Here is a 144179-nt window from a genome sequence, read left to right as displayed (position 1 = left end):
TTCCAACAATAATTCTACGGCGTTGCATATAAAAACGTGGAACTGATTACAGAAAGCTCTCATTGCACCTATAGTGCACGAAGACTGTGGTCCCATTTTTTCTGTGTCGACTCGCACTTCACACTTACATTGTGCCTTACACAGGAGCGAGAATCTACACATATGTGTATATACTAGGGTGAATCACCTAAAACTTGCACCTCAAATACTGCAGAAATGGGAAGTCCTGTTGATATGCGATTTTCACAGAACGGATCGGAATCTTGGGCTCGTATTGTTACCCAATAAACAGATTGTAATAATACTTACAAAATATATTTTTTGTGAAAACATATACATATATTTTTAAATCGAACAGTGTCGGTTGACATTAGCAAACTAAAAGTAGGGTAAATTACAATGTTAGTGGTGTTTGTTGGAAAATTCTAGTGTGCTTGAGCGTTCCTAGAGCGCACTGCGAATTGGCAGTCAGTTAGCGTGTCACAGTCGAAGCAGTAGGTCGTGACTGGACAACGGTATTTACCAGTGCAGAAAAAGCCGACACGCTCACGGTGTATCGAGAGCGTAGGAAGAATGCAGTATGCGGAAAGATATCTCTACAGAGGTCAACCGTCTCGGCCAATATTTATCACACTCTACAACCAGTTATGTGAAAGTAATAACGTAAGACTTAGACAACGTAACAGAAGGAAACAAGTGATGACAGAAGACTAGGAAATTAATGTTCTTAACTGTTGCAGTTGATCAGCACTTAGCTCCCACACAATCGCAAGAGGGAGTGACATGAGTCAGGCAAGAGTCCTACGCATTTTCCATCAACATAGGGTCTGTCGGTATCACATCTCTCTCTATCAAGAGCTGCGTGTATATGGTTATGAGTATAGTGATACCTCTGTATGTGGATTAATACAGGATACTCCAGATGTATCATGTATCCTGTTTAGTGATGAAGCCATTTAGCTAGCGGAACGTGCACTTTTGGTCTGTTGACAATCCTGCTGGCTTCTTCAGATGGAACGTCAGTGTCCATGGAGTATAACGTGTGCTGTGGAGTATCGAACCATCAACTCATAGGTCCGCTTGTCGTAGACGGAAAACTGAACGCGGGCAAGCATCGCAGCCCCCTAACAGACCTATTCCCTCGTAAGTGGTCAGAATCCGCACTACTAATATACGCACTTGTGTTGTTCTTTAGAGTAGGCACCATAGGAACTGCAAAAGTGTCGGTGTGGGAACTTTTGAAAATACGATATCTCGTAAACGACTTGCACCAGAGTCATGTTACAAACACCAGTGACTTTCGAACTTTTAGCTGGTAATGTGAATAGGCATTGCTCTATTTATGTTTATGTATGCACAAGAAATACACTTTCTAAGAATTATTACAATCTGTTCATTGTCTAACAATATGAGGCAATGAGTACCAATCCAGTCTGTGGAAGCGACACATCAATAGCACTTTCCATTTCCGCAATATTTGCGGTGGGATGCCAACACGACTGTGGCCCGCCATACGGCCTGACACCAGGTGTGGTGGTCTGGGATGTCATTTCTTTTCGTAGCAGGACCCCTCGGTTGTCATTGGTGACCCCCTTATAGCACAGGCAGTACGTCGAAGATACTCTACGACCCGTTTTGTTGCCGTTCATGGAAAGCGACCCAGGGCTTATATTTCAGAAATGTAACGGCTCGCCGCGAACGGCTAGAGTACCTTCTGCTTGTCTTCGTTCTTGCCAAACCCTACCGTGGCCAGCAAGGTAGCCTGGGCCTCACCTAATTTGAGAACATTTGGAGCATTAGGGACAGGGCCGTCCAACCAGCTGGGGATTTTGTCCATCTAACACCAGAACTGGACAGAATTTGGGACGATATCCCTAAGGACGACGCTCAGCAACGTCAGTCAAGCGAAACCGAATAAATATCATACGTTCTTCTGCTTCAATCATTATAATACAATTTATTGCAAGTAGTAATCATTTCTTTTTTCTGTACTCGTACCGATTACGTCATATTCCTTTTTCGTGTTAGGGGATATATACATAAACAGATATTTACATTTTTCCCTCAACTGTTGTTTCATTTGCCAAACCGTCAGGTGTTTCGGAGGCATAATAATATAGTATATGTATACTATGCCCCCGAAACACCTGACAGTTTTCGAAATGAAACGACAGTTGAGGGAAAAATGTAAATATCTGTTTTTGATAACGTCAGATTCACTTTCTTAGGGAAATTAGTGCGTATTTCTTTAAAATAACATTTGATAGGAGTCCACCACGCTCACACTGTCATGTAGTCTGGCTAGGAGAGATAACATATACTGCCACAGCATGTTGATAATGTGCAGAATGACCTCACGATTTCAGTCTTTTAGCTCATCGATCCTTGTTGGGCACTGCTAAAAAGCTTGCTGTTTGAGAGAACGCCAGATGAATTAATGAAATTATGTGACGTCGCTAGTTGATGCCCCCCAAGGTGAGAGATGGCTGTGCTTGAAAACATTTCCCTCAGAACTGCCAGGGGAAGACGTGCACTATGAGATGCTGTAACGATAGGTGACGACGGGCTTTCAGCTGATGACGCAGCTGATGGTGCTGTACAGCACTCAGAATTTGCCGTTAAAATATGACCCTCATTTTCAGAAAAAAATACGATTCGGAGGAAATGGCGCACCATACTGTCACTTTTGCACTATGTATAGAACCAACACCACCTAGACTACAGGCCTGCGCGCACAGTCGTGACGTCACATAGTGATGGCCGGGTCTGTATCGGAACGCTCCTGTTAAGCACTCTGCAGCTATACGAACTTTACGGGTTTTAGAGCTGAGACCGCATGGGGATTCTCGTGCTTTCCTCTTCTGCATGGCCTTGTAATGAAAGTATGGAAATTTATATCATTGCGTAAAGTAACTGAACAAAACTGTCCTATGATATTTCAAGATGCAAAATCAATTCGACGTTTTGCCTTAAATACGCGTTTCTAGGCTCGAATACAAATTGTAATTTTAAATTCTGTCTTTTACCTCAGGAGCTATGTTATCTTGTAGTAAAAAATTGGCAATAACAAGCAGACGTTTCCGGTTTTAAATAAAGCAGCTGGAGGTCCTACAGAATTTAAGAATTTGTTTCCCTGGTTATTTTCGTAAATTTTCCTCTCCACTTCAAAATTTGCTGACCCCACACGAAACTCAAATCATTCGATGAAATGGAGCACCTCCTGACGTAATGTTTAATAAATAAATTACCCGAAAAAATATTTTATTTCCCTGTTCCTCCAGAACTTTAGAACCTTAAACATGAAACTATTGTTTCTCCTATATCCTTGACTGAAAGTCGTGTCACAGAGTGCTGTTAATTTAATCACAATGCACTTACATCGAAATTCTGCTTTCTATACAGCTTAATCTGTCGAACACTGAATTCATTAAAGCAATTTTCTAAGGTAGTTTACTCAAATTGAAATTGTTTCCGAATAGCTGTATATGTAAAACTGAACAAAATCATTCTGTAGCTCTTCCAAATAAAAGTACTGGAAACTCTATAATCTGGTAGGAATGATAAGAAATACTAAACATTTTCGAGCCACACTAATTAATATAACTATTCTGTGTGGCAATAGTTGCTTCGTTTTAACCTCGCAGCAATGGTCCAGAATTAAGAAACAAATTATACTGGTACATGATACATAACTGCTTTTAAAAACAATTGGCAAATGTGGTGCAATGGAAACAAATAACAGCTATAAATTTTTTGTCATTTACTTACCCTTGAACGATGGGTAGACACAAATTCCTGTATGGGAATAGCTGCAATCCAGCGGTTTGTCAAATTCACACATTTGCGAAATCGAAACATGTACACTTTCATGCCTTTTTCGGATTTATAACTTCCCTGGCAAAAGGGAAGAACTGTAGGCGAATACTTTATGAAATATATATCACTTTCACGTGGCACACAATTTCAACACGACATACATGCCGACTACAGATAAGATGGCCAACAGTTTGTGACGTCGCGAGCCAATATGGCCGCTGTGCGTAGGCCTTGTATCTAGAAGGCTTTGATAGAACCCTGCGGCTATTCACGCGGGGTTTGTGCAGCTCAGAGACGACATTTCTGTTTGATTACACACACTAGCACGTGGAATTTGTAATGTGTCCCACCTACTCGTCGAATATGAGGTACCGAGGAAACCTGCTTCTCGAATCGCTTGACAACAATTCGAGCAAATCGTATTAATGAAGTTTATTACATAAGGAAATGATTGCAATACTTAACTATGTGAGATACAGACGTGACACGAGGTAAGGGCGACGGACAAAGATAAGCAAGCTCTTCAGTACATACAAATCGTAATACAAGAAAAACAATACAGTTCCCAAGTCGCTGCTGTAGAGCTCGTAGAACGGATAGTCTTTTAACTGGGTCGCCGCCAGCCGGCGCGGCGCTTATGTCCTCTTCCCGTAGATGCCGCTGCTGTGTCGTTGTCGTCCGAGAGAGGAGTCGGTCAGCGTACTATTGCCTGATGTCTTTTTCACAACCCTCTCTGGTGTAACGTTCCTGGCCGGAAGGTTACGGTGGAACAATTTGGCCTCATCTGACATCGATAACCTGTTTACAATGTCCCATCAACTTGCAGAAGTTCCAACAATGCGTAGGAAAATTAAAGCCCCTCAGTAAGCTTACACAAGTGCGTTAGCTTGCCACCGAGCTAGGCACAGAGGGCTACGCTAGACAGCGTCCCGTGCACGACTCGCTTCCTCTGCTGTACGTACGGAACGAGGACGTGCTACGAGTTTACTGACCCTCATAGTTACGTCTCAATGCCATTTCGGTACCGTAGCTACAGAGTACTGCTACTAGGGAAGACACGGCGCCGCGCGGGATTAGCCGAGCGGTCTCAGGTTCTGCAGTCATGGACTGTGCGGCTGGTGCCGGCAGAAGTTCGAGTCCGGCATGGGTGCGCGTGTGTGTCCTTAGGATAATTTAGGTTAAGTAGTGTGTAAGCTTAGGGACTGATGACCTTAGCAGTTAAGTCCCATAACATTTCACACATTTGAACAATCTGAAGACACGGTGGCAGAAAATGCGTTAAAAGGTGCGTCGTGCGGCTGTGATTCTGCCTTTACAAACTCCTCTACAGCTGCAGTGCATTATTCCACAGACCAGCGCTCCATCTCAACTAAACCCCGAATAACGTTTAGTATTGCAGCTCCGCGTGGTAGGTGTCTTTCGAGTGAAGGTTTAAAAACCGCCTGGTGTTTCCGGCGCACCCTGTACAAGCACACTTTCACACGCTCGCGAAATTGGTACGGCCGCCCTACGGGCGTTCGATACGGTTTGTGCAGTAACAGAAAACTGGAACATAAGCGAGACTAGGAGAGCCTGATTGGAGCTAATGCACAGGGGCAGCGCGCTACCCGCAACGCATCAGCCGGTGGGCGCGGACTGCCGCGAGCCCGTATCCAGAAAAAGCCCGGCCGGCGCCGCTGACGTAACGAGATTACACACGCAGCGTGAATAGGGGCAGGGTGGGGGGGGGGGCGTGCCTAAACGACGTTTGCAGCTGATGCGCCGGCTCAGCCAGTCACGCAGTCAGTCAGAGGCGCCGCCGCTGTAACCCGGTTACGGTAATCCGATTGGCCGGCGCCGATATGAGCGCCGCCCTGCGCCGCTCTGCACAAACACTGGCCGAAGCCCGCCGCCGGACAGTGGGCGTGTGGGCGGGCAGCGGGGGAGGCAGGGTGGGGAAGGGGGGGGTGCGGGCCAGGCACGTTAAAAAGTACCCAACTGAGTGCCCGCCCCACTGTGCATAAACACGCTCTCCGCTCAGCGAGAGGTCCCATTTTTTTTGGAACGTCACTACAGAACCGCTGTTAAAAATTCTTCACGGGAGTTATTCACCGATGGTATCGTACCGTATGCTGAGGAAATGACGGTTTTTGTATCCCTCTACTCCGTCTGTTTTAAATATGTTCACTGCGAAGACTTACAGATGGTTTGAAATGGCTCTGAGCACCATGGGACTTAACTTCTAAGGTCATCAGTCCCCTAGAACTTACGACTACTTAAACCTAACTAACCTAAGGATATCACACACATCCATCCCCGAGGCAGGATTCTAACCTGCGACCGTAGCGGTCGCGCGGTTCCAGACTGTAGCGCCTAGAGCCGCTAGGCCAACCCGGCTGGCTGAAGACTTACAGAAACTCCAAGTACGTCAACATCGTACAATGTCAACAATAACTCCTTCAAATGGTTCGGATGGCTCTGAGCACTATGGAACATCTGTGGTCATCAGTCCCCTAGAACTTAGAACTACTTAAACCTAACTAACCTAAGGACATCACACACATCCATGCCCGAGGCAGGATTTGAACCTGCCACCGTAGCAGTCGCGCGGTTCCTGTCTGAGCGCCTAGAACCGCTAGACCACCGCGGCCGGCAATAACTCCTTCCTAATTCCTGTTATTGTCCATAGTAAGCGAAGTCCTTCATGAAAAATGTGAGCGGAGCGAAGATTACAGACCCTCTCTAGTTAACTTACCTTTTCGTGTAGCTTTGGTTCCAGATCTTCTTGTCTAGGGTCTCATTCTTGAAACTGAAATTTTCCCATTTTAGGTGTTCATGGTTCAATTATCTAAATAAATTTGTTGTTGCAGAATTTTTTTTTAAGTTAATATATTTGGTCACATTTTATTATACAGGAACAAGATGCTGTGATACGCAAATGATTAGCTTTTCGGAGCACACAAGGTTGGCGCCGGTAGCGACACCTACAACGTGCTGACATGAGGAAAGTTTCCAACCGATTTCTCATACACAAATAACAGTTGACCGGCGTTGCCTGCTGAAACGTTGTTGTGATGCCCCGTGTAAGGAGGAGAAATTCGTACCATCACGTTTCCGACTTTGAGAAAGGTCCGATTGTAGCCTATTGCGATTGCGGTTTATCGTATCGCGACAGTGCTGCTCGCGTTGGTCGAGATCCAATGACTGTTAGCACAATATGGAATCGGTGGGTTCAGGAGTGTAATACGGAACGCCGTGCTGGATCCCAACGGCCTCTTATGACTAGCAGTCGAGATGACAGGCATCTTATCCGTATGGCTGTAACGGATCGTGCAGCCACGTCTCGATCCCTGAGTCAACAGATGGGGACGTTTGCAAGACAACAACCATTTGCACGAACAGTTCGACGACGCTTGCAGCAGCATGCACTATCAGCTCGGAGACCATGGCTGCGGTTACCATTGACGCTGCATCACAGACAGGAGCACCTCTTCTGGTGTACTCAACGACGAATCTGGGTGCACGAATGGCAAAACGTCATTTTTTCGGATGAATTCATTTTCTGATTACAGCATCATGATAGTCGCATCCGTGTTTGTACGACATCGCGGTGAACGCACATTGGAAGCGTGTATTCGTCATCGCCGTACTGGCGTATCACCCGGCTTGATGGTATGGGGTGCCATTGGTTACACGTCTCGGTCACCTCTTGTTCGCATTGACGGCGCTTTGAACAGTGGACGTTACATTTCAGATGTGTTACGACCCGTGGCTGTACCCTCCATTCGGTCCCTGAGAAACCCTACATTTGAGCAGAATAGTGCCCGACCGCATGTTGCAGGTCGTGTACGGGCCTTTCTGGATACAGAAATTGTAATCACATGTCAGTTCTAGTTTCTGATTACAGCATCATGATAGTCGCATCCGTGTTTGTGCGACATCGCGGTGAACGCACATTGGAAGCGTGTATTCGTCATCGCCGTACTGGCGTATCACCCGGCTTGATGGTATGGGGTGCCATTGGTTACACGTCTCGGTCACCTCTTGTTCGCATTGACGGCGCTTTGAACAGTGGACGTTACATTTCAGATGTGTTACGACCCGTGGCTGTACCCTCCATTCGGTCCCTGAGAAACCCTACATTTGAGCAGAATAGTGCCCGACCGCATGTTGCAGGTCGTGTACGGGCCTTTCTGGATACAGAAATTGTAATCACATGTCAGTTCTAGTATAATATATTTGTCCAATGAATACCTGTTTATCATTTGCATTTCTTCTTGGTGTAGCGATTTTAATGGCCAGTAGTGTATCATATAGTCGTTTAAATTTTCACATTAACAAAGCAGAAACTAATTTCTTCGCCCAAAATACAAAAATACCTCTGATGACATCAGAGGCATGGTTACTACTGACTCCGCAGTAATAACTGTATTCCGAGGGTTTACAATTTTTTTGACCAATGAATTCCTATTAATTTCGAATATTATTTCATAAATGAATCCAGAAGTATACATAGTAAACAGTACTAGATAGCGTAATTAGTAACAGAAATTTTAAGTGTGCCAAATAATACCTAATTTACAATGTTTCTAAAGATAAATAATTTTAACTGTACATCCAGAGCTAGTACTTATCGATTGTAACATCGAAAATGAAATAATACCTTTTCATAAACTTTAGCTTGCAATATAACAAACTGTGTATAAAATTATATGAAGGTTTTCATAAAAGCAGCTGATATGTTATTGACCAGCTCAAAATTTAAAAATTAATACTGCTATCGACAACTACTGTTGAGGAAAAGTAGTCCTGGAAGAGGATGTCCCGTTACATAGTATGGACCAAAACAAGTGGAAACATCTAGAAGACATGGGATGTAAAATGCAAAACTTAAGACAGAAGTTCCCAACCTAGGGGTAATTATCCCTTGAGCTATAAAATGAAATTTTCTGAGGTGTGAAAATAAAAGTCTTCTGTTATGGTTCAGACCCGAAATTAACTAATTTTTAAAGGAACAGTATTTTCCATTATATTGTACGGCTTTAATACTGATTACTGTAATAACCAAAAATTACTTAGCATCAATGCGTGATCCAAAGTGGTGCATGCTGTTGTTTTGGTGGAAGCAGTAGCGGTGGTAGTCGTGGTGGTCTGCATTTCGGAGACTGGTTTGATGCATCTCTCCTCAGTATCCTGTGACAGCATCTTCATCTGTAAATACCTACTGCAACAGATATCGATTTGCACCTGCTAACTGTACCCATCCCTCCAACTCCCACTGCAATTTTTAGCCCCTCCACCCCCCCCCCCCCTTTCTCACCTCCTTTCAACAGACAAACGTATGAACAACATCTTTCTCAAATAGTCTGCCAACTGCACACATACTTCATTTATCATGAATCTATGGCAGTAAAATTGAGACATATATACGGTATATATCTGACTGTCTCGTGAAAATAACTTCTCCACTTTGCAGAAAGTACTCGCAATAGACTGGAAATCGCTTCACTATTCAATTCACAGCAATAAATGAACTAACTGACAGAACAACACAACACCGTACAAGCAATGGCTACTACACTGGTGTGGGACCTACACGTTATTATTATGTTTATTATTAGTAGTAGCGGCAGTGGTAGGACAGCACTGGGAGTCTGAAGAGTTCCAGTTTCTGTAAGATGAGAAGTAAGGAATGCAGCAGTCAAAGGATCTAGTTACAGTAATATAATGCTGACATCTTTAAATTGTGTGGGTGGGGCAAGTGTTGCAAGTGAGAGGAGTGGAGCAGAGGAAGCATGTTATGTAGGAAGTTTCTACACTGTGGACAGTTAGTTGTAGATAGGCAAGGAAGGTTTGTAGATAGTTTCCAATGCACGGAGAAGAGCTTCATCGTTCAGTGAAAAGACTGTCAGAATTAAGCAGTAGCAGTTGTCTTATTGACTCATTACTTCTTTTTTTAATAACACATCTAAAAAAACTAAACATCATTTATCTGTCGTCGTTTTAAAAATAAAGGTGTTCAAACGAAATTGTTTCTCACTCTAAAACTTATTTAGGCACTAATATGATGTTGTGTGTGGTGGTGGTGGTAGGGGGGAGGGGGGGAAGGAAAGTTCTAGCTAATTTATGATTGCATTCATGGGTAATGGTCTCAGAAGAATTTGGAACTACTGCGTTAAGAGCTATGAACACTTGTTCATCTTCGATGCCATCATCAAGCTGCTTGCTTTCCATATTTTGTGAGGAGGTACTGTTGATCAAAACAAGAAATAAATGTGATCTGTCAGGCACTCTCAGCGTGACTGGTTAGTTGTGCGCTTTCCGGTGCTCTGCCGAGGTGTTATTTTCATTTTCTGCATCGTATTTCGACGACTTATCCGACCGTCGTCTTCAGGGGTTACGTGTTTTGCTGTTACGTATAATGGCAGCCTGTACCCCAGCCAGACTGCAAACTGGTGTTAGTCTCACGCCGCTGTTTATAGGCGAGTTCGATTTCCGGCGACCACAATATCCTTTCATATTCCATTGCTTCATCAGAGCTCGCACCGTTACTTCGTGAAACACTCAGCGTTTTCAAGCTCTAGTGGACGTTATGGCCAGCGAGATTTTAAGAAACTGCGTTACACACACCCCAAGCGTTATTTATATTCAGACGTCCGCTTCTGCCGCCAACGGTGGCCGAGCAGTTCTAGTCGCTTCAGTCCGAAACCGCGCGACTGCTGCGGTCGCAGGTTCGAATCCTGCCTCGGACATGGATGTGTGTGATGTCCTTAGGTTAGTTAGTTTTAAGTCGTTCTAAGTTCTAGGGGATTGATGACCTCACATGTTAAGTCCCATAGTGCTCAGAGCCATTTGAACCATTTGAACCTCCGCTTCTGTTTATGAGATTTCCTGACATCTTCAGTCTGGTAGACTCGTTAATTATACTGTCCCAGGAACGTGTTTGTATCACGAGACTGATGCCACGCCGCGCGGGATTAGCCGAGCGGTCTCAGGGCGCTACAGTCATGGACTGTGCGGCTGGTCCCGGCGGAGGTTCGAGTCCTCCCTCGGGCATGGGTGTGTGTGTTTGTCCTTAGGATAATTTAGGTTAAGTAGTGTGTAAGCTTAGGGACTGATGACCTAAGCTCTAAAGTCCCATAAGATTTCACACACATTTGAACATTTGAACTGATGTCATTGTATTACATATCTTCACTATTTACGAGGCAGTGCTCGGCGCCACTTATTTGCTTGGTTGTTTTTGTCAGATATGTCTTTGATTTACTTCGAACTCTGCTCGACTATTCTGACAGTTCGTCCCACGTCAGCCATAGCGCAATCACATGCAATGCTACACACACACGGATTTCAGATAGACAGATATTCTTTAACATTACGGACACTACTTTTCATAAAACGTTTTCCACTCCACGACGAGACGATACATCAACAAGAATGTAGTATGAGGACAAGAAAACAGTGTTTATTGCAATGTTGAAATTACTGATTTTTTATTCGTTAATGACACTCGTTTCACATAGTTCAAAGCATCTTCATATTGGTCGAAAAATGTTGGTAAGTATGTTGTGGATACCGATCATGAAACTTCCGCAAAAATAAAATGTCCTCGTCATGTACTAGAAAAAATAATCGCGTCACGTATAAAAATTGTAGCACCCGATAACCTCGCCGAGACGCGTAGTTTCTCATCTTCCGTGTATTCAGAGGACAAAACCACGCGTTTTGTCCAGTGAATACAAGGAAGATCAGAATGGGGTCTAATATCCATTACTTAAGAGATATGAACTGCTTTTGTCAGTAAAAGAGATGTGTTTCACAACAGGCAATTTGAAAAACTGCTCATAGCTAGAAATTTTTCTTCTTCATGTCCATACTATCATGTTTTTCGGTGGAATTCTGGTTCACCCTGTATATTCTGCTTAAATGCAAACTGCTGAGAGATCCAGCTCTAAAGCTGGTCGGTGTTCCCACCTGATGAAGTAAAACAGACAAATATTTCGGTGTCATTCTTGACAGAATTTCTTAGCTCTTGTTACGTTACTACGGAATAAGAAAAGTTATGCAAAAATATCTGCGTTCAATTTATATGACGATGCCATTTTGACAGCAACGCTGAACTTCATCACAGGCCAATTGAGCTCGAAATTACGAAGTGAACACGTAGCAGTTAAATTGCGTTACATCCACTGAGGAATTTTACTCAGGCTGACGGGAGCTTTTAGTACAGCGCCTCTCGAAACACTCCTGGTCTTGACAGGGTTTTGCCCAGCTGACATGCCATTGCTTGCGCAGAGGTGATCCGGTGAAAGTACAAGTCTTGACTAGGCAGAACGTCGCTGACAAAGGCAGTTAAAATGTTGGATGATTCCCGAATGTCGAATCAAACCATTTTCAGCTGTCTAAATTTCTATTTGCTATTTTAATGAGTAACCAGTTTCGACGTTACAGTAGGCAAACTTCAGGCCCATTGACCGACGTGTAGGTCATTAGTATACTGATTGTAGCGATATACACTAGGATGGCATAAGACATGGGATAGCGACACGCACACTTACAGGTGTCGGTAGCATCGCGTACACACGATGTAAAAGGAGCGGTGCATTCACTGACGGATCTGTCATTCGTACTCAGGTGATTCAGATGAACAGGTCTCCGACTGAATTACGGCCACAGCACGGGAATTAACATAGTTTCGGCAATTAAGGGACGCGTAATGGTGCTTGGAGGCAGACACATGTGACATTCCCTTTGGTAAATAGTAAGACCCCACCGAGCCACTGATCCAGGTTGTGAACAAGGCACTGTGTAAGCTGGTGGTGGCTAAATATTGGTGTAGACTGTGTTTACATCGAACAAACTGTGTCGTTTACTGGAAACGGTTTTTTTTCCGCTGCTTGGAGACCATTTGCAGCCATTCTTTATGTTTCCAAAAAAGGGTCGAATTTTTATCGATGACAATGCGCCCTGTCACCGGCTAGAGAGGTATCACGGTTCAGAACTTCCAGCGACTTGCGAATTCATGCCACGTGAAATTCCGGGCAAAGGAAGCTCAGACACGATACCAGAAGGTTTCCTATGACTTCTTTCACTTCATGTAGTGTATACTGTAAGCAGGCTGTTTAGGTTTTTATGTTGGTAACGCCACGTAGCGCTCTGTATGAAAATCACTGACTGTGCTGTGTGCAGTCTGCGGCTGATTTGCATTGTTGGAATAGTCGCTATTGTAGTGTTGGGCAGCTGGATGTGAACAGCGCGTAGCGTTGCGCAGTTGGAGGTGAGCCGCCAGCAGTGGTGGAAGTGAGGAGGGAGATGGCAGAATAAGTAAAGAGAGAAATGTCTGACTACGCTCAGTTCTCCTCAGCTGTATGAAAATCAAGTAACGTAACAGTGACTCATTTAAAATTTTCAAAAAGGTACGTTTCAATGGTTGTAGTGATTAGTTATGTTTCGCTTTCTTGAATGGTTGAGTTCAGTTCAGAGCACTGGCGCAGCAGTTGTTCCAGGAATACCTTGACATAATTCATGTGTAAAATGCCAATACTGCTCAGAGTGGCCTAATTTTCTTTTTTAGTGTTAAGGGATTAAGCGGTGGGTTCTTAGGATGCATTATTCAAGCTGTAAAGATTTATTCAAACTCGAGTAATGATCGTATGAACACATACTTTAATATTTGTCACAATAAAAATTAGTGTTATACAACCCGCACATTAGGTAAGAAGACTGCAGGTTTAACTGATGTTCTACATTAGTTAAATTTTAATTACCTTACAAAATCCTAGACCACCATCACTGTGCAATACAAGCAGCTTTAGTACCATAGAGATCTAGGATTTCATCTCTAAATGTATTGTGCAAAGTATTAGCATGTAAGGTGCAGATACTTTGGGAGTTGTGAGGTATCAAATAAACAGAACATTAATAGCCCTAGAAATTAAATTTTGATGAACAAGATTCATTTCCGAGTGATGTCTACTAATCCCCATTTTCCTCAATACTGTTTTATACAAGTTTATTTGCGTGGCCATTGTTTTATACAAATCACACGTATTGTCAGCACCTTACAGTGATTCCTTTCTACTAGGCCTTCAGCAGTCAGCAGGGCTCCGTGCATGCCAAAGCTGACGCCGCACACACGTGGCTTAGTCCTGTAAGCATTTGCTGTACACTTTATTTCTCTACAACTCCTTACCTGACTCTTCGGGTAATATTATGTTATCCATGTATATGGATGATTCGTATATCTGCATTATATACACATTTTGTAACTGTTCTTGATGCTTTCGGTTTTTGTATTTTAGTACCGATATTACTATCCCAGATTCAGAATCTAAAACTACAATAAACTGTCGTTTCAGCGATTGACTGCTATCCTTCTTTACACTAGAATTTGAACGTTTGTTGATTTCACTTTTACGTTATTGTACTTAAATTAACCCTTTGTTGGCTGTTGGCACTTCTAAATACGAGCACTGTCGATCCTTGCCAGCCGGTGGGGCCGAGCGGTTCTAGGCGCTTCAATGTGGAACCGCGCGACCGCTACGGTCGCAGGTTCGAATCCTGCCTCGGGCATGGATGTGTGTGATGTCCTTAGGTTAGTTTAAGTAGTTCTAAGTTCTAGGGAACTGATGACCTCAGAAGTTAAGTCCCATAGAGCTCACAGCCATTTTTTTATCCTTGTTTATTCTGATTGCACTCATAGTTTCCACACACTGAGCTGATGGTAAGTTTATGTACAAGTTTATGTTTAGCTAGAAACACTTCACTGTCTTCTACCTTGCGTTTTCTAGTCAAAGAGTTTATTTGTATAATCTCTGGTGACAGCTGAAGCTATTTCTTTTGTTCACTGTCACAAAATTGTCTGCAATTTCTGTGTTTACTAGCATAGAAATGATGATTGTGAGGCTCGTGCAGCTCGTTTGTTAAATCTGTAGTTTTTATTTGCGTAATAAACCGAAAACTGTGTGGTACCTTTGAGTATCGTCTGGCCGTGTGTGCATTTTCAGTGTACTGCCACACGAGTGTGGTTCGTCGCCTTCTTTGATATTCTTCGCTGTTTTTTACTAGCGTTGTCGATCTAGCAGCGTAATGGTGAAGCTCCTTTTAGTCCAAGGACGTTTCTCATTTTCCTAAATGTACCGATTTTTGGACACTGGCAATGGTTACAGATGACGATATTGTTGCAGATCTTCTAAAAGATTTGCCAGACGATAATGATGTTACGAAATCAGGGCATGATGATGACAATGGTACTGAAGCAAATAATGTTAATAATAGTGCAGGTTTATCAGGTTTATATTTTGACGAGAATTTTGGAAAAGCTTCAGATTTTCATGCAATTATTGTAGAAAGTCGACCATAGGAGCTCGAAATCAGTTTACTTGAATCTGTAGGGAAATGTGAAAAACAAAGGATAAATGACTGCTTACATGAAAATCGTCTCAAAAGAAGAAAGATATTGTACGTTAAAACTGATAGAAGCTGAAGGAAACCTAGATAACTGAGTTGTTTTCCTGAAAGGAAGAAACTGGATGAAAAAAATACAACACAACGAAGCCTGTAATGCGCGGTGGCCAGCTGTGGCCGTACTGCAGACCTGATATCTAAATTCTTGTCATTGACTCTTAGTAACAGACAAATGAAGCACTGGAAACGCAATCTGAAAATTGTATGATAGGGTTGTTTTAGGTTTTTCAAAGAAGTTTTGGGACAAATGCAAGAGACAGGTCTATGATAACGTTTCCACTTAGTTTTTCGTGCATGGAGGGCAAAAGTAGAAAAACATTTGGTTGCTAGCATAATGAAGATAAATACCAAGAGTTTGCCTTTAGGCTTTTCACTTTGTAAGGGAACGAAAAAACGTGACTTTCATTACACGATGTCATCCTCTGGAGTTGGTGTTGAAAGAGAGCAAAATAGTGAATGTGGCTTGCAATAACCACGGATGGGGAAGCTGGAGGACGGCATTAAAACCGACATTCAGTGTAGTAAAGGACTACAGTTGAAATATGGGATTTGTTATCTATGCTGAGATACTCAGATCTGCTTATGTGCTGGGAAGAAGATCCAAACCATATTTGGAACTTGTTATGAACTGTACTGCAAGCTACATAGAAAGATTCCCACGTCTGGAGTTAAGGAGAAAAATGAGTTTAGGAGAAAAGTTGCTCATTGACTGAGAGGACATATGAAAAAAAAGCATATTAGTCCCGGAGCTGCAAGCCAATGTCTGACAGGCAGTATTATACGGAAGAAAAGTAATAAGTTAGTCCCAAAGGGCGTAAAATTAGGAAAAAAATCTTGTTGCTTTTACTGCAAACAGAGGGAAATTTGATGTATGTAGTAAAAGAAAATTTCAATCTGGACCAAATACAAAATGTTTATTTAGAGAGTATTTCTCTGCTGAACTGGAAAAAAACTGAAACTTCCTGGCAGATTAAAACTGTGTGCCCGACCGAGACTCGAACTCGGGAGTTCGAGTCTCGGTCGGGCATACAGTTTTAATCTGCCAGGAAGTTTCATATCAGCGCACACTCCGCTGCAGAGTGAAAATCTCACTCTGGAAACATCCCCCAGGCTGTGGCTAAGCCATGTCTCCGCAGTATCCTTTCTTTCAGGAGTGCTAGTTCTGCAAGTTTCGCAGGAGAGCTTCTGTAAAGTTTGGAAGGTAGGAGACAAGATACTGGCAGAAGTAAAGCTGTAGGACCGGGCGTGAGTCGTGCTTCGGTAGCACAGATGGTAGAGCACTTGCCCGCGAAAGGCAAAGGTCCCGAGTTCGAGTCTCGGTCGGGCACACAGTTTTAATCTGCCAGGAAGTTTCATATCAGCGCACACTCCGCTGCAGAGTGAAAATCTCATTCTGGAAAAAAACTGTTTTTGTTAAACTGCAGTCAGTACCTTCTAACATTCGCTGATTTCTAGTGTCAGTGCATTACAATACATAATGATTAGTCTCCGTTGGTCAATCGTGGACAGGGGACATCAGCTAGTCAAGTAATTGTCAGTGTCAATAAAACTCACCAACAGCCGAGTAACTTAAGATATTATTTTACCTTATTGTCGAGGCTACCAGTTGCAGCATCTCATTATGTCATCTTCAGGCCCGCTGCGTAATAAAGTGATATACATGTAGAATATAAGTGTCTACAAAGCAAGCTTACAGAGAGTGACGGTTAATCCTAATAGCGCTTAAAGCTTAAAAATGAAAGTAGTGGCGTTAAACCAAATCTCTGCGTACATTCAGCGCAACGGGCTAAAACATTTGTATATATTTGTTAGTAGCGTTAAACCAAATCTCCGTACACATCCAGCACAAAAGACTAAAACATGTGTACATATTTGTTAGCCATAAAAGTATTTAACACCACGGATTTATAAGAGAACCTGTAAATACACTAAAAAGATCAGAACTAGACAGTATAAAATCAAGAGCTCTGTAGAAACTGCCAGGGGCGGTGTTGCCCAACGAGTGCTCTGTCTCGTCAGCTGAAACTTGAATTTACGCGCGCGACGTCCCGATTGGCTAACTTCAATGCTAAATAACTCGGAAACGGAGCAACGTATCGAATTTCTTTCTTAACATTTATGTCTCAGTACAACCTGCCCTGTAACATCCCTACAAGCATTTCACACATTTTCTGACCACCCTGTATATATAAGAAATCTTATAAAACTCTTGTAATGAGGAAACCGCTAGTATACGTGAGAACTAATCTTCATTTAAAGTAAAGTGTCACACAGTAATCCATGAAGTTCAATAGTACGCATATTTACAGTCTTGGCACTATCACAAATGGTGATATAATTAGTTGTTACAGCATGAAAGAAATTAATAATAATAAAGAGAAAAATAGCACGCAAACAGAACTCTAAGAATATTCACAAATATCTTGTGGGCCTAGGTTATACAGCAAATCAATATAAAAAGATATGATTTGGTTTCATTTATATCACTTAACAGGTCGGCATCACCACAGTGAAACAGACCAACAAGGATCTCAAATGCTACTTAACCAAGGCGAGGCCTCTAAGCTCTCATCCGATAATGTCATAGTATTTCCCCGGGAGTGTAAGCAAATACCCTAACAATCTATCTATAGATGACGAGCGCAGCTAAATAATAAGACGCAGCAAGTTGTGTCGCGACAGGCAACATGGATATGGAAAAAGACCACTATATCATAATGGTTAAAGCCCACAAAGTGAGTAACATCATCCAACTCCATGAACACTAAAACCCGTCTCTACTAAGAACATCGTTACATTCCCCCTAAGCTGTGTGCAGCAGTAACGACAACGCTGGCACGCTGATAAATTATCTGGGTCTTAATCATAATCGTATGATGCAGTCAAGATGTACAGAATACCCACAAGTGAACTGGGGAATGTGTCAGTTTGGATCTAGAAATGCAACTGCTGAACTGAAAACTGTTGTTGGGCCAGACAGAATTGAAAAGTACCACTTCCGTAAAACAGTACAAGGTGTACAACTTGGCCTCCGCCGTTTTTTTCCCCAACATTTGAGGCTTTAATGAAACAAACAGGTTTCACATGTATCATTAAAAGTATTTTCCATCGCTGGCCACTACTTTCTCCCATCTTTCGGGCAGTGTACGAGTCCCGCGTCGAAAAAATTGTTCATTTTTTGAAGCGATCCACGAATCGATCCAATTTGTGACTTCGTCATGAGATCGGAAGTGCTGGTCAGCCAGGCCATGGGCCATTGATCTAAACAGGTGATAGTCAGAGGGAGCAATGTCTGGAGAATACGGCGGGTGGGGAAGGACTTTCGATCTTAACGTTTATAAGTACGTTTTGACCTCTTTTGCAAGGTGGGGTCGAGCGTTCTCTTGCTGCAAAATCATTTTATCGTGCCTCTCGCTGTATTGCGGCCGTTTGTCTTTTAATGCTCTATTCAAACGCATTAATTGTGCCTGTCATTGTTTCACTAGGTTTTAACACCTCATAATACACCACGCCGAGCTGGTCCCACCAAATGCAGAGCATGATCTTGGAGCCGTGAATATTCGGTTTGGCTGTCGACGTGGAAGCATGGCCGGGATATCCCCATGATTTTTCGCGTTTAGGGCTATCGTAATGAACCCATTTTTCGTCCCCAGTCACAACGTGATGCACAAATCCCTTCCGTTTTTGCCTGTGAAGCAACTGTTCGCAAGCACACACACGCCGTTCAACGTCTCTTGGTTACAGCTCACACGGGACCCAAGTTCCTTCTTTCTGAATCATGCGCACAGCCTTGCGATGTTTTGGAATGGCTTGCTGTGTCACTCCCACTAATTGTGTCAATTCTTCTTGAGTTTGACGCGAGTCTTCACTCAGCAATGTCTCCAATTCTGCATCTTCGAAAACATTCTCTCTTCCACCACTATGCTGGTCTACGACGTTAAAATCACCGTTCTTGAAGCGTTGAAACCACTCAAGACACGTTCATTCACCTGTAGCGTCCTTACCATACGTACATGAGAGCATTCGATGAGACTCAGCCGCTGTTTTCTTCATACTGAAACGAAACAGTAACACTTCCCGCAAATGACAAGAACTAGGCTCGTAAACTGACATTTTCAATCAAGAACAACTTTATGATGCAGACAACACGAATCGACTAATGTTTGAATGAGGTTATGTTGACCGAGGTCCAAGCTAACTGCCTGACGTCTGCGATCTGTTTCTTTCGACCGATACTTACCGTTGTCGCCACCTGACGGCAATCGGCGGAAGCAAAGTTGTACACCCTGTAAAAGATAAAATTAAAATTGTTACACTGTTAACCATGGAAAAAACACGAAAATATTTAAGTTTTTAATAGTTCAGGGTTAAGAAAAAAATGATTCTAACACAGATTTTGTTGCTGGTAACGAGTGGGATAACCGGCTCCATAATTGGTCGCGACCTGTGCCCCTCGAAGCAGGTAATTTGTTACCGGCCGCACGCCGTGGAGAGCAGCCGGCGTGGACCGCAGGCGGGTGCTTGGCGGCGGTGCGTCGCGGCGGGCCATTGTGTGGAGCCGCCACTGGAGGAGCAGAGCGCTCTCAGCGCCCCTGCCGGCCTCGTTATGAGGCTCGCAGCGCGACCGCCCCACTGCCTCCGGGACCAGCACTGGCGACCCGGCCGACCGCGCATCACCCACCACACTCCCGTCGTTCTCGTGGCACGCTCGGGGAAACTCTGACCAATGCAACTACGACACTATGAAGTGATCTTATGACGTGTAGTACATTCTTGGATATAATGGTGATATATATTTCAGCGCAAACGTTCAAAGTAAGACGGAGTAACGCAATCTATATACCGTATGCAGGATGTACCGAGAGTAAGTGCAGACACGAAACGCCCTGGCAGAATAAAACTGTGTGCCGGACTGAGACTCGAACTCGGGACGTTTGCCTTTCGCGGGCAAGTGGTCTATCAACTGAGCTACCCAAGCACGACTCACGCCCCCTTCTCACAGCTTTACATCTGCCAGTAACTCATCTCCTACCATCGAAACTTTACAGAAGCTTTCCTGTGACTCGTGCCTGGGTAGCTCAGGTGGTAGAGCACTTGCCCACGAAAGGTAAAGGTCCCGAGTTCGAGTCTCGGTCCTGCACACAGTTTTAATCTGCCAGAAAGTTTCATATCAGCGCACACTCCGCTGCAGACTGAAAATCTCATTCTGGAAGTGCAGACATATTTACATGTGCTACCTTAACAGCTATACACCCCAGTGCGCTGCTTTTTTTTCTGCGTCGGACAGACTTCCCACAAAAACGTCACGACCTGAAGTTTTCTTCTTGGTCGTACGCCTGTCGGTACAGACTCACCGTTTTGCGTCCACGCGTCAGCACTTTAAAAACTCACCTGCTGAAGAGGGGGAAATAAGGATTGATGCCGGCCGGAATGGCCGAGCGGCTCTAAACGCTACAGTCTGGAGCCGCGCGACCGCTACGGTCGCAGGTTCGAATCCTGCCTCGGGCATGGATGTGTGTGATGTCCTTAGGTTAGTTAGATTTAAGTACTTCTGAGATCTAGGGGACTGATGACCTCAGAAGTTAAATCCCATTGTGCTCAGAGCCATTAATTTATTTTTTATTTTGTTTCATTATTTTTTGAAGCATTAATCTCTTGTCCTTAGGTTAGTTAGATTTAAGTACTTCTGAGATCAAGGGGACTGATGACCTCAGAAGTTAAATCCCATAGTGCTCAGAGACATTAATTTATTTTTTATTTTGTTTTATTATTTTTTGAAGCATTAATCTCTTGCCACACATACTTGGAGATACTAACCAACCTAAAAAAATTGCTATAATTAATAGTGTGCAAATGGCGTAACCACTGAGCTATTATTGCTCAGTACACCTTCCTCAGTCACCAATATAAATAATAGCATTAATCGAAGTTTCAGTTTGTACAAGGTGAAGAAAAACTCGCACGCTCTGACTTTCCAGCGCAAATCCTCAAGTAGTAGCAATACAAAAAGTCTGTCCCAAAATTTTGTACTGCGCATGTTTCGGGCAGTAAATGGACGTTAAAGATTGACAGTCTGACAACAATGTAATCACATGTATGGTAACTACTTCTGCTCGCAGTACTGCTGTGCAATTGGTGCACTGGACAAAATTTTGAGTTAACAAGTAGGAGGTCGTGGGTTCGATTCCGGGCGGAAGCGTATTTGTATTTATTTACTAAATATAGTCAGCACGGTACAGTATCTGGCGTCTTAAACGTTATTCAGTGATTACTGTGGGTCTTCTGAGAAACATTTGCACTTAATACTATAAGTAAAGTGCAATCTTTTTCATTGCTCACCCTTTAAAAAAGCCTTTTGCACGTCGTGGATGCGAATTGTTTCACACCACTGCATCTAATCCACTGAAGAGCAAAAGGAAATGGTACACCTGCCTAATATCCTGTACGGCCCCCGCGAGCACGCACAAGTGCCGCAACACGACGTGGCGTGGACTCAACTGACGTCTGATGTAGTGCTGGGGTGGGGGTGGGGTTGGGGGGGGGGGGGAAATTGACACCGTGAATCCTGCAAGGCTGTTCATAATTCCGTTACTGTACGAGGGGGTGGAGATTTCTGCTGAACAGTACACTGCAAGGAATCCCAGATATGCTCAGCAATGTTCATGTCTGAGGAGTTTCGTGGCCAGCAGAAATGTTTAAAAGCAGAACAGTGTTACTGGAGCCACTCTGTAGCAATTATGCACGCGTTGGGTGCCGCATTGTCCTGCTGGAATTGCCCAAGTCAGTCGCAATACGTAATGGACATGAATGAATGCAGGTGATCAGACAGGATGCTTATGTACGTGTCACCAGTCAGAGTCGTATCTAGACGTATCAGGGGTCCCATATCACTCCAACTGCACACACCCCACGCCATTACAGAGCATTCACCAGCTTGAACAATCTCCCCTGGTCACATGCAAGGTCCATGCATTCACGAGGTTGTCTCCATATCCGTCCATGTAAAGCTTTGAGTCGAGCACTCATCAACGGTGTGCGAGTGGGTCTTCGGCTCCGAAAACCCATATCGATTAAGTTTCGTTGAATGGTTCGCACGCTCACACTTGCTGATGGCCCAGAATTGAAATCTGCAGCAGCTTGCGGCAAGGCTGCACTCCTGTCACGTTGAACGATGCTCTTCAGTCGTCGTTGGTCCCTTTCTTGCAAGATCGTTTTCCAGCCTTTAAGATGTCCGAGACTTGATGTTTTACCGGATTCCTGATAATCACGGCACACTCGTGGAGTGCTCGTACGGGAAAATCCCCACTTCAATGCTACCTCGGTGATACTGTATCCCATCGCTCGTGCACCGACTATAAAACCACGTTCAAACTCACTTACTTCTAGATAACCTGACATTGTAGCAGCACTGACCGATCTAACAACTGCGCCAGACACTTGATATCTTATACAATCGTCGGCGACCGCAGCGCCGTATTCTGCCTGTTTACATATATCTCCATTTTGATAATCATGCCTAGACAAGTTTCTCTGGCGCCTCAGTGTAGATTCCAAACCTGTTTTCTGTGTAACCTCCCCCAATGATCCCATCTACTAGCACCAACTATTGCTCTTGCCATGTACAGCTCCATTACATTTCGTTGGGGCCTTACGTTACCATTGGGGCTAGCAACGTGCTTTGCAAATAATTTCCAAATTCAGTAACCATTTTTGTGTATTATCACCAAGGAACCACTAATTATGCCCTTCAACACTGAGTTTGATAAGCCCATGCTGTTTAATGAGTATCTCTATGTGTTACGATTATTATTACTGCTATCATTATTACCATCATCGATGGAAATATTCTAACATCACTTCCATTACAGTGAGACAAACAGTGTATTTCGAAAACTAACATTTCACAATTAGCAACGTCAGGATGAATCATGCAGGACAAGAGCCGTAATAAGGGTGATGTGCTTTGGTGGAACAGCCCGTTGCGACAGGGATTAGTTGCTTGCGGAGTGACAGATTCTATGTACATTCCTACACATATCAAATTTCTATCTTGTGTTATTCTGATGCAGTGTACCAGATGTATGGCATGCACAAACAGTGGGTATGTGGATATGCTTCTGGTCCTTTGTGCATCCTATAACTGGGATGGTGTTGCTGCTCGTGAATATGCTACGAGATGTCCTGGTCGACATCATCCACATAAAAATATGTTTCGTCGTCCGGAGCTTCGGCCTCAGCTCTCTCCTTGCACCATCGCATCACATTGGTCGTCCGGGGGTCGTCGTACTTCAGCTTCTGAGGAACCTTTTCTGGAGGCTGTACCCCAGCGAAGTAAAATTTGCGTAGCAAGGCAGCTGTGTGTCTTGCAGCGCACAGTAGTTGACGTGCTACTCCTGCATGAGCTGCCCCCTACCATTATTTTTTCACGCAACATCTCCATCCTGCAGACCGTCGTCTACGAATGCAGTACTGTGAATGGTTCCGTAAGTGTGATTACGGTGTTGCCAGGTTGTCAGTCTTTAACGTTCATTTACTGCCGGAAATATGTGCAGGACGAAATTTTGAGATACAAAGTTTTGTTTTGCTAGTTCGTGAGTAATCACGCTGCAAAGACCGAGTGCGCGAAATTCTGTTAATCCTGTATAGGTGAACATTATACTGTTTGGTTCTGATTCAAAAATGGAAAGTAATTATCGTTGTTAGTGTTGTCTTCGATTATATGGAGTAAGAAGCATCTACATGTACCGGCTCACGTGGGAATTCCACAGCAGCAGAATCATGACTTATGGAGCCTTCGATTTATCATTTGGAGATATTGCTGCTCAGATTGGTCCGGATCTCATGACCGTCGTCCGAATACGGAATTGAAGGGTTCCGTGAGGTCGTGTGGGATCTCAACGCTGCCCTGGCGACTGGCGCCTGGGGCAGCGCCATGTTGTTCCCCAAGACGTAAAGAATCGAACATGCAAGTCGTGTATCTTGAGGTAAGAAGTGGGAAGGGTTGCAGCAAAATAACTATCCTCATAGGTAGGCGTTTGCCTCGGTCACTTACAAGGGGCGTCACGGAATCAAGTTCAACATTGTCATACAGACCTAACACTTGCCCTGATGGAACCCACTGCCAATTGGTATCTGGAATTTAGATAACAAACGAAACCTCTCTGATGTGTCGTACTTTCGAGGCCTTCGTGACGTTAACTTTGAACGAGATAACACAAGACCAAATGTTGCCCATGCTGTCCTGAGCTGCCTAGATACATAGAGCGTTTGGGTACCCTGACTATCGTGTTGTCCAGATCCCTCATCCAGTGGCTATCCACTCCTCTGCAAAGCTTAAGGCTGAGAGAGATGTGGTAATGTGACATATTAACATCTCTGTGGAAATATGTGGGACCATGTCTCACCAGAGATGTCCACGTTGTGCACAGAATGCTGGAAGCCACATGCCGTGAGATCACCGCAACGGAGCTGGCCCTGCAAGAGGAGGCAGTTGAAGGAACGAGAAAAGACGGTGTGTGAGAGTCAGTGAGCAGCTTCGTTGCAACATGGTCCAAAACAACATGTGGATAACTCCACACAGGGAAGAACCATCGCCAAACTAGAAGAAGGGCGAAGTGAGACGAGTACAACCCAGCAGCTTGGTATTGCTCACAGCACTGTTTCATGTGCTTGGGGAGCCTTCTCGACCGCAGGCTCTGCTGCCCGAAGGAGAGGAGGCGGTAGATCGTTGTCAACTACGGCAGCGTATGTCCACTGTACTGTGCAACAGGCAAGAAGAGGCACAGGTCCAACGGAGGGCGCAATTTCAACCACATTTAACAGGACTTCAAGGCATGAAATCTGATGCTCCACATTGTAGCGAGAACAGCATGGGGCAGCTGTTTGCCCAACGATCAGTGCGTAGTGTTCCGTTCACATCCGCACGTCTGTGGCACCGTTTGCCATGGTGCAGAGAGCATAGAGGCTGTACCAACTACGTGTGGGGCTGATACCTCTCCTCAGATGAGAACAGATTCAGTCTGAGTAGTAAGTCTCGAAGTACCCTAGATTAGATTAGTACTTGTTCCATAGATCATGGATACGACACTTCGTAATTAAGTGGAAAGTGTCAGGTCAATAAAAGGTGTCTATCTGAGATATTGCATTACACAAAATATTACATGACACTTAATTTTTTATTTTTTATTTTTTTGGGCGGGGGTGGGGAAATTACCCCCTTACTATACCCAAAAATTCATATAATGAGTAGAAGGAGTTTCCATCCAGAAATTCTTTTAATTTCCTTTTAAATGCTATATGGCTATCTGTCAGACTTTTGATGTTTATTAGGTAAGTGACCGAAGACTTTTGTGGCGGCATAATTGACCCCCCCTCTGAGCCAAAGTTAGATTTGACCTTGAGTAGTGAAGATCATCCTTTCTCCTATGTAGTAGTCGTAGATCCCCTAGCTCTTTAAATAAGTGTCTGCAGGATGATCTTGGATGAGCTTAAGCAATTACTCTGATTACACGCTTTAGTGCAAAGGACACTCTTTTACTCAATGATGAGTTATCCCAGAATATGATGCCATACGAAAGCAGAGAGTGAAAATAGGCGTGGTAAGCTAATTTACTGAGATGTATGTCACCAAAATTTGCAATGACTCTAACAGCATAAGTAGCTGAACTCGAACGTTTCAGCAAATTCTCAGTGTGTTTTTTCCAGTTCAACCCCTCATCAATGCATACACCTAGAAATTTCGAATATTCTACCTAGCTAATGCTTGCTGATCGAAGTCTATATTTATTAATGGTGTCATTCCATTTACTGTGTGGAACTGTACATACTGAGTTTTGTCAAAGTTTAATGAGAACCCATTTGCAGAGAACCACCTAATGATTTTCTGAAAAACATCGTTTACAATTTCTTCAGTCGATTCTTGTCTGTTGGGTGTGATAGCTATACTTTTATCATCGGCAAAAAGTACCAGCTTTGCATCTTCGTGAATATAGAATGGCAAGTCATTAATATACACTGCTGGCCACCGTAAATGCAACACCAAGAAAGACAAGAGGTAGCACAACAAGATTTATTTTGTGGATAACATGTTGACCAAGTATCAAATGATTACGTTTACAGACATCTGTGACATGTGGTTCCTGCCAGAATCAGTAGCCAGAGTAGCCGCCATTGTTGGAGATCACCGCTGCCACACGTCTCGGCATTCAGTCTAAGAGACGTTGGATGTGTTCCTGGGGTACAGCAGCCCAAGCAGCTTCCACACGTTGCCAAAGATCATCTGGTGTGGCAGCTGGGGATGTAATCTGGGTCACTCGTTGGGCAACCATGGACCACATGTTTTCTATCGGCGAAAGACCCGGAGAGCGAGCCAGCCAGGGAAACAATTCAATCTGGTTATTGACGAAGAACCTTTGGACAATGCGTGCCACGTGTGGTCGCGCATTATCCTGTTGAAATATGGCTGTGGCCGATCCCTGAAAGTAAGGAAGGACAACTGGCTCCAGCACCTCGGATATGTAGCGCCGGCTATTTAAAGTACTGGCAATGCTTACTAGAGGCGTGCGAGAGTAATATCCAATACCGCCCCATACCATAATACCCGGTGCAAGACCAGTGTGGCGGTTCATAACGCAGCTGTCAAGCATCCTCTCTCCACGGTGTCTCCACACTCGAATCTGACCATCATGGTGCTGCAGACAGAAGCGTGCCTCGTCAGTAAAGACAACGTCATTCCATTCTGCCGTCCACATCCGTCTGTCATTACACCATTGGCGACGGAGACGTCTGTGGTTCTGCGTCAGTGGTAGACGAAGCAATGGACGTCTTGCGGACAGACCACTCTGCTGTAAACGGCGTCGAATGGTACGCGCAGACACTGGATGATGCGTTACAGACGCAATGTGCTGTGCTATGTTTCGGGATGTCACTGAGCGATCCGTCACTGCCATGCGCACAATTTGCCTATCAGCACGTGCAGTGGTTCACCGAGGTGAATGCAATCGACCACGTCGGTCCGTCGTACCCTCCTGCATCCAACGGTCACATATCTGCATTACAGTTGTTTGGTTTCGTCCAACACGACTAGCGATTTCTCTGTATGATAATCCACAATCTCGGTAAGCCACTATCCTTCCTCTGTCGAACTCGGATACTTGATCAAACGATGTTCGCTGTTGTCTACGAGGCATAACTGATCGTCTTGTGAAACAACCACAAGGTAAACACACGTGCCGAACGTACACTCGTCGAAATCGCCAAGCCTTAAATGGCGCTATGAGGTGGCGCCACAGGCGCGCGTGATGTGCGTCTGCGCTGAAATTCTAATTAGTTGCATATCTCATCGCTGCAAACCCATGGTGTAAATATCACTTGATTCGAATGCTTCCTTCAGGGCGTTGCATTTACGGTGGCCAGCAGCGTATATTTAGAACAGCAGTGGACCCAAGACCGAACCATGCGGCACCCCATTCTTGATTGTTCACGTGAACTGCTTCCAGTTAGATATGAATTAAACCATTTGAGCGCTGTCCCATTTATACTACTGTACTTGAGCTTATCTAGAAGTACAGTAAAAGGTGAGAACACATAATGTCCAAAGAACATTGTCGAATATGGTCTTTTCTGTGGTCCAGATGTTACGAGATGGGCATCCATATTGTTATATGAGTGTACTGGTCCCCAAAGGCATATTGTTATATGGGTGTATTCATCTCCTAATCTTTGAACACTATAGAATGTTATTGTGATACAGTACTCGTCCCCCATGTGCGCCATCTGAGGGATGCATTTGGTTCTGGAACTTTTATTCTGAATTTCAGTGCATGACTGTGTCGAGCTGAGCAGGTGGAAGAGCTCTTGGACTGAGGGGATACTCGGTGAAGGGGCTGTCCCGCCGGTTTTCCCAGGTTTATTCCAATAGAGCACCTATGGGATTCGTTGGGAGCACTTACTGCAATATGTCCACATGCACCAACGGCCATGTAAGAAGTTGCCAACCGCGCTGTTGGAGAAATAGAAGGCTCCAGCACACGAAGTTCTTACCAAACATATCGCCAGCATTGGAGCATCTTGCAGAGCACTGACTGCCGTCCATTATGATCACAAACCCTATGAAGAACCATGTTCCACCTTTTGTAACGTCCAGGTTAATGAATTCGATATAAATATTGTCTCTGAATAGAAGCGTCATTTCTGATGTTTCATTTTGTGATATTTCAATTATCTTGTCTACTGTAGTATGGCTGTTCTTTCTATGTGTCGTCCAAGTTACTTCGCAGCCTCATTCGTAAGTTCTGCAAATCAGCATACATACGAAGGTGGTAGAAGAAGAAGGTACAACAAGCAAACTGATCAAGAAACAGATCTGGTGCAGATTATATATTTATGAAAATAAAAATGATGGGTGGATCATGCAGCTGTTCAGATGGATGGTAGATGGGTTTAGAAAGTGTTTTACTAGCCTCTGACGGATGAGAAAAGACCAAGACTATCTTGAAAATGCATTACGGGATCAAAAGTTTCCCGATATCTATTAGTGATTACTTCTTATTTATGAGGGTTTGACTTCTGCTAGGGACCAATTATTGTATGAATGTCTGTAGAGGAATGGTATTCCAGGATTCCTGGAAAATGGAGGAGGTAGAGATGTTGGACACAGGGTTCTGGAAGAAAGCTAACGCTCTATCCCGAAGATGCTCAGTTGGATTCGCGTCGGGACTCTACACAGGGCAGTCCACTTCAGGAATGCCGCTTTCCACAAACCGTTGCCTCACAGGAGCTGCTTCGTGACAGGGCGCACTGCCAAACTGGTGCAGTCATCCTCTACGAACTGTTCCTCTACTGTACACAGTACATTCAGCGTTCCCTTAAGCACAATGAGGGGATCACAGCCTAACCGCAAAGAGCACCCCGATACTGTGACACGAGCTCCTGTGTACCCCAGTGTTGGGAAGTCACATGATGGCGGGCAATATTCTCCATACATTCACCAATCCCAAGCACTTTCGTTTGATTGTCACAGTGTTGAGTGGTACTTAAGTAAATAAATTAGTGAAATCAAAGTGAAGTAGAAATTAGAATATAAATGAAAAACTTGGTTTAGTTTAGAGAGTTACATACTGGCAAACAGCGGGCAGAACAGCGGAGCAGAAGAGACAATGACCGTGAACTCAGCAAGTTCCACATAAGCAGGCGCTGTCGATTCAGCCGTCAGGGCATCGCACGACCGGCTCATGTGTTTCTCAGTTGTCGCATGTGAGCAAAGGCCCTCGCCTACATTCCAAGAGCCAATGACCGACGTTAAGAAGATTCTTCGAGAAGCTTTTCAACGTGACACAAGAGGCAATGACTGTTCTCACGTGTTTCTCAGTCCTCAGATGTGATCAAAGGCCCTCGCTTACATTCCAAGAGCCAATGACCGACGTTAAGAAGATTCTTCGAGAAGCTTCTCAACGTGACAGAAGAGGCAATGACCATGAAGTCGTTCACCTCCAGTAAACTGAAGTGAATAAATACGCGAGACGCAGTGGGCCCGAGGGATGAGAGACGAAGAAGACGAAGGAAGAAGAGAAGAGTAGCAGTAGTTTTCAGTCAGTTTCGGTGCTGAAGACCGTCATGCAAGAAGAGACTACATTATGCACAGACGCACCAAGTCCGCCGCTGCAATGGAATAGCATGCAGCAGCTTCGGCGCCAGAAGACAGAAGTTAAAAGGTATTTGAAGTCTGATTTTTACATACCCGGGTGACTCGTGAGGACGGGAAGGAGACGGCCTCACATCAGCAGTCACCTGTGAGCTGGGATGAAGATCTGACAGCCAAAGACTGGCAAGCGGGAGTCCGTTGTTCGAGTCCGGGACACTGGCCTTCCCCGCCGCGCTGCTCCGCTGGCCGACGCACAACACACGCGGTCGCTTAGAGAAGAGAAACACTGGGACGCGACATCCGAGGTATCACCATCCCATGCACGACTTCGCTCGCAATAATTAAACGGGCCACCTCGCGCTGCACGTCTCCAGTCAGCTGGGCGAGACGGCGACACGAGATACACACTGCCACGCGTAATCAGACGCCGCCGCCGCCGCTGCCGCAGCAGAAGACTTCGCAAACGACACAGCTGCCACTCTCCGAGCCAGAACATCGAGTAAGAAACAGTTGTACAAATCTTCAATAAAAGTTATCTTATGTAAAAATGATGTTTCATTCGACCTCATACCCGAGCCAAGGAAGAACCCACCCTGCTCACATGTTGTTAAGAGAGAAAAATTAATTAATTTAGTATTTTCACCCTGACATAATGCTTTAGAATGCTCATCCTGACAATTAGCATCAAAAGAGAAAACCCAGTTACATTTAGTATCAGAACTGTTACATTTGGTGTCAGAGAAAAAAACCCTTGGCTCAATACGAGGTGTGAATGACATTCACTAAAGGTCCACAGTAAGTATCGTTTAATGTGGGAAAGGATAGAGATGTACATAGCAGTCGTAATATTTTCTTTATTTAGAAGTGTATTCTCTCTCATAATTTTAAGAGTTTGTCGAAAATATTTAAACATCCTTTTCATTCAGTGTGGTAAGATTGTGTAACTAACAGTTTGTAAAATGATGACACGAAATCGTACAAAGTCAAAGTCAGCACCACAACCGGTTTCTACTGATGAAGCTATTCTGAGCTTAGTTAATCAAATAGCACAGCTTAAAAGTGATAATAATGCATTATTTAAACAGTTGAGTGAGGTCAGGCAAACCAGTTCAATCCCTCCCTCCCTAGATTCCTCAGCAGCAGCCTTGGTAACTCCTTTTTCAGGTAAACCTGGTGAGGACATAACAGCCTTTTTTGATGATTTAGTAGCTGCTGCAAAGTTAGTATCATGGTAAGATGAACAGCTCTTACAAATGACAAAGTTAAGATTGCTAGGAGAGGCTAAAGCACACGTATTATACCATGAAGAATTACGGAATGCTCCAACATTTGAGGAATTGAAGAAAGGATTACTTGAACGTTTTCAAAAACAGAACAGCTGTAGATTTTATAGGGAAGAATTAAACACTATCTCTCAGAGGCAAAACGAGTCGTTAGAAAGCTTTGTAGATAGGATTAGAAAAGTTAATATTCACACCTATCAGTTGACAACTAGTGATGAACCAAATAAAGTTATTTTACAAGAGGCATAAGATAGATCTCTGGATACATTTTTGCGTGGGTTACCTCCTGAAACATCCCGTCGTGTCAGGGCAAAGTTTCCTAAAAATTTTGCGGAAGCTGTATCTTTGGCGACGGCTTTCGAAGAAATAGACATTGCCACCAGATACAAGGAGAAGCGAAATGTATTTTCAGCAGGAGTACGATGTTTTAGGTGCGATCGACAGGGACATATAGCAAAAACTTGCAGACAACCTAAATGCACTCATTGTCAAAGAATAGGTCACACATTCAATCAATGCAGGTCTAAGAAAGTTTTTGGAAATAGAAATCAGTTAAACTCCAACGGGAATGTCGGAACCGCCGCCAGGCATTCCCAATAAAATTTCATGACATTAAGGCGAATGTGAAGTCGGAATGCTGGTTATCTGCTACCATACAGGATAAAGAGGCAAGGATACTGGTGGATACAGGCGTAAACGTATCAATAGTAAGTAATGGATACATTGGAGAAAAGAAATATGACCCTCCAAGGTATAGATTGAGTGGAATAGGAGGAGGTACAGTGAAGTCATTAGGATGTACATCACTGATTTTCTATATTCACGGTGTACAATTTCAAGAAGATGTAGAAGTGGTAACAAAGGTAACTGACGGGTACGACGCGATCCTAGGGTTGAATTTCCTGAATAAACATCACGCTAAAATCGATCTCAGACAGCAAACTGTAGAACTTAGCGGAATAGTGTTTCAGATAGGTGACACCGCTGCAAAGGGCCCGCTGCCGCAAGATTTCCCCAACTGGAAGGCGAAATCAACTACACTGCGTGCAACGTCCTTCAAGGTTGATTCGCGGGATCAGATACCATCTGGCTCAGGAAAACTTTTCTGGATGACCGTTGATCCCGAAGTACCAACAGATACAGTGTGTCTAATAGAGCCTTTAAAGGAAAATGAGGAATTTGATGTATCACATTGTTTTGTACGTAGGAGTGTTTTACGGGTTCAAGATGTTGAGGGAGAAAGAAAAATACCGGTGCATATTGACAATTTCGGAGTGGAGGACAAAGAGTTGCATAAGGGAATATTAGTAGCTACAGTCAGTACTTTTGAAGAAGAAGATTTCATTTGATCAGATATTACTGATGGTCAGAAACCAGACGCCTATAAAACCGCATTACGCCAGAAGATTGAGCATTTAAAAGGAAATGATAGAGACACGATAGAAGCCGTTTTAGTTGAGTTCCAAGATTTATTTAATGCAGAAGGTCCACTGCCAGCAACAGATATCACACAGCATAGGATCCCAACAGGAAATAGCCCCCAGTTTATAGGAAGCCTTATAGAGTTCCGCATCACTTACAGCCAGTACTGGATGAATTTTTAGAACAGCATCTAAAAGATGGAATTATAGAATATTCTGATTCGCCTTATAATTCAAATATCGTAATTATTCCAAAGAAGTCTCCTGACGGTAAGAAACGATATAGATTTTGTTGTGACTACAGACACCTTAACAAACAAACTATCTCAGATGTTTATCCTCTTCCAAACATTACAGATATCATTGACAGTTTGGGTAACAGTAAATACCATTCAACAATCGATCTACGTAGCGGATATCATCAATTAGAAGTTGCACCTGAAGATAGGCATAAAACAGCATTTTCTACCCCTGGAGGCCACTGGCAATTTAAAAGAATGCCTTTCGGTTTGAAAAATGCACCAGCAACTTTCCAAAGACTACTCGATGGAGAATTGCGAGGACTCAAAACTCAACAATGTTGTGTATATCTAGACGATATTATTGTATTCTCCAAAGACATTAATGAACATGCTGTGCATATGCGTAATGTTTTTCAGAGACTTAGAAAAGCTAAATTAACATTAAATATGGAAAAATGTAGTTTTGCATTGACAGAGGTTACATACCTAGGGCACGTCATTAGTGAAAAAGGAATTAAAACAGATCCTCGATTAATTTCGGCAGTTAAGGACTTCCCAACACCACAACGCGTTAAGGAGGTACAAAGTTTCATTGGTCTCGCATCGTATTACCGAAAATATGTTCAAAATTTTGCTGAGATTGCCCGACCCTTAACCCAATTATTGAAAATGGGTGCAAAATTTCATTGGTCTGAAGATTGTGAATCAGCATTTCAAACCCTTAAAGATAAGTTAACACACAGTCCAGTATTAGCCTACCCAGATTATAACAAAGAATTTATTTTATCCTGTGACGCAAGTGGTCATTCAGTAGGAGTTGTTTTGAGTCAGAATATTAATGGCGCGGAACACCCTATAACCTACGCTTCGAGACAACTAACAACGGCAGAAAGAAATTATTCCACACCAGAGAAAGAATTGTTAAGTGTTATTTATGGCATCAAATACTTTAAATGCTACTCGTATGGTAGGAAATTCAAGGTTATTTCAGACCACGCAGCTTTAAAATGGTTGTTTGGATTAAAGGATCCATCTAGTCGTCTTACCCGTTGGGCTCTATGTCTTTCGGAAATGGTTCTCTAAGTTATCCATAACCCAGGCAAAAAACACACGAATGCAGATTGCCTAAGTCGGAAAATAGCACTTTTGGAAGCAACAGGCCAAGATACTGAGGACTGGAGAAAGGCACAAGATGATGATACAGAATGCAAAAAATACGCAACTCAAAAACAATTTTGCTTTGGACAACCGAAAGACGCGTAGCAGAGCGATTTTGGTGGCAAACCAGAAAGCAGGATGTTGCGCAGTACGTTCGTAATTGCATTGTGTGCGCACAACGAGCTGAGCTTTCTCGTTCAAAAATACCCTTACAGAGGCTCCCCGAGGCTTCATGTCCATTTCAAATCTGTGGACTGGATCTCTACGGGCCATTTCATAAAACACCTTCTGGTAATAAGTATGTTCTTACAATTATAGATCACTTTTCACGCTATCTAGCCATGGTGAGTCTCCCAGATCAGCAAGCAAATACAGTTGCCCAAGCTTTAGTTAACAACTGGATACTTAAATTTGGCATACCTGAAGCTATTATCACAGATCAGGGATCTAATTTTATATCTGAATTAATGAAACAGCTATGCCACTTACTAAAAATACGTAAATTACACACAACTCCGTTACACCCTCAGTGCAACGGACGCACAGAAAGAGTTCATCGGACAGTTGGCAAGATGCTTAGTTATTGTGTTAACGAACAACATTGTAATTGGGATACGTATTTACCAATAATCGTGTCGGTATACAACGCCAAAACGAATGAAGCAACTGGCATGTCACCTTATGAAGTGGTCTATGGGAGAAAAATGCCGTCCCCTTTTTATGTAATCAGGTAGAAAAACGGTAAAGTCGGAGAAACAGTAAGATATTTCAGTCGAATGATGAAGGATGTATGGAAAAACGTTCAAAAATCTAATACAAAGGCTTTGGAACGACAGGAAAGGTTAGGTAATGCCGAAGCTAAATATCCAAATTACAAAATCGGTCAGTGGGTGATGCTGTCAACCCCATACATTGCGAAAGGAAAAACGAAAAAATTTGTAACAAACTACAGAGGTCCTTATCAAATTATTGAGATCACGTCACCAGTCAACGTTAAACTGCAACTGCCCACCCGAACTACTATCGTCCACGCAAGTCGTTTAAAACCTTTTAAGGGTGCTCCGGATGTAATTCCTTCAACAATAGTGTCTGCTTTTCCGAAGGGTAGAGGAAGTTCCCAAAAAGAAAAAAGACTGGTCACGCCAGCACAACATACAGACATGGCACCATACAATCTTCGACTAAGGGTGCGAATGTCCTAGTTGAATCATAGTAGACTGTGGATAGTATACAAATGTAAATAATTAATACATGATAATGGTTTATTTTTTAAGAAAGAAAAGTTGAACGTAGAAACTTGTAGATCTTGTGGTTAACAATGTATTCCTTCTTTTATTTGTTTTTGTTTTTACTATGTAAAACCATGTTGTTTGCTTTTCGCAGAAAACGCCATGGAAGCATTTCCTACATAAAACCTATCCTACCTCAATTACTCCCTTGACAGTTCCCTTCTGAAGTCATTAGATATGTTCATAATCTCACAGCAAGGCAACATTGATGCCAATGTTATGATGCAACATGTCTTAAAATTAAAAGGTGAACACAAAACTAAAATTACAATGCTAGGAACGGGTATATCTGGAACCTTTGTGTTGGTGTTTCTGCGTTGTACAGTTTTCTTTTATTTAAGACGAAAAAATAAGCCAAAAAATAATATACCACTTCATCAAATCCCTGTTAACTGGATACCACACTCTTAACTGGAGTACTTCAGTGGTTACTTTTGACCATTACTGTACTAATTTTGTTTATTGTACTTCACTCTTTACTAAACAGTCTTATGTTAAAGTAAACAATACTGTAGAATAGATATTCTTGCATTAATATAGGGTAGATAAAACAGGTGTTGTTATGTAACTTTCTAAGTGAATAATCTATTTTTGTTTATTCATTGTCATCAAGATTTGTTACACTTATTACAACGATTTATGTGTGCATTATGTGATTCATGACCTTACAGTGCTTTAGTAAAGTGATAAAGTATTTTCAAAATACTTAATGTGAAGCGTGTGTAATCTTCTAAGTTGACAGTTTTCATTGCTTGTGTCAGTGCTTTTGCCGTGTGAAGAGTGGAGGAATGTTGAGTGGTTAATTTGAGGGCGAATTTCTTCGAAGGGTGGAGGAATTTTGAGTGGTACTTAAGTAAATAAATTAGTGAAATCAAAGGGAAGTAGAAATTAGAATATAAATGAAAAACTTGGTTTAGTTTAGAGAGTTACATACTGGCAACCAGCGGGCAGAACAGCGGAGCAGAAGAGACAATGACCATGAAGTCAGCAAGTTCCACACAAACGGGCGCTGTCGATTCAGCCGTCAGGGTATCGCTCGACCGGCTCATGTGTTTCTCAGTTGACGCAGTGGGCCCGAGGGACGAGAGACGAAGAAGACGAAGGAAGAAGAGAAGAGTAGCAGTAGTTTTCAGTCAGTTTCGGTGCTGAAGACCGTCATGCAAGAAGAGACTCCGTCATGCACAGACGAACCAAGTCCGCCGCTGTAATGGAATAGCAAGCAGCAGCTTCGGCGCCAGAAGACAGAAGTTAAAAGGTATTTGAAGTCTGATTTTTACATACCCGGGTGACTCGTGAGGACGGGAAGGGGACGGCCTCACATCAGCAGTCACCTGTGAGCTGGGATTAAGATCTGACAGCCAAAGACTGGCAAGCGGGAGTCCGTTGTTCGAGTCCAGGACACTGGCCTTCCCCGCCGCGCCGATCCGCTGACCGACGCACAACACACGCGGTCGCTTAGAGAAGAGAAACACTGGGACACCACATCCAAGGTATCACCATCCGATGCACGACTTCGCTTGCAATAATTAAACGGGCCACCTCGCGCTGAGCATCTCCAGTCAGCTGGGCGAGACGGCATCAGGAGATACGCACTGCCACGCGTAATCAGACGCCGCCGCCGCCGCTGCCGCAGCAGAAGACTTCGCAAACGACGCAGCTGCCGCTCTCCGAGCCAGAACATCGAGTAAGAAACAGTTGTACAAATCTTCAATAAAAGTTATCTTATGTAAAAATGATGTTTCAATCGACCTCATACCCGAGCCAAGGAAGAACCCACCCTGCCCACACGTTGTTAAGAGAGAAAAATTAATTATTTTAGTATTTTCACCCTGATATAATGCTTTAGAATGCTCATCCTGACAATTGACTAGCATCAAAAGAGAAAACCCAGTATCAGAACTGTTACAACAGAGTATAACCTGATCCATCATTTCAAATCAATTATTTTCAGTCATGCACTCTCCATTTGCTTCCAGTGTCCAGTGGGGTCCAGAGGAAGTTGCTGTTTACACCGCCTCAGACATTGCCAAACATTTATTACACAAATTTGTGAGAAGCAGCTCGGCCACTCTCCCCATTGTTTTCAACTCCATACGCAGTCATTGGGGTAACTGGACTACTGACTTTGTGTCCCTGGAACTTACGAAAGGGAGCACCTGCTGAGTTAATGCTTGTCTCTCTCTCTCTCTCTATCTCCCTCCGCAGTTCTGGACGCTCCCTGTCTGTCGTAACATGTGGTCTGCCTTGTCTTGGTTTAGCTGCCGTTGTTTCTTCGAGTTTCCACTCCACGATCACATCATACACATGTTTTGGGCAGCTGTAGAAGAGCTGAAATGCCCCTGGTAGGTTTGTTACTCAGGTGACGTACAGTGCCTGGCCGACACTGGAAGTCTCTTTTATAACCGATTCATTCTGCTGTTTGTGCCTCTCTACTGACAACACAGTAATCCCCGCGTCCCCTTCTGCTGGCGGGTCCGCCTCTTGTTTAATCTAGGGGCAGATTGTGCATTACAGAGGGATATCTGCATTGATCAGATAGTGTATGCTGAAGCAACATAGGTACATAACGCTAGAGACCGAATGCGTGAGGGAAAATAGACATGGCCAATATCGATCAGAGCTGCTGACGACGATGGATACAATAGAAAATCAATATGAAACTTCCTGGCAGATTAAAACTGTGTGCCGGACCGAGACTCGAACTCGGGACCTTTGCCTTTCGCGGGCAAGTGCTCTACCAACTGAGCTACCCAAGCACGACTCATGCCCCGTCCTCACAGCTTTACTTCTGCCAGTACCTCGTCTCCTACCTTCGAAACTTAACAGAAGCACTCCTACGAACCTTGCAGAACTAGCACTCCTGAAAGAAAGGTTATTGCGGTCTCGAGTTCGAGTCTCGGTCCGGCACACAGTTTTAATCTGGCAGGAAGTTTCTTATCAGCGCACACTCCGCTGCAGAGTCATTCCAGAAAATCGATATCTAAAGATGACACAGTTTGGATTGTTACGTTGTTACATATACTGAACAGAGGTGTGTGTGTGTGTGTGTGTGTGTGTGTGTGTGTGTGTGTGTGTGTGTGTGCACAGTAGCTTTCACGATCGTCACTGTTCCATTTTCGTTCTCTTTCATAATCTCGTCCTGTTCATAAATTCGCGTTTCTTGCATTCACTCTAAGACGTTCAGGAATTCATTTAAGACACCAAGGAATACCAACACATCTTCTGAAAACCTGATAAACTTTCGAGGATGCTTGAATCTGGAATTATATTTCATTAGCGACACAAGAGAAGACGAGAGGTGAGAGGATTGAGACAGTATGGGCGGGTCGTTTAACAAGTTCTGTCACGTTGCACGAATCAGGGAGGACTTGCTTTCTCGTTCCTCGATCTCCGTCGCTTCCATCGACTGCGGCCCCTACCGCTTTATGGATCGCGTGCCTTTTGTGAGTGCAGGTGGAGAACAACTCAAGATTATCCTCAGCCAGAATTATTAATATAATAACTAGTCTGGTGTTTCAACATTATAAGATCTCGCATAGCGCGATGTTACTAACAACAAACATCGTCGTTTCCAATCCCTGATAGCTCTTCACATTTCCGTGTTTCCTATTAATGTCGCTGAATATCCATTTTTCTTTAACTACTGGTTCATTCTAACAGCAAGTTACTTAATTGTAGAAGTTTCGTAGAGATTCATTTGAAACTGATATGGGAGAGGAGAAGGAATACCTTGCTTCAGAATGTATACAGTGGTTTATTAATCTGTTCTTAAAATTCTACTGCTGCTGACTTCAAATTCTCCACGGACAACAGTTTTGAGTGTGAACACGATGATAGCGTTTGTGAAGCCTGCTGCACTTGGAATATTAGTAACTGATAGAACTTCGTATTTTAGTTGCGTGGGATCAAGCACCAATGAACAGAAGACTGTTAGAGAAGTACTCCGCTTTAGATATTGATGGAGAAGGAGAAAATCATCATTTGTAGCCAGTTATTGCTCCAGCTTCGGGAAACTCTAAATCTCTAGCTGATTATAAATTTCTAAAAATCACAGTCAGAACTATTGATCCTGGACAACTAATATTTATAATATTCTATGAATAATCTGCGATATATTAACATAAACATGCGGCCGGTATCAAACTCGTCAGTCTCCGTGATTTAAAAAAAATTACATGGAATATTAAAATAAACCAACGTTTGAGCTACGTTTGAGAGAAATTAGAAAATAAATACTTCATTAAGAAACTTCTAAGTGCCATACCAGTAAACTGACAGGCTATAATTGGCAATAAGAAATTTTTCACAGGTTGAATTTTGCAAACAATTTATTGTTTATTTATTTATGTACACAAATAGAGCCGTTACCGGTTTCGAATCGATGGGTTCATTTTCAACGGTTGCTCATGTTTCTATTACACTAGCTGCCAAACGTGGTATAGCCCGTGTATTCATTTTGCTAATTTTCTAACAGAAACTAAAACAAAAAATTAACTGCGTTTGTAATGTAATATCCCAGATAGTTGCTGTGCACTTGGCGCATCTGCTTCGCGTGTCTACAAAACGATTTGTTAAACGTTTCTATGGCAACATCTCTTCACACTTCTATGTGTAGCGTTTTGTGGCATAATGGTGTAAGTCATATTTTGACGAAAATTAATTACGTACTATGTTATGCTGCAGAAATTGCACTATTTTGAATGACATAGTGATGTATGTCTTTGTAAGCATAATAGCATCACAGATGGAATCATAACTTCAACAGATACTATTTATATGTTCAGAATTATTCAGTTAAAGTCTGTAAAAAGCATTTTATGACAACTTTTGAGATTCCCTATTGCGAGATGACTCGATGCACACAGAAAGTAAAGAAAGGAGAGGAGTCTGATAGTGATTTAAGATGTCATCGTAAACCTCCTAATAAAGCACCAAGAGGTACAGTTAGCCATATTCATTCCCACATTAAGAGATTCCCATAGCATTACTCACATTATTCTCGATCAGAAAAGCCTAACAGATGTTGCTCGAGTCCTGAATTAAACAGAGTGATGTGCAATTCATATAAAGAAAAATGTATTGAAGATATTAAACCAGTGTCAGAGCCTCTCTACATAGAAAAATTGTCAATCCAGATTTCAATATAGCTTTTCAGCAGCCAGGAAACGATGCACGCATACGATGTGATAAATTTCAGATACAGATATCAATTGCTGAAGGTGAAAACAAAAGACTATTAGAAGTGGAACATGAATTTTGCATGAAATTTAATGAAAACCCATGAGGAATTATCAAAATCTAATGTTTAATCTTTTACATTTGATTTGGAAAAAAGTCCTGACATTTCCAAATCTAACGTGTTCTGCAGCATATGATAAACGCAATTTACGTTGTTATAATTGTGGCTGTTATGAACTCAGGGTTGAAATTGCTTTCATGCAGTTATGGGATAAAACTATAGCTTCGAGAGGATCGCAAGAAATTTCATCATGCATTGTGAAACACATAAAAGAGGTGGCTCGTACAAGAAAATACAATAATGTGCAGTGATGCCTGCACTGAACAAAATATATATACATATACTTTAAAAGGGCACTTTCTGTTTGAAACTTGTGCCATATCCACTGCTACAAGTGGATGTTCTTGCTTCATATTTTTATGACCAATGGTCACTCGTATCTGACAAACGATGTTGATTTTGGCTCTGTGGAACTCCAGGCTAAAGGTAAAACTATGTATAGATCTTCAGATTGGTATACAATTATTGCTCAAGCACGAACAAAGAAGCCATTTACAGTAGAATAGATGAAGCGAGAAGCAGTTTTACCGACGGTAGTTTTGGAGACGGCATTAGTAAACAGCAAAACTAATGAATTAAAGTGTTCTGTTTCTCGGCGACAAATTCTGTTGTTGGGGTGTGGAAGATCTAAACCGACGAAGATACGTTACAAGACAACTTTTAACGCTGATATGGAGTTTTTCACCTTGGAAGTACGAAGAGGAAAGAGGGAGCGTCTATTCCAGGTCAACAGTACAGAACAGCAACCACTATACGGGGAAATGCGGACATTCAGTAATCTGAAGAAGAAGAAGAAGGGTGTGGTTGAGTTGTTACCATACACGCCTCCCGTTCACCATGTGTTTCTCCATTCTCTGGAAGAACTTTCGAAGACAAACGTGACTGAAATGTATTTTTGTGTTAATTTAGACTGAAATTCATGCAACTTTTGTCCAATTATGATGATTTTATTAACATTACTACATTAGTTGTGCTCAAGTATTGCCTAATTCAAAGCGAAATTCATGACATTATGACGATAATACAAATATTGCTGCCCTTACTTTATGCTCCAATATTAATACTATCCTTTACTAGACTCGACATCCCTATACATAGTTTTATTACGCTTTCCTGATTTTTGTGTACAACGTTCACTATCTCAAAATGAGCAAAATTAGCAATACATCAGTAAGCCACAAACTACTCCATATACAGATGGCTATTGTTTTCGCATACCACCCTTTGCGCTGTCAAAAGTGCTGCCATATGACAGGGATTTCCTTAAGTTGATTCGACGGTAGGTGCATCTCAGTACTAAAGAAAGGAATGTATTAAAACTTCATGCACGATACGGCATTTTTGACGCATTCAGTCTTTATGACGTCATATCTCTTGAACCATGTGACATATATAAATATATGTTTGTGTGGGATCATACAGTGGCCTACTTTGATACTGCCTGCAAAATATGTTGAGAATAGAGTTCGTAGTAAGGAAGTCATAAACTTAAACGTCATGCAAAATGCGGGAGTTTTTCATGCATCTCAGTGTTTATGACGTCATAATATGAACTGTATGTGGTACCATGATACAATTTTGTAGATGCATTAGCTTCATCTGCGGATAAAGTCCGCGAAATTTATTGTGAAAGGACAGATTGCAGAAGTAATAAACTGTTTCGGCGTACATTAGGCGCAGTTTTCCACGAATCTCATTGTTTATGACGGCGTACGTCCTGAACTATGATTGGCGGATGGCTCTAATCCCAACAGCAATTATTGCCAGAGGGTACGGGATATATGTACCGAATTTGGTTGAAATCGGTTCAGTGGTTTAGGCGTAGACGTGGAACATACACACCCACACATACACACATTTTATAATATGTTTGGATTTATCGTTGTCTACCTCAACTCATGGCCCTTTTATTTATTTTTTTTTTTTTCAACGACTGATCGAACGTAACATACACGTTTTCTCTCTAACCATCCCTTATCCATGTCAGATTACCACAGACTAAGCTATTTTAATTATAAATCAGTAAAATATTGCAGGAGAAACGTTTGAACGCTTATAGCGGCTAATGTAGTTCCATCTGCATCCGTGTTGTGTACTTCGGTGTAGTCTCATGAATGTGCCGAAGATTCTTTCTACTGCCTGTTGAAACCTTATGTTTACCGGGTGGTCAGAAACAGTCTGAAAAGCTTGTAAAGGTGTTGCAGGGTAGATTTTGATGGGAAACGGCCGGCCGAAGTGGCCGTGCGGTTAAAGGCGCTGCAGTCTGGAACCGCGAGACCGCTACGGTCGCAGGTTCGAATCCTGCCTCGGGCATGGATGTTTGTGATGTCCTTAGGTTAGTTAGGTTTAACTAGTTCTCAGTTCTAGGGGACTAATGACCTCAGCAGTTGAGTCCCATAGTGCTCAGAGCCATTTGAACCATTTTTTGATGGGAAACAATTGTTAAGAAGAAATACGATACGTCCCACCGTCCCCCAGTTAATTAGCATTGAAGCTGGTCAATTAGGCCGTTGTTCATGCAAATGCAAGTGGTCCGCCAGATACAGTCAGTGTGAGCTATTCTCGTAGTGTAGATGATAGCGCACGAGACCGTTCAGCCTTTGATGCGCAATGTGTTCTTACTTCTGTACCGCGGTTTTAGAAAACCAAACGAAGAACACGTTTGGCGGCAGCGTTTCTGGCGGACCGCTTGAGTTTGTGCGCGCAGTGGCCTGATACGGTAACAACAATGCGAATTAACTCGTTAACGCGCAACGTATCGACCTTTTGTTTTCGTAACAGTTACTTCTCAGAACAGGGCATCTTGCAACAACCTTAAAATCTCTTCAGACTAATTCTGACCGTTCTGTATAAAACACTACTGGCCATTCAAATTGCTACACGAAGAAGAAATGCAGATGATAAACGGTTATACACTGCACAAATATATTATACTAGAAGTGACATGTGATCACATTTTCACGTAATTTGGGTGCATAGATCCTGAGAAATCAGTACCCAGAACAACCACTTCTGGCCGTAATAACGGAGTTAACTCAAACAGAGCTTGGATGACGTGTACAGGTGCAGCTGCCCATGCAGCTTAAACACGATACCGCCGTTCATCCAGAGTAGTGACTGGCGTATTGTGACGAGCCAGTTGGTCGGCCGCCATTGACCAGACGTTTTCAATTGGTGAGAGATCTGGAGAATGAGTTGGCCAGGGCAGCAGTCCACCATTTTCTGTATCCAAAAAGGCCCGTACAGGACCTCCAACATGCGGTCGTGCACTATCCTGCTGAAATATAGGGTTTCGCCGGGATCGAATGAAGGGTAGAGCCACGGGTCGTAACACATCTCAAATGTAACGTCCATTGTTGAAAGTGCCGTCAATGCGAACAAGACGTGACTGAGACGTGTAACCAATGGCACCCCATACCATCACGCCGGGTGATACGTCACTGTGCCGATGACGAATACACGCTTCCAATGTGCGTTCACAGCGATGTCGCCAAACACGTATCCGACCATCATGATGCTGTAAACAGAACCTGGATTCATCCGAAGAAATAACGTTTTTCCATTCGTGCACCCTGGTTCGTTGTTGAGTACACCATGGCAGGCGCTCTTGTCTGTGATGCAGCGTCAAGGGTAACCGCAGCCGTGGTCTACATGCTGATAGTCCATGCTGCTGCAGTCGTCGAACTGTTCGTGCAGATAGTTGTTGTCTTGTAAACGTCCACATCTGTTGACTCAGGGATCGAGATGTATCTGCACGATCCATTACAGCCATGCGGATAAGATGCCTGTCATCTCGACTGCTAGTAGTACGAGGCCGTTGGCATCCAGCACAGCGTTCCGTATTACCCTCCTGATCCCACCGATTCCATATTATGCTAACAGTCATTGGATCTCGACCAACGCGAGCAGCAATGTCGCCATACGATAAAGCGCAATCGCGATGGGCTACAATCCGACCTTTATCAAAGTCCTAACACGAGTATCACAACAACGTTTGACCAGGCAACGCCGGTGAACTGCTGTTTGTGTATGAGAAATCGGTTGGAAACTTTCCTCATGTCAGCACGTTGTAGGTGTCGCCACCGACGCCAACCTTGTGTGAATGCTCTGAAAAGCTAATCATTTGGATAGCACAACATCTTCTTCCTGTCGGTTAAAATTTGCGTCTGTAGCACGTCATCTTCGAGATGTAGCAATTTTAATAGCCAGTAGTGCACATTTTCCAGAGGAGTGTAGTGTTGGAAGTACAGATGCCCTCGTAAGTTCGATAGAGCTCCTGTGTTCCCCTGGATATCCAGCTGGAATACACTGCCGAATAACTGGCACCACACAGGGAAGCCGTACCGTACACTGCATGCAAACAAGCTCCACACATCCCCCACACAGTGGGATGATCTATGGCCGATCTCCCACTACTGTATAACGATCTTGATTGTTCCAGGAATGCAGCAGCAGCAGCAACTGGGACACATCGCCATCGCTTGTCATGGTAATGATGCATGATACCTATACTACCGAGCGAGGTGGCGCAGTGGTTAGCACACTGGACTCGCATTCGGGAGGACGACGGTTCAATCCCGTCTCCGGCCATCCTGATTTAGGTTTTCCGTGATTTCCCTAAATGGTTTCAGGCAAATGCCGGGTTGGTTCCTCTGAAAGGGCACGGCCGATTTCCTTCCCAATCCTTCCCTAACCCGAGCTTGCGCTCCGTCTCTAATGACCTCGTTGTCGACGGGACGTTAAACACTAACCACCACCACCACCACCACCTATACTAACAAATCCAACCTTGCATGAACTATCGCAGCTAGTAAGCCACTACTGCTCTTACTACCCATCCCACTGTCGCAGAGGTTTTTTTCCCACGGCACGAGCCATGGCACTTTTTTTCCTCTGCTCTTCAAATCGCTACCCTCACTCGCGTTTCGTCCACTATCTATCACCTGATGGACCGTGTTAATGCGTAGCCTTACCCAGACGCACGGACAACATCACAGCCCAGCATCCTGTGATCCACTTACTAGACAACTAACATGTTTACGGAGGTGACAGTAGAACTTTTGGTTTGGTCACCACGTTGGTGCGGGCGTGGAGGGGCCCCATCTCTTGTAATCCTGTGTTCGTTTCAGCAGTTTGTGACGTCACTCACTGCCGGACGCTGTGGCCAACCTCGAGCTGAGCATCGGCTGGAACGCGTGCGACCGCGCTGTGGGCTGGCGGCTGACCGAGTAGACACAGTACTGTAAGCGGCGGTTGCGGCCCCCCGCCTCCCTGCTGCCCCTGCGGCCCCCGGCCCTCAGCCCTCGTGAGGAGGGCCCCTGAGGGCGCGCTGCCGCCTGAGGGCACACTTGACGCTACGGCAGACGGCACGGGCGTGACGCCGCATCTGCCAGGGCCCGTGGAGGGGGGGGGGGGGGGGGGGGGGGAGTTGGTAGGGCTGCAGTCTGCCTCGCAGCCACTGGCGAACGCTACTGCGACCTGCTGATTAACTGGTAGCACAAAATACGAGCGCTTACAGCGGTAGTCACATTCCCCACGTTGTGGCCAGGGGAATCCACTTCCATCCGGCCATGCGGGTTGTTCGACTGCTCTAGGAGAAGGATCATCAAACTACAACACATGCAATATTAGTTCAGTTTTCTATATAAATGAATCTAAGATTTACTTAACATTGAGACACTTATTTTCTACAAGAATACTTGGTAATTCACTACTGTCACTGACTATGAAGGCATCACTTTCTTTCCGTCCCTTTACGACGGAAGTGCACCTACCTGTGCACATTGTCTCAGCAGATCATCAGTAGCAAAGCCGAGTGAAACCTACTGTACTTCGACGTGAACCAGGCTGCAATTAAAATCACTAATCTACGTTTCGGGAGAAACACGAAATGAAAGATTTGGAATTTTTGTCCTCAATTCATATATTCTTAAACTTAGGTGAACAAGTATCACTGCCAAACCCGTGCTAGTGTTAACACAGTCACTCACAATCCCTTTCACTCACGTAAGCAAGTTCATGGTGTTGCATTTCCCGAAAACGTAATAGCTACAAAAATACTAATTGTTTTGGATTGAGAACGCTCGCCAAATATTAAGTTTGTCGTTACCAAATGCAGTCACAGTGTTTAGTCACCGACCTGCTCAACACGCCACGCGGAATATCTGTCTTATCTCGTCACAAAATTCACCTAAAAATTCCGAAATTTCTACACACACATCGGAATAATTATGCCGTCACTTTCCAACGCTTTTGATGTATGAAACACCGCTAGATCCGGCAACTTATCATTTGCATCGGAACTACTACTGCACACGTCCGATCTCTTTCATGGCTAGATTTCGACTCTTCTCTAGAATACTCTCAGTCTTCTCTACCAACAGAGAAACGCGCGCGAAGAATATTGCTTTACCATTGGTCAGTTTGCTCAACAGCCAATAGCGAAACATACATTCTCCCGCGTCAATCCGCGCTTTTCATCAATAACCAATCGCAAAACAGTAAACCTAACGACTGCACTTTTTACCGACTTAATTATCTAATATGCTGAAGTTTTGCTTATGCGTAAAGTTATTTACTATTGTTATTTATACATGAATTAACTTTCCCTTTACCATAAACTTACTTTACAAATCTATTCCACAAAAATCCCCTTTGTTCATATTCATATTTCTTCGAAATGTTCCCACACTAAACCCTACTACATAAGTCGTTATACAATTATCTTCATATTAACCTTAAACCACACTGACGCATCATTCATACTGCTAAAACACATTTATAACATTTTACATAGACAAAAAGAATACAATAACACTTTATAAAAATACTAGAACAGTTCATGAAAAATATTCTATTACTTTAGTGCACTCTAGTGGGTACAATCGAAACTAAAATCACAGTCCCCCTATCCAGTACTGTCCTCTATCGGCTGATACATAAACTACGTGCGCGTCCAGTCTCGCGTCGCCATCTGTCACTATCCAGCTCTGAGATACATCTCCCACTTAACCGCCTCCAAGGGAGGATAGTTATACGGCGCTACGCCTCAACTTGATGCACTGTTCTCTCGAAGAACACTATTTGATATTTACAACAGAGCCCATTCATCTGAAACCTTACCAACTCGTTGTTCCTGCAATGTGCTGTTCACTCCTTCAGATGAAGTCACTCACTGGGGCTGAGCTCTTCTATGCTCGACACTATATTGACCTCAGAGTGAGGGCGCTGCTATGCTAAGAAGAGAGGTGTGCTGCTCAGCAGCGCCTCCGGTTCGCCGTTGTGGGTTGCAGCGAGACGTCACTAATGTCTGTGACAATGATGTGTGTTGCCGACACGCGATCTCTGGGCGATACCAGAGCCCACACTGGGCAGAATGATAGCGACATCCTTAAAAGAAAACACTGCTCGCTTTGGGCACTTTACATTTCGTATTACTGGTGCCAGATAGCCATCTGAACTTCCACAGCCCACGTAAGCTATTGTGGTGAAGTGTACGTGCATGTCGGTTGTATGAAATCAATGCAGGAAGATCACCCAAGGTGAAGAAGCACACGGGGGAGTAACATTGTTCAGACTTCGTATTGATCGCTCCGCTAATGAAGCTATTGTTTCCTTTATGTGAGCTTCAACAGCCGTAAAGTATTTTATAAAATGCATTTTAACCATCAGCTGTTTATTTGTCCCATTAATCACCTCCCGGTTTCGGTTATTAACCGTCATCCAGGATGTAGGGTACAGTAGCTTAGTTAAAAACATCCCATATTCCTTTGAAGCTGAATAATATCGAAATTATCCAGTCAAATTGCGCAAAAACGTGACATAATTTGTCTTAGAATACTGACAGTTACGTCTCATGTCAAAAATCAGCCTAATGAAAGTGCCCGATTTGCTGGCGTATCCACGCGGAGTCTTCAGTGAATCTGGAGGCCTCGCAACCATATGACATGGCGTAAGAAAAGTAGACCGAAGCAGATCCTATCCGACGGGGACCGGACACGAGCTACGTGTCTCGTTAATGGCAGCAGGTTTCAAACCGGACAGGAATTGCTCTGTGACGTACGTCCATTGTAACCAGTTTCCGAGCGAACAAAACGAAAGAAACTGCGTGCAGTGGCCATCGGAGTCGGGTACCTTACAAAAGAACATTGCTCACCGATGTACACAAAGCTACACGTCTTAAATGGCCAAGAAAACACAGAAATTGTGTAGTACGTGTCTTGAGGCTTGTACTATGCTCCGAAGAGCCGCCATACTGCCTTTCCTTTTTTTCCAAATGAGTGCTGTAACCTGCAGAGTCTGCAGGGTTGAGATGGTTCTGTGACGCTCTGGAGGTGTCTCTCGCAGCAGGATCTGGAGCAGGTTCTCGTGAAACTAAAATACGATTTTTGTTGGCAGATTTTCTGACAACGCAGAATGTTCCCTCATATGGAGGAAGACGAGAACACCTGCGACAGCAAGGAGAAATGTGAAGCATGATCGTTTTGGTGGTCCACGCGTTACGGCATGAGGACACTTAATGTTTCGTGCATGTACCGACCTCCAAATTTTGTACACGGTACAGTCAGTGGTGAACCTTATCCTGACGCTGTACTCCTTCTCCTTGTGCGTCATCTGAGGGGTGCATTCTCCTCTGACTTCATTTTTATGGATGGCTATGCGTGACCGCATCTAATAGCGTAGACGGAGGAGTTCTTCAAAGGCCAAGATATGCGGCAAATGGACTGGCCTCGCCGTTCCCCTGACTTAAATATCATTGATCACGTGTCGGATGCATTCTCGAGACGTACTGCGCCACGTCCACATGCGCCAATGACCATCCAGCGCTGGTGGAAGATTGAAAACACACCCCGTTAAAAACTATGTACCGCCTTTTGTGACGTGCAAGGGAAACATCGTAAATCATAGTGGCTCCACTTAATTGTTTTCTTTGAATAAACGTGTCATTTCTGTTCGTCTCATTGGGTAACTGTTTCAGTTACCTTCTTCTGTACTATATTATAGCACTTCTTTCTTTGTATGTGACTTGACAGTCACACATAATACCAAAGTTACTTTTGTCCTTAAGTTTAACGTTGGACTCGCATTCGGGAGGACGACGGTTCCATCCCGCGTCCGGCCATCCTGATTGAGGTTTTCCGTGATTTCCGTAAATCGCTCCAGGCAAATGCCAGGATGGTTCCTTTCAAAGGGCACGGCTGACTTCCTTCCTCGTCCTTCCCTAAATCCGATTAGACCGATGTCCTCGCTGTCTGGTCTTCTTCCCCAAACAACCCAACCCAACCCCTTAAGTTTAGCGCACTATAAAAGTTAAAAAAAGAGCTAGTATTAACCTTCCAAGTGTGAACAGAAGTGAAGTTACTGATAACAGTTTACAGCCCAAGGGACTGAGCACTCTCAGGGAAGTGGGGCCGTGGTCTGCTGCTTGCTTTTCTTGGCTAGAGCTGGTCCCTGTCCTCACTGACTGCAGAGACCACAGTGCTGGCAACTGTTCTAGCTAGAGAACAATTGAGAGTGACGTCTATGCCTTTTCTGTACAGACACAAAATGGTAGTACCAACGTGGAATAACCAACAGTAGGAGGCAGGTGGCAGCACTAGGACTGGAAGGTACACTACTTGATCAAAAGTATCCGGACACACCCAAAATCATCCATTTTTCATATTACTTTTTTGCGCTACCACCTACTGCAGGTACTCCATATCAGCGACCTCAGTAGCCATTAGACTGCCAAAAGCAGTGCTCACGCCATAAGTGTGGTTTTCCAACTGCGGGATCGGCTCGAAAATTCGTAGATGAGTAAAGAAAAAAAAAACTTAACCCATCGTCCAGAAATGAATCTCTTTACAAACTCCAAGCAGTCTGGATTTGAAGAGGATATGCGTTGGAAAGAACCCTGGAAGATAGACTGTGGTCTCTGTTGTCAGTGAGGACAGGGACCAGCTCTAGCCAACAAAAGCAAGCAGAGATAGAGGTACCTGTGGAGCAAAAGCAGTGCTCACACCATAATTGTAGTTTTCCAACTCTTTCAAGCTGTGGCATAAATATTCCCTACTGCCCCTGCAAGATCACTCACACGAGAAAGAACAGTAGGGCGCAGAACGCCTCCAACTCCTCGCAGCACACTAAATAATTCTCCAGCCAAACTACCATTCAGATTAACAGTCGGTATGAGTGTACACGAATGCGTTAAGGTACTGATATTAGCTGATCTTGATCTACTACAGCCAGAAATGCGACACTCGTTTTGCACCATCACTACGGTAGGATTCGTTCGTAGCCTATTCGAAGGAAACGTTCCACCGTTCACCACAAATGGCTGATACAAACCACGGAACGGAATGACTAGCTAGGAATCGGCTTCCAGTACCACCATTATCGACACACCCGATCTCCACCTAAATCTACATCTATACGAACTATTAAATCTTTCCGTGCGAGCTGAGATTTCTCTTATTATATTATGATAAATTGATGATCATTTCTCCTCGTGTATGTGGGCGCCTACAAAATGCTTTCACACTCTGATGAGGAAGTTGGTGATTGAAATTTCGTGAGAGGTCTTGCTGCAACGATTATCGCCTTTGCTTTAATGATGTTAACCCCAAATCTCCTACTTGGCTATAACACAAAATGAGCTGTCTTCCTCTGGACTTTTTCGACATCCTCCGTCAGTTCCACCTGGTGCGGATCGCACGCCCCACACCAATACTGCAGATGAGGGCGGACAATCGTAGTGTAAGCAGTCTCTTTAGGTGACATGTTGCATTCTGAGAATGCTCTGCCAACAAATCGCAGTATTTGGTTTGCTTTTCTCACAACATTTTCTACGTGATCGCGCCAGTTTAAGTTATTTGTAGTCGTAGTCCCTAAGTATTTAGTTACACTCAGAGCCTTCAGATATGTGGGATTTATCGTGTAAGCGAAATTCCTTTAAGTACCCATGCGGCTGACTTCACAGTTTTCAGAAATTAGAAGGAAGGTCAGCGTTGGCCGTAATTTTCATGGTTCATTGACAGCAAAATCGATTTTAAATCACATAGTTATCATCTACAGTGCTGTAGTGTACAAATTAAACTCAAAGGCACTGGTGTCATCATTAGTAACCAAAGCTATGTAACGATCACAATAACTCACAGTTTTCATTATTGTCGCCTTTTACACTGTACAGATACCTTGTCTAAATCATTTCACAATTGGTTTTGATCGTCTGATGACTTCACACGTCGGTAAATGGCGGCATCGTCTGCCAACAATCTAAGAGAGCTGCACAAGTGTCTCCTAAATCGTTCACAGCAGGGGATCTAGAATATTTCCTGGGGGAACGCCAGTTGTTGCTTCTGTTTTATTCGATCAGTTTCTGTCAATTACTACGACCTTTCTGACAGGTAATCCCGAGTCCAGGTGAGCTCCACAGGCTCGCAAATCGATTAGAAGTCACTTGTGAGGAACAGCGTCGAAAGCCATCTCGAAGTCTAAGACTATGGAATCAATTTGACTTCCCCTGACCATAGCACTCACTATTTCGTGAGAAATAAAGAGCTAGCTGCGTTTCACAAGAACTACATTTTCTTAATCCGTGTTGGCTATTTGTCAATAAATGGTTGCCTTCGAGGTAATTCATAACGCTGCAAAACAGTACATGTTCCAGACTCCTACTGTATATCGACCTTAGCGGTATAAGCCTGTAATTCAGCGTACTATTATTCCTATTACTGGTGTCACCTGATCCACTTTCCAGTCTTTAGATCTTTCGACAAGCTAGTTTTTGTAAGTGACTGCTAACAAGGAGAACTCTTCATCGCACCCCCCTCAGATGTAGCGGTAATAGGGCCCAGTGGACAGACCGTTAAAAACTGATGACAGATCAAGCATGGAAATGGGAAGAAGGTGTACTGAACTATGAAAAAAAAAGCGAAATATAAAACAGGGAACGGTCCAAACTCAACAAGTGCAAGATTGGGAGCAAGTGACAAACGACGCTGCCGTGGGTGGGTTGTCAGGGTTTTTTGACCGCCAGGTAGACGAGTCGTGTTCAAAGCTCCCTTGGGCTTCCTCTGTCTTTTTCTTATAATCTCCTCTCGCTCTCCGCTGTATTCAAATTTGTATCTGTGCCGTTGTGTAACGTCCATTTGCCACTGCGAAGTGTAAGGAAGGAACCTGTAATGATTGTCGATTCTGCACAACTACTCTATTAATAGCGGAAAGGAAGTGGGTTTCGAAAGGGAACCGCAAACCTTTGATGACAAGGCGACCAGTCAACCGAATCCTCCACCGGAAAACAGGTCCGGTGTGGCATACACGGCGTTAGTGACAGTACGTGTGTCATATGATAGGACATAATTTGTACGCATGGTGAGGGAATCATTCACTATGTGATCGAAAGTATCCGGACACCCCGAAAACATACATTTATCATATTAGGTCTACTGTGCTGCCACCTACTGCCAGGTACTCCATATCAGTGACCTCAGTAGTCATTAGACATCGTGAGAAAGCAGAATAGGGCATTCCGCGGAACACACGGACTTCGAACGTGGTCAGGCGATTGGGTGTCACTTGCCTCATACGTAATACATCCCTAGGGCCGTTGTTTCCGATGTGATAGTCAAGTGGAAACGTGAAGAGACACGTACAGCACAAAATCGTTTCATCGCCGCTATATGGTGAGTTACAACTGTCATTTCCATCATATTGTGACATTCCATCCTGGATTTTCAAATTGTTCAATTTCATTTCTTCTTGTGTACAGTATGTTTAGCCGATGTTACAGCTTCATCAGTGGATTTTCTCCTTCTTTCTTATTATCACACACTGATGCTGTAATTTCAGCTAAACATGTATGGGTAAAAAGAAAGAAAAAGATGAATCTATCTGCAACTCAGAATTTAAAAAAAAAATGTTTGGTCAAGGCAGATTACATCCGAAAACAAATTTAACAGCTTTATTTTAGTTAATAGGTATTGCTGTCCTCTGGAAATCTATAAACAATATTATCTTTTCTTTCTGTATTTTCTTGCCTGCAACTTTAACTGTTTCTATTAAAATACCATCTCCCAATGCCTTTCTTTTCTTCATACCCCACATGGCTTTGTACACTCCATCTGGCATTAGTTTCTCATAATTTTCATCACTTGCTATATGTGTTTCTGATTTATCTCTTTCAGTGAAACCAGGGACTGCTTGTACAATGTCCTTTTTGTTGATGTTTCTTGTGCCATCTGCGATCTGCCATCTTACCTAATTAAACACCATGTCTGCACAACAAGAATTTCTGTTCTGTTTCTTTGTATTTTTGTGGTGTTTCAGTTATTTCTATAACTGAAAAACCACAAAAATACATAGACGAACTTGTAAGTCACTTCCAGCCACGTGTTCCGATACTTTTGATCACATAATGTATATGCTTCTTTTCCCGATTTAGGTGTCCATGTGAATGTGATCACTCCCAAGGAAATGATGAGAACATAATAGTTTGTCACATAAGCTGCAACAATTGAACGGAACAGTTTCACAATCACGCAGTTTCTCTGTGGAAATTTAGAAATTTGTGGCAAGTACTATGGGACCAAACTACTCAGGTCATCGGTCTCTAAACTTATACACTACTTAATCCAACTTAAAGTAATTTACGCTAAGGACAATACACACACTCATGCTCGAGGGGTCGCGCTAACCGGGACAAGGAGCCATAGACCGCGCGGCCACCCTGCGTGGCGTTTCTCTGTGCTCCGTCAAAACAAATGGTTTTGAAGTTGCGTCCTCTTTTGGAAGTTTTAACTCTTGAATTCCTTTGTTGTAACACAATTCACATCTCTTTAGTTGTTGTTTTGATTTCTGTGAGACGTTTATGTAGTATCTGACCTGCTCTCATCATCAGATTTACTTACGACTTGCCACATGACTTAATAATTCTATAACCAGTGTGTAGTGTGACAGCTGCCGAGACTACAGAAAGAGAACAAGCGTTCCAATGACCGGACGGACAGTTAGTAAAGTTGTGAAAAATAAGTAAATAAATAAATGACACGAGGAGATGTAGAAGCCGGCTCGGCCACTTCTCAGTGCAACATCGTGGCCAGTTAACCACAATACCATGGCTATTACAGTCTATACAATGTTGAACTTGTTCAGTTTGGACCGTCCACCGGTCTATTTTGCTTTTTTTTCATAGTTCAGTACACCATCTTCCTCTTTTCATGTTCAGTTTTTCACGTGCTATCTGCTGGACCACCTTTACCACTAAATCTCAGGGAGGTGCGATTGGATGGTTCCCTTGTAGGTACGGAGCCGTTGTATAAGCATACCCTGAAATGTATACAGTCTGTACCGCAGGGCTTGCCTTTAGTAAGTAATTTAAGCTGCTTCGCTACACCGTTCATCTCCACTTCTCAGTTCGCTGCCCCAACGGCACAGACGCGCGGGTCTTCGGGCATAGCGCCGGCCGCCACTGTCCCCGGGGCTTCCCCTAAGTTAGCGGACGGTGAGTACGCAGGGAGCCGCCAGACAGCGCCAGGCGCCGGCATCGTTGTGGTTGGGGGGGGGGGGGGGGAGGGGAGGCCAGGCGAGGTAGCGCAGGGAGCGAGGGAGGCTGCGCCGCGCACTCCCGCCGGCCAGTACTCGCCGGGCGTCCACGCGGTGAGCACGTGTGCGTGCACGTGTCTGCTGCCCGAGTGTCGCGCTGTTGTCGAGTGGCTCCCGCGCGTCGCTACATGTGTGCTGCCCACGTGCCCGCGCCTCTGCTGCAGCACCTCCGACAGTGTGACCCTGTGAGCGGTACGTGGTCTCCACCAGCCTTGGCGTTCTCCGCAGCCGATGTGTCTGGTTGACAATTAAAAGTTGACTCACTTGTTCAGTGTCGCGCAGTCCAATAATTTAATAAGTAACCTTCGAACGGTTGGTACCTGTACACTACGGTTTAATCTACCGTGACAACTAAAAACCTCCGGAACGTTGTCCGTAACAACATTCACCGAAATCAGAAAGGAATGTATCAGAAGTTTTCAAACTCTAATCCCCTCAGAAATGCGTCGTTCGTAGCTTAACTAAGACCGATTTCCAAATCCAATAACTGTGACCTGCGAAGTACTTTGCCTAATTTTTTCTGGTTCGAGTTTGATACCTCGACGACACAGTGAATGAGCTCCTGTTAAATTAATCTTTGTTTACTATGGGAATCTATCCTCGGATTATCTGCAGGTATCAAAAAAATATTTAGGAGAAGCTAGATGGAAACTTCTTTACTGTGACGTCATACAAAGTAAAAGCCACACTGCGTCACGACTTGTATTTTGTTTGATTCCACAGTAAAACCGTTGCCTTGTTCGCTGTTGAAACTAATATCATGATTCGTGGGTGATAAGAAGATGTAAACCAACAGGAAATAAAGAGTTAGCTTGACAGGAGCTCGCGGCTGTTTTGAAATATGGTTTCATTTCAAATATTTACGAGATGTTGGACAGGAAATGCCCAAAATGTGTGGGCATGGCGAGCCAAGGGGCATTTTATGAAGTAATACATTTATTACCACTGTAAGACTTAGAGTAGAACAAACTTTACAATTTACTGAAGCTTTAAATGAATGGTTTACTTATGTGGTCAAGAACTTGATGTGAAACGCTGGTAGAGTTACGTAACTTAGCAAAATGAAACTCCGTGAGGAAAATTAGGCAGCCCCCTGACATCGAGGAGAATGGAGCCTGAACGGTTGCGTTCCTGTAAACGCAGTGATGCTCGAGCTAGTACGTCCGTGAAGCTGAAATCTTTTAGGTTGTTAGGCCGCGACAAGTGTGTCTCCATATTCCTCCACACGATCGACGTATCGACCCTTGTATTGGAATCTTCTTCACCACCTTCTGTGGTCACGGATAGCTCATATACCGTCGCCTGTGAGTTATTCTACTCAGAAACTTGTTGTGGGAACTCACTCCAGCGTGATATCCAAGTAATTTATCCAAACGACGTATCACTGCTTCACATTTGATTACTGTACACGTTGCACTGAAATCCATGAGGACGCCCTCTTACTGGAGTACTATACGACCACTGCTGAATTCCTATCTTCTTGTCTGCTGTTAACGGGTTCATGCAATACGTGTGAATAGATAATGCATTTCAGGATATGCAATCGCAGTAAATATGTTCCAGTTTGATTCGTGGATACAAATACGATTCCATCAACAGGAATATCAGAGTAAAGCAAGCAATTTAATTTTTTGTGCGCCACATCTTCTGTTAGAAGGTGATCTGGATACGTGGAGCTCGAAGTCTTATGTAACATCAGAACTCGGTGGGGAAAATTTATGTTGTGCAACAATGGTGCGATCTTAAAAGTGATTACTGCTATTAACTAAGAAAAGAATTCCTACACTCTTCAAATGAAATGACTGCAGATCAACAAGTACGCCTAAAACAGCCAAGAATGGCTATTTTGTCAGCAGTCGAGTTGACTGTAACGTATGTCAAAAATGTGTTCACGTAAACGCAATGCATAATTGAAGCTAGGGTAAAATACCTTGTACGTCACAGCACCCCCTCAACCAGTTACCTTCGCTGCTGTCCACTGCCTGCTTACCGTTTCTTACGTCGTCGGGAACTTGATCAACAGACAGTAACTCCTCTGCTCTGTAGAGGTGATTTCAAAACTATTGAAAGAACTACAATTTCACTTGCAACAGTGTAGAGTTACTTAAGCACGCTGTTAACGACGAAACAGGTACGGAAAATAAGAAGGGAGTGATGATTCTTACGTAACCACCTTAGGCGAGGAACAACATGCCAGATTTCATTTCTTCGTAGGATGATTCATATCGTATCAGTATCATGTTGATTCTTTGTAAAAGCTGTAAATTCAATATTCGTCGTTTTTCATTTGATATAGCAACGTCGTCATCGTTGGAGAGCTTATTTGCAACCCCCAGGAGCTGTGCAGCGACTGCATCAGCGTATTGAGTGTTCAGTTCTGCGATCGAGGTACTCGCTCTGGGCTACAAACCTCAACGGAACCTGCGAGTGTGGACGTGCGAGTTTGCTTGCGCGGGCCACGCAACAAGTGCGCAACAACGCCAAAGCTTCGCGCGACCCCGACAGCCACAAGTCCGCCTTCTGGCAGAGTTCGTCCCGCCAGACGCCGCCGCGTGCGGACCTGTTGAGATCCGGAAAATTCAGCCGCAGGAATGATATCCGGTATGAACGATGCGACCCCTGCGGTGAAGCGCTCAACTTGGCTTCATACGACAAATCGTTGTTTTTTTTGCTTAGCGTACACGGTTGCCAATGTTGGAGACACTCCAGTTCCTAGAAATTTGTTATTTAGTCTACCTGAAACACAGCTTTTTGCCTCCTACGCGTAAAATCTCCACGTCCATCTTATCGCTACCTGTTCTAATATATTCAGTCAATGGTTCGCATCTAGAAATATTGTCTGAGAACTGCCAGAATACAAATGAAGGTGAAAAGTATTGTCGGTATCTGTTTATTCGTTTGCAGATCTCATGTCACTGCTGAATATCAATGTGAATACAATCTTCTGATTAGAATCAAATTTTGACACAGAGGACGTTGTTTTGGATACTCTCAAAAATTTAATTTTTATTGATATTCCTTTTCACTTTCCTTCCTCTGATTCTTGTTAATTGAACTGAGTGTACGTTTACTTATTTCCGTAAGAAACCGGAGAAACAATGAAAACTAATACGTGCGGAAAGACGAACTTCAAATTTTGTTTCAAGTATTTTGCGTCAAGCTCTTTATCTAGAGAGTAAGAGGTGACTGGAAAACAATTTAAAAAACGTTATAAACTGAATAATGTACTCTGTGAATTGTACACTTACATCTACATATACATAGATACTCCGCAAGTTAGAGTACGGCGCTTGGCGGAGGGTACCCTGTAACACTTTTTGTCATTTCCTTTGCCGGCCGCTGTAGCCGAACGGTTCCAGGCGCTTCAGCCTGGAACCGCGCGATCGCTACGGTCGCAGGTTCGAATCCTGCCTCCGGCATGGATGTGTGTGATGTGCTTAGGTTAGTTAGGTGAAAGTAGTTCTAAGTTCTGGGGGACTGATGACTTCAGATGTTGAGTCCCATAGTGCTCAGAGCCATGTGAACCATCATTTCCTTTCCTGTTCCACTCGCCAATAGAGCGAGGGAAAAACGCCTCCGTATGAACCCTAATTTCTGCGCTCTCATCTCCATGGAGCTTACTCGCAGTGTATGTTGGCAGCGGTAGAATCGTTCACCAGTCAGCTTCAAATGCCGGTTCTCTAAATCTTCTCAATATTGTTTCTCGTAAACTACTACATTTCTTAAAATAATGTCTGAAATCAATTATGGAATATATCACTGGGACACTGCCGATTGAAATTCGTCCGATGTCTTCACATTCCCGTTAAAGGCGGAAGGATTCCGTAGTAATTGATTGCAGCTTTCAGAAAGTCCCCGACGGCGATAAGTCAACATCGATTTCGAACGTTTGTCGATATGCCAAAAACATTAGCGACGTAAACCTTCAAGACCATTGACCTGTATCCATTTTTTTGTCACTAAAGTAATGTAAAGATATAGTAGTTTCTTCAATACATCGGATCTATGAGGGTTTCGTTACAATAACATGTCTGAATCAGTAAGGGAAATGTTAGCCCTTTCCTAAACGTCTGATAAATACAACTACACAGTAGTTTCTTCAATACATCGGATCTATGTGGGTTTCGTTACAATGACATGTCTGAATCAGTAAGGGAAATGTTAGCCCTTTCCTAAACGTCTGATAAATACAAGTATCAGCTCTTCACTGAATCTGACCACGTGTTAATACCCGACAACAGCTTTACTCTCGACAGTGAACATGCCACTACAACAGCAAAAGTGAAATTAAGGAAACTAGCCCAGTGATCGGTTCTTAGACCACATTTTCCTTGTTAGCTATTTAGCTCTTTCCTGTCAGTTACATAAATCTTAAAAACTTTTGTACCTGATGCACTTAGGCTGATGATCCCCAACGAAAAGTGCGTATTTTTGTAACAGCACCAATTTCATCGTACTTTTCTTTGATTAAATTGTAAATGCGCTTGGCCTTTATAACGTATACTCGGCCAAACATTTTATGTGGCTAGCCGAGAATTCTGCGCGCACGCCACGCCCGTGCCTCTGTCCTTCCTACTGGAGGATCTTGCGTGGGGTCAGGATGCCGCCAGGTACCGCAGACGGGGACAAAAAGCCGGCCGGACAAGTTGTCCTGCGCAGGTCCACAGCCTGACGCACGTGGACGACGAGCGAAAAACCAGCACTAGCCGGCGGTCCGGAATGTTTCCGCATGGACTGAATACTTAAAGATTACTGCCTGTCGCCGCCGCCGTATGCTGAATGAGTTATTTGTAGATGACTGTCGTAACATTAGCCCTATCGATGTACACCTAGAATGTTTTGAACAAGAAAAGTGAAACCAGCGCTAGGCGGCTGTCCGGAATGTTTCCGCATGGACTGAATACTTAAAGATTACTGCCTGTCGCCGCCGCCGTATGCTGAATGAGTTATTTGTAGATGACTGTCGTAACATTAGCCCCATCGATGTACACCTAGAATGTTTTGAACAAGAAAAGTTACCTGTGTTACTTGAAACACACAGCGAGAAGGAATCTTTTTTCATTTTCTTTTCGTTGCAAGAATTCCGAATATAGCAGTATTTTTGGCTAATTTTAAATGGCACTACGGCTTTCGTGGCCTGTAGCCGCATCATCAGATGCATACAAACATTAAAACGTGGTAAACATCATGCCGAAGAATATCTAATTTCAAACCTCCTCACTTAAAACTTTTGTGTTAGCAGAAGAGCCAACACCGTGTTACGGGTGGAGGCCGAAATGCACGCGTTTTAGCTCACGCAGACTGGCGTGAGGAGGGAAGAACTATACTGACGTGAGGTCTGGAACATGACAAGGAATGAGAATTCGGAAAGTGGACATGATTACTTTGATACTTAACTTTAATACATTAATGATGAACGTCGCTCTTGACGGTACATGAGTCACAATATTATCTGTTCAGAATACATTCTTGAAGATAGTCATTATAGTAACTGAATATGGCGCTTTGCTAGGTCGTAGCAAATGACGTAACTGAAGGCTATGGTAAACTGTCGTCTCTGCACATGAGAGCGTATGTAGACAGTGAACCATCGCTAGCAAAGTCGGCTGTACAACTGGGGCGAGTGCTAGGGAGTCTCTCTAAACTAGACGTGCCGTGTGGCGGCGCTCGGTCTGCAATCACTGATAGTGGCGACACGCGGGTCCAACGTATACAGACGGACCGTGGCCGATTTAAAGGCTACCACCTAGCAAGTGTTGTGTCTGGCGGTGACACCACAAAAACCATAATGTGCCCAGGGCGAATAGTCAATGAATAAAAAGTTATTCTGTGACACTTCACGAAGAAAGATTCCAGATACATATGCTCAGATCATAACTCTGCTCCACCACTACAGACGTACGTCACTTTATACGGAACATGGACTAGCTCAAAAATATCTGAGTAAAGCTCTTAAACCTTTTTCTTCGTAGGAACAGTCCGCAGCTCTAGGTCTAGAGGCTAGCGCTGCTGCCTCTGCGTCACGGGGTCCCAGGTTAGATTCCCGAATATATTGCGGATTTTCCCTGCCCGGGGACTGGGTGTTTCTGTTGTTCTCATCACTTCATCACCATCATCATCATTCGTGGCAGTGGCTAGATTGGATTGTGTAAAAAATGGGACTTTGTACAGGCGCTGATGACCCCGCACCTGAGCGCCCCGGAAACCAAACGTCATCATCTTCGTAGAAACATTTGCATTTCATGACATCTGCTCCCAGAATGAGATTTTCACTCTGCAGCGGAGTGTGCGCTGATATGAAACTTCCTGGCGGATTAAAACTGTGTGCCGGACCGAGACTCGAACTCTGGACCTTTGCCTTTCGCGGGCAAGTGCTCTACCACTGAGCTACCCAAGCACGACTCACGCCCCGTCTTCACAGCAAAGGTCCCGAGTTCGAGTCTTGGTCCGGCACACAGTTTTAATCTACCAGGAAGTTTCATGACATCTGCTGGTAATTTCCTCGACGAGCTTCCTCCATCGGTAGAGCTAAATGCATACCGTAAGGTAAATAAGATTTCCTAAAAATTTCGGTTACACGATAAATCAGTCACATAAATAATGTTGTGGGGAAAGCAAACCAAATACTACAATTTATCGACAGAACACATAGGAAATGCAACAGGTCTACTAAAGAGACAGCTTACACTGCGCTTGTCTGACCTCTTCTGGAGTACTGTTACGTGGTGTGGGATCCGCATCAGATAGGATAGACGGCGGACATCGAAAAAGTTCAAAGAAGGCAGCTCGATTTTTAAAATCGTGAAATTGAGGAGAGGGCGGTACGGATGTGAGACCCGAATTGGGGTGTCAGCCGTTAAAACAAATGCGTTTGGCGTTTCTTACTGCGGAAGGACCTCCTCATAAAGTTTCAGTCACGAGCTTCCTTCTCAGAGTGTGAAAATATTTTGTTGGCACCCACCTACACAGGGAGAAATGATCATCGTAAGAAAATAAGACAAACTAGAGCTCACACGGAAAGATTTAAGGGTTCGTTTTTTCCCGCGCACTGTTCGAGAGTGGAATGGTAGACAAGCAGTTTGAAATTGGTTCGATGAACAATCTGCCAGTCACTTATTTGTGAATTGCAAAGTAACTATGTAGATGTAGATGTAGATGTTGAAGTCATGAACTGTTATTAATGCTATTAAGGGCGACTTGATTATTTATGCACAAGCTATGGCTGCTAGTTTCACTTTATCATTTTTGTCACATTAAAACTTTTTTATGCTATTCCATTCTATATATATACATATATAACCGTTTCAAGTCATGAATTGGTGTGTAAAAGGTAAAAATTGGTCGATACGATACGGTTGCTCCTAATATTCAGTGACACATTAAAATATTAAATACTATAAGGTTGGAAACGAAGATTAACTCAAGACAGGAACGGAACGTATAGGCTGTGGAATTACAAAAGTATTTCTTTAACGGTTCTTTAAGTGAAATATTGTAGGGTGCACAAATATATAAAGGATACTAGGAGATGTGTCATATTGTCGCATTTTTGTGTTATCATGCACGTCCGAGTTAAGCAATTCAGCAAGACGCAGTCCGTAAATGTGGTTCTCAATACTCTCACTTTGCATCTATTTATTTAATTAAGCTGATCTGATTAGTGCCCAGACGCAAGGCCTCTCTTTCGTCGGACCAGGGCTTCAGGGATACAGTACCTTTCTTCCATCAGTGTTTTCTAATAATTAGCAATTTTAATATGACTAACAGCATTCAAATAATTTGAGTGTGTGAAGTGGTAATATGAGTCAATAATACTGACTGTGAACTAATAAGGTTCAAACTGGAGGCACTTGTTCTACTCCACCTGTTGCCATTAATTGTGATAACAGTAACAGTAATAACAATAATAATAATTAGAATAATAATAATAGTAATAGAAACAGTAATAATAATGACAAAAATAAAAACAAAAATAGTGGCAGATATTAATAGAACTTGTAGGAGTACAACATAGTCGTTTCATGATGTAGTGAGTTCTGGGGAAATGAAATTCAAGGAGACTGCCCTAGCTAAGAATACTGGGAAAAGAGGAAGATATGGTTGAAATGAAAAATGTGCAGGGTAGCGGATGAGTTCGTGGACAGTGGTAATTTTCATTGTCGCTTTAGCAGACATGTCATTTACTGTCTTCCGCGGAAGGTTATTCGAGAGTCAGGTTCCTGCTACAGAGAGAGAGAGAAAGAGATAGAGAGAAAGTGACTGAACGATGAATGCGACAGAAAGGATTTTTTTCTGTTTTCTGGATTTACAGAAACCAGAAGTACCGCACTTTTGACGACGTATTCTGTCGTTTCAGATCTTACCTCCATTTGTGCTTTATATGCAGTGGAGAACAACAGAACACGGTTTGCATCTGAAGCAACGTTTTGAAACACACTCTGCTGTAGTATACGATACATCAAGCCACATGTTGAGTCATAATAATTATCATCTGTTGTTGTTGGAGCTACAGCCCGTTTTTCATGAAAGCTATGTGGAGACACATTCATAATGCCATTCTCTTAACGCTTTTGTGTGTCACGGAAGGCAATGTTTCCGATGGTATTCTTCTTCTCCTTTACCCTTGCCTTCCTCTTAATTTCCCTTAACTTAATCTTCCAGTCTTTTCTCTGTTTTACCCGTTATTTATGCGTGATATTGTTTTGGAGAACAAAGGTTATTTTCGTACTTATTTTCCACTCACCTGTGTTCCTTGTTTATTTGCAAATAAGTTTGAAGCCTTTAAAGTCACGTTTACCATACTACACGTTGCTTTTGAACAGCAACTGATTATACTTCCGGGTGTACACCATTTCAATAACTGTGCCCAATTACCTGACGATGAAGCCATAAATGGCTTCTAAATCGATTGAAAGTAGGCAACAGACACAGTTGAGTCAAAAATTTGCACCAAAGAAGCCTTCGTGCTTTACAACAAAAATTAATTCACAGCTCAGTCTCCAGTATGCAGCATTATGGAAGCACCAAGATATTATACACCAGGACGAGGCCCATATATTTACTTCTACTTTCCTTCGAACCCCGAGTGATGCCTCTGGACACCGTTCTGTGACTCTTCCAGCCCACTTACTAAGTTTTTTTCCCTTTTTCTTCGCTATCAGAAGTTGACAATCTGTGATACATTTTGGCTGTCTAGGTTTTGACTGCCATACAGTAAAATTCTCCATGACTATTTCTAAAAAATTCGTTTCTTTTGGAAATCAATCGTGATTTAATTACTCGTGCTCTACAATCTAAGATAACATCGCAACGTTTCTTGAAAGACTGTGTCATAAACTAGGACTGTTTTGGACCATTCTTATTTTCACTCACTGGCAACATCAGTATTCTGTTTCTGATACCAGTTTCAATGAAGGGCGCTACGAATGCGTTCACCGATTACATTATCTTTATGACACATTTACGTGCTAACTACATTTTTCTTCGTGAAACATTCAGGTACCTCTTTAGAAACAAATATTTGGCTCTTTCCAAAGGCCAGTGTTATTTTGCCGTGATTCCTAGAACATTCGTTTAAAAGATCGTCTTGCTGCTTATTAAAATCGAATTCTTCTGTTGGTTTCTAATTACGTAGAACTTCGTTAGGTACAGTACCAGGAACGGTAACAGCCTCTATATAGCCAATTTTTTATTAGAGTCATGAAAAAATTACTATTTTATTCCATACAATTTTTCCTGTGATTGAGATCAGTTTTTGAATGGTTTTTCTCTTTATATTTTTCTCTCTGTCTAGAAAAGAAACCTACAACGAAGCCCATTGTATGGCTAGAGGCAATGATTTAGACAAGAGATCTAACTGCGGTACTGGAGCCAACAGTAGATCTAGAATGAAATCATGATACCAGTGCCAAACAATCTTACATTTGTTTTTCGTTTGTACCTATCACACACGAAATGTTTTCAGTTTATCACACTTCATAACACAAATAAGACTGGAAGGATGTGAAAAGATGCTCTTAAACATCTACATTATATCACAATCAGGAGACCTACTTTCCAGACAATGAAGGTGTATTACTCTACACTTCTCAATCACAGTACTGAATAAGAAAATATTACTATGAAGCAAAATTTAAAATGTGAAGTCTATTGTGAGAAGAGAACGATTGTTTGGCACTAGCTATACCATTAAATCAGTTTGAACAAAGCATACTAAATGTGTTATATAAAATTTGTGATTTCTTCAGCCGGCCAGAGTGGCCGAGCGGTTCTAGGTGCTACAGTCTCGGTCGCAGGTTCGAATCCTGCCTCGGGCATGGATGTGTGTGTTGTCCTTAGGTTAGTTAGGTTTAAGTAGTTCTAAGTTCTAGGGGACTGATGACCTCAGAAGTTAAGTCACATAGTGCTCAGAGCCATTTGAACCATTTTTTTTTTTTTTTTGACTTCTTCATATTGTGGTCTTCAATCCCAAGATTAGTTAGAGGCAACTTGCCGCTATAGTCTACTCTGTACAGGAGTCTTCTCTGCATAAGCACTGCAGCGTAAATCCATATGAAACCGCTAACGGTAGCATAAGCCTCTTTCCTCCCTAAAGAACTAATGAGCCATTGCTAGAAATTGTAAAGAAAATTAAGAAAGTTATGCCTCATTACAGTGACAATTTATTAAGAGAACATAGGTGAATGCCACGCTGTTCTTGCCAATGCAAACTGCAAGCTGTTATTAATTATTTACTTTATTATTTTTATCATCAATCTTCCGGTTGATTTTATGTGGTATAATTTATTAATGCAACATAATCTAATATCTGTCTTCCCCTACACATATTGCCATGCCTCATCTTACTTGAATTAAAGTTATTCCCTCTCGTCTCAATTTGTGGTCTACGATCGTATTTCTCCTTCTAGTTAGCGTTTCCATATATTTCTTCTCCCTCTGATTCTGCGGAGAATCAGATTTTTTTATATTATTAGCTAACTAAACTTTTAGCATTCTTCTGCAGCACCAACCCCTAAATGCTTCGAGTCTCTAACTCTCCTATTTTCTCCCAGTCGATGACTCTTTCCCATAGAATGTTGTGCGCCTTAATTTTTTCTCAGTTTTTAGTTAAGTTTGTTTCTGATTTCATTTCTGATGCGCCTTAATCCTTAACATTCTTTTATTTCCTCCGACTCCGTATATTGTGCTTAATTTTTCGTTCTATTCAACAGGTCTTCTAAACTTTTGTCACTTTAATTGAGGACAACAATGTCATCAGCGAATCTGATGAATTATATGAATTCACTGGGAATTTTAAACACGCTGTTGTTGCTTCCCTTTTTTTCATGATTCACTGGAGAGTAGGACTACATTCTGCCCTTATAGACCGCTTTAATTCGAGCGGAACTTCCTTCGTCTTCCATTTTTCTTGTTCCCTCTTGATTCCAGTACGCACAGAACAGTACTCGTCTTTTACTGCAATGTGTTCTGAGGGCTTCAAATAACTTTAATCTCTTTTCACTCTCGAATGCTTTTCCTATGTAGAAATTTCCTAAGCAAATATCGAATTTTCTTAAATCTTTGTACTTCTTGGCCGATCGAAGCTGTGTACCGGACGGACATTCGAACTCGGGACCTTTCCCTTTCGCTGGCAAGTGCTCCACCAACTGAGCTACCCAAGCACGACTCACTACCCGTCCTCACAGCTTTAATTCCGCAGTACCTAGTTCCTTAAGTCTTGTTTCCTTAACCTAACGTATTGTGCCTTTACATTTCATTTCTATTCAATTTCCCCTTTTTCTCTGTATAGTGCTCTTTGGCATTGTTTAAACTGGACGTGTGCTACCGATTCAGCTCAAGAATGATACGCATCTTCTGCAGAACAAAGACCATCTTCCCGAGAAAGATCGGATTATTGACTCCAGATAAATGCTAGACTCTAACTGGTTTCCTGGAACAGGGAATTATTTCGGAGCACAGTCCACATAGCGATAGCAACATTAGCAAATAATATTTCCTCTTTCATAAAATGATTTAGGCTAATGAACTGTATAATTGATAGTAAAGACCTATATATTGGCTAAAACTAAAAATAATGTTTTGATATTTGTTGACTTATTTTAACTTTCGCTTGAAATCCCAATCCCTTTTCGAAGCTACTAAGTTAATTCGCAGCTTTCGGAAAGCTTTCTTTATATTGATTCTCTTTCGTTGTCTAGTTCTTTCCGTACTTTAACAATCTTGTTCACCAATCTCCTGCACATAAATTGCTCCGCAATATGAGCTAAATGTTATGTTTCTTCTTTCCAAAAGCAAAATATTCTTTCTCACAGGTCCTTCCGTCGACCAGTTATTGTTTTTCGACTGACAGCACACCTACCAACCAGTCCCTTCTTGAAGTAATGAATAAACTACTGATTCGTCACCAGATGTTTGGTTGCAGTGGTTGTGTGACTGGAATTCTCTTCGGGAGACGCGAGTCTTGTAAACTTTCTGTGATTTCAGTAAACAGATTAAGGCAAATGCATGCAGCATATTGAAATAGATTCGCCTGATTTCCGTTCCGTTTCCTTTGAAACGTCCCCTTTAAACAATTATACATGACTGTGCTTAAACTGACACACAATATTTTGTTAGCGCAACGCAATCTGACTTTCAAAATTCCCTACAAAAGAATGGCCCTGACTAACATTAAACTATACCTTTCACAAATCACTTACCTCACAAAAATCTTCGCTGCTCAAGCTACTGCAATACAGCAAGCGCCACTACTGCCAGCTAAATAAAAGATTCAAACTATGGAAGGCACTAACTACTGATAGGTATAGTTAGCAAATGAAAGATATTAATAGAGAACAAACAATGTATTTACCTTGATATCATCATATATAAATATAGCAGTTCATGACAAATTTCAAAACTCCGCCATCTCTCTCCCCACATCCACCACTGCTGGCGGCTCACCTCCAACTGCGCAACGCTACGCGCTGTTCACAGCCAGCTGCCTAACACTACAATGGCGAGTATTACAACAATGCAAAGCAGACACAGACTGCCCACAGCACAGCCAGTGATTTTCATACAGAGGTGGCGTTACCAATAAAAAAACCTAAACAGCCTACTTACACCTTATACGGAGTCGTGTTCTGCTTCTGTCTCTTTGTGGAACCCCCATGTTCTCACTTTTTACCCACTCTACCTTTATTGTACTTTGCAGGCTTCATTTGGAGCTTTGTCTATGTACTGATTAACACACGCAGGCCAACATTTACCATTTTAGGAGCATCTACCAAAGCAATTCCGTTTTCTTGTTCTCTTCTGACGATTCGACACCCTGTAGGGGGCCAGTGTGTAACGTGAGTTGATTTATTGTCGATGAAGTTCGCCTCTAGCGGTAAGGGTCACAGATGATTCAACATCTACGTATGTATATATACATTTGTACTCCGAAAGCCACCTCACGATTTGAGTGGGGAGTGACCGGCAGGACGTCAACAATCTTATCACAACTTTCTTGTCCCATCAGTGAAGAACGATTGCCGTAAACCCACGTATGAACTCTGATTTTTCTGTCTATCCCGTCATCTCATTTCGCGAGATGATTGTGGTATAATGTAGTATGTTGGCTGACTGCTCTTGGCAGGTACTCTCTCGGAATTTTTATAGTCAATCTGTGGCTGATGGGAAACGTTTCCCTCGTAATTTCTGGCAGTAGAGTTTCACGAGCAGTTGAGCGCCCCCACAATGCTGTAGCCTTTACTAATTGAACCAGTAATTAAAGATCTCGCTCTTCCTTAGGTCTCCTGTATTTCTATCAATTTCACCTCTTAAGGGTCTCGTACCACGACCAGTACTCAAATATCGGTCCAAAGAGTGTCACATAAACTATCTCTTTCATGGATGAATTCTCCAATGAATGTCGACACCCTTCAAGTGGGCTTCCTATTTCATTTATTTGTACAGGGTGACACAGAATAAGAGGACTGTTTGAAATGATTAATGACAGCCGTGGGCAGATGGCATCACTGCGGGTTCGTGACAGTCGGTGAGTAAACAGTCCACCATTTCAGTAATCATGGATCAGCAGCGTGCGTTAGCCATAAAAATGTTTTATAAAAATGTTTTATTGGTGGCGGCACAGAGGGAGTTTCGACGTTTTTATAATTTACGATATCGTGATGCCATTCCGTCGAAACACGCGTTAAAATGTTGTATTAATAACTTTGAAGAAACTGGATCAGACCACAAGAAGGAATCAACAGGACGGCCAAGCAGTGTGCTTTCTCCAGCGAACATTGATGTTATGTGCACGTCTGTCTTACGGATCCAACGGCGTTCAGTTCGTAAGCAAGCAGCAGTGGTTGGAGTGTCCCGGGAGAGTGTTCACAGAATTCTTCATCTTGATTTAAAATTTCATCCGTACAAACTACAGAAGGTGCAACAATTGAGGGACAACGATTACCGGTTACGATTGGGATTCCGTCAACAAATGAAAACAAAAATAAACAATGACCATGAATTTCTAAACAAGATGTGGATGTCAGATGAGGTACATTTTCATCTCACAGATGTGAATGAACAGAACTACCGTTACTGGGCAAACACTGATACTCATGACGTTCGTAAGCGGCCTGTACACACTAGTAAAATGACAGTATGGTGTGGTGTTACATCACATGAGATTATCGGACCGTATTTTTTCGCAAATGAACAGGGAAACACAATACCTGTCAATGCCGGTCGTCAAGTGGAGATATTACAAACTTCCGTCACTCCTGCACTGAACAACTTTCCAAACGTTCAAGAAACCTGGTTTCAACAGAATGGAGCGATATCACACATTGCACGGCAGCACAATTAGGCTACTTCACATTGAAATATAGGCAGAAATGATTATAAATAAACAGTGGTTGGTACATAATGGAAAGCAATGTTCGTTTGATATTAGCATACAACATAACTTTTTGTCTACATCAAAGCTTATAACAGTGAGATAAAATATGAAAACATCATTATGAAAATGTAGATAGGACTGAATGACAACTTGTAGAAAGCAATATTGATGTGAAATACAGCCCAGAAACATTTGATAATTAAAAAAACATAGGACTACCTTAGAAGGAAAAAAAAACATTTCGGCAACTTGACAAGGAGACCCGAAGTCACATATCGAGTATCGGCTTTATACCGTTGAAAAAATTTTTGTTACGTAGCTGTAGCTGTTCGTTAAGGATGAGGCTACTCTTTCGAGCAAAATGCTTGAAAATCTCTAATTCTACAAGAATATCTAGTCTACACCCTTTCTTTTCGGTGTGCAAAATGTTGCTATAACAGATGGCTTTAGGTGAATGACCTGTAATTAGAAGATGGTCGGCAAAAGACGAATTTTGGGGGCTAGTGCCATTTTTTCTTAGCAAGTGTTCTTTATATCTGGTAGTGAAGGCACGTCCAGTTTGTCCTGTATAGTAAGAGGAGCAAGTATCGCAGACCATTTTCTAAACACCAAAATTTTCTAAAGGGGAGCGAATAGAATGTAAATTATGAATGATTTTTTTTTCCAAACTGTTATTGGTAGAAAAAGCAACGTTGCAATCGTATTTCTTTCGAAGAATGCGTTGGATTTGATAAGAGATAGGCCCCACGAAAGGAATAGGGAAATATTTTTTTGAGTTAGACTCAATGACAGAAGTGCCTAGCTTAGCAATTCTTTTAGCAGTTTTCTTTTTAAGGACGTCGTCTACTATGTTAGGTTTATACTCGTTGTTAAGTGCTTTTGTTTTAAGTAAATTGATTTCGTCGTTGAACTTTTCTTTAGAAAGTGGGATGGAAATGGCTCGGTGAATAGCAGAATGAAAGAAGGCTTTTTTATACGATTGTGGATGAGTAGAAGATGCAGGAACGATCTGGTCGGTATATGTTACTTTATTTTTCGTAAAGTAAAAAGGAACGAGAGAAGTAAAAATATTTGAGCAACTCAATCAGAGATTGACCTAAGTTCTCATTTTAAGTGTCTCTCCATTAGTGTACGTTTGGTGAATGGTGATATGAAGCCTTACAGCTAACTTTTCATAACTTTTCTTATGTCTTATATTGATCTTATATTAATCCTAAACGGCACAGGAATAACCTTTTTTCTTCTGCAAAGAGCTTGTGGTTAATTCTGAACCATCATACAGACTGGTCTGAACACAAAGTTGCAGTCTGTAAGAAGGTGTCAAAGTTACTTCACTCACTACAGAAATATAAAAAATTGTTGCGTTTAGAGCTTAAAAAGAAAAATTTAGAACCACATATCCTGCCTCTAGTCGACTATGGTGAAAATATTTTCCAAGGACTTTCATAGGAAAGCTCATGCAGATTGGAACTGACGATGAATGCTTGTGCACAATACATTTATAGCATTCGCTATTCCTACCATATCACTCATGCATACGTGTCAATAAGTCTAGAGAGTATCATACCCTATGTCTGCTCTATCGCCTTCCTAACCAATGAACTCCCTCTTATTTATTGTCAACTTTTACGCTAATATCTGAACAGCACAGCAGAAACACCCGCCCTCAACAGAGTAAAATCCTCTCTGTACCAGTACATAACACTGCCATATTCTCTGAATCAATCTCCGAATAAGGAACCAGACGCTAGAACAATCTTCTACAAAATACCAGAGAAACCAAATCCTTTCCAAGCTTCAAAAGACAGCTGATGGCCCATCTGCTATGACAATAGCCATCTATGCCATACTCAGATCCGCAGCTTTGTCTCCAAATACGCTCTAAGCCACAAATTCCTCTCCCCCCTCACCCCCTTTTGTCAGCAGAGTTCTCTCTTTGTATTTTATTAGTTCCTATCTTCTACTGTAATTATCATTTAAGTCTTTTCGTTCATCTATATTCTTTTCACTCCTGATAACTCTAATCATAGATTCAAATGTATTACAATAATTTAATTATTATGCCATTCATTATTAATATTATTATTATTGTCATTACTATTGTTATTATTATTATTATTAGTATCATCTGTTACTATTACTACTATTATTATTAGTAGCATTATTCCTCTTTCCTGTCTCAGAGGTTATGTCTGGTTAAAAATAGAAAGTGACGTGGACCTCGATCAAGCGTGACTTCCTTTTAACTGTACGGTATATGTTGCATTGCATTTAGGAACTTTCGGGTTATAGAACATGTATCAATAATTACAGATTTCTGTAGTTGTATACATACGATTGGATGTAGCTGTATTGCGTAGATGTACTGGTGGATATTGTGTGGTGTGACTCCTGTAGTTGATAGTATAACTGGTATGATGTCAACTTTATCCTGATGCCACACGTCTTTGACTTCCTCAGCCAGTTGGATGTATTTTTCAATTTTTTCTCCTGTTTTCTTCTGTATATTTGTTGTCTTGGGTATGGATATTTCGATTAGTTGTGTTAATTTCTTCTTTTTATTGGTGAGTATGATGTCAGGTTTATTATGTGGTGTTGTTTTATCTGTTATAATGGTTCTGTTGCAGTATAATTTCTATTCATCATTCTCCAGTACATTTTGTGCTGCATACTTGTATGTGGGAACGTGTTGTTTTATTAGTTTATGTTGTATGGCAAGTTGTTGGTGTATTATTTTTGCTACTTTGTCGTGTCTTCTGGGGTATTCTGTATTTGTTAGTATCTTACATCCGCTTGTGATGTGATCTACTGTTTCTATTTGTTGTTTGCAAAGACTGAATTTATCTGTTGTGGTACTGGGATCTTTAATAATATGCTTGCTGTAATATCTGGTGTTTATTGTTTGATCCTGTATTGCAATCATGAATCCTTCCGTCTCACTGTATATATTGCCTTTTGTTAGCCATGTGTTGGATGCGTCTTGATCGGTGTGTGGCTTTGTTAGATGATGCAGGTGCTTGCCATGTAGTGTTTTCTTTTTCCAATTTACTTTCTTCGTATCTGTTGATGTTATGTGATATAAACGGTTGTAGAAGTGGTTATAAAATTGCAATGGTGTGGCCGATGTATTTATATGAGTGATTGCTTTGTGTATTTTGCTAATTTCTGCTGTTCCATAAAGTATTATTATTATTATTAGTTTCATCCATTACTATTATCATTGTTAATATTATTATGACATTTAATACTGTGAACTTTTTTGTGAAATGTTTGGTATGTGTTGTTCCTCGTCAGCTGTAAAAGAGGGCCTTTAGGCCCTTATCTGATCAGGCTAAATAAATATATTTTCCCACTTTACCTGTTACACTGGCAGTCGGTAAACATTATTGACGGATTTCTCTGATTTTCTCGCTGCACTCATTTTGCGAGACGTATGTGGGAGGAACTAATATGTCATCGACTCCTCCTAGAACGTACGCCATAAGAATTTCAAAAGCAAACCTGTCTGTGGCGTCCAGTGGCCTTCCTGTATTGTCTACCGTTGGTGTTTGTTGGGTACAACCATAATGATCTTACGTCGACTAAACGATGACGTGACTAAACGTACCGCTCTTCGTTTGATCTTCTCTATCTTATCTATTAATCGAATCTGGTAAGAACCCCATACTAATGAGCAGTACTTACGAAACAATCCCACAAGAGCATAGAAAGTAGCATTAAGTGGTATTTAAAATATGACAGCGTCAATTGGATAGTGTACCTTCGAAACAGCGGGCGGTTTGCCTGCTAAAACATCAGCTGTCTTCGACGATCACTTTTGGGCGCAATTCCGCATAAATTTTACAGACGAAATATCATTTTCAAAGTAACCAGTAACTGTGGGAGTGTTCTAGGTATGACGACAGCAACGAGGGCGAAAATGAGCCTCAGACCTGAGAACTGCCGGCAAAGCGGCGTTATTGAAATTACGACAGTCCCAGTATTACCCCAAAACGAGACTGTAAATCAATATCATACGTGTAATGTCATACAGGTACAGAGCATGTGTCCACGGCAACTGGCGTTCGAATGAGATTTTCGATCACTATGCCGTGTTACTTGAGAACTATAATGACGCATATCTGTTCCTGATGGAAATGAATATCATGTACCATTTCACCAGGATGAAAATAACAGTTTCATTTTCCGAAAAAGACGTATTGGCTGGAGAGAGATGATAACTTACGCTTTACCTATTAGGATAAACGTTACATTAAGTTGATAATACTCGAACAGCCGATAATTTACACTTTACCTATTAGGATAAACATTACATTAAATTGATAATACTCGAACAGCCGTTTGCACTGGAGAAGTAAAAATTACCATTTTCTCCCTTCGTTTCTTGTTGTATTCCAGTAAGCGTCTAAGGGGCTGTGCTTTCTTCGCATAGGACTGAATAAAAGAATTTTTGTTGTTTCACGAAGTGTACTGTATTTTGCCTTCGGTAATAGCACATTCAGCGGTAAAAGGAATTTTCCTGCAGGATGAAAGAAATGCACTTCGATTAAAATTCTGTAACATAAACAAATAATTTTTTTAAAGGAACTCTGCCATCACTATTACTTTGAGATTTATTAAATCATCAGAATCAGCCTGTTGACACCTGCTGCTGAATAATGGAATGCTCTAAAGTCACAAACGCACTACCATGTTTTCCCGTGCGCGCATCTACCTCGGTCCGACTGTCATCCTCTGTCATCACCTGTCTTTCATTAGGTCATCGTCTCAGTCTTTCCCCATGTGTTGTAATCCGTCAAAGACCTTCGTTTGCTCATCTACCACCCATTTGGTAGGGCATTAAGCCTCTGAGACATCCCTTTCATTTCCGTAGCAGGTCTAATTACGTCTTCCACTCCATTATGTAACCTGCTCCACCGGTTTGTCTTCCGTCTCCCTCCTCTCAATTTCTCGCCTGGTGACCCTCAGTTTTACAGTGGTTTCCGTATAAAAAAATCATGTTTCTCTGACATGTCAAGGTTGGTTCAAATGGCTCTGAGCACTGTGGGGCTTAGCATTTGAGGTCATCAGTCCCCTAGAACTTACAACTACTTAAACCTAACTAACCTAAGGACATCACACACATCCATGCCCGAGGTATGATTCGAACCTGCGACCGTAGCAGTCGCGCGGTTCCGGACTGAAGTGCCTGGAACTGCTCGGACACCGCGGCCGGCCTCAAGGTTGGTAGCACGCACATCTTTCAAAGTATTCAGCTTCACAGAAATTCATAGCTCCGTTTGGAAACCTTGTTTACCTTATCGAAAGCGCTCCAGGCGATTTTTAGTGTTCTCTTTACTTCTTTTGCTGCCCATTCAGTCGTACCAGAATATACTGATTTGGAAATTCGAAAATTGCACTGCTAGCCGTGAAAACTGCAACATGGGAAGTATAGAAAACAACCAAATTTTACTCGTCGTCCGTCTATATTAGTGTGGGGCTCGTCCTGTCTCTGCGATGCTCTTTCCTTCCCGAAAGTATTCGGCAATGTGTGGCTTTTCATTTAGTACGCCAGTGTGGAAGTTTTCGGCCGCCACAAGTATTCTGCGATCGGCAGAATCGTCGTGTCATCGCTGTTTACACTTCACTATTGGTCCGAGGTGTGAAGGGTGCTAACAGGTCTATCCACTGTTGGCACAAAAACAGGCAGTCTATCCGTCTCTCGTCACGAGCCTTTGAAAATGAATGGGAATGACAGAATAGATGGATGAAAATTCTCAATCGATGTTATACTGCCGCATAATCGATGGGAACTGCAAATTGTCTGTGAAACAATATTACAGTACTGTGCAGAAACAATTTAAAGATTTAGTTGACAATGAAAGAGCAAAAAATTGCGATCGACAGACGGCATTCATTGTTCTCTACATCAAGAAATTTGCAAGCATGCAGCACGTGAAGAAATTGGTGGTATAAGTAGTGGAGTTCCTGATGTAACTCGCGTTATCCCACAGTCAGCTGGAACAGTATTCGGTGGAACTGAACGAAGCGTATGAATATTTCACATACGTATTACTGAAAAGTACGTATGCTAAGTCAGAGGTCATGCTTGGAACGATTTTTCCAATTAAAATTCGCTATTGTGGATTTTATGGAGGAAAAAGGAGCGCCGGAACGAAAATTTAAACACCCGGAACGAATTGTAGATGTAGCACTTTATATGGACTAGACTGTACACTGCCCACAGAAAGACATTGCAAGGTGAGAAACAACTTCTTTCTGATTTGATAGTGATGCATTTAAAAAGAAAATCACTTCAGGGAAATGACACATTTTGACATTCACAGTCTAGTTCCCTTAGCTCATTGCCATTAATGAAACGCGAGGCTTGACGAAGTCACTGTGGCCTTGAAAGAATTACAAGGATAGATCTGAGAACGTTCTGAGGACACTGTTAAACGTACATTTGCTTTCGAGACCGTTTGCCGTTTCAGCTGACAGCGTGACTGTCCTTGTGCAGATGTAACCGACTGACCTGAAAGGTACTTTCGTTTTAACGACAAATCCTTTGCGTTAAAAGTGTCCAGAATGTCTACATTGTCCTCCTCGGGTACAGTTTCCACGTCTCCATAATAAAATTATAAAAGTGCTATAATATTTCAATCGACATATTTGTGTCAAAGACATTTCTTTTTAGGATTGTGAAACTAAATAAATCACGATTATGTGGCAACTTGAGTGGCGAGATCGGTAAAATTGTCTGCATCTGTCCGTATGGCGACAGTTTGTATCAGTCAAAAAGTATGTCTTCTGTGTGGCAAAAAAATTAAATATTTCTTAAAATTTGTTTCGTTTATGATCTATGTTGTTGAGAAATGTGAAGTATAAAACCAAGTCGCATGCAGAGCGACTGCCCTGCTACTTAAATTCCGCACGTTTCACCCTCTTCCACTCCTCGTTCTCAGACAGCGTGGCGTGGTGGTGGAGGAAGTGTGCAGCGTCTATGAACGCTATGGTTATTGAGCCAAATTCGTTAGCTGCCAATTGAGGAGGGATAATACCTGATAATGTTTCTATATGATTTGGGGACATAAATGGTGTGCAATTTTGTACACAGTCCTGCCACATCTGGCAGCAGTACACCCTCTAATCTGGCAGCCCCTCGATTCTAACAGCGTGGATGATAGAAACAGGTATATTCCATATTGCTTCAACTCTTTTCCAGAGTTAGTTAGTAATAGTCGGTCGCGAAGGTAGTTGTGCTATTATCTCAAAAACTGATGACAGGTTCCTCCAGAGGGTGAAACATCTGGAGAACAGCCGAACACCGTCTGATCGCTGTAAGTCACAACATCGCGGCGAATATACTGTCTTGCGCTACCTTGTCGAAAGATAACGTTACTGAGATATCGAAGACAGAGCAAATTCACCGGTAATAACGTGTCACCAATGTTGTCTGAACTAAGCAACAATGTGCAACTGAAGTTATCTTATTGTGTTAACCAATAGCAAGAGCATGGTCCTGAAGATTTCATCACTGTATCCGAAGGGCAGTTGTTTCGCTGCAAACAAGACCGCTTTACCACGTTTTTGTTTGGTCGCTTTCCTGTGTGGAGAGTGGCAGAGATATGGAATTATGTTTACCAATATCGTTTCCTGATGAGCTAGAGACTTGAAAGTTTCCACATAGCTCGGAACCAGATGACAAAGTGTTATTAATTCGGTTTGTTGTCTGGTTCGTCATGAAGGGTACTTTGTGTAGCAGTGATATTTCCACATTTTCGTTTTCCGGTTACGAATAGTTTGCGGGAAGAATGATTCGTGATAAGCCTCCACGCCAGCTCGAATCTCTCTAATTTTTACCTTCACTGTCTTTTCACGAGATATATGTCAATAGGAAGTAACATATCGGTTATGTCATATATCGCGAAACTGAAATAAACCTGAAATTGACCGCATGTATCTGTTGTAATCTCATCAAAGTGTTTGACATCGACTGAAAACTTTTACGCTCACTAGTGTAAAAGCATTTAATAATTACTTAAATAAAATAGAATTTTTAATATTTCTGATTTTTGAATCTGACTGAAAAGCGTAAAAGATTTTCTCCTAGACGCATATAGATTCAAAACACCTGGAGTTTTGAAAATTTCTGTTTGAGAATTTTCAACAAAACACTGGCAATAGATAGTAGTAACGAGGTGTACCATTGTTGCAACAATAAACAAGTAGTAGAACGGCGAGGAGATGAACAATTCATGCATCATTTATGTACTGGATGCATCTGAGTTTTTATTTTCAAATAATTCCACTATTTTCATAGTCATTGAAATACACAGTTACTAATTTTCAGCATGATATGTATGGATTTAGTAATCTCTTAGGGGCTAAGAGATAATATTTAATACTTTTTAGTCCAATTAAGAACTCGTTTTTGGTTAAATGACTAGCTGTTCCCCAGAGACTGTGCCCATGTATGCATTTGATACATATAATGCACACACATTCTCCTCCCCCTTCTCTGTGTACACTTCACCATCTCTTCATCTTTCTGTACACATCATGCTGCCACCTCTATCCATCTATCTCCTCCTCCCCATCTCTCTCTTCCTGATCTCCTCCTCTCCTGCGTCTTTGTCAATTTTATCGTCACCCTCAGACCACATCTTCCTCTCCTCTCCCTCTGTTCATATCATCCTATCCCTCCCTTCGTCTAGTCCAGTCTCACCCTCTCTGTCATTTACGTTCCCCCCTCTACGTACACCTCTTCCTCTTTCACATTGTTTCTGACCATCTCCTCCCCATCTCCCTATCCATCTTCTCCTCCTGCTCTCTCTGTTCCTCCTTCTTTCTATTGACTCTTTCTTTCTCTGTCCATCCCCTCCTACCCCATCCATCCCTATCCATCCCCAAGTACCCCTCTCTTTCTATCCATACCCTCCCCCCTGTCCTTCTGTCTGTTGAGGCCCTCCTCTGTCGATTATATCCTTCCCCCACCCAAGCCCATCTGCAAAACAGGTCGATACAGCAGGCTGATTCCACTCCCAGGACAGCCTACATAAACACAGGGGCATAAATACTAACTTTAGGCTGTGGTGCATAGGATGTTCTAGAAAGCAGCATGATAAAGTAGGCCAATACTACTCCAATGCAACAAGCCTGTCGAGCAGTGCTGCCTATATGTCAGGTGCTGGAAAACTGTTTCTTGCACTTGAAGTGTAAGGCAGGCCAATAGGTTTGCTGCACAACACACCTGTTGTGTGGGGGAGCCTATATGGCAGGGGCTGGAAAAAGAACATGTTTGTTTTCTGTATCTGTGTTCCTTTTGAAGCTAGGAGATTATAAATGCTGAAGTACTGATACCTGTCAAGGTTGCTATTTGTGTGTCAAATTTTGGTGAAATTGATCCAGGGGCTTAGGAGGAGATTCTGGAGACAGAAACATGCATGCACACATACCGCTTTATATATACATAAATTAAACATTATCGCCCCTTTTAGTCTGGTGCATATGAAAGTGTTAATTCGGTTTGAAACATTTAATGAGGTTACAACAGAGGCATGTGGTAAAGTTGAGATTTCTTTCACTTTCTCTTCATCTGATTTGACCAATATATAATCATTCACTCTTTGCACAAAAGATTCATGATTGGAACATAAAAAGGGGGAAATTTCAGTGGTACTCAAAGTACCCTTCGCCATGCAACAGACAAGAAAGCAAGTTGATATTGCATAGCCATCCAGTTCTGGGACACTTTGAAACTTTCAAGTCTCTGTCACATCAGGACGTTAGTTCAAACACAGCTTCAAAACTTGTACTGACCAGATCGAGAAGAATGTGACCTAATAAACACAGTCGAGCGGGATTAACCGAACGGTCTGAGGGGCGGCAGTCATGGACTATGAGGCTTGTCCTGGCGGACGTTCGAGTCTTCCCTCGGGCATGGTTGTGTGTGTTTGTCCCTATGCCTTATGATAATTTAGGTTAAGTAGTGTGTAAGCTTAGGGACTGATGACCTTAGCAGTTAAGTCCCATAAGACCTCAAAAAAAAAGATAAAAATACATATTGTATTCGAAAGGTAACAGAAACTCGAATAAAATTAGGTCGACTATTGCAGGAAATGAGTGTCAGAAGTAAGTTTAGGAGTACCACTGTTTTGACAGAACGGATGGCTCATAAGTCTTATTAACACTTATCTGCTTCCATTGCAGTGCACGACAGGTGAAGCAGTGGGTGTGTGTGTGGAGACGGCCCCGCCCCGCGACATGGCAGCCCGCCGCCGGCTCTGAGCAGGCAGGCAGGCATGAGCCGCAGGCGGCAGCCGGGCGTCCTGCTGCTGCTGACTGGCGCCGTGGCTGCGGCAGCCCTGCGTCACCAGGGTGAGTGGCTGGCTGCCTAGCCGGCAGGCGCGCGCCCGCTGTGCGTGAGACCGCTAGCGACGCTGTGTGCTTGCAGGGCCGCCGGCCAGCTGCCACGTGGCGCTCGGGATGGAGGAGGGCCGCATCCCGGACTCCGCAGTGTCCGCCAGCTCCTCGTACGAGCCCAAGTCTGTGGGGCCTCAGAACGCCAGGTGAGTCGCAGGCACGGCTGCCAGGTGTCCTGCGTTAGCCAGACATGTCTCTCTTTTGGTGGTCGTGTCCGCTCCCGTTAGGCGTTTTAGCCATGACGTTGAGAACGCAAAACCGAGATCACTTGCCAGCTAATGGCATAAGCACAAGGAATATAAGAAGGAATAAGGAGGTATACCATAAGCATATAGAGGGAGTCTGGGGTATTAGTACAGCTATTGTGCTGAAAGTGCATTGGTTCCTTTATCTGATGTTTCCCCCACAATCGTAACTGCGCCACTTAGTGGACTGTGCCTGTCAGTATAGATTACTGTTTTGCATCCAAGTGTCCGTACTCCAGTGCAACACGTGCTCTCTGGGGGAAAATAAACATTAATGGCTTGGTCGTGCGACACATAACTGGAGGTTACTAGTCAACAGAAAAACATACTACTCGTAATCACAATGGCTATAAGTCTGAAAGTAAATACTGATGTAATGTTCCGTACAGTGACCTCAGTCGTCAATAGAAGTATCTGCACCTTTAGCACTATCATTCTGCATATATTCAGTAACCAGCGCTGTTCTTATGTATTTGTTTGCCTCCGTAGGCCACACAATCTTAAAACGCGCTGTCTGTCAGTCTGTCTGCACCGGGTGGCCGAAGCAAAGTGGAATGTGCTGATCAGCTAATGTCAACATGCGTGCCCAAAACAAATGTGAACAGTTAATTTAAAATCACAGAATTTTTAGATTCTAGGCCATTATGTCAAAGTGGAAAGGATGTTCCCTTTCATAAACGCCCAATGGAATTAGCAACGCAATAAATTATAAACCGAAACAATGACCAGCCCTGGATCTACGATATTTCCGAACCGGGGCAAAAACTTCATACTGATGACCCCTCCTCTACCCGCCAATCCCCCCCCCCCTCCCGCCCCCTTCGAGTCTTTGAGATTGGACGTAAAAAAATTTAAAAACAGATTTTTCAAAACTATGTTCATTTTGTAGCGCACATATTTCTGACGAGCTTTATGTACAAAACATATATGTTCAAGGAAACATAAAACATGTTATTTGGTCTTAAGTGTGCCAAAGTGAAGTGTATTTCGTTCTGTGGAATTCAAACCTATAATCAGCAGAGTGGAAACTGAAATGTCTAGTGGTGTCTCTCCTGCTTCCAGTCAGCCGGTCTGACATCCTAGCCCCTTAAAAAACTCACAACGTATACTTGGTGGGATTATATGTGACCGGGGAAAGAGAACTCTTCAGAAAATTTGCACTCTCTATTGCTTGTTTGCTGGTAACTATCTTTTGTGTGTGACATAAAACTAAATATAGGAAACATTAAACCATTGAAGAAAACGACAAGCATGACAGCACGATGCACATTTCTTTAATTCCTAGTTCTCAGCTTAGTTTTCTCTCTAATCTTGCTACAGCTTTACACGGCGTACTTTCGTTTCGCTAGAGAATCTATTACCTTATCAAAGTTTGTCAAACGTTTTGCTGCATGGAAAATCAAAATGTCGTTTTCTAACCCTAAAAAAGCTGTTAATAACATAGTACTCAAGACTTGTGTGGTTTCTCGATTTGGTTCGTCTATCTTGTGTCTGTCTGCTAGATAAAACTAAATATGCCTTTCTAATATTGTAGCAACTGTGACACGCGCCAAATTAGTGAGACTGTTTTGGCACAAACGGTCATTCTTATCTACTTTGTTTACATAAATAGCACGACAGAATACAATTAACAAAGCACTAATATCAAATTCGTATTAGCCTACTACAGGCACAATGTTTTATGTTAGGAAATAGTTTCACATTTCCTTCATATGCTGCAGTTTCTCAAGCACGAGATCGAAAAGTAATTGTACGAAACTTTCATATATATTTGGAATATTCATTTTCTTCCATATAATTTGCGAGATATCCCCGTTTCTTGTCCTTGCTCGATCTAACATACAATATTGTCACCACTAATTCTGTACTATTTCTGCAACTCTCAAAACTTATTCTACAGTTCACTTCACTAACCCCGCCAGAATCACCGGTTCAGTTGTCGTGCATTTATTTTCCGGTTAGGCGGTATTATGTGTTCGTACAACTCATTTTCTGCGCCACTCCGAGAACAGAACTGCTGCTAATGTGGGACAGTACCACTGGCTCTTAGTAGTGCAGCAATCTAGCAAAAATTTTCTCTCAAAATTTCAGTTTCTTGGATACACAGAGAAGATAATATGTAATGTCTCTTACCTGTTATTCCCGTTAGTTGTTTATTTCCACTGTGGTAGCATGAATCTATGGATTTCGTTACTAATTATAACAACTCTTATCATTCGCACACCCAATCAACCACATAGACAAACAGCGATTGGAATTCACTCTTTCGAGTTTATTCGGGTCAGCTCGTACAGCCACTTCTCCTTTTGTCTGCAGGAAAGTTTTTTATTTCTACATGTGGCAGGGATTCCCCTAGCAGAAACGTAGCGTACACTATGCACGCATTCAAAAACCAACTTGCGACTCGATCAAAAATCAAATTACAAAGGATTCAGAAATGTTCAAACCAACAGCGATGCGTTTCAAAATCATATCTTATGAATAATCGATATACCAACCTGCGCTACGCTCCCTGAAATAGCCGTCCGGGGCAGGTATCCCGATTTGCACCCCCCCCCCCCCCCTCCTCTCAGTTCCCAGTTCCGGGGCCTGACGATGACAAATGTGATTCAAGAGTTGCACGGAATCATTTCCAAAAAAAATAACGTTCTTGATCAAGTGGGTTCATATGTGAAATGTTTATATTTGACCACAGATTGATGGTATTTCTTTCTACGTTTAAGGGAAATGACCAAAGTCATTCAATATTTTCTTTCTTTCCGTCCCAGAAGAATAGATATTTTCCTTAATGAAGATGTTTAAGTTTGTTTGTATTGTGACTAACTTAGGAAGACGACTGAGCATTTAAGGAGACTGAATGAGTTAGTTGCTATCATAACAGCCTAATTATGAGGCTGTTTAGTCATTGTTTTCCGGTGTAAGCACGATTAAGGTCGATCTCGCAAAATACTGGCAGTAACTTTATTATTAATAAGTGATTGAAAATATCCATCTGAGTCCCTATTTTTATTTAAAATAGGTAGTCCGACATTTAGGGCAAAATGCCCGGCTAAATATAACAGTAAGTCAGACTTTTCAGCTTTTCGCCTTGGCAATTCTCTCGTGGAATATTTTTGACTCTATCGACTCTACTGTAGAGTGTCTTTGCTTTGACTGACTTCCGTTTAGTATGCGAAGGGTCAGAAAGTTCCAGATATTGGAACACACAACCTTCCAGTGTCCAGTGGTGTGTCAACTATGTATGGGGGTAAGGAGCAGACAGTACATATCCCATGTGCTCAGAGGGATTTTACCACTTATGTCAAGAGATGTCGTCGTAATTTGCTCTTTTTTTCTCACGTGTTTCGTGCCGTAATGCCGCTATCACTCTTCACATTGCAATAAGTTTTCGTAGTTCATAGAGATACGTTAGTCTAAAGTTGTAACATGTAAATGAAATATCTTGTTGACCATGTACAGATGCTTAGCCTTCTTCCTGCCTGCCCACAAGTCACTTTAAAACTCGTTTGGCGCAGGATCCGTCAGGAGAAGAACGGCGGCGCGTGGTGCCCGAAGGCGCAGATCAGCAGCGAGGTGCAGGAGTTCCTCGAGGTGGACCTGGGCCGGCCGCACCTCATCACCGCCACCGAGACGCAGGGCCGCTTCGGCAACGGCCAGGGACAGGAGTACGCCGAGTCCTTCCACCTGCTCTACTGGAGGGACGCGCTGCAGCGCTGGGTCATCTACAGAGACTCCACTGGGCGCAAGGTACCGTCTGCAGCCTACTCGAAACAGCCACACTTTTATTGTCATTCCTGAAAACCTACAAGCTTACGTCGTTGCATGCTGTAGTGGCACCATATCGGCTGGAGTGCCAAGTTGTTGTGGAATTGACGTCTCGACAATGTAAGTTGTTCTAGTTGAGCTTGCGTGTGTTTGCAGCACTGACGTCCGGAAGGGGAGGTGAGAGGGGGCACTTCGCCCCCCAGGAATCTGGAATGCAGAAATTGTACTTATTACAGAATTCTCACACACTTCTAGAAGTGATTTCCCTTGACATCGCTGAATCTGTCGTTTAACCAATTCCAGCATTACGTGCCCAGTAAGACAGTACTGTGTCCTCCAGAAACTTACCAACTCATTTGTATAAAAATGGCGTTTATAGTGTCTTTCTCCGCCTCCGACTGCTCACTAGTCAAATTTCTACTAGGGTCGATCACTGGAGTGTGGCACGATACGAAGTTATAAGAATATGAAGTGTACCGAATTATATTGAATATGGTGATTCGTAAGGTGATATAAGCGTGGATTGAAAGTAAGTGAGGAACTTATTACTTGCTTTCAAAATAAATTAATTTCTGTTACAGTCACAACAGTTTCAGTTCAAGAGTTTCAATACTGTATTGAACTATATTACACAGTTTAGGGGATATTAATGTAATGAGAAGTTATGAACGAAACGCTTCGGAAATTTTGAGGAAAAGATGATCAACATTGAACAGCGCACGAATTATGAAAAATTGTACTTGCTCAGTACGATATTCGATTTAATGCACACCAAATTTCGTTGCAAGTATACGAGATTGACGTCAGCGCGAATTAAATTAATGGTTAAGACGATTACAAATTTGAGTACGAAATGAACTTTTTTTACATTAAAGTTGCTGTCTAATAAACAGTGATCTTAATTGCTCATACTTCTTCATAATCTACGAAGGTATCATGTTACGTATTAAATTTACTCGTAAACTTGCAGTCGGGCATATGAAAGGTCGAAAGATGGGCTTGTAACACGCGCACGGTCGCAACACTTAACCATACATTGTTCACTTGTACACAGCTGCTTCAAGCCCAACTAAACACATTCGAAGTGTCTTTACTAAATTTGCCATCTCCAAAAGAACATTTTATATATATCGAGGAAAGGAGTATTTGGTATATCAGAAATCAATAACAGTTTAGCCTTAAACACACAGAAGCCGATTGTTCACGGAGGGAAGGAATTGTACTTTTAAAGGTATCTCACCCAAAAATCATATTTCTTTTACGGATTATTTTTACGATCGCTTTGTGTGTGAGATGATATCCCAAACGAAGGCTTTAAAAGTGTGAAAACAATAGAACTTTGTCATGGTTTCATTTTACGTTTATTTTGACACCAGTCCTCCTCTTGTCATTGTTCTGTAGTTTTCCAATATTAAAAGAACACTAATTTTTGTGTGTGAAAATGCATGATTGGCATAATAATTATTTCTTTTCAGGCACCATGATTACACCCATAACCAGCTTAGGCCGTATTTTAAATACATTAACTACACTGCCAGAGAAAAAAATTAGTACCTGGGAAAACGGCGTTGATTTTGATCAAATGGTGGCACGTGCCACATGGGGCATAGTACATGAACTGACAATGGATCCAAAGTCGTCAGCCAACAGGTAGCGAAGTTGCATAGCTATCAAGGCGCCACGTGTGTCTTCCCTTCAATAAGGAATGTCTACAGCAAGAAAGTTCATTGTGGTGCAAGCGTGTGAAGTAACCCGGCAACCACTAAACGGAGATGCACACATGCTTCCTACAGCCAACTGACGAATTCTCGGTGGGACCACATCGTGACCTTCCGAGTGGGAGACAATCACCGCTCAAGTTAAGCGTGTTGCATCAGTTCCGCAATGGTGCTGGTATCCGATAGGGTGAACATCCGCACTGCCGTTGATGAGGTTCTAGGAATCCACGCAGCACAGACGCCCGCCGAGATTGTCGTACCGTAAGGCGGCAGTGGCAGAGGTCTTTTGAGCCCAAACGTGTCAACTCGAACTAAATTGGTTCAGATGGCTCTGAGCACTATGGGACTTAACAGCTGTGGTCATCAGTGCCCTAGACGTTAGATCTACTTAAACCTAACTAACCTAAGGACAACACACACATCCATGCCCGAGGCAGGATTCGAACCTGCGACCATAGCGGTCGTGTGGTTCCAGACTGAAGCACCTAGAACCGCTCGGCCACCCCGTCCGGCTCAATTCGAACTGTTGCGAACCGGTTACTAGCAGTGGGACTACGGACACACACACACCTCTAGCCCGTCTTTCACTCACGCCACAACATGGACGTGCACGGCTCTATCACTTGGCAGATGAGAGCAGATACTGCCTGGACTCGTGTTGGCCATCTGCGCGTATACGTAGGCCTGATGAGCGCTGTCTCGTAGAATACATTTGTCCAAGAGATTCCGGCCTCACACAAGGCCTTATGGTTTGTGGAACTGACGCTAAACGGCGCTCGGTAGGTCCTGAATTTTGCTAGATCCGTTCTTTTGCCGCCCTTGCAACGGTAAGGTGATGTTTTTTTCAACAGGATAATGCTCGTCCACACACTTCCCTCAAACCTCAACGCGCTCTGCAAGACGTACAGCAACTTCTCTGGCCAGCACTGTCTCCGGACTTGTCTCCAGTCGAACACGTGTTTCATGTGATGGGGCGAGAAGTGACTCGCGCGACTCGGCAGCCAACAACTCCTATAGAAGTACCTGAGCAGGTGGAGCAGGCGTGGCGTAATGTATCTCGCCGTCTGTGCGATTGACTGGATGCGAGAGTACGTGGCTGCATTGCTTCACGTGGATGCCACATCACGTACTACTATGGGTGTTTCAGCATGGTTCGATACCTGCTACTTGAGAACCGCTTGTGCTATTGTTCTTTAAATATAAACATTTCACGTACTTCAGTGTTGCAACGATAAATCTTAAAAATCTTAACCGAATAAGAAATTTCTAAAAGGGTGTACTAAATCTTTTCCCGGCAGCGTATATCGTAATTCCGCCTGTGGCATACAGATTTTCAAGCTATCTTTGTCCTGAGGAGACACAGCAATGGTTAGGTTGTACAGATAAACCAACGCAGGCAGCGGAATATTTCAGTATTACTTTAAAGTAATGCTATGCAGTAATTAACATCAGTAGATGATGTGGTTTGAAGAGCATAAGTAGTACGGAACGAAATACGTGGCATGCAGAGAATATTCTGTGCATTAATGGTTATATTCTAATGCTATTATATATTACGTGTCCCTCTGAAAGTCAGATCTGGGAGCAGTAGAGATCTGGAGAGATTGAATATGAATCTCTGACCGTTCATTCCACCTACCTGTCGTCTTCTAAAGTTGTGTCCCCAGCGCAGAAGACAGCTCGTAGGTCGTGGGATCTTCTTGTTGCGGAAGCTGCTACGCTGTCAGTTCGCAACTGTGGTTGTGCTTTTTGCGGGATGCCACTTGCCCAGGCTAGTCTCTGTGTCTACAGAGGGCAAGATCTGTAGCACTGGCAATGATGGTATGCGACGCTTCTCATTAATGTATCCTGTTTGGCTATTTTTAAAATATTCGCATATTTACACTGCCTTTTAAAACACTCGACATAGCTTTCTTAATTGTACGTATGGTAACTATCCCATCCAACTTCAGAAATATGATACACGTGTCCGGGTCTCCATTACGCACTAGACAGAGTGAGTATTACATGTTCACAAATAAGTTACGAACGATATGGAGTACAACATGTCCGGATCTGAATAACACCCGAACCAGAGTGACTATTACATATTTACATGTAAGTAAAGTACTGATATACGTGTGCGATCCTCCAGAACGCCTGTTGGGCCCCCCCGATCGCCCGATCAGAGTGACTAGCAGAGCCGAAGTACCGCGTCTCCCAGGCGCGCCAAAGCGAACCGAAGGTGTTCGAAGCACTTCAGTGGCAATATCGATAATCTTATGTTTCTCATACCTAGTGAAATGTAATAAACGATAATGATAGGCTCGTAGGGTAATCATGAGAGATTGTCATACTAAAAACTGGGTGAAATATAAATGGAAAGTATGCAAATAATTAATAAGAGAAGTTAGGCGTTTTGGCGTCTAGTACCCGAACGTGCCGACCAATCAGAAGCAAGTTCAGTACAATGGGCGGATTCTGCCAAGGGACTGGTACGTACTGTACCATCTGCTGCTTCTACCTCACTCCACTTTTGTACCATACGCTGCTTCACGTGTATCAAGCAGCATGAAGGCGAGCTTCTAGCAAAATAATATACTGTCGACCACAGCCAGGAAAATCACGCTATTCTGTAATTGTTTCTAAACTAAAATGTATATTTATTATTTGCTAGATAGAAACTCGTGTCGAGTTATTTTTAAGACTACTAACTCAGTTACGAAGACATTACTTTCCATCGATACATTGACCCAGAAGAGTTGCATAACATGTGTAATGCACAGCTCCATCAATAATTGCTATAAGCAGTTGATCCTCTGTGAATAAGACGTAAAATACACACATGAAAAAAGTTTTGCGTCACCCCCGTTCGCAGAACTCCTGAAGATAGACGTTGACTGTGGATATTGTATCACAGACACAGTCTTTTCGATTATTCATAGATGTCACTAAACCCGCCCAAAGATGTAAACAACGATGCATGAGCAGCGTCTATTACAAGGAGGGGGTCCGAGAGCCGATCAGTTCCAGTCATTCCACCAGGAAGGACGTACACGACAGGTGTTGTCTGTTGTTCAACCAAGCCTAGACGGCCAATACCGCCGTTCGATCGCGTACGCATTTTTACTTTGTGCCAGGAAGGGCTCTCAACAAGGGAAGTGAAGTGTCCAGGCGTCTAGGAGTGAAGCAAAGCGATGTTGTTCGGTCATGGGGAGATACAGAGACACAGGAACTGTCGATGACATGCCTCGCTCAGGCCGCCCCTAAGGACTACTACTGCAGTGGATGACCGATACCCACGGATTATGGCTCGGAGGAACCCTGACAGCAATGCCACCATGTTGAATAATGCTTTTCGTGCAGCCACAGGACGTCGTGTTATGGCTCAAACTCTGTGCAATAGGCTGCATGATGTGCAACTTCACTTCCTACGTCCATGGCGAGGTCCATCTTTGCAAGCACGACACCATGCAGCGCGGTACAGATGCGCCCAACTACATGCCGAATGGACCGCTCAGGATTGGCATCACGTTCTCTTCACCGATGAGTGTCCCACATCCCTTCAACCAGACAATCGTCGGAGACGTGTTTGGAGGCAACCCATTCAGGCTGAACGCGTTAGACACACTGTCGAGCAAGTGCAGCAAGGTCGAGGCTCCCAACTGATTTGGGTTGGCATTATGTGGGGCCTACGTACGCCGCTGGTGGTAAAGCAAGGCGCCGTAACGGCTGTACGATACGTGAATGCCATTCTCAGACCGATAGTGCAACAATATCGGCAGCATACTGTAGAGGCATGCTTCTTCATGGACGACAATTCGCACCCCCATCGTGCACATGTTGTGAACGACTTCCTTCAGGATAAGTACATCGCTCGACTAGAATGGCCAGCATGTTCTCCAGACTTCAGCCCTATCGAACATGCCTGGGATGGATTGAAAATGGACGACGTGACCAACCTACTACTCTTAGGGATGTACGCCGAATTTCCGTCGAGAAGTGGGACAATCTGGACCAGCAGTGCCAGTTATGGTTTGTATGCCACGACGAATACAGGCATGCATCAATGCAAGACGACATGCTACTGGGTATTATAGATCCTGGTGTCTACAGCAGTCTAGACGATCACTTCTGAAGGTCTCGCTGTATGGTGGTACAACATGCAATGCGTGATTTTCATGAGCAATAAAAAGGTCGGTAATGATGTTTATTTTAATCTCTATAACAATTTTGCTGTACAGGTTCCCGAACTCTCGGGACCGAGGTGATGCAAAACTTGTTTCGATGTGTGTGTATTGTCAGTCTTAGTTTTGGAAATAAAGAAAGTTTTATTTGTTGCTGCTGGTTCACATATAATCAGTTAGTCAGCAATTTGGATCTCGGTATTAGTCACAACAGGAGTGTGCGTAAAATGTAGTAAGTGTCCACTAAAGCTCACAGTTCTCACTATAGACGTAGCAACGCAAATACTGGATGGACAAAATATAAGTGGCGCGGAAAATACTTCGAACATAATTATGTAAGTGAGGTTGCCTATCTTAACATTCGTGAAGCATTTTCTGGGACAATTCTATTTTGCCCTTCTTTGCAAGACGGTAACATTTCTCCTCTTGATACATCCCCGTAAGGTATGAATTGTGGAGGATGGTTCAACATGTGCTGCGCACTAACCTTTCTGTCGAGTACAGTGGCGCCTGTTTCCCCGTTACAGCTGATGTCGGGCAACCGCAACACCTACCTGGCGGTGCGGCAGCAGCTGGAGCTGCCGTTCGTGGCGAGCCGCGTGCGCTTCATGCCCTACTCGCAGCACACCAGGACCGTCTGCATGCGGGTCGAGCTCTACGGCTGTCCCTGGACGCGTGAGTACACACCACTACTGTCTCTCTCTCCCGATACGTCGATATTACTCTGAAAAGCAAACAGTAATTTCCCAAAGCTCAATATACTCGAGAAACGACTTTGTCTGTGAAAGTATAGATGGAAAGTAAGAATTGGATTAAAGGATTCTCAAGGATGACATTCCTCTTTGCATTACGAAAAGGTGAAGTCACAAATTTCCATTTTGGGAACTCAATCCGATCATCATACAGAGCTTCTTTCATTTTTCTGTTTGTTGTATGTATGGCTCTCAGTTCGCTTTCCGTGAAAAGGCTACACAACAAATATTTTCAGAAATGATTACGTAACACTTACATGTTGACAAGTCCCTGTCTTTCAGAAATTCTATTCTTGATATAGCAGCATCTTACTCAGCTTGACAAAAAAAGTGAAGCACCCTTAATTTATCGCCAAATGTCAGGATAATTTTGTACACGTACGCACCTCTCTATGAGAGACAGAATTGTCACAGAGTTCTTTTTCAGTATGAGATTTTCACTCTGCAGCGGAGTGTGCGCTGATATGAAACTTCCTGGCAGATTAAAACTGTGTGCCCGACCGGGACTCGAACTCGGGACCTTTGCCTTTCGCGGGCAAGTGCTCTACCAACTGAGCTACCGAAGCACGACTCACGGTCGGTACTCACAGCTTTACTTCTGCCAGTATCTCGTCTCCTACCTTCCAAATTTTACAGAAGCTCTCCTACGAACCTTGCAGAACTAGCACTCCTGAAAGAAGGGATATAGCGGAGACATGGCTTAGCCACAGCCTGGGGGATGTTTGCAGAATGAGATTTTCACTCTGCAGCGGAGTGTGCGCTGATATGAAACTTCCTGGTAGATTAAAACTGTGTGCCCGACCGAGACTCGAACTCGGGACCTTTGCCTGGTAGAGCACTTGCCCGCAAAAGGCAAAGGTCCCGAGTTCGAGTCTCGGTCGGGCACACAGTTTTAATCTGCCAGGAAGTTTCTTTTTCAGTGTTGTTACCAGGTCTGGTGGGGCATATAAGGGGCGTAGTGAGATGTTGAGAGGTCGCTCTGAATGCGACGGAGATGCCGCCTATAGTGTGAGACGAAGATACCGCGAAAAGAGGGAGTTTGAAAGGGATCATTGTCGTCGCCAAGGTTCGCATTGTCGTCGCCAAAGTTCCGGTCCGCCACGTCCTGCCAACGCAAGGGGAATCACGACATCATGCACGAAGGACATCGACACCCCTTCACATCGGCGCCAACCATCCGAGAGGAAGTAATGTACTCCCAGCAACACTCTCTGTCATCCCGCACCATTAGTCTAAGATTAGTAGCAGCCAGACTAGAGAATTACCGTCCAATTCGTAGGTTGCCTTTAACACCACACCACTCCAGCGTTTTGGGTGGCGGATCAAAGAGGAAGCACGTACTGCTGATGAATATCGCCGAATTGTTTTGTGTGGTGAATTGCAGTTCTGGCCTACACTGCCGTCAGTGTTTGGCAGCCATCGGGTTTGACACAGGTGGTAGCAATTGAAAGAACTGTTGACTGCACAACGGTACATCACGGACATCCGGCGCCTTCATGCATTATCTCTTCTGACAGTATCATCTTACTCTTATCAAAACACTATTCATTCCGTTCAGCTGCTGTTCCAAGTCTTTTGCCGCCTGTGAATTACAATGCCACTGGCAAACTTCAAAGTTTTTGTTTCTTCTCCCTGAACTTCAGTTCCCTTTCCAAGTTTCTCCTTCGTTTCCTTCACTGCTTGTTCAACGCACAAAGCAACATCGATGCTAAGCTACAACTCTGTCTCAGTCCTTTCTCAACCACTGCTTTCCTTTCATATCGTCTACCTTTTACAGTTCTAAATGGGTTTGTACAAGTCGCAAATAATATTTCGCTCTGGGCATTGTATCGCCGCTACCTTCAAAATTTCGAAGAGTACATTCCAGACAAAAGTGTCAAAAGCTGCATCTAGCCCTACGAATGCTATAAGCATAGAATTTTCTTTCTTTAATTTGTATTCTAAGATAAGTGGTAGGACTTATAGCTTCATACAATCTTCTGGTCAGTAGACCAGGAGCGAATTAGATTGAACTTAGTCACAATTACCTGCTCGTTCATTCTGCTGGTAGCGTTTTTTCGTTAACCTGACTTAGATTCTGCTACTGACATCCTATAATCTTAAACTAGTATGGTCTTTCAGATGCAAGTTTTACGTATAAGAAAGACCTAAAAAACCTCGATTGTTTTCTTCTTATGCCTAAACATATGGGGAAATGAATTCTAGTGATACACCTATGCAAATATTTTTCAGTGAAAATTCAGCAAGATTTTGGACCAAAGCCGGTAAAGTCCTGTACAGTTTTCATCCAGATGCAGGGTGGCAGTTATTGAACTGTAGGGAATAAAATTGTCATAACTTATGAACGGTTTGCGTTAGGACGTTCCAACTGCACGGTTGGCCGCGGTGCGTGGTGGAAATTAGTATGCGTAGTGTGGTTTGGTTTAGCGAGAGCGCCGACATTCATTTGGATGCCAAATGTAACTCCATCCTATGTCCGCAGTTGTATATTTGGATGAGTTCATCAATAAGCAAAACTGGCGTATTTTGGGGACTCGCAATCTCTATTTCGCCATCGAAAAGCATCTTCACCCTCAACGGGTGACTATGTGGTGTGCAATGTCCAGTCACACCTTTATGGCATGGTGACTACCGAACGGTACGTGAAGACTCTGGAAGACGATTTCATCCCCATTACCCGGTGACCCGGGTTTCGACAAGATGTTATTCATACAGGACATAGCTGGACCCTATCGAAGTAGGGGAGTGTTTGATGTTTTGGAGAAACACTTAGGGGACCTCTTTCTGGCTCTGGGGTACCCAGAGGCCACTGCCATGGGCCTCGATTGGTCGCCATATTCTGCGGATCTGAACACATGCAACTTCTTTTTGTGGAGCAATATGAAAGACAGGGTGTACAGCATTAACCCCTAAATCACTGCTGAGCCGGAAACAGCCATTCACGAGGTCAACGCCAGCATCTTCAGCGGGGCATGTAGAATTTCGCTATTCGTCTGCGCCACATCGTCGCCACTGATGACAGGCATACCGAACATGTCATAACCTAAATCCAGATACATGTAGTGACTTTTAAATTTGAATAAACTGTGTGCACTCCGTAGTTTGTAATTTACGCTTGTGTAGTTCAATAATTGCCAGCCTGAACTTCGCCAGCATGAGCCGCCTGTGATTTCGCAGAGGGCATCTTCAGCTACGTGACTCCGAAGGGCGACCGCTGGTCGGACGGGCAGCAGCTGGAGGACCTGAGCTACGACGGCGTCAGGGACGGCCGCTTCGTGGCCGCCGGCCTGGGGCAGCTCGTCGACGGCCGCATCGCTCCCGCCAACCCCGAGGACGACGGCGCCGGCAGAGGCCTCGCCTGGAGGCCCGGTAAGTAACCCCAGGGTGACTTACATGTACTGTACTGTTGTAGCTGAGATTGTACGGTAGACAACTTTCAGACTCCACTAAACATGGGCTCTAAAATGCATTACTGGGTAGTTCTGAGGGCTGTTCATCTTCGATATTGTGAATTACATGCCCTCTACTGACGAAGTGATCGTAGCCGCTAAGGCATGCATTTTAGAGCCCATGTTTACTGGGCACTTTTCTTCCTTTTTTCCGCACTAACCTCTGAAAGTTGTCTACCCTACAATCTTAGCAACAAGAGTACCAGTACGTGTGTTCCACTATCAGAGGTATCAGAACGGTATTCGTTTGTTACTTTCGACTCTTTCTTTTCCAGTAGAGGGACTCTCATCCGAAATTGGTGCCCTTATCCTTCTCCACCATCCTAGAAAGTTTGTTACATCATCATGGAACCACCCTTTATATACATACATTTACAAGCGCCGGCACCAATAACTTAGTCGCACTGTAGGGTCGTTGAATGAAGTTTCTGGACATGGGTTCCTGTGTAAAACGTCGTCTACTGAGTCCCCTCTACGACGTCCAGAGGTGTGTAACCTGGATTGTGAATCACTCTGTATGTCGCTGAGTGTACAACTTATGGTTCAGGAGATGCAACGTCAGATAATGAGATGAGTGATAAACTGTCACTGCATGACCTTTTAATTTATCTACATCTACATCTACATCTACATGATTACTCTGCAATTCACATTTAAGTGCTGGGCAGAGGATTCATCGAACCACAATCATACTATCTCTCTACCATTCCAATCACGAAAAGCGCGGGAAAAACGAACACCTAAACCTTTCTGTTCGAGCTCTGGTTTCTCTTATTTTATTTTGACGATCATTCCTACCTATGCAGGTTGGGCTCAACAAAATATTTTCGCATTCGGAAGAGAAAGTTGGTGACTGAAATTTCGTAAATAGATCTCACCGCGACGAAAAACGTCTTTGCTTTAATGACTTCCATCCCAACTCGCGTATCATATCTGCCACACTCTCTCCCCTATTACGTGATAATACAAAACGAGCGGCCCTTTTTTGCACCCTTTCGATGTCCTCCGTCAATCCCACCTGGTAAGGATCCCACACCGCGCAGCAATATTGTAACAGAGGACGAACGAGTGTAGTGTAAGCTGTCTCTTTAGTGGACTTGTTGCATCTTCCAAGTGTCCTGCCAATGATACGCAACGTTTGGCTCGCCTTCCCCACAATATTGTCTATGTGGTCTTTCCAACTGAAGTTGTTCGTATTTTTAATACCTAAGTTGAATTGACAGCCTTCAGAATTGTACTATTTATCGAGTAATCGAATTCCAACGGATTTCTTTTGGAACTCATGTGGATCACCTCGCACTTTTCATTATTTAGCGTCAACTGCCACCTCCCACACCATACAGCAATCTTTTCTAAATCGCTTTGCAACTGATACTGGTCTTCGGATGACCTTGCTAGACGGTAAATTACAGCATCATCTGGGAACAACCTAAGAGAACTGCTCAGATTGTTACCCAGGTCATTTATATAGATCAGGAACAGCAGAGGTCCCAGGACTCTTCCCTGGGAAACACCTGATATCACTTCAGTTTTACTCGATGATTTGCCGTCTATTACTACGAACTGCGACCTTCCTGACAGGAAATCACGAATCCAGTCGCACAACTGAGACGATACCCCGTAGGCCCGCAGCTTGATTAGAAGTCGCTTGTGAGGAACGGTGTCAAAAGCTTTCCGGAAATCTAGAAATACGGAATCAACTTGAGATCCCCTGTCGATAGCGGCCATTACTTTGTGCGAATAAAGAGCTAGCTGCGTTGCACAAGAACGATGTTTTGTGAAACCATGCTGATTACGTATCAGTAGATGGTTCCCTTCGAGGTGATTCATAATGTTTGAATACAGTATATGCTCCAAAACCCTACTCCAAACCGACGTCAATGATATAGGTCTGTAGTTCGATGGATTACTCCTACTACCCTTCTTAAACACTGGTGCGACCTGCGCAATTTTCCAATCTGTAGGTACAGATCTATCGGTGAGCGAGTGGTTGTATATGATTGCTAAGTAGGGAGCTATTGTATCAGCGTAATCTGAAAGGAACCTAATCGGTATACAATCTGGACCTGAAGACTTCTTCATTAATAATAACTCTATAGACAACACATTTTGCAGACAGTAGCCACACTTACCACTACATATACCTGCAATATTATATCATTGCCGACACACAGTTCAGGCGATACGTCGTCGTTAACACTGAGTGGCGTTAAATGATATGGAGGGCGAAATTCGCTAGAGGTACAGGTGAAGTAGCTACACAAGTACGTGTGAAAGCTGTTAAATGTACACCGATCAGGCACAATATTCTGACCGCCTACCTAACAGCCGGTATATCCACCCTCATCGCGGACAACAGGGGCGACACGTCTTAGCATGGAGGCGACGACGTCTCTGTAGGTCGCTGGAGGGACCCGCAAGTCACCTAATTGCGACGCATTCCGGGAAGGCGGCGATGAGCTCCGACGCCACGGCCAGCCACATCCCGGGTGTGTTCGGTCGGGTTCAGATCTGGTGAGTTGGGGACCACCACATCAATTCTAACTCACCACTGTGTTCCTCGAATCACTCCATCACACTCCTGGCCTTGTGACATGGCACACTGTCCTGATGAAAAATTCCACTGCCGTCGGGAAACATGATCGTCATGAAGCGGGGTACGTGGTCTGCAACCAGTGTACGATATTCCTTGGTCGTCACGACCTCCACTGGACCCGTGAGAGGCCACGTGAATGTTCCCCAGAGGGTAAAGCAGCCGCCGCCAGCTTGTCTCCGTGCCACAGAACAGATCTCCAGCAGCTCTTCCCCTGGAAGACGACGGATTCACGCCCTTCCATAGACGTGATGAAGAAGGTATCGGGAGTCATCAGACCATGCAACTCTCCATCACTGCGCCAATGTCCAGTGCCGGTGGTCACTTGCCCATTTCAGTCGTAGTTCTTTATGTAGTGGTACTAACATCAGTGTGCGATTTGTGCTTTTAGCAGTGGGGTGGGGGGGATGTCTTAGGGGGTTAGTATAATTACATATGTTACTTGCTTGGACCATGGCGTTACCCATGGTTAAACAGTTATTTATAAATAGATGTTAATGCCGAAACTCACTGTTCACGCGTATGCACTATCAGAAAGCCATCCCTTGTTATATCTTTAAAAGTACATTGTACGTAAAGCTTATTTACAAAATCATCTACATACAGGTATACGAGAGAAATTCAAAAAGTAAAGGCACATCTGTGAAAAGCTGTACTTATTCTGGACTTCAATGCAGTTTTCCCGACGTTTTACGAGTTTTTTTTATTTCATCAGAAAATACGTTTTTCAGTTACATCTGTAACCAATTTTGCACCGCAGCAATGACGTCTTCATCACTTTCAAACCTCCTCCCCTGTAGTGCTTCCGTTAAGGGTCCAAACATGTGAAAATCGCTTGCAGCCAGGTCTGGACTGTATAGTGGATGTTCCAGCACCTCGAATCTCAACTCCTTTATTGCGTCGGCTGTCCGTTTGGCAGAATGTGGGCGAGCGTTATCTTGCTGCAGGGTGACACCTCTTCACAGTTTTCCACGACGTTTGGATCTGATTGCAGGTTTTAGTTTCGTACGCAACACATCACATCCACCATACAATACAGACCTGGCTACAAAGCCTCGTTTACGCTGGGGCGCCGTCTTGCAACATTGTGGCATGCTACGGAAATGTGGCGTGCGTCGTCTTGTCATTTGGTTCTAAATGTTTTGAAATGCTTAACTACTGCATAACACTTTTTCAAGATTAATAAGCAAACATATACTAGTACTAATATTAAGACTGTATTAAAAACTTTCCGTGTTCGGCTCCACAAATTTAAATTATATGTAAAGTTTTACTCTAGTGCGTGGGAAATAAACATCCCAGGTTGGGATGCATAAACTAAAACCAGAGGAGGGGATGGTCTGATGCAGAGGGGGGGGGGGGGGAAATCCCCCCCATCCCTCCCTGCAAATCGCACACTGACTAACATAGTCACTTGCATGTATCGTCAGCTGCGGACGATCATGGTTTGGAAATTTTCAGTGCACTGTGTGTTCAGATGCACTTTTACTCTGCCCAACAATAATGTCTAATGATAGTTCCCGCATAGTTCGCAGCTTGCCCAGCCTACTATGCCCGACAACTGTAGTGAGGGGTGGCCGCCCATCCCCGCATCTGGAACTGCTTTCACTTTGGTTTCAACATGTCTTGATGATACTCACCAAGGGTCTCCTCGAACTGCCGACAAGTTGTGAACTTTCCTAAATGCTCGTGCCGAGCCTCTGGGCCATCACAATATGCCCTCGGTAAAACTCAGATGGATCGTGCGCCTTCTCCATCCCACGCAATGACGGCATGCCAACTTATACTACATGCATCGTGCGTGTGTCTGATTAGCATTCATTCCTCGCCAGGTGACGCTGCCATTGCCTGGACGGATTTGCATCGAAAGCAGGCACGTGGACATAATGTTCTGGCTGCTCAGTGTATTGTAAAATATATTTGATTTGCGTATGTGCACAAATCCACGGGTAAAAAGCTCATGCTAAACACCTGGAACGATTTTAGCCAAATTCAGTACACATATTAATTACGATCTGGAAAGAAATACCGTGGAAGCTCATGCTAAACACCTGGAACGATTTTAGCCAAATTTAGTACACATATTAATCACGATCTGGAAAGAAATACCGTGGGATTAAGAACCACGATTTGCTGTTTGTATGTGGGTGATAAAGTAGAGAGAGATGGTGGGAGGAGGAGGTGGACAGAGAGAGAGAGGAGGAAGAAAGAGATGGACACACAGATTTGAGGGAAGGGGGAAGAGATAGATGGAGAGAAGGGGATGGGGAAATGGTCAGATAGTGGGGGGAGGAGCAGAGGGCAAAGAAAGGAAGTAGGAGACGATAGACAGAGATATGAGGGATGAAGAGAGAGGCGGAGAGTCGGGGCAGGAGGGATGAATGGAATGAACATTATCAATTTATTCATTATATATTATTACGGAGTTCCTGTCATCCATAAAATATGATCAATCTTAAGTTTTTTTACTTTTTAAGAGGTGTATCCTGATGTACACGTGCAGATTTCACAGCGGTTGTGACACTGAGTGGGAAGCTCATTCAAAACCAAATCTCCTTCTCTGTCTGCTCAGACTGGCGGTGGGTTGGCTGGCACAACGCGACACACCAGGGTCAGCCTGTTGATGTGGACCTGGAGCTGGACGGACCCCGGGAACTGACCGCCATCCAGATACACGCCCTGCACAAACCCGAACACGGCATCCAGGTAAGGACATTCAGCTCTGAAACGCTACATGCAAGCAACACAGTAAACAGTTTCCTTGTGTAACAGATATATTATTCGCACTATAAAACTGCTATAAACATATTTAATAGTTTCAATTTGAACTATACTATTAAATAAAACCGAAGATAAGGAAGTTGAATAAAGAGAAATGCAAATACGCAGCAAGATTACATGTTCTAAGCATCTTTGAAACATATTTAAAAAGTCAAATATTGAACGGTTTTCACCCACATACATAATCCGCAAGTCACTGTGTGGTGCATGGCAGAGGATATCTTGCAGCACTGCTTGTCATTTGTCTGTTCCATCCACCACTGCACCGAGGGAAGTACTATTTATATGCCTCTGTACCAGCTCCAATTGCTCTTATCTTCACGGTTTGTAAGCAAAATTTACGTTGGCATCAGTACAATCTCTCTTTAGTAAGCTGAAGATGGCACTTCTCTAACTTTTCTCAATTGTATTTCGTAACAATAACATTCTCTTCCGTGCACAGACTCGCATTTCTGTCCACGAAACATCTCGGTAATAATCTCGTGTAGATGGAACCTGCTAATAACAACGTAGAAGCACACACCTGAAATAATTGTATGTCTTCCATTGTTCCGAGCGGCTGGGGATCCCAAATTCTCGAGCAGTATTCCAGAATTGTCACGCTGGTGCTCTTCCTTTATAGATGAACAACAATTTCCTAAAACTCTCTCAATAAACCAAAGTGTACCATTCGACCGTCATGTGTTATTTTGCTTCTAAGCTGGTAGAAAAGCTCGACGTTGTGGAAACCATTTTTGATGTTGCTCTTCTTATTTCAACAACTTTTCATCACTTTGATATTGCCTCTGTTTACTCTCAATGCATGTTCTGCACATATTAGTCTGTTCATTCCATTCAAACGGTCTTGTAATTATTCTCTGCTTTCAGTGAGGACAGCTACGTCATTAGCGAATCTTATCGTGAATATCTCTACACCCGGAATTTTAATCCCAATCTTCAACCTCTATGTTATTTTCCTGATTGCTTCTTCAAGGTATAGATTGAACAACAGTGGCGAAAGACTACATACCTGTGTTACATCGTCCTTGACTTGAGTACTTGGTTGTTGGTCTTGTATTCCTCGTTGTAAGTTTATTTTACACGTGTGGCTAGGGCCTCCCGTCCGGCAGACCGTTCGCCTGGCGCAAGTCTTTGGATTTGACGCCACTTCGGCGACTTGCGCGTCGATGGGGATGAAATGATGATGATTAGGACAACACAACAGCCAGTCCCAGAGCGAAGAAAATCTCCGACCCAGCCGGGAATCGAACCCAAGCCGTCAGGATTGACATTCAGCTACTGTGGGGGGACCTCGTAGTAAGCGTATACCCTCCTTGATCTGACGACTTGTTTGTTGGTTTTGTATTCCTTGCAGTAAGCATACACCCTCCTTGGTTTGAGCACATCGTTGTTGGTCTTCTATTCCTTGCAGTAAGCGTACACCATCCTTGATTCAAGCACTTGGTTGTTGGTCTTGTATTCCTTGCAGTAAGGATACACCCTCCTTGACTTGAACACTTGGTCATTGGCCTTGTATTCCTTGCAGTAAGCGTACGCCCTCCTTTATTTGAGCACTTGGTTGTTGGTTTACCATTCCTTGAAGTAAGCGTACACCCTCGCTGATTTGAGCACTAGGTTGTTGGGCTTGTATTCCTCGTATTAAGCATACACCCTCCTTAATTTGAGCGTTGGTTGTTGGTTTTGTACACCATCCTTGATTCAACCACATGGTTGTTGGTCTTGTATTCCTTGCAGTAAGGATACACCCTCCTTGACTTGAACGCTTGGTTGTTGGTCTTGTATTCCTTACAGTAAGCGTACACCCTTCTTTATTTGAGCAATTGGTTGATGGTTTAACATTCCTTGCAGTAAGCGTACACCCTCCTTAATTTGAGCACTTGGTTGTTGGTCTTGCATTCGTTGCAGTAAGCGTACACCCTCCTTCATTTGAGCACTTGGTTGTTGGTCTTGCATTCCTTGCAGTAAGTGTACACCCTCCTTGATTTGAGCACTTGGTTGTCGGTGTTGCATTCCTTGTAAGCGGCGACCAGCCAGGTGAGTCGTTGGTCAGTCTGGAAGCCGCGGTACGCCGTGCCCGCGAGTCGTGACGCTCGGCCCGCCGCTCGGCTGCGCAGGTGTTCTGCGAGGTGTCGGTGCAGCTGAGCCTGGACGGGCGCCACTACCAGCCGGCGCTGCGGCGGCCCACGCCGGCGCCCACCGAGGCCACCGTCAACGTCAGCGTGCCGCTGCAGCAGCGCGTCGCGCGCTTCGTCCGCCTGCAGCTGCACTTCGCCGACGCCTGGCTGCTCGTCAGCGAGCTCGCTCTGGACTCCAGTGAGTTGTACAGCGGCGCCATACAGGCGCTCTTCCTCTATGTTAATTTCGTAGATAACGGTTACTGTTGTACCAAAGATTGTATGGTAGAGGATACTGGTATAAAGATAGGGTTCCACAAACATACACTGGTGTCCAAAATTAAAGCGTTACCAGTACCCGCACAGCAGGGCCGGATCAATCATTCACACTGTTGCACCTGCAACATTCCAGGTTCGTATCCTGGCAGGGTCGCCAGGTGAAACTTCTTAATATATATTTACTTGGACTGGAATAACTGAGAAGGTGAAACATCTACGTTATTTAATTCTGAAACTGCTGACTGAAATTGACATACTGTCCCTTTACTTGTTTTTATCATTTCATTTCTGACCTACAGAATTATTCCTGACAAATAAAACTCAAACTTATTCATTTATTATCCATAATATACAAGGATAACGCGATCTGACTATTACTTAACACAAAAGAATTGTCCTGAATTAGAAGAAATCCTAACAATAAGCCATACATTTTGTAAGTCACTTACCTCACAGAAGATCATTACACCAACTACAGCGATATAGCAAGCAGCTAAATAAAAGATTCTAACTACTGTAGGCTCTAACTACTAACAGGCATGTGCATTGCAAAAGAAAGACTTTTTTGCAGAGCAAACAATGTATTTAAGTACATTTTACCTTAATAATGTGACATCCAGTTCAAAAATATATATAATCGTCCATGACATCCAGTTCCAAAAATTATATAATCGTCAACATTACATCTCCATGACGGACACACGTCCAGATCACCTGCTTGCGCTAACACTTCAGACCTCTAGCCTCCATAACTGCTAACTGAGCGCTTCTAGGCGCTTCAGGTGTCATGTCCTTAGGTTCGCTAGGTTTAAGTAATTCTTAGTTCTAGGGGACTGATGACCTCAGATGTTAAGTCCCATAGTGCTCAGAGCCATTTGAACCATTTTTTGCCAACTATTAACATCCAACTTCCATCACAGCTGACTATTAACCTCTAACTGCGAGTCCGACCAGCCACAGAGTCTCCTACAGAAGGCGCACAGCATTGTCAGTGGTACTAATACAGAGCGCTGCGTAGCGCTGTCAACACACAAACACATTAACAGGTTTCTTACATCTTGTTATATACACTAATACTGAGATCAAATTCGATACAATTTGACCGCATTTGTCGGTGTATTGGATTCAGTACTATTGCACAGACATTGTACACAACTATTCAAACCGACAGAATTAGTTTTCTTGCAGATATACATGCCTGTAAATCGATTTCCACTACTGTACTGTGCAGAGGACATGAATTACTGCTTTTAACCTAATGTGTTTCATGTACTTTCTATACGGCACCCTAAGCCATTTACCAAGAATTGATGGAGATAGTTATGTAGTTAACTACAAATATCTTAAAACTGTGACCTGGACCGGAAATTGAACCTGGGACCTTTGAGTCGTGTTTGGATAGCTCAGTCATTAGACGACTTGCCGCAAAATGCAAAGATCGAAGATTCCAGTCCCCTTCCGGCACACACTTTTAATCTGCCAGGAAATTTCAAATCAATGCATACTCCGCTGGAGAGCGAAAACTCATTCTGGGAATTGCTTGTACCAGCAATGTCATTTCTTCCTGGAGTGCTAGTCCTGCTAGGTATGAAAGAGGACTTCTGTGAAGTGTGGAAGGCAGGAGATTAAGGTCTGTGAGGGCGGATCAGGAGTGGTGCATGGATGGATCGGTCGGCAGAGCATTTTTCCTCTAAAGGCAGAGGCCCCAGGTTCGAGTCCCGATCCACTGGTTTTAATCCACCAGTAAGTTCTGCGTTCTATGGAATTTACTATCAAAATATTTACGCACGAATACAGCTGAAAAATTTTAACTAGTTTCATGAAAATTTCACAACAGAATGTCATTCTTAACATTTATTTTTTCCTCCACTTTCATTCCGTGCTGAAGAGTGGGTGGGGTCTTGTGGAACAAAGAATTACACGATTATTTTTAATACTTTTCATTCGCAACCTCCAAATATTAGAGGCTGACCCTTGGCATAGTGACGCACCAAAGAATCACTAAGTACCTGAAGTACAGGGGGCTTAGTAGTCCACATGGGTGGGCCTCCAATTGGAAATTTTTGTGAAGCGATTTCACACTTGTGGCATATGCGTCACAGCTAATAAAACCGCCAGAAGACGTTAGTCAAGACCGGAAGATGAGGAGTATTTTTATTTCAAATCTGGGATAATATTTTCCAGATATAAAATATGGAGCTTCATCTATGTGAATGTGAATTTGTTCAGGGTTAAAACAGAGCAAGTGAAGGCAAGTGCTGTCCTAAATATTTTAAGCAATGCGCAAACAAAACCGAGTCCTTTTCTTTACCTTCTATTTTGTAAATATTCCAGACGTAAAATTAGACAACAGTGGAAGCCTGTCACCGAAAGAGAGCCTCTCGCGTCATCGAAATTCAGTTTATCCTACAGTATTCGAATGTCAGAAGCGAGGCGCTGCAGATGCCAATTTTTTTGTTATGCCAGCCAGCTATCGAATTCGACATCATCCTGCAAGCAACAATGAAATCTACTGGCTGAATCTGCCCATTTCGTTTCTACATTGCAGAGGTCGTACACAGTGTAAATATGTCTACTTAAAATAACAGTCCATGTACTAGCTAAGATTCAGTTCCTATTTACACAACAGGTAATAGTGCATATATCCTACAATGTCGCATTTCAAGCGAAATTTTGGTTTAGACTACATATGAGTCTTATGTAAGGCCAGAGGTTAATACCGTTTTGGAGAGCTTCACCGCACACGCTCGTCGCACTTTCAGACAGCTTGCGTCGCTCCTGCCCTCCGTCTGAGTCGACTTACTTTATCCTCATCTTTCACTCGCTGTTGAACGGTAGGCGGGCTCTTGAGGAACAAAGAATTACTCGATTATTTTCAATACGTTTCATTTACAACTTGACTGTATTTTAAAGAGTAGAAACACGACTTTAACAACACGACCCTTATAATAACTACTATTCCCTGTGTTTCCATTTGTGAAGTAGCGATATGAGACCTAGGTCTTAACGAAGGCGGAACGGCTTAGGATAGGCACTGTTCAACTATCTGTGTTGGACGAAACTCCTTTGTTCCATGGACTACAGAGAGAGCTAATTGGTCAGTATTACAACAAATACACTCCTGGAAATGGAAAAAAGAACACATTGACACCGGTGTGTCAGACCCACCATACTTGCTCCAGACACTGCGAGAGGGCTGTACAAGCAATGATCACACGCACGGCACAGCGGACACACCAGGAACCGCGGTGTTGGCCGTCGAATGGCGCTAGCTGCGCAGCATTTGTGCACCGCCGCCGTCAGTGGCAGCCAGTTTGCCGTGGCATACGGAGCTCCATCGCAGTCTTTAACACTGGTAGCATGCCGCGACAGCGTGGACGTGAACCGTATGTGCAGTTGACGGACTTTGAGCGAGGGCGTATAGTGGGCATGCGGGAGGCCGGGTGGACGTACCGCCGAATTGCTCAACACGTGGGGCGTGAGGTCTCCACAGTACATCGATGTTGTCGCCAGTGGTCGGCGGAAGGTGCACGTGCCCGTCGACCTGGGACCGGACCGCAGCGACGCACGGATGCACGCCAAGACCGTAGGATCCTACGCAGTGCCGTAGGGGACCGCACCGCCACTTCCCAGCAAATTAGGGACACTGTTGCTCCTGGGGTATCGGCGAGGACCATTCGCAACCGTCTCCATGAAGCTGGGCTACGGTCCCGCACACCGTTAGGCCGTCTTCCGCTCACGCCCCAACATCGTGCAGCCCGCCTCCAGTGGTGTCGCGACAGGCGTGAATGGAGGGACGAATGGAGACGTGTCGTCTTCAGCGATGAGAGTCGCTTCTGCCTTGGTGCCAATGATGGTCGTATGCGTGTTTGGCGCCGTGCAGGTGAGCGCCACAATCAGGACTGCATACGACCGAGGCACAAAGGGCCAACACCCGGCATCATGGTGTGGGGAGCGATCTCCTACACTGGCCGTACACCACTGGTGATCGTCGAGGTGACACTGAATAGTGCACGGTACATCCAAACCGTCATCGAACCCATCGTTCTACCATTCCTAGACTGGCAGGGGAACTTGCTGTTCCAACAGGACAATGCACGTCTGCATGTATCCCGTGCCACCCAACGGGCTCTAGAAGGTGTAAGTCAACTACCCTGGCCAGCAAGATCTCCGGATCTGTCCCCCATTGAGCATGTTTGGGACTGGATGAAGCGTCGTCTCACGCGGTCTGCAAGTCCAGCACGAACGCTGGTCCAACTGGGGCGCAAGGTGGAAATGGCATGGCAAGCCGTTCCACAGGACTACATCCAGCATCTCTACGATCGTCTCCATGGGAGAATAGCAGCCTGCATTGCTGCGAAAGGTGGATATACACTGTACTAGTACCGACATTGTGCATGCTCTGTTGCCTGTGTCTATGTGTCTGTGGTTCTGTCAGTGTGATCATGTGATGTATCTGACCCCAGGAATGTGTCAATAAAGTTTCCCCTTCCTGGGACAATGAATTCACGGTGTTCTTATTTCAATTTCCAGGAGTGTAGAACCACATTGCTCCTTGGAAGGTCTGATACTGAAAGAGAAACTGTTCTACTTGGATGTATTATGAAAATAAATGATTCTCTGGTAAAGACGTTAATGCTGGGTAAGAACAAAAGGGCAAGGAGAAGAAGGCGGTGAAGAATGATATGGATCGATTGCGTCACAGAAGTAATGGATTCCAGCTCATGCAGGACAGAAGTAAGCGAGGTGCTTTACTTCATGGGATGACGGGAGGTTGGAATCGACTAAACAAACCAGAGACAGAGAAGTAGGCCATTTCTTTACGTAAAGAACCGACCTAAGTGTTTTAGTTACACGGAGTTTCGGTTATCTAAGGATCTAGCACCCCGTAGGCAGGCGTACTTTGTGGAGAGTTCAAAATTATGATCACTCATCTAAGATGAGAGGCGAATCACAAGGTGCTAACTTCTTGGACAAGTCTCACTAAAAAGTACTTTCTCTTCTTGTCTCTTTCAGTGCCTGTACCTCGCAACGTTTCGCAGCTCTACCTGGAACAGATGTTTTACCAACAGGATAGCGCTCTCGAAGAGATAAACAGCCTAAATTCTGAAATACCGACGGAGAAGCCAGCTCAGAAGCGCAAGGAGATAGCACCTGGTGAGTAACTCAACAAGTTCTATGCGACTCCTTACGAAGCCTGTTTGAAAAATATTTATGTACCATCCCCTTCTCATAAAGATAGTTTTGAGAATAGCTGTGTGTTCATCACAACGAATAAGTATTTATTTTCCGTATTGCAGCTTCTGCATGTTACGTATGTACCATTTGTTGTAATCTCTAGTAACTGAAATCCAATAACAGTTTAAATTCCCACGATATCACAGTTAATTAATACTGTAATTTATAAGAGAATAATTTGGATTGAAATATCTGTCTCTAATGATCACTTAAATGTATAATACCATATGAATTAAGTTATAAAAACCCCATTAATACAATTTAAGTCAAGAGGCCGCACTAATTCTAGGTAAGAAGTGAATGCCTGCAGTTTCAAGTAGTATGCATGTACAGACGTGTGAGATCCGTTAAATATTATCTAGATACTGCTGAAATGACGGTATAGCGACTAGGAATTTAGTTAAAGTAGTTGGCTTCGAGTAGGTAAACAAAATTTCTATTTAAGAGCGCTAGATATCTGGATACCATACTACGTTACTTAAAATGTGATCAATGATCGCCAAAGTTTCGAAACATACCTTTTGTGGTCTAGTGTAGCATAAATTGTGCATGGTGTACATTACTACGATCTCCTACGGTGTAAATGACAATTGGGAGATATAAGAAAGGTGTGCTGATGGTGGACCGAAAGATGTTGATTCACATAATGCAGTCAATAATATCTATGTATGTTGTAGTTCAGCATAGAAAGTACTATATCGTACATTTGCCACTGTGTATCAAATTTTAGTGTGTATTATGAGTATGATGATTTCCGACACACTATGTTGGCCCCCGGATTCACCACATGTCGGAGAAAATGACTCTGAGATCGATGTTTCAATGACTCTAGTGGTAAAGGCCAACTGCCTGTCATAGCAGTTTCACCTCGATCTGCACAAACTGGCAGTGGTGCCTGTTGTATAGGTACACGCAGAACACTGTGAAGGGTGTCTGGTAGGAAGCTGCTAACACTGCCTCCTGCAAATACACTCTGGCAACCACAGACTTACATTATTCGCGCTGCAGATATCGTTGCCCCCATGAAGCACGAACATTGCAGAGATAAGGTGATTTGCGTGCCTCAGCGATTCAGGTAGTCGTACCGAAGGCACAATCACAATGGAGGCGTACGACTTCAGAGACCAGACTAATCTATAACTAGAATGGAAAATCTGGCAGAAGCCGACCTCCGGAAGATCAGTTTGGATTTCGGAAAAATGTAGGACCCTGCGAGCCAATACTCACCCTAGGGATTATCTTAGAAGATAGGTTAAAGAGAGGGAAATCTGAATTTGTTACATGTCTAGATTTTGACGAAGGTTCTGACAATGTTTTTTGGATCACACTCTTTGCAATTATGAAGGTAGCAGGGATAAAATATAGGGAGGAAAAAGTTGTTTACACCTTGTACAGAAATCAGATTACAATAAAAGAAAGCAAGCAGAAACGTAGAAAGGGCATTAAAATTGAATGAAAGAAAATAAAAACTTTAACGTAATTCTATCAGAGACAGCAAAAAACGTGGTACAGGAGTTGCATGAAGTATAATGTTTCCAAAACAGGACAAGAGATGAAAATGAACCAAAGTAAAATGGGGTATGGAATGTGGTCAAATTAAACTAGGCGGTGGTGAAAACATTAGATTAGGAAGCGAGACGCTGATCATAGTACACTGTTTATGCTATTTGGGCAGTACAGTAAAGGCTGAAATATAGCGGATATGAAATGCAGATTGACTGTAGCAAGAAAAGCGTTTCGAAAAAAAAGAGAGATTTCTTAACATCTCTTGTAAATTTGAGTGTTACAGATCCTCGTCTCAAAATTTTTTTTTACGGTGTTACCCTGGGCGAAGGTGATACGTGGGCGGAAAACAGTTCAGATATTGAGAGAATGAATGTGGTTCTACGGAACAATGCTGAAGGTTAGATAGGTAAATCTAGTAAGAGATGCAGAAGTACTGAGCAGATATTTTGATTAAATGCCGTCTTTTGTAATGAAGAGTAAAAGCGTAACGCTTTATTTTAGAGCATCCTCTGTGTTCAAGTTTGTTATTTTTTTTTTTTTTTCGCCATTCGTTCCGTACATAAATGGTAGACTTTAGCACAGAGTGCTTCACTGACACAAAGTAAATACACGCTTTTGTGTTAATGAAAAATCTGTGTGCGCTAAAATTTAACTCATAACTGTAGAAGAAGGGAAAGGACGCTTTAAAATAAAACGAAACACGTTTGCTTTTAATTAGACACTGTTACAGTCGCAAAACACAGTATATGTTATACGTAGTACGAATTTACTTACACTATGTACATTGAATGGCTCCGACTGTGGAAAAAAGAGGCCGAAGAACTAAGAAGAGAATAGATGCTGAAAAGAATGGTTGAGAATACAAATTTATGTCGGAAGTTGAGTAAAGAAGAATCGGTTGGCAGGAGATATTGTGAGCCACAAAGGAGTTGTAAATTTGATAATGTAGGTAAGTGTGAGAGGAGTGGGGTAAAGTTAGTTAGTCAGTTAGTGACGTGTTCCATTGATCAATAGCATGGAGAAACCGTTATCATGTGGAACGTGTGAAATGCAGAAGAACTGAGCACACGAAACAAGTTTTTTTTCATTAGAGTGTTATACCCAGATACTTCTATTGTCTATCCCATTCCCTGGCACAAAATGCATATATTATATCTCCACATTTATTTACTCATATTCAAGAATTCATCTATGGTATAGGCTACTGACTTCTTTTGATGTGTTATGTTTACTGAAGGAATTATACTTTTTGCAGCAGAAAATTGGAAATACTGTGTTTTTTCAAAGTTCAGAGCAAGCCATTTATAGAAAACCAATTAATAACTGTTCCAAAGACCTTATTTGTATCATTTTCTACCGGACTTTCTTTTACTGGATAAATTGAGGAGGCAGAACAAAGAATGGTTACAGTATGCAGGTGAAGTGGATGGAGAGTTGTGGAGGCTTGCAACGGATAGACTAGTGTGGAAAGAGGCATCAAAGCAATCTTCGGACTGAATACCATAAGATCAGTAACAGATAACCGATAAGGCATCTGAGATGCGGTTGAGGTTAAATTAATAGTTAGCTTACCTACAGCAAGTGCATGACTGTTTGTGTCACTCGTTCTCCATCTTCGCACAAACAGTGTGTGAGAACAGTAATAAGAGTTGCACAGTTCTTCATAAATTGTTGTTCGTAGTGACACAATAGTAGGTTGTGCCGACAGAGTCGAGCTAATCATTCGAATTTCGTACTGGAGTAAAGAAGCTTGGAACCGAGCGACCGCTGCGGTCGCAGGTTCGAATCCTGCCTCAGGCATGGATGTGTGTGATGTCCTTAGGTTAGTTAGGTTTAAGAAGTTCTACATTCTAGGGGACTGATGACCTCAGAAGTTAAGTCCCATAGTGCTCAGAGCCATTTGAACCATTTTGAAAGAAGCTTGCTTTGACGCCCCTCTCCACGCTAGTCTATCCATTGCAGGACTCCTCAACTCCCCATCCACTTCACCTGCTTATTGTAACCATCCTTTTTGTCCCTCCTCAGTTTTACCCCTCTCCCCTCAAACTTGTAACATTATCAAACCTACAAGTCCTTTGTGGCTCACAATATGTCCTGCCGACCGATTCTTCTTTACTCTCTTAGACATTTTTTGACAACTGTACTAGATTCTACTTTCTGACTGTAACCATGGTTGGCAGCGACAAACGCGACGGGCTCGCAGCAGGCGTACGTGGGGCTGGTGGCGGGCGGGCTGGCGTCGCTGATGCTGCTGGCGCTGGCGGCGGCCGCCGTGCTGGTGGTGCGCCGTGGCCGCCAGAAGGTGGCGCTCCTGGCGGGCAAGCCGTGCGGCGGCTTCACGGCGGCGGCGGGGGCGGCGTCCGGCGGCGGACTGCCGCGCGCGGCGCCCGGGGGCGGCGTCTCGATGCGCGGCCTGCAGCTGTCGACGCCGCCGGTGCTGGCGCGCGTGCTGGGGGTGGCCGGCCACGCCAGGGTGGCCGCCGCCCCCACCGCCCCCGCCGCCCCCAGGCGCGCCTCCCCCGCGCCGCACGCCGCCGTCTGCAGCCTGTACGGCGGCCGCGGAGACGACAGCGCCAGCGGCAGCGGCAGCAACGGCGACGACAGCGAGAACTCGAGCGTCTACCACGAGCCCTACAAGCTGCTCTCCGCACAGCACGAGTACGGTTGCCTGCTCGCGCCCAGCAAGAGCCACGACTTCGCCGGTCAGTACCACAACGTCTTTCCTTTCTTTCAGTGATAGATAGCAAAGGACTTGGAACAACAGTTGAGCGGAATGGACAGTGTCTTGAAAGAAGGATGTAAAATCAACTTCAACAAAAGCAAAATGAGGATAATGGAATGTAGTCGAATTACATCATGCGATGCTGGGGGAATTAGAGTAGAAAACGAAACAATGGAAGTGGTAGATGAGTATTGCTGTTTAGGCAGAAAAATAATTGGTGTTGAACGAAACAGAGAAGAAAAATGAATGTAGACTGGCAATGGCAAGGAATGTGGAATATATAATTAGGTGTTAGAAAGTCTTTCATGAACGTATTTATTTGGAGCGCAGCCATGTATGGAAATGAAACATGGATGATAAACAGTTTAGAAGTGAAATGAGTAGAAGCTTTTGAAACGTCTTGCTACAGAAAATGCTGAAGGATAGATGGGTAGGCTATGAAAATAACGAGCAAGTACTGAATAGAACTGGGGAGAGAAGAAATATGTGGCACTTCTTGACTAAAAGAAGGGATCACTTGACAGGACATCTACATCCATACTCCACAAGCCACCTGACGGTGTGTGGCGGAGGCTACTTTCAGTACCTCTATCGGTTCTCCCTTCTATTCCAGTCTCGTATTGTTCGTGGAAAGAAAGACTGTCGGTATGCCTCTGTCTGGGCTCTAATCTCTCTGATTTTATGCTCACGGTCTCTTCGCGAGATATACGTAGGAGGGAGAGGGACTCCTCGGTGAAGGTATGTTCTCGAAACTTCAACAAAAGTCCGTACCGAGCTTCTGAGAGTCACTCTTGCAGAGTCTTCCACTGGAGTCTATCTATCATCTCTGTAACGCTTTCGCGAATCCTTAATGATCCTGTAACGAAGCGCTCTGCTCCCCGTTGGATCTTCTCTATCTCTTTTGACAACCCTATCTGGTACGGATCCCACACCGGTAAGCAGTACTCAAGCAGTGGGCGAACATGTCTACCGTAACCTACTTCGTTTGTTTTCGGATTGCATTTCCATAGGACTCTTCCAATGAATCTCAGTCTGGCATCTGCTTTACCGACGATTAAACTTATATGGTGATTCCATTTTAAATCACTGCTAATGCCTAATCCCTGATAATTTATGGAATTAACTGCTTCCAGTTCCTGACCTGCTAGGTTGTAGCTAAATGATAAACGATCTTTCTTTCTATGTATTAGCAGTACATTACACTTGTCTACATTGAGATTTAATTACGATTCCGTGCACCATGCGTCAATTCGTTGCAGATCCTCCCGCATTTCAGTACAATTTTCCATTGTTACAACCTCTCGATATACTATAGCATCAACCGCAAGAAGCCTCAGCGAACTTCCGATGTTAGCCACAAGGTCATTTATATTTACTGTGAATAGCAACGGTCCTACGACACTCCCCTGCGGCGCACCTGAAATCACTCTTACTTCGGAAGACTTCTCTCCATTGAGAATGACACGCAGCATTCTGTTATCTAGGAACTCTTCAATCCAACCACACAATTGGTCTGATAGTCCATCTGTTCTTACTTTCTTCATTAAACGACTGTGGGGAACTGTATCGAACGCCTTGCGGAAGTCAAGAAACGCAGCCTCTGCTTGGGAACCCGTGTGCTTAATAGCTTGTTTGTCCATGTCAGATCCAAAACTTTGTTGCCAGAGCTAGGTTTGAGGTAGTATGTGGCATTAGACGTCTACGCACAGGTCATCTAATTCTACATCTACATCTACATCTACAATTATATTCCGCAAGCCAACCAACGGTGTGTGGCGGAGGGCACTTTAATTGCCACTGTCATTACCTCCGTTTCCGGTTCCAGTCGCGCATGAATCGCGGGAAGAACGACTGCCGTAAACCCTCCGTGCGCGCTCGAATCTCTCTAATTTTACATTCGTGATCTCCTCGGGAGGTATAAGTAGGGGGAAGCAATATATTCGATACCTCATCCAGAAACGCACCCTCTCGAAACCTGGACAGCAAGCTACACCGCAATGCAGAGCGCCTCTCTTGCAGAGTCTGCCACTTGAGTTTGCTAAACATCTCCGTAACGCTATCACGCTTACCAAATAACCCTGTGACAAAACTCGCCGCTCTTTTTTGGATCTTCTCTATCTCCTCCGTCAACCCGACCTGGTACGGATCCCACACTGATGAGCAATACGTATAGGTCGAACGAGTGTTTTGTAAGCCACCTGCTTTGTTGATGGACTACATTTCCTAAGGACTCTCTCAATGAATATCAACCTGGTACCCGCCTTACCAACAATTTTATATGATCATTCCACTTCAAATCGTTCCGCACGCATACTCCCAGATATTTTACAGAAGTAACTGCTACCATTGTTTGTTCCGCTATCATATAATCATACAATAAACGATCCTTCTTTCTATGTGTCTGCAATACGTTACATTTGTCTATGTTAAGGGTCAGTTGCCACTCCCTGCACCAAGTGCCTATCGACTGCAGATCTTCCTGCATCTCGCTACAATTTTCTAATGCTGCAACTTCTCTGTGTACTACAGCATCATCCGCGAAAAGACGCATGGAACCTCCGATACTATCTAACGGGCAGCTGATTTGAGTACACAGAGATGGCACCCTATAGAGACCCATATGGGTTGCATCAGATTTACATCAGGCGAATTTGGTCGCCGAGATACCAGAGTGAGTTCGCTGCAATGCTCCTGAAACCACTGTAGCACGGTTCTGGCTCCGAGACACGGACAGTTATACTCCTTAAAGATGACATTGTCGTCGCGGAACATACCAACCACGAAGGGATACACGTGGTTCCTAGCTGTCATCGTGTCTTCGATTACTACCACAGGTCCTATCTAAGCGTAGCGGAATATATCCCACAGAGCAATACTGCACCCGCCAGCTATTGTCTGTGGTGCGATGAAGGCGTTTGTGGAGACGAGCATCAACCTAGTTCAGCAGTTTACAATGAACGGTGCGCTCCGGAACACTTCGGCGCGCACAGGCATCGTGCTCTTTCGGCAGAGGTGCCAGAGATCACCATCTATCCTATTTTACAGAGCAGACTAGCCTCCAATCCCCACGTTCTGTGAAGAGTCATGGACGTCCCGCCTACTGGTAGTTTCAATGTACTCCTGCTTCATTCCGTAGATGGTCACGAGAGTACAACGTGAACATTCGAGCAGCTTCGTTGTTTTCGAAATACTCGTTCACAGACCTTGCGTAATAACTATCTGCCCATTGACAAACTCGCTTATCTCAATGGATTTCTTCATTTGCAACGCACATCTTTGCTGGGGTGATGCTCCATCCGTGTCTGCTCCGCTTACATAGTTTTGTTACAACATCACTTGCCTTTAACGCCGCCAGGTTTCATCCAGTGTTGCTATGGGCAGTGGTCATAATGTTGTGGCCCATCAGTGTGTGTGTGTGTGTGTGTGTGGGTGGGTGGATGTGTAGACTACACTCAAATATTGTGTTACACTTACATCTTTAGTTGATGGATTCATTCATAATGTTGCCTACGTTGAGTGGTGTCTCTAAAATATCGGTCCTCAGTGAGAATCTCCGCAATACGTAACTAACACCGTGTCTCTACTCTAGCCTTGCTCAAGAGACTCAGGTTTCGTTTTTTATGCATTCTTCTTCACTTTCGCAGTAGCTCTGCTGCTTGGTCATTTATGTTGCGCCTCGTTCTGGACCACGAATTCATTCTAAATAATGAATATATCCATTCATTATTTTAACGTGTAAATGAAAAATATATTATTTGGAAAAAAATCTTTCAAAAGGATCTCTCTGTTCAGTAATCAGTCTGCTGTTGGAATGTCTTTTCTCTAACGTTATGGCAGACAGTATACCGAATACCATGAGAGGGGAAGAACCGTCGGGATGGAAGACAATGTATTTATTATCTGAAAACACAACATCGCCACATTATTAGAGGCACTAATCCATTTCAATTTCCTCCTCTCTTCTGCACTATGTTTAATCGGACCATATGACGTGTTTCCACTGCTCAGCAGTCCACGATTTATTCTCATGACACCATGCTTTACGCTTCTTTGCGTTGGTTGTCGTCATCAATGGTTTCGGTACAGCCGTTCGTTCACGAATATTCGCTTTACGGAGTTCTCGGCGGACAGTGTCGATAGATACGGGGTCACGAAGATGGCTATTGAGCTCTGCAGTTACTTCACCTGCCGTAGTTTTGCGTTGTTTTGACACAACTTGTCCCAAGCAAGATCGTAAGAGATGGAAAAGAGTCACCGTGGTACAACAACCGAGTTAGAAAACTGCTGCGGAAGCAAAGGGAACTTCACAGCAAACATAAACATAGCCAAAGCCTTGCAGACAAACAAAAATTACGCGAAGCGAAATGTAGTGTGAGGAAGGCTATGCGAGAGGCGTTCAACGAATTCGAAAGTAAAGTTCTATGTACTGACTTGGCAGAAAATCCTAAGAAATTTTGGTCTTATGTCAAAGCGGTAGGTGGATCAAAACAAAATGTCCAGTTCCCCACAGTCGTTTAATGAAAAAAGTAAGAGCATATGGACTATCAGAACAATTGTGTGATTGGATTGAAGAGTTCCTAGATAAGAGAACGCAGCATGTCATTCTCAATGGAGAGAAGTCTTCCGAAGTAAGAGTGATTTCAGGTGTGCCGCAGGGTAGTGTCATAGGACCGTTGCTATTCACAATATACATAAATGACCTTGTGGATGACATCGGAAGTTCACTGAGGCTTTTTGCAGATGATGCTGTGGTGTATCGAGAGGTCGCAACAATGGAAAATTGTACTGAAATGCAGGAGGATCTGCAGCGAATTGACGCATGGTGCAGGGAATGGCAATTGAATCTCAGTGTAGACAAGTGTAATGTGCTGCTAATACATAGAAAGATAGATCCTTTATCAAATGGTTCAAATGGCTCTGAGCACTATGGGACTTAACTACTGAGGTCATCAGTCCCCTAGAACTTAGAACTACTTAAACCTAACTAACCTAATGACATCACACACATCCATGCCCGAGGCAGGACTCGAACCTGCGACCGTAGCGGTCACGCGGTTCCAAACTGACGCCCTTAGAACCGCACGGCCACACCGGCCGGCCAGATCCTTTATCATTTAGCTACAAAATAGCAGGTCAGCAACTGGAAGCAGTTAATTCTATAAATTATCTGGGAGTACGCATTAGGAGTGATTTAAAATGGAATGATCATATAAAGTTGATCGTCGGTAAAGCAGATGCCAGACTGAGATTCATTGGAAGAATCCTAAGGAAATGCAATCCGAAAACAAAGGAAGTAGGTTACAGTACGCTTGTTCGCCCACTGCTTGAATACTGCTCAGCAGTGTGGGATCCGTACCAGATAAGGTTGATAGAAGAGATAGAGAAGATCCAACGGAGAGCAGCGCGCTTCGTTACAGGATCATTTAGTAATCGGGAAAGCGTTACGGAGATGATAGATAAACTCCAGTGGAAGACTCTGCGGGAGAGACGCTCAGTAGCTCGGTACGGGCTTTTGTTAAAGTTTCGCGAACATACCTTCACCGAAGAGTCAAGCAGTATATTGCTCCCTCCTACGTATATCTCGCGAAGATACCGTGAGGATAAAATCAGAGAGACTAGAGCCCACACAGAAGCATACCGACAATCCTTCTTTCCACGAACGATACGAGACTGGAATAGAAGGGAGAACCAATAGAGGTACTCACGGTACCCTCCGCCACACACCGTCAGGTGACTTGCGGAGTATGGATGTAGATGTAGATGTAGATAAGCTTAAGACGATCTCAGTCATTTGGTTTTGATTTGCGCCGACTACAACGTTTACAAAATTATGTCTTTTCTTGTTTTGTGTAGGCTGTCATGACTGTTGAAGCAGTTGCTCTTGAAAAATTATTTTGCCTTTCCCCTGTAGATAGTAGAGTCAGGTGTGAGTGGAAGTTGAGTCAAGAACAGCTCTTTCGCTACTTTCATTCTTTTGAGTCGGCAATCGAAGAACCAGCTTCTGGAACAGTTGTGAGAGTGCAGCTGAAAATCCGAACGAAAATTGATATTTGACTTAAAAGATTTAGACAACATTGTCTATAGAGTGGAGCAATCTGGTGCTATCCTTAGGTTAACATCAACAATCGAGATAGCAATAACGTTTGTTTATTGACCGGTTTCGGCTTATGGCAAAGCCAACCTTAGAATTTTTGGGACCCGTATGGTGCTGGTGGCTCCTCGTTATTTTACGTGACATCACAATAGTACAGGATCGCGGTATCACGTGAGAAACTTAGCAGCCGCCTGCACCAGTCATACGGATTATAAAACTTTTGAGGATGCCTTTACCATAAGCCGAAACCGGTCAATAAACAAATTGTTGTTGCGATCTCGACTGTTGATTTTAACCTAACGATATTTGAGTTCCATAAACAGCGTAGATTGGCGCATGGTGAATGATGTTGCTATCTGAGTTACCTCTGTTCATTTCACACTTCAGCCCCACTCAGCACTGTTGCACCGAAAACTGAACGCTAATAGCGCCCTCTCCTGTTGCAGATTTCTCGATCGTGAGCGTGAGCAGTTTCCACGACGACCTGCATTTCGTGGGCAGCATCTCGCGTCCCGTGACTCCGCACCACCACAAGAACGGCGCTGCCTCTCCCGGCAAGAGGGGGAACTACTACGCAGCCACGGACATCGTCAACGTGGGCCAGGGCGACAGGGACAGTTTCACCAAGTACGCCGTGACAGACTTCATAGTCTGCGACAACTTGCCGCACATTTAACCACCGATGAACGCTTCAGCCGACCCAGTGGTGTGAAACCAACTTCTGAAACATCTCCGACACATTACTTTGAACAGTTTGGACAAGTGCAGAGCGAGAGTGACTTTTCGCAGTAAAGCGAAGGTTTAAGACGATCTTGTCGCCGCATTATGCTCTCTCGTCCCACGAGTGGGCAGCAACGTGAAGGAAGTCGGAAACAATCACGTTTTTTGTCATTTTAAATTGTATCTTATTAACTGTATGTTCAGGTGGAAAGATTTTTACATATCTGTTAGATGTAAAGCACTGTATCACTGAGATCGGATGTTGATGTGCACTGTTACACTCACACACAGAATCAGTGAACATGTCCTCGTTCTTCGGCCTTGTACGACCCAGTGTGGCAAACGTCTGTGCCTCTTCGTTCCCTGTATTTGTACAACTTCTAAATGGCAAACATATGTTTCTATATTGTGTAATAATAATTTTCTAGTTTATTACGAAATAAAATTGACAATCATTCGATGTGACTTTGATGTTCTTGGTTTGCCAGAGCGACATCCCTTATTGACAGATTTACAGCTACTGAATTTTCCTCGTTATTACCGACATTATGACAAAAAAGAGATATTTGCTGAAGTTACGCGAGAACTTCAAGAAATAAGTTACACATTAGAATGACAGACCAAGCTACATTTACTGAAAGCCTCACTATACTTCATGGTGACACACATATATGGCAATATTTTCCAATACTCAGCAAAACTCTGTGTCAACAACGGTCAAAACGCTTTGCCAGTTCTGCTCCTCGAAAATAGGAATCCGCTTCGTGCTGAGTCTTTCGAGAAAGGCTGTGTGAACGCCCTTATCGTTGGTAAATCTCTTTGTGCTACCTGTTCTTTCAGTTTGCTGAAAAGATGTAAATCGCACGGGAAAGATATGGCGGGTGCTCCCAAACTTCCTATCGACGAAGTTGAGGCAATTACTGAGTAGTGTGCGCTGTCAAGCGTCGTATTGTCGTGCAGGAGGTTAACGCCTGTACTTCATTTTCCCTGAGTCTTGTTGTTTATGGCGTTGCGCAGCTATGTCACTGTTGCTTAGTACAAATCTAAAGGTGGTGGCATCTGCCATGACTACTGTGCACACATCTCCGTCACACCTTCACAGGCGAAGAAAACGGCGACCATGACATTCCCTAAAGACAGCGCAATTTTGGATTTCGTCCGTGGAGGCGAGGTGATGCGTATCCATTCGATTCACGCTCCCTTTGTTGCAAACGTCAAATAACGGACCCACGTATGTTCCTTATGATGTAACTCAGGAAATCAACACTGAACTCCCGGTTCTCTTGGGAAGCGTACTCCTCTCTATAAAAGAGGTTCAAACGAGGAGGTTCAAAAGACTCATTAATTTACAAATCAGTTAATGGGTTAGATGTTTGGTTCAAAGCTTTTAGCGAGGAAAAATTTACGAAAGGCTTGAAATATTTCTTGACGTTTTTTCGAAGCCACTAAGTGCTCTCATTATGAAATTCTGGATTAATATTGTTCGTGTAATTTGAGGTCCATTTCAAGCAAAAACTAGTTTTTCACGCTTCTCAATATTTGCGACGTCATATCTGCTGAATTATATATCTTACAATGATATAATTTCTCAGGTATATTCATTGTTATACGTTTTCACTGCCTGCGAAGTGTATTTAGAATAAAGTCGGTAGTAAAGAAGGAATGAATTTAAACGTCATGTGTGGTGCTGACGTTTGATTGTATGAACAGCGAAAAGAGTAGTAAGAAGTGAACATTTTTCTTTCGTAATTTTGTGAGGATTTTCAAAGAAAAACAAGTTTCGTGAAAGTTTTAAATTTCGTCTCAAGTGATCTCATTCCCAAATACTGGACGAATATAGTGTGGGTATTCGCATGCTGTCAACTACACTGCTACGAGACACACACAGATTGTAAGACTTGCCTTGCTAAGTTAGACTTTTAACACAATTAGACTATGACAGTAATTAGAATTGTTATATTCTGACAATATTTACGCGAAATATTGACAATCAAATTTTTGTTGGCCCTGGAAGCCACTATATGATCTACCTGAAACTGATATGGGGCTCCGGTATAACGGTGTAGTAATATAGATCGCCTTCCACGGAGTGATTCTCAACAAAGTCCAGAGGCACCACAAACGCTGCGCCTCTGCGTGCAGCCGACAGCGATGGCAGAAGCCTGACTCACCACAATATCCAATGCCGCAGACGGCTTCCGACGATGGAATGAGGACTGCCTGTGATGAGCATCCACTGAGCGCTGTCCACTATAGTCACTCTGCGATTGCTGCCAGTCAGTTCCGTGATCCACCTCTATATCTGTCTACATCTACGTGGATACTCTGCAAGTCACATTTAAGAGCCTGACAGAGGGTTCATCGAACCACCTTCACACAGATCTCTACTACATGTATTTCAATTTCGAACAGCGTGGCGAAAAAACGAACACCTATATCTTTCCGTGCGAGCTCTGTTTCCCCTTATGTTATTACGATGGGCGTTTCTCCATGTGTAGGTCGGTGTCAACAAAATACTTTCGCATCTGGAGGAGGAAGTTGATGATTGAAATTTAGTGGCAATATTCTCCGCAACGAGAAACGCCTTTGTTTTAATGATGTCAATCGCAAAATCTGTATCATGTCCGTGACACCCTCTCCCCTATTTCTCGATGATGCAAAACATGCTGCCCTTCTTTGAACTTTCTCGATGTACTCCGTTAATGTTATCTGATATGGATCCCAAACCGCGCACCAGTACTTCCAAAGAAGCCTACTGTAAGGAGTCTCTTTAGTATATCTGTTGCATCTTCTAAGTGTTCTGCCAGTAAACTGCAGTCCTTGATTCCCCTTCTCTACAAGATTTTCTATCTATTCTTTCCAATTTCAGTTGTTCGCTATTGTAATTCCAAGGTATTTAGTTGAATTTACGGCTTTTAGATTTGACTGATTTATCGTGTAAACAAAGTTTAACGGATTCCTTTTAGCACTGGTGTGGAGCACCTCACACTTTTCATTATTTAGAGCGAATAGTCAATTTTCGTACCATACAGATGTCTTTTATAAATTGTCTTGCAATTTTTTTTTTTTTGATCTTCTGATGATAAACGACAGCATCATCTGCAAACAACTTAAGACGGCTGCTCAGATTGCCTCCTAAATTGTTTCTATAGATGAGGAACCGCAGAGGGCCTATAATACTACCTTTGGGAATGACAGAAATCACTTCTGTTCATATGGTTGAATTTTCGTCGATTACTACGAACTGTGACCTCATTGACAGGAAATCACCGGCCATTAACATAACTGAGACGATATTCCATAAGCACGCAGTTTCACTACAAGCCGCTTATGAGCTACAGTGTCAAAAACCTTCTGGAAATATATAAATGCCGCATTAGTTTGAAATCCCTTTTCGATAGCACTCAACACTTCTTGTGAGTAAAGAGCTACAATATGTGTTCAAAAGTATCCGAACACCTCCAAAAAGCCGGCCGGAGTAGCCGAGCCGTTCTAGATGCTACAGTCTGGAACCGCGCGATCCCTACGGTCGCAGGTTCGAATCCTGTTTCGGGCATGGATGTGTGTGATGTCCTTAGGTTAGTTAGGTTTAACTAGTTCGAAGTTCTAGGGGACTGATGACTTCAGAAGTTAAGTCCCATAGCGCTCAGAGCCATTTGAACCATTTTTTTGAACCTCCAAAAAGATACGTTTTTCATATTAGGTGCATTGCGCTGCCACCTATTGCCAGGTACTCCATGTCAGTGACCTCAGTAGTAATTAGACATCGTGAGAGAGCATAATGACGCGCTCCGTGGAACTCACGGACTTCCAACGTGGTCAGCTGATTGGGTGTCACTTGTGTTACACGTCTGTACGCGAGATTTCCACACTCCTGAACATCCCTAGGTCCACTGTTTTCGAACTCATAGTGAAGTCGAAACATGAAGGGACACGTACAGCACAAAAGAGTACAGGCCGACCTCGTTTATTGAATGACAAAGATCGGCAACTTTTGAAGAGGGTCGTAATGTGTAATAGTCAGGCATCTACCCAGACCATCACACAGGAATCGCAAATTGCATCATGATCCACTGCAAGTACTATGACAGTTTGGCGGGAGGTAAGAAAACTTGGATTTCATTGTCGAGCGGCTGCTCATAAGCCACACACCACGCCGGTAAATGCCAAACGACGCCTCTCTTGATGTAAGGACCGTAAACATTGGACGATTGACCAGTGAAAAACGCAGTGTGGAGTGACGAATCACGGTACACAATGTGGCGATCCAATGGCAGGATGTGGGTATGGCGAATGCCGGGTGAACGTCATCTGCCAGCGTGTGTTGTAAAATTCGAGGGCGATGGTGTTATGGTGTAATCGTGCACCTTTTTGGTTCCTACGGTTGGAGAGCAATTCGGGGATGACGATTGCATCTTTCAACACGATCGAACACCTCTTCATAACGTATCGCCTGTGGCGGAGTGGTTACAGAACAATAACATCCCTGTAATGGACTAGCCTGCAGAGTGTCCTGACCTGAATCCTATAGAACAGTCATGCGATGTTCCTTTAAAGTCAGTGCCGCCCTTAGACTGTGACCCTTGCAACTTACCAGTCTTTGCGTACGGATCTTGCCTCGAGCGAGTGGCTGTATATGATTTTTAAGTACGAAGCTGTTGCATCTGCATTCTTCGAAATGAATCTAAATTATATTCAATCTGGATGGGAAGACTTCCTTTTATTAAGTTATTTAAGTCGTTTTACTAATCCGAGGACATCTGTATCTAAGTTACCCATTTCATGGACATTATCTCCTGTGGTCGATGTCGATGGTCTTCATTCCTCACTAGAATCATGCAGGTCTCTGCGGCCTTGGCGAAATCGTTTCACATTTCACAACGGCTCGACGCGACATTGCATTTGGTCCAAATACTGCCAGAATTTCACGATTTGTCAGTGTGCAATTTATACGTTTTGTCCATAAGAATAGCTTAATCCCGTGTCTTTGAAATTTGGAGTATGCATTTAGTTGGCGCGCCAATTTATTCGCACATTGTGATACACCTGTTAACTGCACCGCAGCAGAACTTTGTCTGCAGGAAACAAGGAACACGCATTATCATCTGACAATTGAGGATTCTTGTTGCGCAATACTCCTAGCGTGAGACGACATGTGTACTCTGGATCCCCATAGTCTGGAGCGTAGCATACATCGAAACGAAACGTGGCGAACAAGAGCTCATACAAGGGAAGAATACAAGCTAAGCTATTAAATAATAGTATTGAAGATTAGATGGGTAGGTCGAACAGCTAGTCTGTCGATTCGAGGAATAAGGCATCTATGGAACACTATAACTAGAAGAAGGGTTATTTTGATACGACACATCTGAAGCATGCAGGAACCGTCCATTTTTAATAGAAACAAGTGTAAGGAGTAAAAACTGTAAAGGGACACAATTTGATGGGTACAGTAAGCAGTTTCAAATGACAGTAGGTTGTATTAGTTATGCAGAGGTACGAGGCTTGCTCAGGATAGATTAGCATGGGGAGCTGCATCAAGAATTCGGACTAAAGACAACATCAACTATAATTAATGAAATATTATTGGAGTCGAACTTCACAATTTCTGTGTGTAAATGTAATGCAATATGACAACGCCATTACTGTGTCCTCCGAACCATGTTGTTTTGCCTAATAGCTAACTTAAGTCGCACGGACACTTCCAAGTACCGTATGATATCAAGAGAATTTTGAGCCATTAACCACGCATTTCACAGCCTTCGTTACAAACCACTGCCAAATATTCCATAATGTTCATGTTGAGTGTTGATCGGTTGTGTGGGGTAAGGTATTGCAGGGAGAATTTTCGGCATCGCTCAGTACTTATATAACAATTTACGACGTGTCCATCGCCATACTGCTACAAATATTCACATTACCGACTTCGGCAGTTTTTTTGCCATCATCCGATGTTATAATTAATCCACCCAGGCAAGAGGATTTTAGCATGCGACGATACGAAACATATTTTGTTGGCAAACTTTACATCATTTTATGGGGTTCAGAATGCATAAAACTTGAGTATGCAAATAAGGACGAAACTGCTTGTGGATTAACTATCGCAACAGAAGGCGGCCGAAACAAGTAACTTTAATACTTGTAGCAATTACGAGGTCTTGAAGCTGTAAATTATCATATATTAATTTGTAAAGCCGCATGGTCCACTTGAAAACAATTCACGGTTTCAGAATCGTCCATTACCTTTACTTTCTCAGTAGATGATAAGAAAAGTCTGTGGAAATCAGTCATCAAAAAAGAGTGCCTCGAATGAAAAACAGCCCACAGTTGCACTAAATTATGTTTATTTTAAACCTTGACCATGGTTTCTGGTTTAAAATAAACATAGTTTAGTGCAACTGTGGGCTGTTTCTCATTCGAGACAATTTTGTAACGGTTGCTGTTGTCGCTGCCATGATGAAAATAATGAAAAAAGAGTGCGATTTGTTGGTCGTCTAGTCAAGCATCAGATGCTCCTCAACACAATAATACGGGGATACGTTAATACAAAGAAGTTAGGTAAGATATGGGATGCTAGACCTAAGGAGAAATTAAGCACTCGGAAAGACGTAAATTGTGGATATCTGATGCTGGCTGAACTACTCCCAACAAATCCTGGCACTGAGAGGTTTATTAACACAGAATGCGATCACAGCAGAATAACCACTCTATAACGTCATTGTGAGGGCACCGGAAGGTGGGATGAGACAGGTGACATACACGTAAAAGCGCCTGTTCAACATCCAGACGTTACAGAAAGTGCCACGCTGAATATTTGAAAGTAAAAATTGTGACAATTCGGTGCGTTATACATCGCAACGAACCTACGAAACAAGCTCAAATTATGTCATCATTGTGGCTCAGTAACATCTTAAGACACGAGTGAACGAGCGTAAATACACTCTAAGACAAAGAACACGACTCACCGCCAGGAGTTATCCAAATGGGACGGAAAACCGTAGATGTGACGTACATATACAAACAAACGATTACAGTTTCAGAAAAACTGGATGATTTATTCAAGGAAAAGATCATCTCGAATTCAGCAAGTCAATAACGCGTTGGTCCATCTGTGGCCCTTATGCATCTAGTTACTCGACTTGGCACTAATTAAAGAGTTGTTGTTTGTCCTCCTGAGAAATATCGTGCCAAATTCTGTCCAGCTAGGGCGTCACACTGTCAAAATCCCGAACTAGTTGGTGGGCGCTACCCATAAAGCTCCACACGTTCTCGGTTCGGGAGAGATTCGACGGCCTCGCTGGAAAAGACATGGTTTGGAGAGCACGAAGGCAAGCCAAATAAACTCTTGCCGTGTGCGGAAGGGTATTCATTGTATGTATGTATGGTATTCTGTCTTACGACAGGTCTTGTCATGGGTTAAGCCTCTTCCACTTTTGTCTGTCGATAGCCAGTCTTTTCATTTCTGAATATTTGCCTCCTTTGATATTGTTCAGCATTTGATATCTTCTTTTTCCTCTTCCCCTTTTTTCCTCCACCATTTCTTCTCTTCCAATGGAATTACTTTCCTAGACGTTCATGGGACCGGAAGGACATTATCTTGGTGAAGCGTAAACCCAGTATGGCATGACACGAAGGGAACAAAACGTGGCGTAGAACACTGTCGACGTAATGCTGTGCAGTAAGGGAGCGGTGGATGACAACTGAAGGTGTCCTGCTGTGACCCCAACCACCACTCCTGGCTATCAGCCCGTATGGCGGAAGATAGGCAGTCTGGTATCCCACTTATGTCCGGGGGGCTCCTCCAGACACGTCTTCGGCCCGGAATCGTAGTGACTGGAGCAGAAGTAACAGAACGAAAAACCACTTCAAGTTCCAAATATTTTACTTTTCATTCGATGACAAGTTTCAGGCCGAGGCCTATTTTCAAATCAACATAAAGTCTAAAAGGGAATTTCCGAAGATGTCAAAAAAAGTGTACAGTAACTTATCTGTACGCTCTGTGAATGTACAGGATGGCGCACAAAATGTGTTACAGTTTTGTTTTTGAATATAAACTTTATTGTCAACACAATCTGAAAGTAACATATACTACAATGAAGAGCCGTCCACGGAGATTTGTTCTAACTCAGCACTTGCTCAATATGTCCACCATTTGGTTTCCTAACTTCCTTCAAACGAACAATGAAGTTAGTGATTACCCTACGGCACATGTCTTCCGTAATTTCACTGCAAGCATGAAGGATAAGTCATCTGAGCTCCATTAAATCGCGTGGACGTTTCGGGAAAATTTTTTCCTTTAGGTACCCCCCAAAGAAAAAAGTCATATGGGTTGAGGTCTGGAATATTGGGGAGGCCAATTTTGTCCGTCATTGATGCGACCTGGAAACCTGAGTGAGGCCGGCCGGGGTGGCCGAGCGGCTCTAGGCGCTACAGTCTGGAACCGCGAGACCGCCACGGTCGCAGGTTCGAATCCTGCCTCGGGCATGGATGTGTGTGATGTCCCTAGGTTAGTTAGGTTTAAGTAGTTCTAAGTTCTAGGGGACTGATGACCTTAGAAGTTAAGTCCCATAGTGCTCAGAGCCATTTGAACCATTTTTGCCCTGAGTGAAATGATCCGCATGTCGCAATGTTGGTGTGAAAACTCCAACACAGTGTTTGCAGTATGTGGCCTTGCTCCATCTTGCATCAACCACTGCGTGTTGAAGGGTAAGGCAGTAACAAGAAGCTGTGGAATGAAGCTATTGCGAAGCATGCTCAAACAACGCTCGCTGTTCACAGTTTCTTCAAAGAAAAAGGGTCCAATAAGTCGGTGACTGAAAATTGCTGCCCACGCTGTAATCCTCGGAGCATAATGTTGTCGTTCATGAAGCACTTGTGGGTTTTCAGTGGCCCAAAAGCATACATTTTCTTTGTTAACCACACCGTCTAAAGGAAAATGCGCCTCGTCTGAAAACCAAACGTTGTTGAGAATTTCTTCCCTATCCTCCGCCCACTGAGCAAACAGCAGTCTCTGCTGCTTGTGTTCTTCAGTGAGCTTCTGTGCACAGGTCATCTTGTATGGGTACATATGGAGGTCACTTTTAAGAATGTGCTGAACGGAGCGTCTGTATATTCCCAGTTGCACTGCTGCCTTTCTACACGATTTCCCAGGACTCTGTACAGCAACTCGTACCGCTTCAATATTTTCCGGCGAACAAAAAGGCTTAGGCCGAGGGCGCTTCGCTTCCAATACTGTTCCTTGCTGTACAAATTTATCGTACAGCCTGTGGATGGTCTTCTTGCAGGGGACCCATCGTGTGTTAAACTGTGGTCGAAAACGTCTCTGAGTCACAACAAGGCTTTTCGTTTCATGAAAATGTAACACAATTGCCGATCGTTGCTGTGTCGTCAGTATTCCATTATCACCCACTGCTGCTTACTAGTCTCCTAGCGGCAGTATCGTCAATTACACGTCATTTCGTAACTCATTTGTTTTTCCAAGCTCTACTGGTACTACTGTAGAGATCCCAGCGGGATATCTAATGTGCGTCGTAAATTGTGAAAGAAACAATTTTTAACACATTTCGTGCACCACCCTGTGCATTACACTTTTCTTTGACGTCTTTGGAAATACCATTTTCGACTTTATGTTGATTTGAACATCGGTCTTTGTCCGAAACTAGTCATCGAACGAAAAATAAAATATTTGCAACCTGAACTGGTTTTTCGTTCTATCGATTAACAGAAGTTGTTGACCCAAGTTTCTGCAACATGCTGGAAGTTTGTGGTGTAGAATTGTCTTCAGAGATGAGTCTCGCTTCGAAGTGAGCCCCAATGAACAAGAAAGACTTGTCTGGAGATACCTCAGACAGCTGTTGGGCACAGCCAGACTGTCGCCAGCAACACGGCCCGACAACCTGAACTGGTGGTCAGCGGTGCCACTTCATTTCATAGCAGAACCTCTTTGGTTGCCATGCGCGGCACCCTTATAGCACAGGCGGTAGGTCGAACATATTCTACAAGCCGTTTTGTTGCCCATCACGGCAAGTCATCCTGGGCTTATTTTTCAGCAATAAATGACCGTCTGCTACCGGAAGAGTTTCTGCTGCTTGTCTTCGCCTTTGCCAAACCCTATTTTGGCCAGGAAGGTCACCAGATGTCTCCCCAACAGAGAACGTTTGGAGCATTACGGGCAGCTCCCTCGAACTAGTTCGCGAGTTTAACTCTCTGACGACCAAGTTGGGGAGGATCTGCCACGATCTCCCTCAGGAGGACATCCAACTCCGTCAACCAATGCCAAACTGGATAGCTGTTTGCATAATGGCAAAATGTGGATCAACGTGTTATTGACTTGCTCAAGTTCTGAAGCCCTTTGTCTTGAATAAGTCATGCTGTTTTTTCTGAAACTGTAATAGTTTGTTTGTTCATCCTATTCGGGTAGTTCCTAATTCCTTCAGGTGTGTCGTCTCTCTCTCTCTCTCTCTCTCTCTCTTTTTCTTTTTTTTTTTTACTTGGGCTTCTGAGGCACAGTACCAGTCGGTACTCTCGCTAACAGCCCACGTTGAAGCTGTTCCGTGATGTACCACTCATCGTGTTCCTGATGACTTCAGCAACAAGACAGCAGTCACCCATCCTGATGTACTCGACTGCCGTGGACTGGCCTTGGTATCATCTTTGCTGCCACCGATGTGAAGACTTGAGCACCTTCGAACAGCGATTCATTGTGGGTCAGCCAAGGGTGACCCTCAAGTTTCCTGTGTGGGGAGCATTATTGCTGCCACCTGGCTGCACCTGTCAACATCTACCAGTGCGTTAGCCGTCTCTTGCTAGGAGGTCACGCCATTGCTCCGTGCTGAGCTGTTCGCCACCAACGAGGGCGCAAAGTACGACGACCACTGTATTACCGAGACCCGCGGTTATGCCACCGGGCTACATTCACGCTCTTCGAACTCTACTTCCTGCAACGTAGAACAAGCTTTCCGTGTCTCGACAGTACTTTAGCGGCAGTGATAGATCGTTTCAGAAAACAAACTAAAGAAAATTCTCAATGTGAATGGAAAGGAAAGGTAGTGCTAAGTAAAAACTTGTAACTGACATTCCATTTCGGTGTAATTCTGTATCTATTTTTCGTTAAAACAATTCAGGTTGTAGTGAAGCAGCCTACTCACTCCGTATAAAATTCACATCAGTCTTTCCATTGTGTGCCAGCCAGTCCGCTGTAACTAGCTCTGACGTCATAAATGTTGCGCAATACTTTAAAAATCAAGCAAATAACCTAAAACATTTCTAGCATGTCAGGAGTAATACTAAATCAACATGTGTTGAATATCAGTTCGATAACTTTAACCATTTTCGAAATTTGGACGTTTTTCTGTAAAAATCATTGGCGCAACAGAAAAGAGCTAGGGAATTAAAAATTTATATTTAGATTCCTCTTTCATAATAATTTAATAAAAACAGTACTTTGGATTTCACAAATTAAAATTTTAGTGGAAATTCATGATTTTCTGGTTTTCGTCTTAAAACTTAAGGAAGCAAGATAGATTAAGTAGGCTAATAAATATGGCTAGGATGTTTATATTTAAGTAGAATGGAGATCCGCTATCACCATAAGGATGTGAGAAATTTCATTTGAATACCTATAAAAGTATAGCGATAGCATATCTCCAAAGGGTCAGTTCAGAGCTCGTCTACTGCGTGCAGTGTAATTAAATTAATTCTCTCGCCCAAAATATTTAACTTGGCCACGTCAAACTTTTATTATGATTACTTACCTGTGTGCTGAATGCACATTTAAATTGAGAGCTTCATCGGCCATCAGCAAAAGAAGCTATAATTTATTCAATAACTTAATGTGGTGCATTACTAACCCAGCGGCTAGTCGGGAGAGCCGATTTGATCAGGCGTTCCCCTAGCCGTCCGCACCGCGGCTTCATATATCTGAATTTCTTGAATTAGTTTAATACTCAGTAAAAAATCCAAAGACAAATTATGAATTGCAGCATGAATTGATTAACTTTTGTCATATATGACTAGTGATGGGCCAACGAACATGAGTGTCTACAGACTATGTTGTTGTATGACGCATGGATATGTGTGCTCGCACTATGTAACAGTGTCACCAATGTATTTAATAGTAATGAGAACTACATATAAATGTGTCAACTCATTTTAGGTTGACATGGTCTAATAGCCATAACATCTTTACCTGAGAATGGCCTGAGGCCTAAATTGCAATCGTGAAATAAAGAAACACAGTCACTGGCGTAAGTAAAATCTCTTTTAAAAAGCATCTATATTTCCAAGGATATGTCACATATTGTCAGTACGAGAGGAAATAATTTGAGTGGAGAAGATAGGACTGCTTAGAAATATGTGAACTGTTGGTGTGTAGCGTATGGCTTTCGCGTTGCACAATTGACTCTGAAGCTCTACATTACTCATGAATGCCGCAGTTAACGAAAGATAACTATTTTTGAGACGAGCCGACTAGTGGTAAGTGAGATATTACTGAAATTCATCCATCGAAAATAGTGTATAGGGGTGTTCTTGCTCATGCAGTCTATTTACAACGATCTGAAGATACTTGCTATTGATGTTACAACGGACTTAAACAGGGAATGGTCTATGTGCAGACCACACGTACGATGAGAAGTGTAAGTATTTCAGCACGATTCTCTGCTTATTCCGAACTAAGGGAAAAATCTGTCTCCTAATTCGCACGACATGCAAAATGAAATCAGTTGGAAATATTCTGTGAATGAGAACACGGGTAGTTGCTTTAATTCAGAGATGCTACACCATCCAACCATATTAATGAGGCCACCTCGTAAGTTCGACATCTGCATGCAGTAACCACTCACAGATGGCAGTTGGCAGCACTGGCAGTAGAAGGTCTATAAAGCGTGTCGGGTGGACGCAGGGCATAGTGCAGTCGTTGTCGTAACGTGAAACGGAGAGATTTATCTGACATCCAAAAGGGTATATCATTGGTTTTCGGGGCAAAGGCACTTCCAAATCGGCTATCTTTCTAAACTGTTTGCGTGCCGTTATGTTTTAATTATACTTCGCAATGGAAAAATTGCATTTCCTAAATCGGCGCCGATGCAAATGTGGTAATGTGGTGCACTACGGGCCATAGATCGTAGGGGTGAATGACAGCTGCAGAGATGTGCACAGGTGAATAGAGGTGCAGCTGTTGATCAGCTGACAGCCCAGATGAACGAAGGGACTAACAACAGAATCTCTTCATCGATCATTCGGCGAACGTTGCTGTGTACGGGCCCGCACAGCAGCCGCCTTGCTCGTGCACCCATTCTGACTGCTGTTATCGGCGACAAGGGTTAGCATTCGCTCGGCAATACCGCCGTTGTACGTCGGCTGAGTGGCGACAGTCGGCCATTTCTGCTTGAAACCAGGTTGGTAGGTACTCAGAGAGCGCACAGGATAAGGTTATGATTATGGACGGGGCCGTAAACAGTTACAGTGAGTTGCACAATCCAAGACCCAACTTTATTTTTCTAAGAACCACTCATTTACACATTGCTTTAAAAGGTCACAACCAAACAATACGGCCGAAGGCCTAGTTAAAGAACATGAAATGCTTTCTAGGCTGAAGGCTCAAAACCGCGCCATAAACAAGAACGACTGAAGGCCTCGAAAATGATCAAATGTGTGTGGAATCTTAAGGGACTTAACTGCTAAGGTGATCAGTCCCTAAGCTTACACACTACTTAACGTAAATTATCTTAAGGACAAACACACACACCCATGCCCCAGGGAGGACTCGAACCTCCGTCGGGACCAGCCGCACAGTCCATGACTGCAGCGCCTTAGACCACTCGGCTAACCCTTCGAGGCCCAGGGAGCAACAACGCGCAAATGAACGAAGAGATGTCACAATAGTTGAGATTTCATAACAGGTAACTGATCACTCAACTTCAGCGTCCAGGTTCGGTGGGCAACGAACTTCGTCGCTCTCGCAGCTAACGCCTCACGATCCGACAGCGTATGCACGCTGCCAGCGGTCCCGCCCTGGCTCCGTGCTTCGGAGACTTGCTCGCTGATCCGTCCCAAACGAGTGACTGCCACATACACCACCACGACCCAGAAATACTAGCGGTCACACCGAAGATAGTACGACAGTACTAGTATCAATAAGCGCTGCTGCTGCCACTCAAGGAGGCAAGCCAGTAACTTCCTGACTCCAGTAAGGAAGAAACAAGACGCCACTCCATGTGACAAAATGCCATAGAAAAAACGACATGAACACGAGGCGCACACTTCTCACAGATGAATCATGTTTTCTGCTCTAGCGGCCGGATGACCTTTGCTGAATATGGGGCGAAATGTCTGAAAACAAAATGGGAGGGAGTGTTGTGGTCTGGAAAATGTTTTGGCGGCATTGCCCGTGTGATCTCGTCATTCCACAAGCCACAATGGATCAACACAAATATGCATCTATCCTTGGGGGTCAATTCCATTCCTACCTGCAGCTTGTTTTTCACTTGGGCATCTACCAGCAGGAGAATGCAAAGTGTCACGCAGCTATCAATGATACCTACGCAGTCCGAAGAGCACCTGGATGAGTCTACTGTACATCATAGCCACGAAATTACCTGGGTTTATGTCCACTCTGGAATGAGTGGGATCGGATGGATCGGGTTGTTCGCGCCATGGAGTCTCACCAGAGAAGTGCAGTGCAGCTGACCACGGCAGCCGGCCGGAGTGACCGAGCGGTTCCAGGCGCTACAGTCTCTAACCGCGCGACAGCTACGGTCGCAGGTTCGAAACCTGCCTCGGGCATGGATGTGTGTGATGTCCTTAGGTTAGTTAGGTTTAAGTAGTTCTAAGTTCTACGGGACTAACGACCTCAGCAGTTAAGTACCATAGTGCTCAGAGCCTTTTTTTTTTTTTTTTTTTTGACCACGTCACTGGATTCGGCGTGGCTCCACATCGCTGTCGTTACCTACCAGAACAGCACTGCCCTTCTTCCTGCACGTCGGCGGAAGGTGGCTATTCAAGCATTTGACTGCTGGTCACATTAATGTGACTGGACTGTGTAAATCTTAGACGCCTTGAGCTCACTGTCTGTTATGGTGTTTGGTGAATGTGGGTTTGTTTATATAATGAAGTAATTACGAGAAAAATTTAATGAATATTTTATGTAGTACATTATTTGCTTGATCACCATGTGGTTCCTTTTATAGTGGATTACATCCCATAACGCTGGAAACATAAGAAACACCGAGCGTCTACGTCTACTGCACATGCATCCCCGCCCACCGCTCACATCCCCGAAGAATACGCGTCATTTAGGCTGGCCGCCAGCAGGTGCCACGCTATGTACAGGGCTCGCCGTACTGTCACGGACAGGCTACGGACTGCCACCAGCGGACACGGCCTCCGTGTCCACTCACTCCATCCAAACGTATCCGTCTGCGCTTCTTATTACAACCCCATTCACCGAATTCCGCCCTCAGATCTCGGAAGACTGGAAGTGAGATTACGACTCAACCTGGACGACGTTATTAATATTCAAATATATTTACGGTGAGAAATGTACGCAGACAGTCACGGGCTGCAGTTACAGTGATCCAAATTACATATAAAATTCATTACTCTGTGCACATTGTAAATAAAAGTGTTGATGTGATGTTCATAGTTAGCCAAGCCACCTCGTACCAACTTAGATACAACAATTGACAACAAACAAACATGTCTAACAGGGGAACCCGCCGTAAGTCGCTCTCTGAGGCAGTCAGACCTTGCACTGTTGAAAGAAATGTGTAAATACGGGGACAAATATTTCCCTTAACTTGCCAACTTCCAATATTTTCCGCAACAATGACGCCCAGACTTCCGACAATGTTATGGAACAGGTGACCACCGTCCTCCACAAAGCTTTTCATTTTGGGTTCTTCAATCTGTTGGAGAGGTGTGAATGTCTCATAGAGAGATGATTTTGTACCCTGCCTGATTGCGTCTTATGTGAACAATGACATGGAGTATGGTGAAAGTTGAAATCAGATTGCTTGGTAATACACAGTCTGTGACACAACTTTAATGGATTTATGGTAGGAACCCTTTCCTATTTGGAGAACTGCCGTGGAGGATGTAAGTGTTATAACCTCGAGTCTGTGCTGAAATGAGAAGTTTTTAAAGTTCTCTCCTTTAATTCTGGTGATTCCCTTAATTCCTTCCACTAAAGCCTCATGACAGTTTAGCAGGTCACCAAGAATTACTCCACCGCTTATTGACGTAAGTGGGTGTTTTAACAGCCAATCATTCAGTTTTACACTGTCTGCTGCATTTCGATCTCTTCTGCCTGCATGTTGCTCGCTTGTTCCTGGCATCCCGTCATAGAAGGAGGGAGGTACGTGTCCACCACACTAGCCAGTAATGTACAGTAATGGTTCCATTGTTACATACGGTCGCAAAACTTAATCCAGAAATTGACCATAGGTTCCTTCGGTGAGCATTCCAGATTTTGTAGCTGTTGCGTACTCATTTCATTGCTTCGTTCACGTCTTAGTGGGCTCCAGACCAAATTTATCACTGACGTCTTGAAGACAAACGAAAACTCTTCATAGCAGTTTTCTGCAACGTGTTAATCCGTATCATTTATGACTATAAAATCTATTTTAGTAAAATTTAGAATCCTTATTTCTTTTGGCATTGATTCCACTGTATTTTACTATGTGTATGACAAATAAAGGAAAAAGAATGCACAAAACTTAATTTCAAGACGGGGCGCAAAACTTGGAAACTGAGCTCTTAGACACGCACTTGCTTTTAGGTCGCGTGAGCAGCCTGATAAATCCGCGTTGGAACTTTGATCGTCATTTTCTCGAACGCTACTGAGTTACGGTACCTAAGCCAAAATAGGCTCCCATTTGTTTTTATCCTTGTATCACCCTGCCACGTCTCGACTGTACCAGAGGGAACCTATGGCGTGCGCGCCTTGTAAGACAGCTGAGAGAGAATAACAAAGGACCTCTTAGAAGCTATTACGATTAACACATAGCTGACTGTGTGATTAAACATTGTTATGTGTGGATTAGTGGTGGCTCAAATGATTAGCGTGGAGATGACAGAAGAGCGATGTCAGCACGTACGATAAACCAAAGCTGTCGAAGACAAAACTGGCTGAATAAGGTACCGAAAGAACAGCGAGTAGCGGGACTCTACAGTATAAGAGTCACCTCGCACTTTACGGAACGCAGCGTCAGAACATTACACAACGCGTTCCAAGTGGTCGTATTCACAAACGCTGACAACAGAACGGCCGGCCGTTGTGGCCGAGTGGTTCTAGGCGCTTCAGTCTGGAACCGCGTGACCGCTACGGTCGCAGGTTCGAATCCTGCCTTGGGCATGGATGTGTGTAATGTCCTTAGGTTAGTTAGGTTTAAGTAGTTGTACGATCTAGCGGACTGATGACCTCAGATGCTAAGTCCGATGTGCTCAGAGCCATTTGAACCGTTTTTGACAACAGAACGGAACGTCAACGTCAAACTGTCTCGTTGGAAATGTTTCGACGTTCGCGATGGTGGGGGTATGGCGACGCCTTCGGAAGACAGCCTATTTTCGTCGCCTACTCACATTACGATAATGGTTTATATAGGTATACAGTATGTGACTGTGTGTCGCCTTAATCTATAATTGTTTGTTTTGTTTTCGTGACTGAGTGTGCTTGTTCGTGTTTTTCTTTAAACTAAGCAATGTATCGGAGAAAGTACCTGCAGAAAGGAGAAAGCCAACACCGTGCGTAAATAACATCAATTTATAAAGCAATTTCCATTAGAGAACCTTCCTTTAACATTAAAAAAGTCAGTCCTATAAAAGAAGAAAAGTATGATTACTATTTACCTTTCTTGACGTTACTTGTTAAGTTAGACTCAATATTAGCATATGATAACAAGTCGTTATTTGACGAAATAAATCTCGGGTGAACAGCCTGGTATGGGTGTGCATAGGACAAAATATTTCGGAAATCGACCACGTTGCCATGATCAGGTGCGCTGATGTGCTTTCGTCATAAAATACGCCAGGAGAAATTGAAGAATCACAAGTCGTTATTTAATATTCTCACCAAAAATTTTGAAAAGTTCTTGATCGATTTGCTTCAGATTTTCACATGACACTAAATTTTCTACGTTCATACGCTATAATATTTTTAATACATGCATTATATAAATATATATGTGATAAGAAAACGTGGTTACCAAAACTCTCAATTTACTTCAAATTTTTACACGATACTCCAATGAACATACGAATGGGCGTAGGCTATTCACTTTTAGATATTTATATTATATAAATACGCGTGTGATGTGTAAAGGTGTTTGTTTCCTTCCTTGCCATCGGTTTAAAAAAAGCTGGAAGGGAATATCTATGGCGTATCGGTTTATGGTTGCAATATCGCTACGGAATCTGAATCAGCCGACATTCTGTAATCCTACCTATGGTCACAGGTACAGCAGTTGGAGAGGTACACTAATGACCCCAATGGATTTACCCATTTGTTTTAAACGACTTCAGTTCGCAATGATGATTTTATTTGCAATAACAATAAACTAGGCTCTGGGTCAGACAGAGTGGTGAGACAACAGAGAGGGGACAGGGGCCACGAAATGGACGTAGACAAATAAAGGAGGAGGTGGACAAATAAAAGGGGAGGGAGGAGTCACCACTGCCATAACAGCCGAGGAGTACAGCGTTCTCAGTAGGCAAACAGGAACAGCAAAATGGAGCGTTCGGGAGAGATGAGTGATTCCGAAGGTGGTCTGGTCATTGGATGTCGCCTGAATAAATAAATGCGTCAGGGGCATTTCTACACTTCTGAATCTGCCCAAGTGGACTGTTTCTGCTGTGAATGTGTGCTGCAAACACGAAGGGTCACAGCCAAATCTAACGCCACGGACGGAGGGGCAGAAAGCATCGATCATTGCATAAGGTGGTTGTAAAAGCTTTCATGAAATCAGCGTATGGAGTTACAAGTGAATTCCAAAGTGCAAACAGCAGCCCAGCTACCGCAGTGACGGCGCTTTGCGAGTTAATGACAATGAGTTACAGTGGCCGAGGAACTTCTCATGAGCTATGCATTTCTGCAGTCAGTGCTTAGCGACGCTTGAGGGTGCGTCAATAGAAATGGAACTGGGCAGTGGATGGGTAGGGACGAATGATTTAGGTTGATGAATCACGCTATACCCTGCGGCTATCCGATGGAGGGCACTGGGTTTCGCGAATGCCTACATTACGATACCTGCCGTCATCTGTAGTGCGAACTGTGAAGTACGGAGCATGTATGGAGGGTGTTTTTCGTCGTTAGCTGTGGTCCGCTTACTGCGCTTACGAAAACGCTAAATGCGGAACAATGTGAAAACATTTTAATGGCTCAGATGGCTCTAAGCACTATGGGATTGAGGTTATCAGTCCTCTAGGCTTAGAACTGCTTAAACCTAACTAACCTAAGGATATCACACACATCCATGCCCGAGCCAGCATTCGAACCTGCAACCGTAGCAGCAGCGCGGTTCCGGACTGAAGCGCCTAGAACCGCTCGGCCACAGCGGCGAGTGAACACATTTTACAGCGTTCTGTACTGCGTGCAGTAGAGGAACAGTTCGGACTCTTACTATTAGCATGACAGTGGACTCTGTCATAAAGTAGCTCCTGCGAGACGATCGTTTGCTGGCAACAACATTCTTGAAATGGAATGGCCTGTTTAGAGTCCCGACATGAACACATTTTAACGCCTTTCGGAATGTCGACTTAGCTCCAGAGCGCAGAGTTTTACGTCACTACCGTCTCTAGTTTCGACTCTTGAACAAGAATCGCTCCAGAGACATTCATAAATCTCATTGAAAGTTTATCGAGTAGAATTCACAAGGTGAAGCATGGACACACCCCATATTTATGCCACCTAAAAAGTGTCCTGATTGAAAGTCTCTTGGGGTTCGGTGGGATACTAACATCAACTCGATTCAGTGTTTCGTTGATCCGACTGTTCGCCATCTTCAGGAGAAAGCTGTGCTGCTGCTGAGTCCGCTGAGAACTGACGACACCAAGTCTGCAAATCGACGTTCTATGTAGACCTCCGTACCGTACGTGCACTGCGCATGCGCCGCCCATCACAGTCGCTGCCCTCCAAGGCTGGGATGGTAGCGCCGCCATTAGTAGATCACCAGCGGCGATAATGTGTCGCACTCGGAGACGATTTTCGAAAGACTGGCCGCACAGAAGAACGTTCTGTTTTGATGCGGGATACTACAGGGTTCCACGTCCTGCTAAGAGGAAACCCATTGTCTCTATTAACCAAATTATCGGCCAAACTAATTTGAATTGTCTCTTTGTAAACACTGTTCCAGAAACCGGAAGTGTTGGCAACTACCAAAGTTTCGTCAAATTTGATGTCGTGTCCATCCTTTAAGCAATGTTCTGCTACCACCGATTTTTGCTGCAGTGGTAGCCTCGCATGATGGTGATGTTCCACCCACCTGTGCGAATCGAATGGCCAATGCACGCCTTCCCACACTGATACGGAATTTAGTATATAGCAGGCTTCCTAAGCCCCAGATCATCTTCCGCAGAGCCGAGTAGTGCCCTAGTCTTGGAAAGCGTGCGGAACACACTCTTAATGTTAAGATACCTTAAAATTCTGCGAATCTTAAACGATATGCTCCCAGCATAAGGAATAAAAGCCAAAGACCTGTGCTCTTCTTCATGCACATCCGGTGACGGTCGAAACTCCACAGCCCGAAGATCTGCTTCTCAGTGTATCCATTTTCCCTAAGAACAGCCATCAAACTCACAAGTTCATGGGTTGAACTGTCCGCGTCGGAAATGGCATATCACTTGCGTAACAGAGTCCCAAGGACACCACTGCGTCCGTGTGCTGGATGGCAACTCTTAGCATGCAGGTGCCGATCAGTGTGAGCCGGATTTCGGTGAACGCCATGTCCCAGAGTACCATCTGGTTTTCTTTGTAAACCATAACGTCCACGAAAGGAACCATCCAACTACGCATAGGCCGTGTACGGTACGGAGGTCTATATGGGACGTCGATTTGCAGCCTTGGCGTCAGTTCTCAGCGGGACTCAGCAGCAGAAGCAGCGTTCTCCTGAAGATGGAGAACAGTTGGATCGCCGAAATATTAAATCAAGTTGATTTTAGTATCCGGCAGCAAACCCGAGAGTTTCAAGACTTATTACGCCGGGAAAGCCTACAGAGTCACAAGTTTCACGATCCTTTTGATCGGGTAGTAGACGTATCAGAGTGTCCGGATGCATTTTGTCAGAGACTGTACGTATCACTGGGTAGAATAAGAGCGGGGATGCCACAAACTTCGTCAGATTATCTGAAAGTTAAGTATCTGTTGACAACGTCAGAACACGCACCTCTGCGTCTCGTCACTAGCAGGCAGCAGGGTAGGGAGTGTTTCGAACGGGAGGAGAGTTCGTTGCGGGAGTGTGTCAAAATGCTGACGTATACCCATCTCGGCGGCTTGGTGTCGATGCGACAGGCACTAGCCGTGGACGAGCGCCGACCGATCACGGATACGTCCTACTTGGACACGGTGGCAAGGCGGCCCATCACGGTGGAACACCTGCAGGTCACGGATTGTGCCAACACCTTTTATGCAAAGTTTATACTTCCACATTGCTGTGTTGAGAAGCACAGGATTACATGTAGGCATTCGCGAAACATGACCATCCTTATCTTCAACGAGTTCTTGCTTCAACTATCAGAAGAACTGTACTATCAAGCATTGTACACAGGAAGCTTCGTGAATCTGGATGATTTGGTAGGTGCTCGGCCACACGCCTTAATGGGTTTAACGAAAAAGGTTAGATGCAAAGTCGCCTGCATATCCATTAAGTTCCTGTCTGTTCACGAATTTCATTTCTTTTCTTTAAATTGCAAAGTGCCATGGGAGGTACTTTTATTTCACAGTAAAACGAAACCATAATTACGTATGAAACATTCGTCAGTGATACGACTTCAACGGAAGCAAATACTGGGATTGTAAGTCGTAAATTATTACGTTCATTCACAGAGCTTCGTGTTTTTATTTTTTTTTTCCAGCGCGGTAATGTAACAATGCTTCTTTCATGCTAACGAACGCCCTTTGATATAAAACATGAATTATATGTTGTACCGTACATCAACGGGAAACCTAGTGACGACCGTTTAGCGTTCTCGAAACCTGTACGAGAAAAGAGAGAAATAAAAATTATTTTTCTCGAGGCGAAAACTCAAAACATACTCATTTTTCTAGTAAACACAGAAAAATCGCTTGAAGCTGATTGTTGTAAGGGACTGCCAAGGAGGAAGAACGAGAACTTCCTGAATTTGAGACTGTGTGAGAAAAGAGACATTATGAATTTATTCAAAACGTGCTCGAAAATGTTGAAATGTGTGTGAAATCTTATGGGACTTAACTGCTAAGGTCGTCAGTCCCTAAGCTTACACACTACTTAACCTAAATTATCCTAAGGACAAACACACACACCCATGCCCGAGTGGGACTCGAACCTCCGCCGAGACCAGCCGCACAGTCCGCGACTGCAGCGCCCGAGACCGCTCGGCTAATCCCGCGCGGCTCAAAACATGCTATACTCACCGTTAGTTTATGTTCTGAGAACGCAAACACTTGACATATATCGAGCGTACTTGTTAATACTGTTGAATCGAAATATTAGCCATATACCAGTGGATATCTTCCGAGTAATGACCTCAAAAAACTTTTTAAGTTTGAAGCTGGTCAAACAAAAGGGATTATAGAGAAATTTTTGGATTAATTTCTCGTATTTATAGAATTTACTGCAAATCCATGATCTCAATAGGGTTACTCACATGCTTGGGAATATCGTTACGTAGGGATTATGTAAAATTCGTTCCATTTGAAGCGTACGTAAAGGAAAATTCGTCCCCCAAAACTACAGAAATGGCGATCATAATGAGTAGATGAAAATGTGCTGTCACCGAGGCTATTCTGATTTTTATGAAAATCTGTCACACGAAACTAACTCTGTACTGACACGGCCTGGCTTGTGTTGGTGAAATAGCAAGAGGTGTCGCTTCGCTTGGAAAGACGGTTATCATTATAAGTATCCGTGATTCGCTAGTAAAGGATATTGCTAGTTAAATAAAATGTATATAAAAAAAGGCACAAATGCACTACTATTTGAAGGCACTGAAACACCAAGACCGAGAGATGTGATCAAAATGAAATTTATACCACTGTTTACTGACATGACACTACACAAACGATTAGATTTGCAGACCTGTACGTGCACTGTGCCTGACGAAATTCAGCACGGATTAGCGCCACCACGTGCTGAAGCCAGAGCCACTGGACGTCGTGGTATGGAATCAAAGAGCGCCTGAATATGCTGCTCGAGAATACTCAGCCGTGTGGTTCGTAGGTGCGTCCACAAAACATCACTTCAGCTGCAGGAGGGTCTGAACGAACAAGTTTCCGACCGACCATATCCCAGACGCGTTCGATAGCTGACATTCGACGGGCAGGCCAGGGAAGCAGTGTACCCATCATTCTTCGAAGAAGACTTGCACGTTCCTCGCCACACGCTGCCGTGCGTTGTCATGCTGAAATATGGCATGTGGATAAACTTCCAGGATTGCCAGTGCCATGGGCTGTAAGATGTCCCTGACGCAGCGGTTGTTGTTGAAATTGTCCTCAAGACATTAGAGGCGAGATGGCATGTTATAGGCAGTAGCGACCAAGGCCATCACACTTGGCGTTTGTCCGCTATGCTTCTCGACAGTAGTCTGTCCGACTGCGTTTACGATGGCAGTGTCGAACGAGTATGTTGCCATCACACTGAAGCGAGACTAGTCCCGAAATCTATATTTTTCCACTCAGCACGGCAGTGTCAGAGTTCACGTGCCCTTTGCAGCCTGTGGCATTGTTGGGTTCTGCTCAATGGAGGCCCACACAACGGCATTAGTACCATCAGATCAGCCCGCCACAGAGACATGTCCACATCGTGTTAACCTGAAAGTGGAGGGGGTGGGAGACAAGAGAGTAACGCAAAGCTAAGGGATTAGAGGTGTCAACTGCACTGGAACATTACGCGGTATCTGCGGCCACAAGTGAAACATTGTACTGGAATTCAAACCCAGGATCTGCTGATTACTAGGCAGGTGCGTTAAACACAGAGCCATTCAGGACACAGTACTATCGCAACTGCGACTGCGCCTCACGGCCGACCCACATTCCCACCTTGCGCCAGCTGTCTGCAGTCCCTGCCATTTCCTCCATGCTCGCTACTCTGAGATTCACGCAGAACGTCCAACGTACTTGTGCATCCTCACTGAAGAAGGTGGATCAATTGCCCATCTATGCGAACCAATTATATGAATGCTTGGTGTCGGTTTATAACACTAACCTGCCACGTATAATGCACAAGCGAGCCGTGAAACAAGCTAATGTTACCCTCTGAGAGGATTTTGAATTTTTGACCGTGCGTGTGTGTAATGGGTAAAAGTATTGGACTACAGTTTTGAATATGGTGAAATGAACAGAAAATCTAAACGGACTTTAACCTTGGGAATTAATGAGATGGTACAGACCATATGTGAATGAAAAAAAATGAATTGTGCCAGCCCAATTAGACACATTAGTTAGGAAATATATGTTTAAGAAAATTGAACATTTGTTATTAAAGTTATTTTCTTTGATATTTCCCTTTGAGTAGCGCACAGGATACAAACTGACACAAGCCACTCTGGGCTGTGTGAAGCAGCAGCTATAAATAACACAGACACCAGTAATTATACAAAGCAAATATGCACCAAGCTCATACTAATAACAGCTACACTCAAGACCATTACTTAAACCAATACTGAAATGTTACTGCATGAAGTGCATAGCTAAATTTGGACATGAGGGCCTTCTGGCTTAGCTGATACATAACACACAAATCAAGATAAATCATATCATAAATACACTGTTTGTACTCCTCTACATATATCAGTTTTCCTTTAATAGTTCAATTATCTTTCTAACATGTGGGGAACCATAAACTAGTATAGTGTCACTGGTCAAACTCTATAACTATTTCAGTAAAAAAGACTTATTCAAACAAAGGTAATCCTTCACTTCACTTGGAGTGATTCGTTATTTTCTTTGCAAGAGAAAAAATTCCACGCTGAGCTCAATTAACTTCGAAAAAGGAACCATTCACGATAGAATTGAAAACACCACTATTGATAAATTGAGCTTAACATATTTCTCTTTCTTATCACCTGTGAAGCAGGTATTTTAGACAACAACATTTACACAACCCGGCACTCTATTCCTGCAAAACTATACTTTGCAATTAAATAAGAGTACTTTAGCAGTTTTGTTGTTTTAACTTCAACTTTTACTGCTCCTTTTTCATTGGACAAAAAAAATTGGAAACACTTGAATGCAATAATTGTTCATTTAAAGCAAGATACTCGATTTTAGTAGCACTTAGGAGAGGACCCGGCATAGGTTAGTGATCAAGCTAGAGTATATGGTTCCAGACACAGATTTATATCATTTGGATTATTATTCAAACCACACACACAAATTAACTGATCCATACCCATATA

The 144179-nt window shown here is 43.5% G+C and overlaps 1 protein-coding gene across 1 annotated transcript; it reads left to right on the top strand.

The window, feature by feature from the left end:
* Positions 1-55225: 55225 nt before the first annotated feature.
* On the top strand, positions 55226-119055 carry LOC124613858 (epithelial discoidin domain-containing receptor 1-like). Its single transcript, XM_047142583.1, has 11 exons — positions 55226-55369; positions 80241-80408; positions 80485-80599; positions 84214-84445; positions 90875-91022; positions 94277-94468; positions 99714-99847; positions 102037-102235; positions 107332-107472; positions 111240-111761; positions 118322-119055. Exons 2-11 carry the CDS (start codon positions 80333-80335, stop codon positions 118549-118551), a joined length of 1989 nt encoding a protein of 662 aa, XP_046998539.1. The 5' UTR covers positions 55226-55369; positions 80241-80332; the 3' UTR covers positions 118552-119055.
* The last annotated feature ends 25124 nt before the right edge of the window (positions 119056-144179 follow it).

This window comes from Schistocerca americana, chromosome 4 (assembly GCF_021461395.2).
Source record: "Schistocerca americana isolate TAMUIC-IGC-003095 chromosome 4, iqSchAmer2.1, whole genome shotgun sequence".
Classification (NCBI taxonomy): Eukaryota; Metazoa; Arthropoda; class Insecta; order Orthoptera; family Acrididae; genus Schistocerca; species Schistocerca americana.
This window is presented reverse-complemented; position numbering and strand designations above follow the sequence as displayed.

Coding starts and splice junctions, on each gene's coding strand:
- LOC124613858 (XM_047142583.1), top strand. CDS start 80,333: ATGAGCCGCAGGCGGCAGCCGGGCGTCCTGCTGCTGCTGACTGGCGCC. Junction 94,469..99,713: donor AGGCCTCGCCTGGAGGCCCG/GTAAGTAACCCC, acceptor CTGTCTGCTCAG/ACTGGCGGTGGGTTGGCTGG. Junction 111,762..118,321: donor CAAGAGCCACGACTTCGCCG/GTCAGTACCACA, acceptor CTCCTGTTGCAG/ATTTCTCGATCGTGAGCGTG.